Genomic DNA, 144,179 nt, shown 5'->3' with positions numbered 1-144,179 from the left:
GGAGAAGTCCGTCTCGCCAGCAGCGGGGACTCCTGGCCAGCGTGGGCTGCACCCTTGCCTGTCCCCTCTCCACGCTGCTCTTCTCTGAGGGGCCGTGTGTCCTCCCTCTACACCAGGCACACCTGTGAAACCTCCTCAACAGGGAATGTGGTAGAACTGATGGTGCACGGTGTCTGAGGCAAGGTCATACCAGGTGACACGATTCCATCTGGATCTTCTTCTTGGGACCTGCACCAGGGGAGCCCTGAGCCCCCGTGTAAGAAGCCTGCCTGCCTTAAGGCTGCTGCGCTGGAGGAGCCCCGGGGGCTGGGCATGCGCAGGCGCCTCCGCTGTCGTCCCAGCTCCCCATGTGAGTGAGGCCCCTTCCACCTTCCGTCTACAGCCCCAATAGCACAGAGCAGGTGCGCCGTGTCCATGGTGCCCTGTCCGAATCTCTGACCCACAGGCTCCGGGAGCTTAATCTATTTCACTTTTTAAGCCACTAACTTACACAACTTAGTGGAATGGCTAAGCGGAATGGCTTGTTACACAGCCACAGTAACTGGAACAGGCAACGGCCTGAGATATTTTCTAAGGAAAGCTTTTTTTTTTTTCTTTTTGGCTGCACCACGCGGCATGCAGGATCTTAGTTCCCTGAACAGGGATGGAACCCAGGCCCTTGACAGTGAGAGCACGGTGTCCTAGCCACTGGACCATCATGGAATTTCCTCTAAGGAAAGCATGTCAACCTGGGCATGCTTGCCCATCAGATACTCTTTTTTTTTTTTTTAATAAAAAATCTTAACACCAACTTTTTTTTTTTAATTATTTTTGGCTGCATTAGGTCTTCGTTGCTGCGCGCAGGCTTTCTCTAGTTGCAGTGAGCGGGGACTGCTCTTCATTGTGGTGCATGGGCTTCTCATTGCGGTGGCTTCTCTTTGTTGCAGAGCATGGGCTATAGGTGCGTGGGCTTCAGTAGTTGTGGCGCACAAGCTTCAGTAGTTGTGGCTCACGGGCTCTAGAGTGCAGACTCAGTAGTTGTGGCTCACGGGCTTAGTTGCTCCGCGGCATGTGGGATCTTCCCGGACCAGGGCTCGAACCCGTGTGCCCTGCATTGGCAGGCAGATTCTTAACCACTGCGCCACCAGGGAAGCCCAGATATTCTTTAATAAAAGTACATCTGTGGACCCCCCATTTCCTGGTTATGCTACAGATCTGGAGAGACAAAAAAGGGTGGAAAATGATAAACTAAAACTAAAAATTCCCAAGAGTATTCTACAAACTATTGGTTCACTATGATGTTAGTAGCTGTTATGAAAAGAGGAAAGAAAGATGCCCAAGGGAGAGAGAGGGAAAGACACTGTATGGTGAAATTGGAGAAATCCTGAGTGTCAGGGAGAAGGGGGTGCCCCCCGACCCTGCAACCACACAGCACCTATTTGTCTAGTGCACGTCACGGCCTCCTCTGCAGGACACGGAGCTCAGTGCCTGGGGTGTTCCCTCGGCTTATGCAGCCCAGGTCAGAAAAGCTAGGGAGTGACAGCACAGGAGCATCATGGGCAGTGATGGACTGGACGGGAGGCTAAGCTGCATGCCTTCTTCCCCCGCTGAGGTCACCTGCACCTTCCCTGAAGGTCTCCAGCCAGCCTGGTCCCCTCTGCAGGAACCTGTCAATCACAAGGCTCTGTGGCTCCTCCCTTTCTTGTCTTCCTCCCAGCTCCCAAACAGCTTTCTGGCATTGCTCCCAAACCACCACTTGCAAGTGAAGTGTTATTTCTTGGTCTGTTTCTCAAGGAACTCAGACCCAGACACTATTTTCCTCGTTTTTCTGCACAGTTCTTCAGAAAGAGATATACTAAAGCTCACTGAGAATCTCAAGGTGAACCCTGAGAACTCAATGCTGCAGAAACTTTTCTGAGCGGGAAAATCTTTTTTTACTGAACATCTCACACTACTCCTGTTCTTTGACACCAGGTTGGAGAAATGTTGCCTTAAAGGTATTTGTTAAATAAGGTTTCACTGGCTAGATATTCTATGTAAAATGAATTATTTACTCAGTAACAACCTCCCAACTATTTTACAATCTTGGAAACAGGTGAAATTTTAAAATCAGACTTGAAAGTATGCCTGCTCTCCTGGACACCAGGAGATCAGATTGCTATGTATAAATATGGGAGCTTCTGGCCCTGTACCAACTTCAAGTTCCTTGCTTGTACCAACATTAAGCCTTATTTAAAAGAATGACTGCATTGTCTCTGAAAAAGGGGAGATTGTGTCTCTGAAACACCCAAATAGTTTGAATTAAAACTGAGGGATTTTGACCCAATAGAAACATCCAGGTTTTTGCTTCTCAGACTTGAGTACACATTGGCCCTCCAGGGCCACATAGTCAGAAAGTAGCAGAACAACCCAGAAAAAATGATGCTAGTGTCCATACTCTTAACCACCTCACTAGTGAAACTGCAGAAACTTCACAGAAAACCTCTGAAGAGCTACTTCAGATTTCCATCTCTTCCACAAGCTCTCTTATGAAGGGTTTGGGAAACACTGATCTAAATCTCTAGCATCAAAAGAAAGGCCCAGAGAACCAGTACAAGTTTCATAATTTAACCAGGCACGTGGTTAAATGAATCATGTCTTCCTGACATGTCTCATACATCTGAGACGCCCTTGCTCTCTGCTGCCTCTACTCCAGGGAAACAGGAGGATGGAGGGAGATTTACCCGAGTTGTGACTTTTGTTCTTGGTCCTTCTCTTAAAACGTGTTTCCAATGCTTGTTCAACATAGTCTAGCAAAGACACACAGATCAGATGACTGTGTTGGAAGAGACACTGAAGAGTTGAGGATTCTTAAGTTGTTTAAGGAAATTATAGTAAATTCCACACAATAAAATTTTATTGGAAAGAATGAAGTCTGTCACAAAATATCAACATGAAAACATGTTCAATATTCAATTAAAAAACAAGATTCAATTTGTTTACATAAGATGATCTCATTTTTAATCTGGAAAGATTGCCAATAAACAGTTATTTTTAGAGGATAGTGTTATAGGATTTTTTAATTTTATTTTATACATTTCTGCACCTTTGTTTTGTTTTTACATCTAGAATACAATCTCTATAATAAGGAGAAATATTAATAAAAAGATACAGAGACACCACAATTCCTCCATATTCTGGGCATAGATGTCAACATTCATAATCACTTGCAGCTAATCAAACTTACAAGCTTTTGCACAGCAAAGGAAGCCATAAACAATACGAAAAGACAGCCTACAGAATGGGAGAAAATACTTGCAAATGATGTGACTGACAAGGGCTTAATTTCCAAAATATACAAACAGCTCATACAACTCAATAACAAGAAAACAAAAAACCCAATTAAAAAATGGGCAGAAGACCTAAATAGACATTTCTCCAAAGAAGACACATAGATAGCCAATAGGCACATGAAAAGATGCTCATCATCACTAATTATTACAGAATTGCAAATAAAAACTACACCTCACACCAGTCAGAATGGACATCATTAAAAAGTCTACAAATAACAAATACTGGAGGGAGTGTGGAGAAAAGGGAACCCTCCTACACTGTTGGTGGGAATGTAGATTGGTGCAGACACTGCGGAGAACAGTATGAAGGCTCCTCAAAAAACTAAAAATAGAGCTACCATGTGATCCAGCAATCCCACTCCTGGGCTTATATCCAGACAAAACTCTAATTCAAAAAGATACATGCACCTCTGTGTTCATAGCAGCACTATTTACTATAGCTAAGACATGGAAGCAACCTAAGTGTCCATTCACAGATGAATGGATAAAGAAGATGTGGCATATATATACATACACACAATGGAATATTACTCAGACATAAAAGAGAGTGAAACAACGCCATTTGCAACAACATGGACGGACCTAGAGATTATTATACTAAGTGAAGTAAGTCAGAAAGAGAAAGACAAATACCATACGATATCACTTATATGTGGAATCTAAAATATGACACAAATGAACATATCTTCGAAACAGAAACAGACTCACAGACATAGAGAACAGACTTGTGATTGCAAAGGAGGGTGGGGAGGGAAGGATTGGAAGTTTGAGATTAGCAAATGCAAAGTATTATATATAGTATGGATAAACAACTAGGTCCTATTGTATAGCACAGGGAAATATATTCAATATCTTATAATAAACCATAATGGAGAAGAATGTGAAAAAGAATATATATATATATATATATGTATAACTGAATCACTTTGCTGTACAGCAGAAATTAACACAACATTGTAAATCAGCTATACTTCAATACAATTTTTAAAAAGTCACTTGCAGGAAGCAAAGTGTTTTGTGACACTGGTGTATAACCAGGAATCATTTCTGAAGGTCTGTGTTCATTCAATGATTCAATAAGTAGTTATTGAGCTAATGCAAATGGCCAGGCACTGAAACAGTGTCTCTGATCTCATAGAGCTTGCATTCCACTCTGTGAAAACAGATGATAAACATGTAAACCAATAAGTAAATGAAATAACTACAAATTGTGTTTTAGAGGTGTGCGCTAGGAGCAAAACACACATGATAAGATAGTGAGGAAGTAGGGGGAAGGTTAGATGGGACAGTTGGAAAGGCTTCTGCAAGACTAACGTATAAGCTGGGATGTGGAGGGTGGGTGGGAACCAGCCAGCAAAGAAGCAAGTGCAGATGGAGTCCAGCTGGGGACATCGAGGTCAACGTCTTAAGGGGGGAGGGGCACGTATTTAAGTGACAACAAGAAGGCAGACTTACAAGATAAATGTATAATTTGTGATTGGTAGGACATATCAATGTGTCAAACCCGTGTTTCTGGGAATGACAAGAGAGGTGTCAAAGTCCAGGGAGCAGGGGTCCTGATGTTTGGGCTCAGACCCACAGGCAGCACCAGGAATGCTCAGTTGGTTTTGTTTTCTATTCTAGCAGCAGTTCACAATTTATCCTCATCACACATGCTGTTTTCAATAGATCTAAATATTATCTAGCTAATACTAACCTTTCTATAGTAATTTATAGTTAAAAAGTCTTATCATAGTTCAACCTCCAGAGTGTAGTGTGAAAATTTAAGAAACCATTATTCATTCATCACCTGTTTATTGTATACCTACTATGTACCAGGCACTCTTCTAGCCAGTGAAGATGAATCTTGTTGGACAAATCATCAGTAAGAAGGTAAACTACCTAATTATCAGATGGCAATAAATGTTTGGAGAAAAATAGATTACAGAAAGGAGATAGGGAAATTGGAAGTCAGGGGAGAATTGCTACTTCAATACTTCATTTTCAATAATAGATATAATAATTAGACATATCAATAGGGAAATAGAAGCCTTGAACAACACTATAAAACAACTGGACCTAATAGACATCTGTAGAACACTCAATCCAGCAACAATAGAATACACATTCTTTTTAAGTGCACATGGAACATTCTCCAAGACTAATCACATATTGGATCATACAATAAGCTTTTAAAATAATTTTAAAAGACTGAAGTCACAAAAAGTGTGTTCTCTGATGGCAAGAGAATAAAATTAGAAATTAATAATAGAAGAAAATTTGGAAAATTCACCAATATGTGGATTTTTTATTTAGACACTTCTAAATAAAAAATGGATTAAATATGAAATAATCACAAGGGAAACTAGAAAATTCTTTGAGATGAAAGAAATAAAACACAACATAATGAAACTTACAGGGCAATGCTAAGGAAGTTCTTAAATGAAAATTTATAGCTGTAAACACCTACATTAAAAAGGAAGAAAAATCTCAAGCCAATAACCTTCCCCCTAAAAAATACAAAAAAAAAAAAAAAAAAAAAAAAAAAAAAAGTAGAGCAAATTAAACCCCAAACAAGAAGAAGGAAAGAAATACTAAAGCAGGAATAAATAAAATACAGAATAGAAAGTAAGTAGGGAAAAAGTCAATTAAACCAAAAATTGGTTCTTTAAGAAGATCAACAAAAAATGAACTAACTTTTAGCTAAACTGGTCAATAAGAAAAAAAAACAGCTAAAATTACTAAAATCAGAAATTAAACAGGGGCCACTACTACCAGCCTCACTGACATTAAAAAGAAGTATAAGGAAATACTATGAATAATTGCACATCAATAAATTAGATAACCTCAGTAAAATTCCCAGAAAGATACAAACTATTAAAAATGTCCAAATGAGAAGTGAAAATCTGAATAGACTTATAAAAAAATAAAGAGATTGAAATAGTAATAATAATAATAAACTACCCATGAGGAAAAGTCCAGGATGAGATTTCTTCACTGATGGATCCTACAAAATGAATAAAGAAGAGTTAACATCAATTCTTCAAAAACTCTTCCAAAAAAAATAATAATAATAAGAGGAGGGCATACTGACCACCTTATCCTATGAGGTCACTGTTACCCTGATTCCAAAGCCTTACAAAAATATCCCAAGAAAATAAAACTACAGGTCAATTTGCCTTATGGGTATGAATGAAAAAAACCTTCGACAAAATAGGAGTAAACAAAATTCAGCAAAATATAAAAAGAATTATACATTATGACTAATTGAGGTTTATCCCAGAAATGGAAGATGGTTCAACAGAAGAAATCCAATCAATGTAATACACCTTAGTAATTGAATAAAGGACAGAAGAAATTGAATCAATGTAATACACCTTAGTAACTGAATAAAGGACAAAAACTACATGACCGGGCTTCCCTGGTGGCGCAGTGGTTGAGAGTCCGCCTGCCGATGCAGGGGACACGGGTTCATGCCCCGGTCCGGGAAGATCCCACATGCCGCGGAGCAGCTGGGCCCGTGAGCCATGGCCGCTGAGCCTGCGCGTCCGGAGCCTGTGCTCCGCAGAGGGAGAGGCCACAACAACAACAAAAATGAAATCAGAGGGTGAGGTATTCACGTTAGAAATGATGCCATCTTTGGCTTTCGATGCCAGTTGTCCGCTTCCGGAGATGGCTTCGGGCCCCTGTGCATCGTGTTTACCTAACTAAATGTGCAAGGCTGCGGTACCCACGCCAAGGAGATCACCTGAGCTACAGAAAACAGTCAACAGATGCATGCAATTTATTTTGTTTTTCGGTCTTTTCATAATTTTTCATAAACCCCACAGTCATTTTGCTGATAGTTTGTTCCAAATTCATCTTCCCTGAAGCATGTTTCCTATGTCAGTGCAAGGCGAGGTGCACTCATCATAGGCAAGTGTCTTCACTATGTCATAGCCTCCGACAGTAACACACACTGATGTTTACTAGGTCCTGCATCCTATGCTGCACTGCATCCTCACACTGCTTTCTCTGGTCCTCGCTGCAACCCCAAAACATGGTATTACAAACTTCTTCTGAAATCTCTTTGGAGAGGTGGCTGTTATTTTTAAAAGTCACACGCAGTTATATTTTTAAGAGCTTCTAATTTGTTTCCCTCTCTGTTCAAAGCCTAAGGATAGCATCTGCTAAATAATACAGTATATACAAAAACTTGGAGACAAGTGATTTAATGAAAACTTCCAAAGGAAAGTTTCTTTAGTGAAAGAGCTGATTTTCAACTAAGTTGGGAGTTTCTCCACATTCAGAATCCCAGATCCACGCATGGATCCTCCGTCTGAGGGTCCCGACCTGCAGCCCTAGTGATCACGAGCACAGACGTCTGACTGACCCCGCTACAGCCTACCAATATTTCTGGGTAAATTTAGTTTTGAATGTGAGGACGGCCATGAAAGAGTAAAAATGTGAAAATAAGAGTAAAACAGAACTTACGTCCTGGGAGATGAGATTGCACTAGGGTTTGATGATATGTACACATTCATTTTTCCCAAAGCGTGTTCTCTGAAGTGGTGGTATGCGTGTGTTGGGGGCAGTCAAATTATCTGGCTATGTGTGTGGAGGATACTGCAGCGTCTTCTGGGTGGTCACAGGCACATTTACACATCCTGATACCGAACAATTTCAGGGCAGCAAGGAAGCCCTTTCATCTTGGTTGACACTCTACCATAGAACCGTTTTTTAAGTAACAGGTACTTAACATCTCAGATGAGTGTTGTAAAAATCACCCTTTGGGATCCACGTTGTAGAGAGAGCCTCAGGATTGGTCCTTAATACATTTACACAGAAATTAAACGTGCTGGAAGCAGCTAGGTACCGATAGCTGTTGCATCCGTTTTCAAAACAGGACACCTTTCCCCTTCTGTCTCCTTCCGGGGATAAATGATCATATTAAATAAAAACAGAGAATGTTAAAAAAATTTCAGTTGATACTCTGTACCTTCAAGCAAAGCTGGAATTATTTCACACACTTGCAGTGCAGATGATTCAAGTTCATTATTTGGCCTCTCTCACCTTAAATAAAACTCCTGGAAAAAGAGGGGAAAAGCGTTTTGTTTAAGAATTTCTCACTGACTCAAGAGAAAGAACAATGGGAAATACACCTAGGTTTCATATTTTAACCTTTAAGTGCCAAGAATGTTGGTGATGTTTTTCCCTGGTTAATATTTTCCTCAACTTAAGTTGAGAGATCATATTACTGTGTTGATTAAATACACTTTATATATAAAAAAAGAAAGGATTGTGTAGGTGGCATCTGGCGTCTAGTCCTCAAGAAGAATACAAAAGGTAGTGACGGTCTGTGGAGTCATAAGCCTCCCAGCATTTCTCGTATTTGAGTTCCTTTTGGTTTTCCTGTATTTGAGTTACCAAGTCGGCTGTGAACACGAATCATGTCAGGTAAGCCTTAAACTTCCACGGCTCCAGCGCTGAAGCCTCATTTCCTGCCTCCTAGTTTTAATCCTCTCTTCAGGATTCTCTTCTTTAATCTTCCGGACAATCTGAAGAAAATGAAGAGGTCCAGAGCGTGCGTTTCACTATGACTAAAAATCAAGCAAGCTTTATTGAAAGAGGGCAACATTTCAGAAATCCCACACTCAGAACTTCGTCTTTCCAGTTATTGAAGTGATGGTTCCTTTTCACCATTGAGCAAAACCTACTCCCAGCCTTTGGTTGAATGCTCTACCCTAAGATTAATAATGTACATAAAATCACAGTGTTTATGGAGAGTTGAAAACAAATGTTTGAGAAGGGGAAAATATTCAAGTGTAAAAGGTCATGAAAGAAACGGAATAACCAGGTGAATTGCCAAACCCTTCACGATGTCAAAGCATTTTGCCAAGGCTTCATTTTGCTCTCCAAGCAGCATCTAGTCACCCCCAACGTTGGGGGTGATCCAAGCAAACAGCCCCATCAGGAGTGACAGGTGGCAGGGCCCAGCTGGACTTTCTGCAGCATGTGTATTCACATCCCAGCCCCTGCCAAACACGCCCGCGCTTTGTTTGATCGTCCCATGCCAGCCCTGATTCCAGCATGCAGAGCTATAGGACAACAAATAATTATGACGGGGATTTGTGGGGAGAAGAGACGGGCACACGTCGGCCGGCCTTCCCGAGGATGCTTCCTTAAAGAGGACCAGAACTAACACAGGAAACCCACCTCCAAACGTTAATTTCATTTTATTTTTCTGCTACATCTTCATACATTTATATATAGATGCATAGGAGGAAAGAACATCTCCTAGGTGAGTAAGTGAGAAAATCCCAGAGCAGTCTCCCGCCACCGCCAGGTTACCGCTGTGTCCTAGTCAGTTAGCATCTCTCCAGATCATCAAATCATGCTGTTTCCTTATTTTCTTTCACCTGATAATAAGATTGGAATGAATGGTCAACTTATCATTTTAATCATCCAGACAACAAATTTAATTCAACAAGTGTCATTCATTAAATTATACAACAGAGGATGAAAGAAATAATTCCTCATGCCCACGAAAAAAAACCTAAATTAACCATATTTAGCCCAACTGACTCTTAAATTACAGCCTACTAACTATAAGCTCATCAATCCTAGAAATCCTAGAAATCAAAAGATAGATATAAAAGATATATACATATATACACACATGTTACATAAAATAAACATATATATATAGGGGTGTGTGTGTATCTCATTGGTAGCTTTTTTTTAAACATCTTTATTAGAGTATAATTGCTTTACAATGATGTGTTAGTTTCTGCTGTATAACAAAGTGAATCAGCTATACGTATACATATATCCCCATATCCCCTCCCTCTTGCGTCTCCCTCTCACCCTCCCTATCCCACCCCTCTAGGTGGACACAAAGCACCGAGCTGATCTCCCTGTGCTATGTGGCTGCTTCGCACTAGCTATCTATTTTGCATTTGGTAGTGTATATATGTCACTGGTAGCTTTTTATCTTGGAGGGAGCTCAAAATAGTCCGTGAAGGAGAAGAAAATATTTCCTGTCTAGCACCATTAACAACTGCATTAGCATAAAAATGCCTGGAGTGACACATTTTATAGATGCATAAGAAGTGGGAAACGATGGTGTTTAGAAGGTCAGAGACAGAGAAATGTTATGGGTTCTGAAAATGAAATAACTAGGGAGCGCGTGCATCCCCGCAGGGCACTCTTAGATGCCTCATGAAATGAAACAGTCTGGGGAGACCAGGAGAGACAAGCTCGTGTGGCCACGCCACCATGTACAGGACAACCACACGAGCATCACTCCTTCCTGCCACCCTCTGGACAGAGGGACAGACAGCCCTGTCCCTCTCTGTGACTAATAATTGCAAATTTGTTGCATACACATTCCAATGTTCCATTCTCTGACAAAAGGAAGGTTTTATCCCCATCAAAGGCTCTTTTGCTCTAATTAAATCCCACTTCTCTGGGCTCATTTTCCTTTGGAAACACCCTCGAAGTCTGTCTCCTCCTCAGAGCATCCCAGTGCTGTCAAATGCAGCACAGCCCCAAAGGACCAGTTCCTCCTTGGCTCTCCTTGTCCAGCCCCTGGAGAGACAATGACACACAGGACACAGTTGCTGACCACAGGGACATCACCACCCACAAGGAGGTGGCAAATTTCTCCCTTGTCCAGAATTCCCTGCTTTCTTGAACAACTAGAGGATGGCTTCTAAACGTTTAAGGGAAAACCTGCCTCAATAAAATAAAAAGAGAATTTATAAGAATTCATGTCTTCTCTATTCCTTCCCCTCCCTTTGTTTTTCTCCAGCAAACCCAATTAAGGGAGAATTATTTGGACTGGTATAACTCTATTAAACTATAAAATAGCTGAGAGAGTTTATTTTTTTCCAGATTATTTTTTTCAAGTGGAGTCCCTATCCCTTGATAGGATAGAAATACAGAAGTTGAGGGCACGGTTCTGATTTTGGCAGGCCAAATGGGTTTGGGATGACACAAATGTCCCAGGCCCATCTCCCTCAATTTTTGAGGGGCCATTTAAATGTGTGAACCACACACTGCACTTATGCTTTATCCAGATCATTAAATCCTCTGAAAATATTTTTCATGAATTAAGAATCTAATTAGCAAAGCTTCAGCTATAGAGTTCTTCAAATAGCTGAGTAAATATTACCTAGTGTCACTGTGATAATTCCCTATTATGCCTTCTCATACATGGTTAGCGCTATGGAGTTACTTCACAGACCAGAGCACATTCTGTTCAAAACAAAGAGCATCTTTTCTTTAAATACTGTTTCTGGATGCTAGGCTGTTGGGAGGTGTGTCCGTCTCTTCCTACATAAATCTCCACTTGAACTGTTCCTATTATTACATACACTTGTTGAAAATCTAAGATTCTAAGTCACTATGCATCTTTTTGAAGGTTTATGTCCTTCCAAAAAGGATTGGTGGTCAAATGTCCATTGCTTTCCTATATCCCAGTAAATCCACTCTTAGTTAAATGCCTTGGAGAAATTCATGTAAGATTGTTTGCCGTGGCATTAATAATAATAGTGAAAAAATATGGAAACCCAAATTCCACGGAACAGAGAATGGGTAATGAATTGAGGTAAATTCATACAATGTAATAGTATACAGCAGTGAAACTAAACCACAGAGAGATGCATCAGCGTGGGTGAATTTGAGAAACACCACTTTGTGTTCAAGAATCACTTATATAAGAATATATATGCATGAGTCCATTTAGATAAAGTTAAAAATAGCACAGAAGTAAGCAATAGAGGAGCTGCATTTCCTGCACGCTCCGCATGGGGGGTGGGGACGGTGGCAGAGCAGGGTCTCTAAAGCATGGCTGATATTCTGTTTCCTTTCCTGTGTGCTAGGTGCATAGGACTGTTTTATTATTACACTTTCAATTATACATGTCCATCACATTCATTCTTTTATATATATGGCATCTTTGTCAACAAACCAAAAAGGATAAAAGGAAGCCCTTCTATTTTCCTGCTGGATTAGATCCAAAGAAGAGCCTAGCTGATAACATCTTACTATCTTAGCCAGGCTGGAAGGGGACAGTCATGGAGGAGAGACAGCTTAAAAGGGAAAGAGGGATTGGGGACATGGGGGAGGAGGGCCCCCAGTGTTCTGGTGACTTTATTTCTGTTTCTAAATCAAGTCCTTCCCAGAGCCAGATCCACCTTCATGGCCATTTCACCTGAGCTATTAACCAAAATTTGAGGAGAAAGTTGCTTACACACACACACACACGCGCGCGCGCGTGCCTAATTGATCCAGAGCATCATTTTTCCTGCTAAGCTAGCTGCTATTAACCTTGGTGGTACAAAAATTATTTGGGAAACTTTAAAAATCCCAGTGTTCAGGCCAGGAGCCAGACCAATAAAATCAGAAGCTCAGCGTGGGGCTAAGCAAGAGCAAGTTCAAAGGTGAGCAGTTGGTACCAGGATGCAGCCGAGGTGAACAAGCAGGGTCCAGGCACTGCTGTATCACAGTGACCTGCGGGAAGCACACAGTCTGTGAGACGGAAATCCCCGAGGAATCTGTTCGCAACGCCCGTACAGGCTGCCATGACTCACTGCACCAAGCCCGCTACTGTCCACAGTGCCGTTTGCCCTTCTTCCACAGTGGTGGAACTGTGACAGTTTTTTTTTTTTTTTTTTTTTTTAATGCCAGCTACTTTACTCTTTGTTTTTGTTTTAAGATTTTTTTTTTAATGTGGACAATTTTTAAATTCTTTATTGAATTTGTTACAATATTGCTTCTGTTTTCTGTTTTGGTTTTTTGGCCACGAGGCATGTGGGATCTTAGCTCCCCAACCAGGGATTGAACCCACACCCCCTGCATTGGAAGGCAAAGTCTTAACCACTGGACCGCCTGGGAAGTCCTTTTTTTTTTTTCCTAGCGAAGCAAACTTTATTGTGGGTCTGAGGTCGGGACTCTTCCCTCCAGGTCCTGCTACAACCAAGAGCTGGGGTGAGGGGCTCTTGTGTTACCCCCAACACGTCCATCACATTCAGACTCAGCACGGTGGTCTCACGGGCACTCCCTCGGTCACTGCAGCCAGGCCACTCCTGGCTCCGCATTTCCTGAATCACAGCAGCTACACGTGGCCACGTGACTCAGTGCCCTGAGCGAGGGGGATGGGGGAGTGATGAGCGTGGTGCCAGGTCTGAGCCTCAGGCTGCACCCTCTGCACTCCCCTTCCCCACCGTTGAAACCTGACCAGAGCAGTTGTGGAGCTTTGACCGTGCAGCTGTCAGCAATGACCTTGGGATGACACAGGAACAAGACAGAGAGAACCCGGGCCCTACCACATAGGCTACTCCCATAAGGACAGTTATATGAGAGAGAAATGCACTTCTGGTCACCTCTTACGGTTCACTAAGCTACCCTAACAAATACACCAAAGGGATCCCGCAGGGGGCTGCCCTGTCCAAGGGCATTCCCAGGGAGACCCAGTGACTGACGGTCATACGGGTACAAGGGCGCAGCTCTCTTGATCCTGACCAACCTGAAGGGCCGCTCTGGCCCCTCGGCCTTCCTGGTGTTGGCCGAGCCTGCATCGACCTCAGCGCCTCCCTCTGCCTGCCCCGTCGTCCTCCTTCCACAGGTGGTCCATTCTGAGGCTTCTCCTTCATAAGCATCATATATGATAAACTCTGTCTCAGATCTGTTTCCTGAGAAAACCAATCTACGACCCATAGCAGGTTCTCAAAAAATACCCATCCAGTGAAAAAACATATAAATAAGTAAATGAGGCCGGCCTGGGATTTACACTGTGCCAAAGAGAAAGCTGAATATACGGGAGTGAAAATACTGATCACTTACTTCTAACAACAGGAACTGTCCTAAGGAAATTTTAGGGCTTTAGATCTCTTTACAGTTTGGTGTATGACAAATAAAATTCCAACGTATTCACTCTCCAAATTAAGTATTGAGTATCCCACACTGGGAAAGCTAAATTAATGCTAAAAAACATCAAAGACTATTTGTATGTTCCTTTTATTTTGGCAAAACGATTTCCAAGAACTTTTTTTTCTTGCCATTCTGAGGGGACAAAGAGAAAGGGGAGCTCATCACTGCCCAAGTTCTCATGCACCCGACTTGGCCCTCACGTCCCCAGCCTAGAGCTCCTGGCACCCTCTCCACTCCCCGGGGGGCCTCTCACACCGTGAGTATTAAAATACTGAGACATGTAGCTGGAGCACCCACACCCCTGACTGTTCTGTTAGTGGAGGATAGAAAAATAAATGCAGACTGATTAGAATGAAGTCTTGGAATTTTCTAACAATTTCAATCAATAATGATTTTCAAATCTGATTTTCTGGAGGGGACCAGATTGTCCTCCCTCCTTCTCCCGCATTCCTGCTGCCTAGAATTGCAAAGGGGTGTCATCCTGGGTCCTGCAGACAGAGAAACTTGGGTCCTGGAAGACTTGACAAAGTTTCCACTCCAGCCCTGAACTGTCTGGATCCAGGTGGTGTTTTAGATGAGAAACTCACAACATTGACATCTAGGCCACTCTTTTAGGAGTCTTGGCTACTCACAGTTCATGGCAATTACTAACCTCAGAACACCAGGAAAACGATATTCTTTATGTGAAAACGAATGACAACTTACTGTTTTTTTCTGTGTCACTTAGAAAAGTAACACAAAAAGAAACAAAAGTAATGCATGCATCTCATGAAATGAAATCAACTTCTATTTTGAAATTTCATAATTTGTCATAAAACTGAATTCTTTTTCAACATAGCACTTGAATACTGTTCCGTTAATGCCAGGGTTCCTTGGAGCACAGCATCAGAAATGTGGTGCGTATTCTATCCACATTATACGTGGGTAAACACAGAAGTTCAAAGGGCTGTCAGAAATTTGACCATTCGCTTCATGTTACAACATGTACATAAAATAGTTTTATTTTGAATAATACAGTTTTAGTTACACCAAGAAACACACACAGAGAAAGAATGAGTGTAGTGGAAATTCATCAAAATGAAAATGGATGTCATCCTTGGGCTACGTGATCATTGGAGACACAATTTTTTTTCTTTTTGCCTGGTTCAATTGTCTAATTTTTGGGTAATCGTATTTCCTGTATCATTTGAAAAGTGTCCCAACATATATTCCTTCCCCCAGCGCCCAGCCCTTTCCTGTTATTCCGTGAAAGATGCAGGGCTTTGAGGATTTGGGCCAAAGTCCATCGTCCACTCATGGGGCGGGTGGACAGGCCCTCAGAAAGCCGCCTCCTCCTTTTCTTGGGTTAAAACGTCGTTAACTGACTTGTCAGTTTGCTCTTTTTCATTTCTGTGCTTCCTGCTTTTAACTACGGGGGCGGCTTAGGCAGCTGGAACCCCAGAGAGGATATTTGTGACTTGTCAGACACAGACAGAATGTGCAGGGGAGAAATCTCCAAGTGTGTATGGAGACAGGTCTGCTACAACCCTAAGTAAACACGAGCCAATAAAAGCCGATGAATGAGAACGAGGCGGGGGGGTGCAGCCCGGGGAGGGGGGCAGAGGGAGCAGGCGGCTGTGTGTGCTCTGGGCCCGCAACCGCAGAGGTGATTCTGGTGTGTGGTGAGGATGGGGCTGGCGGGGGCTTGACAGTGATTTAATACACAGCTCTACACACGAAGAGACTTCAATAAATGTTGTTGGCTGACTTCCGAACTGGCTTTGACCTCCCCTGAAAGGGTGCAGGGTGCTAAATAAACTCAAGGTATTATCATAATAATACCTGCTGACCAAGAATGCTGTCAAGATGACTGAACACCTTTGGAAGGGCAGGATGCGCTTCTCTGAAGAGTGACACTGGGCAGATGCTAAACCCAACCTCCTTCAAGAGGACTTTCTGTTGCTTCAGCTCTGCCCCGATTACAACACCAGCTAGACGCCTCCTGGAAATGCAAACACTGTCTTGTTGAGATGACCCACCAAAATGTCACTTATCTGGGCACCAGAAGTTTGCTCTGTCTTTGTGAGGTTGTAACCCTAGGATGGAGTGGATCTTGGAAGATGGAATGCTTTGTCATCCACTCAAGGCCAAGACTGCACCAAAATAATCATCTAGAGGCAAGTCCTCCTCTCTCTACCCCCTCCCCTGCCCCCAAGCTTGGCCCCAGGAAAAGAAATTCCCCAACTCTCCTGGGTAACCGTCCCTAGTGTTTGCACCATATCCACCGTCAGGATGACCCTTTGCCATGAACCCTAATCCTTTGAGAAATGATTTGTCAATTCCTTACTGTTTTGTCTTTAGTGGAAAAAAAGAAAACCTGATATCCCGCTTCTGCTGAGATCCAGGCAGACTTACACACACACACACACACACACACACACACACACACACACTCCTTAATTCAGCAATTAGAGGCTTTAAAAGCTTGATTTTATCATTAATTCAGGATCAACTCCAGCTCCTCCGTGTGCCTTTGTCTTTTTCCTCATCTCCCTTGTGCCCCGGCTACCTACTTACACATTTCCAACCCAAGCCAGAACTTGGCATTTATTGCAAAAATCTAACACATAAAGAGTTACACATACCCAAGAACTAATGTCTTTGATGCAGCACTTGGGTCTCCTTCCGTTTATGTTTGGGAGGCAAGGCAGCCCCGGGGGTGGCGAACGCGAGGGTCACTCTCCTGCCCTGTGATAGGGTTATTTGCCCAGTGAGTAATGGCTCCATGTGTCACCTTTGGTGCAAAGCCCATGACTTTGTGGCTCATCTCCAGGAAAACAGCTGAAAAGTGAAATTTATGTTTGTCCATTACTTGATATAACTGGGGAGCCTAATATTGGTCACTGAATAAAAATTCGTTTTGTTTCAAAATCATTCAGCCTGAATGGACGTTGGTCACCCACCCAAACACCAGTGATTTTCTGTTGGTTTATTGAGGCTATACCTACCCGATCTGTCCTGTGCGTCACTGGTATGTTATATATGTGACAGAATCGACCAGCTGACACTATCTCTTGTAAGACCTTAAAATCTAAGCTGGGAAGAATGATCGAACATCTGGTCAACAGACAAAGACTGTAATGATTTAAAGAGATTTAGACAAAACAGGGTGTGCCCCTCTATTTTGGGGGAGAGGGGACTGGCTTCCTGGAAAAAGCTTGCTTTGAGGAATGTAAGCAAGATTATGCTACATTACAGGAAGCTGATTCCATCTGTATGATGGATACATTTGGAATTATGTCAAGGAAAGAGACATTTTTTGAACATCCTGATTTATAGCTGCCAAACATTGACGTGTGTGGGTGACAGACAAGAGGACCTTTTCTTCTCTTAGCTTGTGTGCCACTGAGCAGAGATTCCCTGGGAAATTTTAATGACTAGGTTACAGGAGTAAAAACAAAAACATATGGGGCTTCCACGGTGGCGCAGTGGTTGAGAGCCCACCTGCCGATGCAGGGGACGTGGGTTCATGCCCCGGTCCGGGAAGATCCCACATGCTGCGGAGCGGCTGGGCCCGTGAGCCATGGCCGCTGAGCCTGCGCGTCCGGAGCCTGTGCTCCGCAGCGGGAGAGGCCACAGCAGTGAGAGGCCCGGGTACCGCAAAAACAAAAACAAAAACAAAAACATATGAACAACTCAATGGCTTCCCTTACTTGCAAGGGACTCCATGGAGAGTCAAAAGTAGTCATTTATGTGCTATTTTCTATGTTGTGCTCTTAAGCCTTTCTGGAACTTTTCTATTAGTGTCCCCTGTTTTCTGTGCTTTTAATAGTCTTTACAGAGGAAGCAGTTGACATGTGTCTTTTACAGTCTGGCTGGTACATTCAGGTTCTTCATTGAAATGCATCTTCTCAAATGGGGATTGAGACACGGCTGCCAATCTCAGCTCCTAGAGCATCTCTCTGGAAACCAGGAATTCAGATCATTTGTGCTCCCCCAAATGCATTCTAAACTAAAAAAGAAAAACAAGGATAAAATATGTCAGTAACTTTACTACATTCTCTGAAAATAATAAGCATTATTTTTTATCTTATATTATATAAACTATCTCTAGCAAACTATAACAGTAAAGACAGGGTAGATTATAATAGTTACTTAAAACAGCCTCAGGTATTTTTTCACTTGGGGAAAGTATAACAATGTTAAATAATTTAGACTTAATTTGAAAAAATACTGAAAAAGTTACATCTTGGAAGAAAGGTGGAGATGAAAATTGAGATATTATATTATTTTATTTAATCTATAGATACACACTAAGATGATCGGGATAGTGAGCACATGTTTTCATTTAATTGATGTCTGTACTTTTTCTGTAAACTTGATAAACTGCAGTTATGAAACTTTTAAAAATAAAGAAGATAAAGTAACAAAACCAGTAAATTTTTTTAAAAATTTAAATAATAAAAAAAGTTAAAAAGGGGAGGACGAAGAAAAGACCTACATGAACAATGAAAAGGTGAGTTATTGCCACATAACCCTAATGTGTGTTTTTTGGAGACAGTGCAGCCACCCTGGTCATGAGCGAAGTCTCACGGAAGAGACTGCCTGGGGTCAAATCCCAGCCAACCAGCCGCTAACTGTGTGGCCTTGGGTAAGTGAGCCACCCTCTCTGAGTCTCATCTGTCAAATGAGGGTAATAATAGCAGTGAAGAGAATGAGATGAGTTACTGAATGCAGCGCCCCAAGAACAATGCCTGGACCAGGAAATGAGCCATCAGGGGTTCATGGTCTGTAGAGAATTTAAAAGCAACAATACCTAAAATTATTGTATGCATTGGTAATTCTAAACATTGTTTGGGATAAAATATTCCTCTCTGAAAAAAAAAAAAAGGCTGGTCTAAAAAAGTTTTTAACAACTGTTGTGGGGCTTCCCTGGTGGTGCAGTGGTTAAGAATCCACCTGCCAATGCAGGGAACATGGGTTCAATCCCTGGTCCGGGAAGATGCCACATGCCGTGGAGCAACTAATCCCTTGCGCCACAACTACTGAGGCTGTGCTCTAGATCCTGCGAGCCACAACTACTGAAGCCAGCGCAAGCCTAGAGCCCATGGTCTACAACAAGAGAAGCCACCACAATGAGAAGCCTGCGCACTGAAACAAAGAGTAGCCCCCGCTTACTGCAACTAGAGAAAGCTCACACGCAGCAACGAAGGCCCAATGCAGCCAAAAATAGATAAATAAAAAAATTTATTTTTAAAAATTGCTGTGGTTATTGTTGAGTTTTAACAGTATCATATGTATGTATTTTTTAATTTTGTTATTATTTTTTAATTAATTTATTTTTGGCTGTGTTGGGTCTTTGTTTCTGCGTGAGTGGTTTCTCTAGTTGCGGCAAGCGAGGGCCACTCTTCATTGCGGTGTGCGGGCGTCTCACTGTCATGGTCTCTCCCGTTGCGGAGCACAGGCTCCAGACGCGCAGGCTCAGTAGTTGTTGCTCACAGGCCTAATTGCTCCGCGGCATGTGGGATCTTCTCAGACCAGGGCTCGAACCCGTGTCCCCTGAATTGGCAGGCAGATTCTTAACCACTGCGCCACCAGGGAAGCCCGCATCCTATGTATATAAGCTTCAATTTAGAACATTTTAATCTTCCATTCTTTAGTAAACGTTTGATTTTACATGGCAGTTATATAGTCAGCCAGTTGTACAGTTGACCCTGTACATACATGGACTCAACTACACACACAGGTTTCTGGAGTAGGATTGTTTGTGTTCAGAACTGTTTGAGGTCCCTTCGAGCAGAACTGGAATCTCCGCCCCTTGCATTTAACAGTGGATTGAGGGGTACGAGACTGATAGGAAAGAGATTCTAAAGCTGAAAAAACAGAACTAGACTTACTTCAATTTATGCACAAATCATTCTGTGAAGTTTGCAAAATTTATTTTTTTTTCTTTTTCCCCACAATACATTCATGTAACTAAAAGTATTAATCCATTCCTTATTTCCTTTTTTGTATTGTATTGTTGTTACTTTGGCTGGCATGATTATATATATGAAGTTCAATCAAAAGTTTTCAATGAGGGACTTCCCTGGTGGTGCGATGGTTAAAAATCTGCCTGCCAATGCAGGGGTCATGGGTTCAAGCCCTGGTCCAGGAAGATCCCACATACGGCAGAGCAACTAAGCCCGTGAGCCACATATGGCTCTACTGAGCCCATATGCCACAACTACTGAAGTCTGCATGCCTAGAGCCGAGCTCCAAAACAAGAGAAGCCACCACAATGAGAAGCCTGCGCACCGAAACAAAGAGTAGCCCCCGCTCGCCGCAACTAGAGAAAGCCCGCACACAGCAACGAAGACCCAGCAAAGAAGACCCAATGCAGCCAAAAAAATACATAAATGAATTTATAAAAAAAAATTAAAAAATTTTTTCAATGAAATAATCTGAAAAAGAAAAAAATATATGTATATATAGTTGAATCACTTTGCTGTATACCTGAAACTAACACAATATTGTAAATCAACTTTACTTCAATAAAAGAAAAGTTTCCAAGTTTCATGTTTATTTTATGACCACTAATATTCCTTGTTTTATTTCAAGATTATACTGAAAATAATTGCATCAGAAGGTGGGTTGTTAAAAAATGACCTGCCTGTGGTGTCAAATCCAACAGGCATCCCACTATCTGGAACAGAATAAGCTCTCAATAAATGCTGGTTATTACTGTAATTAATCTTGCTGGTGCTTGGCACTGCACGATATCCAGGAAAGACTGTGTTCGTAAGAGTCCAGGTTGGGTATCAGAAACGTGTTGCCATCCTCCTCCTTATCAATGCCTCACCTCTGGCTCAAACAAGATACCATTCAGCAGGCCATGTTTGTCAAGTACTTTATCATCAGCTATGAGCTCCACCAAGAAGCAGCCCTGGGAAGGAAGGCCAACTCCTTGGTGCTTGTTGTAGAGATCAGGAAGCAGGACTCTGTGGGGAACAGGGGCAGCCACCCAAGCAGGCATCAGCCCAGCAGCCCAGGAGCTGACTTCAGCTTCCTGGTACAAATTGTTTGTGTGCACTTAGCACCTGATACCTACACGAGAGGTCATTCCCAAGTTCACCCCTAGGGAAACAGAGACACCACAGGATTCATGAATTTAATCTAAAGCCAAAGGAACAGTGCAACAACGAAGAACCAGTCAACGATAGTAATTATTGGGCTGAAATTTTCCTTAACCAGCTGTTACTTAGTACAGACTTGGAGTAATGGCCTTTCAGCTATTATCTCATTTTTGTCCTCACAACAAGCCTACAAGGTGAATCCTAGCAGGGCTGGCCCCATGGGACACGGGGAGGATAACCTGCTGGGAAGTGAGGGAACTGGGGTTTACCCTGGTGTGTCCAGCTGCAGCCTGCTCCTTCAGTACCATTTGCTAATACCAGAGAGCCTTTGGTGTGTGAAGACTGCCTTGTTGAACATGGATTCCCATGTTGTTGATGGACCAGCACACTGTGCCTCTAAGCAAGGCTTTTCTACAAGACTTGGAGGAAATAAGCCAATTTTGATGTCCTCCCGCTGTTCCAGGGACTGTGTGCACCCCCTTCAGTTCTGGGTGTGTGCTGTGGACTTCTTTTGTCTAATCCATCCTCCAGGTGAATGCATGTGAGGAACCTCTGTCACCAGTATTCCATAAACTCCAAATGTTTATACTTACCGGTGTTTCAGTTCAAACTCGTTCTGCATCTTCTTTTCTCCTTGGTGACATTCCCCTGCCTTCAGATCACCTGTTCAAATCCAGGACGATCAATTACGGAGCTTATAATATGCACAAAGCATCGTGATGGGCATGGGAATTACAAAAGATGAGCATGGCCCCTGCCCTAATAGTTCGCAAATGGGAAGATGGGTCATCAACAGAGGTTCTACTCCAACCACATAACATAGTTAATAACATGAAATGTCACAGAAATTGAGAGAGAGACAGAAAGAGAGAGACAGAGAGAGATCCTTGTTTGAACTGGGTCTAAAAAGAAGGGAAGCTAAACAGAGAAAAGAATGAAGCAGGACATTAAGAAAGGCAATAAGGAGGCATTCTAGGTGGCAGACAGTGGGAACAATCACAGTTTCAAATCCCAGTGTTTTATTCCTGTTGGAACATGCAACACGTAACAATGTTACTTATCACATCTCGAACTATGTAACTTGTTTTGTTTTTTAAAATCATCTACTCTTTTAAGTTTTTTAGGAACAAAATGCATGATCACTTTAAAAATTCTGAATTTTTAAAATTCAGAGCAGCACAAAGGAGGTAAGAGAAATCCACCAAACTCAAACAAGCAGGGCTATAGATTGGTAAACACTACCCAAAACATCCATCTCTGCATATAGACAGACAGACAGAAAGATTGACAGCAAGATCGATAGATAGACAAATAGGCAGATAGACAAATAGATAGGTAGACAGAAAAAAAGATAGATAGCCAGACAAAGAGAAACAGATGACTTTAGAAACACGGCCTCATAGTATTTATGACATTTTAATTGGATTAAAGTATTTTCACTTGAACCAAAGAAAAAGAGGATGAAGTAAAATTTGAGGAATTGCTAAAATTCACATAGTATTTTCCCACTGAAAGAACTGATCATGTCTATACAATTCTTCTAAAGTGAAAATAAAATGAATCCAAAAATCTTTATGAGTTATGGTTATTATTTTTATAATCATATTTCAACTTTGTACAATATCTGACTCCTGCTTTAAGAGATGAGGAAATTAGCAAAGTCTTTATATGTAAATTTTTGTCCTCTATATCGAAACTATTTCCACTAATTTTTAATTAGAGTTTATTGTGATTAGAGCCAACTTTTTTCTATTACCACTTAGATAGTTTATAGTCCTGTCAGTCCCATTCTTTGTCATTCCTATTTTGTTTATAAGTTACAAATAAGAGTATTTTATCAATTTATGTTCTTAGCTAAAACCAGCAAACACTCCTCCATCTCATACTGTTCTTTTCATTTTCTTGGTTTTGAAAATTTTTATTTTTCAATTTTCATTTTGAAATAATTTTAGACTTACTGAAAAGTGACAAAAATAGTACAAAGAATTTCTGTAGACCTCACACCCTGCTTCCCCAAATGTTAATGTCTTACGTGATCACAGTACAATGATCAAAATCAGGAAATTAATATTAACACAATATTATTACCATTTTTTCTAACTAATACCCTTTATCTAGCTTAGGAGCCAACCTAGGACTTAACACTGCATTTGGTTGTTGCATGTTTCTTTCTCTTTGTTGTAATTCATGTTCTGAATAAGTCCTTCTATAACATGAATCATTCCCTTGTGGGGAATTTTCTTCTTTTAGAATTATGCCTTCTTCCAAACTGGATTCTTCATCTCCCTTTTTGGCATGTTATGCAGACATGGTGGCTGCCCACCCGTTTGGGCAGTACCCTCTTTTTTCTTGGATTTCTTACAAAACCTCAACCTTATTCATTTCCTGAGCAGAGATTCTTAATCTTGGACATGATGTGACAAACCAGTGGGTTGGAGTGGTTTTATGATACAGTCCCAACCAAAGAGGCTTAGGGGAAAGTCCAGACTGTGTTGGGGAAATTCTAGGAAGGAATGATTCTCCGTAACAAAAGGATGGTCATTGAGGAGAAGAGTCTGTCCTGCATTGCCCTGTGTCCCCTGACTGTACTGGGAGGTCAAGAAGCTTGAGGTCCTGTTGTTGTTTTGCTGTCACGAGGGAAAGGCTGATAGAATCATGGAGCCCTGAAGTCAATGGGCCCAAAACCAAGCCAAGCAACCACCCACCTCCTGACTTGTGACTTGAGGGAGGAATTCCCTATTCATCTAAGGCATCACTAGCCAAACGTCCTGAGAGTTGCAGCTAGATATACTCTAATAGACAGAACATGCTGTATCTCTTTATATTTTCTTTGTTCAAGTTCATTGCATAGTTGCTTTGCCACTGTTCATCTTGTTCGTTCAAGTGAGCTGTTCTGTCCAGAATTTCTACTTCCTCTGATGGCATGTGACTATATTGTACTTGATGTCTTCCCCACTTTTATTTAAATCCTGACTGTCCTTCCCTTTGAGATATAATTTAGGGGCTGAGGACTGCAGTCCATCTCCATTTCTTCAGAGATTTTATTCTAAAGTCAATGAAGAGTTACTGGAGGGCTTCAAGGAGGGAAGACAGAGGATCAGATTTACACATTTAAAGAACTGCCCTGTTTGCTGCAGGTTGGGGGCAAGCACAGAAGGAGAAAGCCCACCTAGCAGGTCCTGAAGTGGTTCAGGAAAATCGTGGTGGTTTGGGTGATGAAGGCAACAGTGGAGATGATGAGAAGTGCTCGGAGGTTAGGCCAACAGGTCTTGCTTGTAGATTGGACACGGAGTGTGTGGGAAAGTGAAAGAGAGGTTGAGAGTCTGAGCATCTGCATGAATGGAGGTGACATTTAGTAAAAAAGAAACTTGAGGAAGAAGGGAGATTGTATATATAAAACAGATAACTAATAAGGACCTACTGTACAGCGCAGGGAACTCTACTCAATACTCTGTAATGACCTAAATGGGAAAAGAATCTAAAACAGAGTGGACATATGTATATGTATAACTGAGTCACTTTGTTGTACTGCAGAAACTAACACAACATTGTAAAGCAAATATACTCCGATAAAATTTTCTAAAAATAGGAAGATTGGACATGGGATGGACAGAATAAGAAAGCAAGAGTCCTCTTAAGCCCAAATGAGAAGGAAGCATGACCTCAAGGATTCACTTTGGGGAATTCTCTTCTCTTCCTTGGATGAGGCTTTCTCCCAAGATGATCATCATCTTCCTTTTGTTCACATGTTGAGGAGGTGCTGGGGTTGCCTACACAATGGGCAACAGCCCCAGCCCCTTCCCTCACCACCAGAACCCCACCTTTACTCGAGTCATAGGAAGGTGCACTGGTCTATGCTAGAAATCCATGGTAGGACAGGAAAGACTACAACTCCACTGCTTACTTTGTGCCAAGGAATGGTATTACGTACGAATTTTTTCTTCAAACACTAAGCCTCCTAAAACCTCGAGAAGATGCCATCTCACTTTACTTTTAATTCGTAGACAATGACACTGGCATTCAAAGCAGCTAAGAAAGCAGCCCTTCGTTACATGGCCCTGAAGGACAAGACCATCTCATCTCACTCCAGCGTCCTGGCACATCACTCACTGCCTCTAAGACCCCACCAAGCACTTGGGAACGCTTCAGTTAAGTCACCTGAGACAGAGCTTAATTACCACTCTACAGAATCATGGAGGATGTCCCTGTCCAGTGGCAAAAATTTCCTAGCTGTGTACTCTCTGTGCCTGTCCCCTGGCGCTTTGGGTCAAGTCTCTTTGGGAATGGCATTGGGCAGGGACATTCTCCCCTTCATTAGGAGGACTTCTAAGCCTGCCCCCGCCCCTGCACTTTCTCTGCTTTCACCTCCCTGCCTACAGTCCAGAGCAGGGACACACATACTGAAAGATAGCATTGGTTTTCAGAGATAGACCCTGAATAGGAGGCCAAGGAAAAGATATAATAGAAAAACAGGCCTTAAAAGTGGACGTAGGGGGCTTCCCTGGTGGCGCAGTGGTTGAGAGTCCGCCTGCTGATGCAGGGGACACAGGTTCGTGCCCCGGTCCGGGAAGATCCCACATGCTGCCGAGTGGCTGGGCCCGTGAGCCATAGCCGCTGAGCCTGCGCGTCCGGAGCCTGTGCTCTGCAACGGGAGAGGCCACAACAGTGAGAGGCCTGCGTACCGCAAAAAAAAAAAAAAAAAAAAAAGTGGACGTAGGACTTCCCTGGTGGTGCAGTGGTTAAGAATCTGCCTGCCAATGCAGGGGACATGGGTTCGAGCCCTGGTCCAGGAAGATCCCACGTGCCGCAGAGCAACTAACTACTGTGCCGCGTGCCACAAATACTGAGCCCACGTGCCACAACTACTGAAGCCCATGTGCCTAGAGCCTGTGCTCTGCAACAAGAGAAGCCACCACAATGAGAAGCCCGTGCACTGCAACGAAGAGTAGCCCCCGCTCGCTGCAACTAGAGAAAGCCCACGCACAGCAACGAAGACCCAATGCAGCCAAATAAATAAATAAAACCTTACGTTCCAAAAAAGAAAGTGAATGTAAAATGTCCTTTCCTACCAATGGGAAAGAGGCTGCCCCTGGCCAACAGTAGAAAGCACTTCCCAACTCAAAGAGAGCCTGTAGGTGTGGACCTTTAGTCAGTCCGAGCACTCTGAGTTGCCTTTGTTTGAACGTGTCTTCCTGTTACAGTAATGAGAAAAGTGTAGCCTTAATGACTCATATAATACAAATTTTAATGGTAAAATTACATTTTGAATAAACTCTATGAAAAGTCAAATATTAGAAATCCATTTCTTAAAAGCTTATAGTAGTGACTTGTCAATGTACTAGCCGAGCTTAAGTAAGATCAGTTCAGATTATGTATACAGTGCTGAACTATTTCAGTCTAATTATGGCAAAAGTGTGTTTCCATTAAGGCTCCTTCCTAATGCAAGAACGCCACTAAAATTATTCTCATTGACATTTTCCTAATAAGCTGGCTCAGAAACTGTACTTACATTGGATCAGGTAGTTGTCTTTGGAAGTGGGGATGGCTCAGAGGGAAGGAATCTCATTTCCCTTTCTTGATGGGGATGCTGTGAGGGTTGAAGGAGACACTACTACTGATAAAGCCCACGGCTGAGAGCCTGACACAGCAAGCACTTTAAAGACAATGATAAACTCTTTTTTCCCCATCTTTAAAAAATGTTATTGAAGTATAGTTGATTTACAATGTTGTGTTAATTTCTTCTGTATAGCAAGGTGACTTAGTTATACGTATACATACCTTTTTTTCTTTTTTCTTTACTTATTTTTAACATCTTTATTGGAGTATAATTGCTTTACAGTGTTGTGTTAGTTTCTGCTGTATAACAAAGTGAATCAGCTATACGCATACGTATATCCCCATATCCCCTCCCTCTTGCGTCTCCCTCTCACCTTCCTTATTCCACCCTTCTAGATGGTCGCAAAGCATGGAGCTGACCTCCCTGTGCTTTGCAGCTGCTTCCCACTAGCTATCTATTTTACATTTGGTAGTGTATATATGTCCATGCCACTCTCTCACTTCGTCCCAGCTTACCCTTCCCCCTCCCCGTGTCCTCAAGTCCATTCTCTACGTCTGCATCTTTATTCCTGTCCTGCCCCTAGGTTCTTCATAACCATTTTTTTTCTTTTAGATTCCATGTATATGTGTTAGCATATGGTATTTGTTTTCCTCTTTCTGACTTACTTCACTCTGTATGACAGTCTCTAGGTCCATCCACCTCACTACAAATAACTCAATTTCGTTTCTCTTTATGGCTGAGTAATATTCCATTGTATATATGTGTCACATCTTCTTTATCCATTCATCTGTTGACGGACACTTAGGTTGCTTCCGTGTCCTGGCTATTGTAAATAGTGCTGCGATGAGCATTGTGGTACATGACTCTTTTTGAATTATGGTTTTCTCATGGTGTATGCCCAGTGGTAGGATTGTTTTCATATTCTTTTCCATTATGGTTTGTCACAGGATATTGAATATAGTTCCCTGTGCTATACAGTAGGACCTTATTCTTTATCCATTCTATATATAATGGTTTGCCTCTGCTAATCCCAAACTCCCGTTCTTTCCCTGCCCTACCCCCAAACCCCTTGGCAACCACAAGTCTGTTCTCTATATCTGTGAATCTGTTTTTGCTTTGTAGATATGTTGATTCGTATCATATTTTAGATTGCACCTATAAGTGATATCATATGGTATTTGTCTTTCTCTTTCTGACTTACTTTGCTTAGTATAATCATTCTAGGCCCATCCATATTGCTGAAAATGGCATTATTTCATTCTTTTTGATGGTTGAATAAAATTCCATTGTAATAACTCATTATTATTGCCACTACCTTCTATAATTAGGTCATCTATGCCAACAAATATTCAGGTAAAGGGGGGCGGTTGTCAGGCTCCAAATGTTGCAGCTACTTCATAGCTATAGACTGTTTGGGGGCAGCCAATGACCAACACAGAGACTGGAAGCAACTTCTAGATGCCATGGGCTGAGTCACTGGAGCATGTTGTAATATGGGGAGACAGTGAAGGGTGGGGAATGCTTAGACGTCACCAAGGCCAAAGTCAGTAACACTAGGATGGGGAGGTTTAGGTTCACAGACATCAGACACCTAGGAAATCACTGTGAGAAATGACCATCAGAGCCAAGGCAGCAATGGTGCTTCCTCCACATAAAGGATTCACAGGGCACATTGATTATGCACTGATGAATCCAATTATTATTTCCACACATACTTGTTAAATGTTTAGCACATGTCAGGTCCTGGAGATACCACAGTGAACAAAACAAAACAAGACCCCTGCCCCCCTGCTGCTTACCCTCTAGGAGGGAAGCAGATACTAGGCAAGGAAACAGACAATCAACCAGAGAGCTTCAGGCGGTGATCTCTCTTATGAAGAGAACCAAGGAGAAACATGACATGGAGGAGCAGTACAGCAGGGGTGCAGCAGGCTCACCATGACTGGGTGGCCGGAACCAGAGCCCAGAGGAGCCAGGATCACTCACTAGTTGCTACATATCCTGGTCCCCATTGATCCCAAGTCACTTTCCTCCAACCGTCGGGACTAGAGATGGGGACACAAATGAGGAAAGAGGGGAATTAATCTTTCAATACAGTCTGACATCATTGGATAAAGCCAGACAAAAAGGAAATATGGGGATGAGCACGAGCACAGGAGGGGTGGAAAGTGGTGTAGAAAGACCCTGGGAAGTTGTAAGTAACTGGAAAGGTTAGGAGACTGTAAGGAAAAATCATCTGTGGTTATAAGACATTTCTGATGGAGTGCCTTCTGGCTACCTGAACGTCACTCATACAAGTTCACAACGGGAGGGGACTTTACGGTGTTCCCCAATGGCCCCACCTCCTGGTATTCGTGCCCTTGCCTAATTCCTCTCCCCCTGAGTGTGGGCAGGACCTGTGACTTGCTTCTGACCAACAGATGAGCAGTGAGTCATCACGGCCATGACTTCTTAACGAGAGTGGCGTGGGAAACCTTATCCCCTCACTGGCTTTGGTGAAGCAAGGGACCCAAGACAGCCTCCAGCCAACCACCAGCCAGAAACCGAGGCCCCCAGCCCAATAGATGGCAAAGAACCAAATCCTGTCAACAACCTCATGAGCTTAGAAGGGGAGTCTTCCCAGGTTGAGCCTTGAGATAAGATCACAGCCTCGGTCAATGCCTTGAACTCAGCTTTGTGGGAACTCAGCCAAAGTACGGGGTCAGCTGAGCTGTGCTGGAGTCCTGACCACAGAAACAGTGAGTTAATAAGTGGGCATCATGTTGGGCTACTATGTTGGTGGTCATTTATTATGAAAATGAATACCATGGCATTCATGGAGGTTGTCAGGACCTGGGTTGAGAGAACCCAGGGGAACATCACCTGGGAATAAAGAAGTCAGGGGCTCAACCAGCCCCTAGGCATTTCCCGGAGCATTTAATGCACTCCTATATTCGGACAGGGAAGAGCTGAGCACAGACGTGGCCACAAAGAGGCTGGCGGAGAAACTGGGATGAGGGTGGGAGCATCAGTGGTGGTAAACAGAAAATGGTCTGGACTGATGCAGGACATGTAGGCTCATGGCCACAGCTGGATTCGTGTGCTTATTTAAAAAGCTAAACAAGTTTAATTAAAACAATGCAGACATCATGATTTTTTTAAGTAATACAAAAGGATATAAAACAAAAGGTAAATTCTCCCTCTTCTCCTCTCAGGGCCCCAGTTCCATACCTAAGAGAGTATCAGTCATTACAATTCTTTTCTGTCCCTTCAGAAATTTTCTGCACATGTACACTTTTCTTATACAAAAGGGATTAAAGTATACATACTGTTCTGCCCCTTGCTTTTATTCAAGCACTATGTCTTGGAGAGCTCTCAATGACTCCATGATCCAATTAACTTATCCTTTTACACAGCTGCATAATATTCCTTGGTGTGAATACACCTTAGTTTATGTGATGGGTCCCCTGTCGATTAGCACAGAAGTTGTTGCTAGCAAAACAAATGCAGTCTGTAAACCTCTGCTCATTTCTATTGCTGGAGGATAAAGAACTGGAAGACAAATTGTGGGATAGAAAGTGATGCCAATACAAAGGCTGCACCCATTTTACTCTCACACCCAATCTAAAAATACCCACCTTTAGCTACGCCTTGGCCAGCACTACACGTTAACAAATTAAAAACCTTTGCCAACTTAATAGTAAAAATGTTATCTAGGTTTTTTGTCTTTTGGGTTTTTTTTGGTTTTTTTTTTTTTTTGCATTGCATAGATCTGAACATTTACAAGCTCCTCACAGGTTGAATCTACTTAAATGATCCAGGATCCTGGATCCAGAATAGAGGTTAGACATCAGGAATGAAACCCTTAGGGAGGGAGGGAAAGAAGAGAGAAGTGTGGCCATTTAAGAAGTTTTACTGAAGAGCAGCATACCGGACACCCACAAGGGGTCATGATCTTGGCATCCGCCCCATCAAAGTTTAGAAATGGTTTTTTTTTTTCCCTCTAAATTGCCACATACTTTGTTTAGCGTAAGACTGGGCTGTGATCAGAGAAGCACTGTGCATCAGGTACAATGAAAACGCATTTGGAGCCCTCGGTGAGTGTCAGACGACATCCTTCTTCAGAAGTCTCAGCAAGGAGACTGACGTTTGTTGGGTAATCGCTGTCCTCAGTGTGGTCATGTTTGAAGTTTAAAAGAGCCCAAACGGGGCTTCCCTGGTGGCGCAGCGGTTGAGAACCCACCTGCCGATGCAGGGGACGTGGGTTCGTGCCCCGGGCCGGGAAGATCCCACATGCCGCGGAGCGGCTGGGCCCCTGAGCCATGGCTGCTGAGCCTGCGCGTCTGGAGCCTGTGCTCCGCAACGGGAGGGGCCACAACAGTGAGAGGCCCGCGTACCGGGGGGAAAAAAAAAAGAGCCCAAACACTTTCTCTCTACTCCCTAGTTCTTTAAATCTAAAGAAAATCATTTATACAGGACCCTCCCTGTAAACCAAGAGACGTTATTAAGAGAGTCAACCTCACAGGCTCAGTTAACATGTATTAATATTCGCTTTCAACTGTGTTCAATAGCTCATGAGCTCACAAAGCTGCAGGCTCAGGGCCACAGCAACAGCCAACACACAGGGGCTGTCAGGTCTCCCCGTCTTGGAAGAGACCTGACCAAAGACTGGATTATTTTTTAAATCTATTTTTGCAGCGAAAGGAAGCCACAAACATCTGAATACTGGCTCCCCTGCCTGACACCTAGTTTCTGCCAGGGCGTGAAGAAGACCTTCTGGAAAGGCACCTTGGGAATCTGAGTGGGTTCAAGACAAGATTGGAGTGTGTGAGCGGCTTTTGTGTTTGTTTCCTACCCAGCTCTCCTTCATCCTGGGATTTCTATCCTCCAAAGGACACTATGTATTCACCACACTTACTCCCTGATCATCCACAAACACAGATCCAGATGCATTTTTTAAAGACTAATGACTGAGGACTTGTCCTGTATTTTTGTTTTCCCCCCAGCTATAGTCTACCTGTGCCAACAAAAATGAGTGTATTCATTTATTTTTAAAAAAAACCTCCTACACATTTTCAGTGACTCTTTGAGTATAAAATATTCATACCTTGACTCCAAATTACAGTTGGGAGAATAACCACTCAACAAGTACTTTTAGTTCAGATTCATTTTAGATTCATACAAGCAGAGGAAGCAGACATGGAAAACACAAGCATCCTTTGAAGGAAAGAAATCCTGAATGAAGAAACGGGTGGGAAAGCACTGCCATTTCAAACCAGCCCAGATCCAATGCCACAGGTTCGGAGTTATTTAGGGTTGAGGAGCCAACTTTGCCAGCTACAGAAGGTGGCCGCAGGACAGGACAACTGAATTAAGGAGCTTCTGGGGCAAAAACAAAAACAAAAACAAAAACAAAAAAACTGATTGATTTAGAGAATTCAGTTAATGCAGTAGGACTGCATCCCAGCTGCATATACTTTTATCACAATTACTCACTTGCATCTGCTGTGAATCACAATTACTTAGCACTTGAAGGAGAGCTAACCTGCTAATTGAGTCCCATTGAGTCTAGACAGCTAGAAAGTTGATTTTACTTTGGATTCGGATGCTGGGAATAAAATGACCTAGATATTCAAAACCTAACTTCTTGATTTTCATGAAGTGCTACTACCTGGCTGGTATGGCTGCAAATCATTTTGCAAATGCAAAACCCAATCCCCAGAGTTCCGGGACTTTTTCTTTTTAGTAATCCTTATAATTGTTGTAATCCTGGTGTAGATAGTTATAGGAGCAAAAAATGCTTCTTTGCCGTAAGCCTTGCAGACTGGTAGAATAGAGACATTTTGCAAATTGGAAACAAACGTTTTTATTTGACAATAGTTTGAGGGAAATTTACCAGCATTGGTGAGGTCTGCTAGGCTATGAGGTCTTTAAATGGTGCAAACAGGGCAAAAAGCCATTCATTCTACCAGTAAGGTTCTACTTTGCTAGCAGTTGAGCAAACCTAACTAAGCCCTTACTGGGAAAGACCACCCCTAAGCAGAACCCCTCTGGCTCACCCCGGAATGGGCTGCAGCGATCACATCCCTCGAGGTCCAGAGGGAGAAAAGCTTCCAGTTTGTGTGATTCAGGGGTACAGTAAGAACGAAAAGACCATGGGTTCATTCTGCTTTCCTTGTCTTACACTGAGTGGGCAGTTTCATGCAGGGCTGCCAACAGCCCCCAGAAATTTTCACCATGACAATTCTTCCCTTGAATCCACGAGAGAGGGCGGGGATCGCTTCTCAGAAGAGCAAAGCATCACTTTTTCCAGATGCTCTCAGCACGTGTCTCCTGAGGTTCACATGGGGTGCAGAGCCTACCCCTGGACTGGTACTTGTGTCTGGGGGGTAAAGTGGAGCTGATTAGCTCGGGCCTGAGCCCAGAGATGCTCCCCAGAGCCTAAGGCGGGCATTAGCAGCCCCAAATGTAAGGACCACATGGAAAAGGTGTGGACATCCAACTACAGAGTTACCAAGAATTGACAAGGAAGTGGATGCTGTGGGCCCTGCTTCTCTAGAAAGAACAGGCCTGAAGAGTCCCCGGTGGGTCTGGACTTCTAATACCCCACAGACCTCCCAAAACCGGGCAGGTCCCGGCCTCACCAGCTGACCTCTGGGGCTGCTGCAAAGGTTCAGAAGGAGGCCTCCCCAAAGTCTCCCACTCACCCCGTCCACCCTGGACCAACTCTAGAACTGTCCCAGCCACCCCACCTCCAGCTTAGACCACAGCTGCCCCCAGGAACCGCAGGCCCTTGGCACGTGGCCCTCTCCATAGGCAGGCTCAGAAATGGCAACTTACTTCCCCAAACTAGCAAGGGAGAGCCTCTGCCGCCAGGATGAAGTGCTCCCCCAGGGACTTCCCTGGTGGCGCAGTGGTTAAGAATCCGCCTGCCAATGCAGGGGACATGGGTTCGAGCCCTGGTCCGGGAAGATCCCACATGCTGCGGAGCAACTAAGCCCGTGCACCACAACTACTGAAGGCCGCGTGCCACAGCTACTGAAGCCCTCACGCCTAGAGCCCGTGCTCCGCGACAAGAGAAGCCACCACAATGAGAAGCCCCGCGCACCGCAACGAAGAGTAGGCCACCTCGCCGCAACTAGAGAAAGCCCACGTGCAGCAACGAAGACCTAACACAGCCAAAAATAAACAAACAAATAAACAAACAAATAAATAAAAAGAGCGAGCTCCCCTCTCGGTCTGACTGATCCCAGGTGAAAGATACTCTGCTTCTTTGGTGCCATTGCCCAGCGCTGGCCTTGCCTGGTTCTTGGGGGAACTGTGCTGGGGGGCCTGCACAGCATGCACCTGGTCCACACACAGCGGACTCTCACCTTTGGGGGGGGGCTGCAGAGCCTCTGAGTCCCGGCCACGCTCACCTTCAGCGTCAGCTTGACCTTCCCCACCAAACACTTTGCGGTCACCTGGCAGCCCGGCAGGCACGATGGATCCGTCCCTGGGTGACTCTGGGTCCCGCACCTCCACAGCCTGCAGGAGGGCCTGGCCCCCCTCCCCTGACAGACGGAGGGGAGGAGAACTCAAAACACCGAGTCAGGCTTCTCCACCCCTAACCCGCTTCCTTCTTTCCGGCTCTACTGCTGCCCTCCCAGGCTGGAAAAGGGCACGCGATCCCAGATGCCTTCAGAGTCTCAGAGAAACCCCTTCCAGCTGTTTCCATACCCCTCCCTCATCCAGGGACCCTGCCTCAGGAGGAACAGCTGGGCCCTGCCCAGCACTCCTCTCTCTCTGAGCCTCGTGGGGATGGGGCGGGCGGGCGAGGGGCTCACTCTTTGCTGGGCAGAGGTTCTACACTGTATCCTGCAACCTCCCTTGGCCACGGCTCATGATAGAGCTTTAGGGTCTGAATCTGTCCATCCTCACTCCTGACAAGTGAAGGAAGATTCTAGGGTTTCAAATAGCCTTTTGTCTTTCCCCCAGACTTGGTTTTCAAAATTATTTCCTTGCTATGGACTCGAGAAAGAGAACGTTGAGCCTTAGAGCAGGTCAATGACCATTTTATTCTCAAAAACCGGTTCTGGGATGGTGGACTGGCTTTGCCTGGGAGCTTGTCAGAAGCACAGAACTTCAGGCCCCCGGGGACCTTCTGAAGCAGAATCTGCCTCTCTCCCACCCATCCCCCACGCCCACCCCATGACTCGTGTGCACCGTAAAGTTTAAGCAGCAGGGGTCTAGAAAGGACTCCTAACCCTTCTCTCATGGGTTCAGTTTCATAGGGGTTGGAACAAAAGGAGCATGATTGTAAGGGGCCAAAGAAGGCATCGTTTCCGTATTTTCAACAAGGAGGGTTTGTCCTAGACGTCATGAGTAGATGTGAACACTTGTAAAGAAGAAACAAGCCCTTAGGAGGAGCCAAACCCACCCCATGTCCCCCAAAACCAGTAACTGGCTTATGAGAGGAGTCCTCTGACCCTTTCAGCTCGCACCTCCCTGTATCCCTGGGCACCAGGGCACGGGACAGAGCCTACACCCCTCCCCGCCCCCCACGATCTCGGGTCACCTTCATAGTCTCTGATCACATGCATGTCCTTACCCCGTTTTAAAGGTTAAGCTCCTGGGGCTTAACCAGCTCACTCAGGGTCACCCAGCTTCCAAGAGACAGAGCTGTGGGCAAAGCTAGGTCATCTGAGTCTATGCCCACTGTCTTCCCCAAGCTGTTGGGAAGGACAGTGCTGGTAAACGCTTATTTCCCTGGTTTTAGAAATAACCAGGAAAAACAGTAGAAATTCTTGCCTTGGGTTGGACCAGTTCCGTCTTCTATGTCCCCTTCTGTGGGAGAATAGGATGCCCTCCAAGATATCAACCTCAAACATGAGGGCTTCCCTGGTGGCGCAGTGGTTGAGAGTCCGCCTGCCGATGCAGGGGACACAGGTTTGTGCCCCGGTCTGGGAAGATCCCACATGCCGCGGAGCAGCTGGGCCCATGAGCCATGGCCGCTGAGCCTGCGCGTCCGGAGCCTGTGCTCCGCGGCGGGATAGGCCACAACAGTGAGAGGCCTGCGTACCGCAAAACAAAAAAAAAAAAAGAGAATTTCCTCCCATAATGATGAAAAGGAGGAGGAAGATGAAGAGGATCAGGGCATCATAACAACCGGCTGGGAGTTCAGTTTTCCTGCAGGAAGCATTAACCTTGTCTCTCTGCTCCACCAGGAACAGACACCTGGCTGAACAGGTGGGCAGTGTGGGAGATGCAAGGCAGGGCTGCAGCTGCCCCGGGTAACATCACCTCCCAGAGCTCCCCAAAGGGAGGTCCTCAGGCACCATGCAGTGCTGGAAGTCAGACTTCCAAATTCAGTGAAAATCCATTTAGCTGTTCCCACAGCAAGCAGTAGCCACCACCATGGAGAGAAATCATACTGTATTTTCCTAGGTCATGAATAACACCTCCCTGTGAGTCACCACTGGGTGACAGGCACGGTCCCCACCACGCTGAGAGGAAGAAGCACCCGTTACCTTCTTTCAGAGGTGAGGAAACAGACTTACAGAGGCTCAGTATCCTCACCAAGGTTACCCAGCTCCGAGGGGGCTGAATCAGAGACTCGAGTCTAAAGGGCTTGATTCTAAAGGTCATGCTCTTATCAAATACTCTCCTCCATTTCTGTCTCATCCCATGAAAACCTTTGGTCTAGACCACCCGTTAGACTGGATGATAAGTCCCAGGGAAGGAGCAGCCCCTGGCAGAGCCCGGGGTGGGGGTGTGATGAAGACAGAGAGGAGGGATCTCCAGACTTCAAAGGTGGTAACTGACAGAAGGTCCTGCCCCCATGTTAACACAGTTGCAGAGAAAAGGTGACGAGTAAGATTGAGCTAAAGCAAAACTGAGGTTTTTCCCGGCCACCATTCCGGCTCCTTCTCACACAACCCTTTCAGAAACAGTGGTTTCAGTGTGCCCTGGCGGTGTGCCTTCGTCTTTTCTTGTAAAATTTTAAATAACCTCAACCATAGCTATTCCAGGTACTGAGGATCCACTGCAGTTTTAGCACAGACCGTGGAACGTTTTAATGTCGAAGTTCCTAACAATCTGACAGCCAAAGGTACCTTCTCAGCCCATTTTCCAGCACATTCTCCCACCAGAAAAAGAGATGAACCGTGCAATTGCCTACATTAACTCAAGAAAAGATGCCTCTAGGTTTTCAAACCCTAGCAAAGAGGGGGCTTCCTGATCAAGAGATTGTTTAGGAGAAGGAACCAACCCCGCACACATGCCTCGACTCCTACGCACGAAAACCCTGCCCACGGTCGTGGACCCTCTGGCCATTCAACTCATCCCTCCCGGCCCTCCCAAGTCCAAGTCCTGCCGAGATGTAGGCCTCCCTCCGACGCCTTATGATTGGCTGCTGCTGGGCACTGGTGCCCAATCAGTGCTCGCAGAGAACACAGACCCCGCGGCAGACAAGGCAGACACTGAGGCGATGGGGCTGAATACCAATTCCTCCACCAAGACCCGCGGAGAATTCATTATGTGGGTTGTTCTTCTGCACACTGCTTTAAACATGCAAATCCCTCCAGCAGTGGTGTACCCGTGGTTGAACAGAATATGAATCAAAGGCTCAGCCCTTTCTTTTTATGCTCAGATCATAAAGTCTGAAACATCTCAAGTTTGTGTGTGTGTGTCGATTTTTTTTTTTTTTTTTTTTAATCAGAGGCAGTGAAGGCTCTATTCGGTACTGCCTAAAACAAGATTAGGAAATGGGAAGTTGTCCCATTGCTATCTAGATTTAAAAATTAAAATGATTAATGTCTAGAACATAAAACTCAATTATAGGAAGGACCATTGGGACAGTGATTAAAAAAAAAAGAGAGGTGGAATTTCCAGATAAATTTGGAAGGGTCTTGTCACTGATTTAAGGTCCCATTAACTTCATGGGGATCTAATCAAAGGCTTTCTGTTAAAAGTAAATCCGAGGCTCAGGGAATGAGAGTTCTTACAAGGATGGGAGAAATTCCATCAGTACTCTGTAGAATTAACCCCGAAAATGGGATGTCCCTTCTCACACATGGTGGGAATCATCACCATCCTGGGTTTTTTTGCACAAAAGTGCTTAGGGTCGAATTATAAGGGCTTTCCTTTGTGACCTCTGCTCTGTTTGAGCCCAGTGGATTGTACTTTCTGGTCTCTGGGGCTTAAGGAGCAGCTAGAGATCCAGCCTTTGCGGTGAGGATTTTCCATGATGATATAATGTTATCATGAGTCCCCATTCACTGCAAGTGAATCATCTCACCAGGAAACTAGGAGCAAGGCAACAGTTTACCTTCTACTTAATAGGGAACAAAGTTCACCTTTACTCAATACTTCAGCTGACTCTTTCACCACTGAGCATTGGAAATGCACAGTTTTAGAAGGTTTCTGCTCAAACTGGGCGTTTCTATCCGCCTTCCTTGTGGTGCAGCAAGCACTGCCGTGGACGCAGGAGGACCCTCAACCCCCTTCACCCCTGTCCTCAGATGTTGGCCCTAAAAAGTGTGGAAATAGCATGCCTGGATTCTGAAACACTTTTCTGAGGGACCCCTTCGATAGTTCTAGAGGGAGTTGGCAGAGCACAACTTTCGGTGGGTGAATGTTGGGGGCTAACTACACGAGACTCTGAAAATTCACATTTGGAAGGTGGATTCCACCTTGAAGACCTTGGAGAGGACTTGTGGCCTCCCCACACTTGGGAAGGCAGTGCTGGGCCCAGGGCACGTGATGACAATTATTCATATCATTACGTGGCCATCTCCCCACCGTGTAATGTCACTCATTCTTAACGATATCATTTGAGAACTAAAGCCAAGTCACACTTAAAGTTCACAGGATTGTGAAGCCTTTATCATCATTATGCTAGTTTGATGACTGAGAGGCTGAGGATCAGAGGGACTGAGCCATTAGGAAATGGAGACGCTGGAACTTACAGGGATGATGTCAGGACACTGAATAGTCCCCCTAAACCCTCCTTGCATTTGCCACGATCTGCAGGCAGCTTTCTGGCAGCAGGATTCCACCTTTCCCGTGCAGGACAGGAAGTACCAGGAGGGTCAAGACCCCAGCAGCTGCAGGAATTAGGGCACAGACCTCTCTGCTCCCTCCCACTCCCAGGGAGGTGTCTGAGGTACAGGTTCTCCTCTGGCTTTGGAGGCCACTGCAGGTGAAGCCCCAGTTGCCCACAGTAGGAACTGGCTTCACCACAGGCCCCTTCTCGGCTGCCTTCCCTTCCTGGTCTCATGACCCCAATCCTTTTCCAGTATTTCCTGAGCCAAGGGCCGGCTTGCACTTGAATCACTGGTTCTACTTCTGGGGGGAAGGGAGACTAAGACGGAGATATTTTGACCCCCAGTTCTGTAGTTTCATGTCACCTGACACTTTCCTGTCTGTGTCAGTTAGGACTTTTCTAGAGACACCATCAGAGGCCAGAGGTAGCACTAGGCCATCTCCATCGCCGGGCAGTCTCCCCACCTGGATGGGTGCTGCCAGCTCCTAAGTGGTTGTTCATCCGGGCTCCCTGAGGCAGCCTCTAGGTCGAGTTTACCCTGTGCCACGTTCATGGGGAATTGGTGGGCTCAGTGCCTGGCAGAGCCAGCAAGGTGGGAGGAGGTGGGTATGGGCTGGGCGGCAAGTTAAGCTGCCACGTGGCCCCAGAGCAGACTTGCTGGACCCCATGGGGAGCCCAGGAGCTAGTGCGGCCCTCAGAACTGTCTGGAGTGGGGCTGAGATCTCATCCATCAGGATGGAATGTTGGCCAACCCAGCGAGTGTCGTGAGCTCTGAAGCCCAGGAAACCCGAGGGGCTGAAGTGGCCTGTGGTTGTCACTCCCCGCAGTCAACCAGCCCTCCCTGGACCAGGGCCAGCTGAGTGGTGGTCCTGGGCCCAGCCTCACTTCCCTCCACACTGTCAGGAGAACTGCCACTCCAAGCCCTTGGTGATAGCCATCCTCTGTCCCCCTGCAGCTCACGGCCTCCCCCAGGCTGTGGCTTCCCCAGCCTGGCGGCTGTATCAGGTCCACGCCATTGCACTGGCATTTCCCTCCACTAGGGGAGCCCTGGGTCCCTTTCAGCCTGGAGAGTTTGCCGTCTTCTTTCGGGTAGGACCTAATATCGCCCTCTGGGCAGGAGGCAGGGACCTTCCCATTCCAGGAAAAGCGGATTGCTGCTCTCTGGGGTGCACTAACACACTGCATTGTGTTGATTTCTGGTCCACTCCCGACCCTGGGAACTCCTTGAAGATATCCGTGATGCCCTGGGAGCCCTGAACCCATGGGGCAGGTGGGGGATTCATAAATGTTTATCGGATGCATATTGGCTGAGCTGCTCCAGGAACAGGGACAAATGTGCCTTTAAATGAGAGCTAAGACCAAGTTTGATTTGCACATCCTGTCACAAGTGTGGCAGGAATTGAGAAGAAGGAAGGTCACCTTGGGAGCTTCGGGAACACAGAATTCCTAATCCCTGAGGCCACTTGCAGGCAGGATCAGTCCCATCACTGTGACCATTGGCTGCACCCCAGCGGGAAGAGGCTCAGAGCAAGGAGGTGCTTGACTAACCTCTTGATGACAACTGCTAGTGCTGGAATTTGTTGGTGCTCTTGGAAATATTTTAGCGTAACTTAAATATAAAAATAACACGTGGATGCATTCTCTTTGCAAAAAAAATTGAAACATGACAGATAATGACAAAGTCCCCTTTAACATGCCATCACCCCAGCACACCCCCTTTCCTCCCCAGAGATGACCTCTGTAGGGTATGGTGTGGATCTCTCCAGAACACCCCCCCCCCAGGCACTAAAGAAACATGTGCGCGCTCACACGCAGACATGAACAACAAGATGCCCTGCAGTACTCATTATAATAGCAAAGTTTGCAAACTCACCATGTCCCACAGAAAAGGGGGGAATTTCCCATCACTAAGAGCAAGGTTTCCATTTTCTTATGGAACAGGTGGCTACAATGGTCCACTTAAGAGAATTAAACTTTCCAAGTTACCTGAAATAAGTCCAAGTGGAGGGAGGGGTTTGTTTTCTTTTTTAATCTAATGGGTGAAACTTAGCAACCATTCCACCCCAGAGCAGGTACCCCAAGTTGGTCTGAAGCACCCAGCGGGAGAAGGATGTCAGGGAGGTTCTGGCAGCTGAGGGACCTTCTGGAAAGATGAAGGAGGCTTCTGCCAGCTTTGGGTCACCAGGAGAACACCACTGGGTGTAAAACGACTTTGTGGGTGGGAAAGAAGGGGAGTAAGGAGAATGTTAAGGGAAAAGAAAGGGAATCAGAAAGAGGAGTGGTGAGCCGGGAAGGGTGAAGAGGGGAGTTGCAAAAACATTTGGATGCTGGGGTTTTCTTGACCAAATCACTTCAGGAAGAGGACGGGGTGGGGAAGGGGAAGAGGGATGTTTTTAGCATGTGGTAGAAGGTTTAGAAAGAATTGGAAATAGGGAGGGGTTGGGAGTTACTGTCAGCACAAAAATAAAATGCTGAGTTTAACCTTCAAAGGGAGGGAAAGCCATGGAATTGAAGCTAAGGTCCAGCTCTTTCCTAAGAAGGGTAGCAAGTGGGTAGAACAGTTTTGCTAATTCTGGAGTGGTCCTTGACCCAGAGCTCAGCACAGCTCTGACCTCATGAAGAAAGATGAGAATGATCTTTTCAAATATGTGATGTCATTTTGAGCAGGTTTAGCTGTCTTTTAAGAGGGTTGATTTGGTTAGAGTTGAGAGGACAAACCGTAAAACGTAGCATCACGCAGTTCTCTAGGCAGTGTTGGGATTTCCTCCGGTGTGATGCTGAGGGTGCAGGGAGGGAAAGTAACGCTGACCAGACATTCTCAATACACCAGGTGCCCAGCTAAGCCACCTTCAAGTGCCTCAACACATTTCATCCTCACCCAGTCCATGGCGTTTGCTGTTGTCTCCATTTCAGATGGGAAATCTGAAGCTTTTTTGCTAAGGAGTCCTCAGTCCCAGTGTACCCAGTCTTTCAGGCTTTTTGGAGAGAACCCACAGTAGGGAATACGTTTTCCATCCTGCTGCAGATACACACACGTTTATAACAAAAACAGAGGTTTTTCAGAACCACACGTGACTTTTTTATGTGAGGTGCACAGAGGGATTCTGTTCTATTCCTTTCCTTTATTTAATGATAATTTCAATGAAATAGATTGCTGTCACAACACACTGAAGAGCCATCAATTGGAGTTTGAAAAGCACTCACCCAGCATTTGTCATAACCTGATTTTATGCCTCCAAAACCAGTCTTCAAGGGTAAACTATGGGTTTTTCAATCAGAGTTGCATAGCATCTGTCTTTTGTTCTTCCTTCCATCCAAGTGTCCATCCATCCATCCAGTAAACATTTGCCAGTACGTAGAAGTTGAACCAACTTTCGGATTCCCCATTAGGGGAAACTGTGCTACCCCATCAACTCTCAGCTCCCAAAATAGAAAAACTCAAATCATCAAACCACGGAAAGAATCAATAAGTGGCAGATACACACCCCAGAAATGCCCAGAGGGGCCACTGTAGATGGTTCCAGAGCTAACATCCTTGGATATAATCCCCACCCCTCCACGAAAGAAAATATTCCTTCAGATATTCCGTCACAACGACAAAACATGCAAAAAAGATAAGTGAACCAGGTAGTAGCATTCCAAGATGTCAGTACTGGAGGTCTCTGCAGCATAAAAAATTGGGTCAGGTTGCAGGGGGACCTGGAGCAGAAGAAAACCGAAATCACGCCCCATTCCTACAGCACTCTCTCTTCCTGCATCTGAATCTGTTGAGTCCTGCTAACCGTGACCACAGGCTGTTTAAAATGACACTGTTTGCCTTATATAATTTTCTTCTGCAGTCATAAATATTAATTAAGCTAAACCACAGAGAGCTCCATTTCAATTCTTTCCCTTCCTGCGGACCATAAGCAATTAAGATGCATAGCTTTAAGTACTAACCGGTTCTTTAAGTCTGCCCTGGGACATCCACTTTTTTATTTTTTAAATTAGGACAGATTTATTAAATCTTAGTGGTTTATTTTTCCTGCCTAACTCTCCCGAGCTGTGGGTGTTCTCAGTTTGATTCTCTTCTTGCAAATACAATCTTTGCTTCTCCAGCGGACTGGCTCATCTTCTCCAAACCAAGATGCAGAAAAGTGCATGTTCAATTCATGAGGAGCAGAAATATTTGTGTGCAGCCTGTCAGCTACCCAGTGGCAAAGACCACACTTTTCAATGTTTGGTAATTTAATATTATTTAATGACAAAAACAGAAGAAATAACTGTAAAAAATGAGGAAAATATAACGTGGAAAGTGCAAGTCTTCTCCCAAGCCTTCCAAGTCCCTATTTCTGGAGGTGTAATTGTTAATAGCCTTGTGTGCAACCTGCAAAACTTTTCTGCACATGGAGTCAGGATTACCTTTACAAAAATTAGATCAAATTACCCATATCCAGCGACTGTTTAGCCCTTCCTCATAAAGTAGATATACTTTCTATATGATTTCGGAAAGATTTATATCAGCTTTATAACAGCTCCATAATATTCCACAATTAAGTTGGGTTATTGTTTACTTAACCTTATTCTTTAAGAGTTACGATCTTGGGCATATCATAGATAAACCACACACATACACTTGGTACCAGTAACTGAAAACTCTGCCTGTGAGCATTTTCCTTTTTCCCATGCTTCTCATGACTTCTCCATCAGAGAACATTATAATGTGGAAACAGGTCAAGGTTTGGGTCAGAGGGCCTGGATTGAGATGGAAGGGCTGGGTGGTCTGAGGCGAGCCCTCAACATCTCACTCCCATTCCCCAGGGACAAAGGGAACTCCCACCTGAGAGAGGTTTTGGAGAACCATGAAGTCTGATGCAAATATTACCCCTCCCACCACGAAGGTCCTGGTCACTTGGGGGGCAGTAAACCCAAGGAATTAACATAAAAAAAATTATGTACCTGTATTTCTAAATTCAACATAAAAAGGAGAAAAGAATAAAAGAAACAGGGAAGGAGAAAAAAGCCTTCTTTCAATTTCTACGTAACTACAAAGACTGGGGAGCAGGGCTCAGGTCTGAGACATAGAACTCCCACTAGGACCAGGTGGTCCTCATCGTTAGCATCTACTTAGCACTTTATTCTGAAGATTTACAGGAATGAATTTACCAGGTTTCCTCTTAAAGGGAAAAACTAAACTCTCAGGATTTTGCAAGGTATAGATCTATTTATGTAGACTCCTCTGGAGAATATTAAACAGTACTGATCATTTGTTATATGACGTAAAACAATACATCCAAAATCAGCATCGCGTATTTCCATGCCTTAGTCCGACAGAGGCAAACTATGGGGTGATGTAGCCGCTGGGCATGGAAGAAACTACAAAATAAGTTTGTATTTTATATCCAGTTCCGTCCAGGGATCTCAAAGCAGCTGAATACAATGTCCTCCCCAGCTTTTTCACCCCCCCCAGTCCTCATTGCTTTAAAATCAAACATAGATTAAGGACTTGGTCTAAAATTCTTACTGTGTTTACATTGCTTTTTCTCCATGTGCTTTTATAAATATGGTAGAAATAAGAAGAATTTGCCCTGTTTAGCAGTTCTTACCTGGAAAGAAGGAGCCCTTTTCAGAACGAATGACATTTAAATTCCCACAAGGGAAAGATGATCTGAGCGCTAATTATGGGTGCATATTGCAAATAGAATAAGCATTAAGGAAACATCTTGAGTTTTTAAATTCTTCTCATCTTTGAGACTCAAATTTAAGTTTCCAAACGTTTCCTATTATACATGTTGGAAAATATTTGGGTGGCAAAGCAAGAGAAACAGTGTGTTTCCTAGCGTGGGAGTGGGGGTAATTTTGGCGTGTCTGCGGGTTCAGCTTGCATTTCTCCTGGTCTTGTTCTTTTTCTTGGGCATCAGCAGGCAGTGCCAGTTCAGCATCGGGTCAGCGTCTTGGGGAAGAAAATTCCAAGTCCCAGTCACCTTCCCAGGAGGCCCAGGTCTTTTCCAGGAGGAGGACATGTGCAAACCCCATTTGAAACTCAATAAACAGGAATCTCCTTGTCACTTTCTCTTCTTTTGGATCTATTTTGTTTCTTAAAAATGCACATTGGGATCAGTGAAGAGGTAGGGGATGTTTAGGAAAGGTCAGCAGGTCCAGCGAACCAGATTCATCGGGAGGCAGGATCAGCCCGGGTCCTCCGGGCTCTCTCTCCCTTAAGGAGGAGAGTTAAGGGGCTTTGGAGGGCGTTTGTGATGCAGTGTGATTGCAGCTGAAACTTTCCTTAGGCCGTTTTTTCCTTGCTTGGAAAATGACAGCTTCCAAGTCACCAACTGATCATTGCTGTAGGTTCCCTGTCCTGCCGGGTCAACCAGGGAGGTCCCAGGAGAGGCGCTGTGGGAGGTGCGGGAAGCTGACAATGCCAGGTGGGGCCTGGGATGGGGGCGCTGCTGAGAGCACGTTCTCCACGCCCCAAGCTGCGGACACGTTCTGAACCCTGGGAAGATGCATTCTGGCTGTGGGGAGGGTCGGGGTGGCCGGGAGCAAGTGGGAGGGGAGAACCCACAGGAGGTGAAGGTGGACTTGCTTTACATTTCATCGAGGCCTGTCTCACCACTGAGCTCAGGACAGACTGCAAGATGAGTTAGGGAAGCGGGGCTATTTCACCTGTGTTCAGCGGACCAGCAGCCTCACCATCACCTGGAAGCCTGTTAGAATGCCAACTCTCAATCCCCTCCCCCACCCAGAATCTGCATTTTAACAAGATCCCCAGGGGCGGGTTTTATGCACATAAAAATTTGCTGGGCGGATCCCGGGCCCCCGTTAATTACCCCAGGCCCCTGTCAAACGAAGCTCCCACTTTTCAGGAAGCTCCACAATCCTTCCTCTGGAAAGACTTTTGGAAGCAAAGCAGGCAAGGAGTGAATACAGACACGTGTCTTACACACACTTGCCACGGTTCTCACACACACGGGGCACACTCTCAAGCCAGCAGGAGCACCTCGCTGCCGACTTCTGTCTCCTTCCCAGAGCCGGAAGCCCCCCTAGTACCTGTAGGATGGAAAACTGATACGCTAGAGAGTTTACAAATGGTAGCGGGACTACAGTCGCCTGCCATTCTGCTGGCATCCTGCCCACTGCTTCAGAGAACCCAACCCTTGGCTCTCCCATCAATTCTGGGTCAACACAGGCAGCGCACTTCGCCTTGGGTTTGCGTCCATCCCTGCCAGCAGCTTGGTTAATTCCGAATGGTGAGATGTAGACTGCCCTTTGGAATGGGGTTTTTGGCCCTTGGAAATTCCTAGGTCATCGTTGAAAGGAGACTTGAAGACATAGGCAAAATAAGTTCTGCTGGAACACGTAGCAGAAGAAGGCAGGAAGCAGAGCAAGTAGAAGGAAACACTGCAAAGAAACCTCTGCAAGCACATGGCTTTGCCTACCATGGTCAGGGCGGTATCTCTGCCATCTGGAATATAGTAAGTGCTCATTAAAACAGTTGCTAAATGGACCAAAAATCTATAAACTACTCTTCACTGTCACTGCTCAATATGAGAGCAAGTTATGTCTAATTCTTTTCTGCTTACGCAGAGCCCCTGTATCACTTTGAGATGGAAGCAAGAAGAAAACATCTGCTTCACAAGCCTAAGACTCAGACTCCAGGCCTTGCTAACCTCCTCTGATCTCCACATCTGTCTATGCTTCATCCTTTCATACTTATTCAAAGTATATTTGTTCATCCAAGTAACTGATCAGTAACTTGTAGATCTAATGGGGCCGCTTCTTAATTATCTCCCTGGGTTCCTAAGAATGAATGTCCAGGTCCGATTTTTTAGGTCTGTGACAGACTGTCCATGACTCCTGTCCTCAGTGAGGTTTACCACTGGCCCTTTGGGCACGAATAACAGCTCCTCTCCAAGAATAACGTCCACATGTATGAAATAGCTCGCAGAGCCACCAGTGCAGATACATCCAATTTAGGCATCCCTCAAAGAGGAGTTTATTCTCACTCACGTTGACATGTTATTATTCCCGCTCAAAGTCGTCCTTTCTTTATTTTTCTCTCTCCCACTTAATTTAATTACCTGCTCTAAGAGTCCCACTTACCAGAAGCGTGCTAAAAACTCAAGAATGGTGGACAGGATGCCAAGTATATGCCAGAAATATTTGTCAGACCCTGGACCCGAATGGGCAGATCATCGACCTTCTCCACAGACCCACACAGATGGGAGTGGAGTCGACAACTGCTCAGCCTGACCACCGAGGAAGCCCACAGAAATGCACAATCCATTACCACAACCAACCTTCCAAACAGCTATCAAATTCTATGTGCACAGAAAAAGACGGCTGAGTGCCAAGTTCTTCCAACAGGACCTGAGGACAGAGCCTCACCTGCTCCCGACACAGGGCTATCCTAGCCACCACCTGGGGTTGACGTGCATATCACTTCTCTTCCTCCCTTAACTCAAGGGAGGGCAAGTCGTCTTTCTTACGCGGGTCAGAGAACATAGTACTGGTTTGTTTTCAGAACTCAAACCCTTGCTCCCTGAAGTGATGGCTTCCCTGATCGCCTTGCATGTGTGAGAACTGAATGAACATGGTATGAGTTATTTTGCTAAAGTTTCCGTGACATCAGATCTAATATTCTTATTCTACATTTCACCCTAAAATAATGTAATCATAAAATAATAATCATATAAAATGACACAAATATACTGCAGGAAAAAAATGTAGACTGAAGAGATCATTCTACCACCAAACACAACCAGGGTTACTAACATCGTATTCATCTCATTTTGTATTTATTAGGACTTATTTCCCATCTTTTCCTGTGAATCTTGCCCAGGAGCGGTAGGTTGTATGCATGTGTATAAACTTACTGTGTATAACCCTACAATGCCATATCTTGCTTTCCTCTCAATTTTAACGTCACATTCAACATCACTTTCTTGTGGGTTTTAAAATTTTTTTTCACATAAATCTCCTTTGAAAGATATTCTTCACTAATTATCTTTTCAATTGCCCTCCCCATAAACAACTAGGATTTTGGCCATCAAAGAACCACGGAAGCCAGTAAAACAAGTATCTGATTGCGCAGTGCCAAGTAGCTTGATTTTTTTTAAAACATAATTTCAGAAATAACAACCCATGGAAAGTGAAATGTTGATCGCAACCTTGGATACAACTGTATGCCTCTTCTTTAGTAAGACTTGGGATACACCCTGAAAATTCCACCTTGTGAATAATGGAGGTGTGGGTGTCTGATTTCTGCCAACCCAAAGGTTATCTGAAGGTAAAATGTGTATTTTCAGAAGACTTTGCTAAATCCCCTTTCTCTGTCTCCTCTGTTTTAACCTCACCTGCAGACCTGCCTAGTAATGCCCTAAAGCAAGGCTTGTCCTGGGTATTTATTCTCGAAAGGGCTTCGGGAACTGGAGGGAACTGGAGTATTGATCAGCCCAAAGCGCACCCGCCCTTTGGTATTTTGTGGGTCATCGGTTAGGGAAGTTGAGTACTGTTTATTGATGCCCCCTTCCTCACAGGCTAGTTTCACATGACGGAGAGCCCCCCGGGGTAGGAGTTTTGCTGGAGATCGCAGGGAGACGGAAGGAGGCCCAGATTTGAGCCCAGTCAGTCCGCTGGGCCAGCGACCGGAATAAAACCAACGCGCTAAATACAGGCACAGTCATCGGTCATAAGGCGGCTTTAAACGCAAACCCGGCAGCACCGAACGACAAGGCCGGGAAAGAGAGGGGGCACGGGCAAAGGAAATCTCTGTAGGTCTCAGCCCTAGGTGGGGCTTCAAATAAGGGGAGATCAGGGGAAACATCTGTTTTCAGCCCGAGCTACCCGCGAACTTTTTCCTGGAGAGAAGCTCGCGGAGCAATTTACAGCATTCCAGCCTGAGGCTCTCGTGCCAGACGCTCTGAATCAACCTTTAGAAACCAGAGCTGCCGGGAAGGGAAGGAGCGCCGTGTGCAGGGGCGGGAGCGCCTCGGCGGGCCTCCGCACAGGGAAGGGCGGCGGGCCGGGGGCGTGGGCTCGCGCTCCCCGCAGCATCCGCCGGCCGCGCTCCCCGAAGGAGGCCAACCTGGGTTTGCGCCGAACGTCGGGGACCCCGAAGAAGCGCCAGCCCCCGGGAGGCGTTTTCGGAGAGACTCGGAGAGGCCGGCGGACGGCGCGGGAGTCCAGATAGCGGGGTTAGGGGCTCGGGGGTCCGTGAGGGCTCGGTCTGTCCCGGGGCCGCGGCCGACAGGGGGCACCCTGTCACTGCGGAAGCCGGTGACCAGGGGCCGGGCCACCGAGGGGCACGCCCTCCTACCCCGGGCCGCTCTTTCTCCTGCTCGTGGCGAGATTTCTAGAACCACATTTTCCACCAGGAGCAAAAAGAGGGGAGTGGACACTCACGTAGACGCACAGACTAGGTTAACCCGGACACTCGAGATTTAAATCCCACGCACACCAGAAAGCTGTCTGTCGTTGTTTCTCGGGTTTGTCTGTCTGACCTACTGAATGTGAGAAGCGCCCCGCGGGGGCAAGGAAGGGTGTGTCTGTGTGTATGTCTGTGCGTGCGCGCGCGCGTGCGTGAGCGTGTGTGTGTTTCTGCCCTCGGTCTACGCAGAAAGCTTTGGAAAATAGGCCAGGGCGGACCCTCTCTCCCCAGCCCTCGGGAGAGCGATCAAGTAGTTTCCACCCACGCTCGGGGACCCGGCGAGAGATGCCCGGGCATCTGGTCCCTCGGCTCCCCTGTGCACACCGACACTACGTGTGCATACGCCCAGCGCACTTCCCGGCGGCACCGCGCCGGCCTGCCCCTCCTGGGAGCACTCTGCGCTGCGCACGGCTTTCAGGGAGAAGCAGACCTTGGCTGTGGGGGACCCTGCCCCGGCCCTCGCTCAGCGGGTTCATTAACGCTCTCACTAAGAATTGGTCAAACCAGCCGCGCCTGCATCTTTAGTTCAAAGCGTTGCAGGCCCGAGAGCCCTGGAGTAGAGGGAAGGAGTGGGAGTACCCCTGCACCTACTGCTCCGCCCCCTGCCCTCTGGCCTGACCCTCACCCAGCCTTCCGTTTCCCTTGCTCTGCTCCGTGCCTGCCACCTCGCTTCTGTCTTCTGCCACCATTACCCATAACTCTGGACAGGTGGGCCAGATACCCACTATTTTCTATTTTTCTCTTTTTGGGGTTGAGGGCGCAGGGCCGCATCCTCACGGCCCAGCCGGGGTTTAGAACCAAGAAAGGGCGGCCACCTCCAAACACCTGTAGTATTCTGCCTCCCCGCCCCCTCCCCAATCTGGCGCACTGAGGTCTTGGTACCTGGCCTAGGACAGGTGATCATTTGAACTCAGAAGCTGGATCGAAAATAAAAAGGACGAATATGGTTGCTAGGGTTTCTAATTCTTATAAAACAGGAAAGCAGAGAGGACAGAGACACCCCCGCCCACAGCCAGGCGGACTCCATATGCCCCATTATTGATTCCCCTCTCTCCTCCTGCCTCGTCCCCCACCTCCTGTCCTGTTTGTTTTAGTTACGAAATGTTGTGGGCACCTCAGTTATGACTGAAAAGTAACCTTGAAACACGCCGTCCTGACTGTCAGAGACAAATAGTCTCCCAACCGTCGCAGCAGCTGGCGGGGCCGCGCGCGCCCTGCGCCCGGCACCCGGACCGTGGGATGGGGCTCCTCCCCTCCAGCCGCCCCGTCCGGCGCTGGAGGCCTGGCTCCCGCCGGGGAGGCGGGACCCAGCGCCCCGCACGCCTCCCAAAGCCGCTCCGGGTCTTAACTGTAACGGGAGGGGCCTCCCAGCAGCCGCAACAGGCGAGTTAAAGGTGTGTACACAGTTTTTCTAAATACGACAGCGCTTTGCAGATTGGCTCTGTCACCGGTTGGTTGTTTTGACAGGGAATGAGCCCTGAGAACTAAGAAATCCGGGATAAATAAATGCGGCTTTGATAAGGCTCTGCAGGGGCGAGAGCGGGCGCGGAAGCCGGACGCGCCCTCGGACAGGCGCGCCAGGGGCCCGGCTCTGTGGGACGGGGACGGGGCCAGAGCCCTGGGCCGCCCCACTGGGTGGCCTCCTCCCGGGTCCCTCCTCCCGTGGGGACTCCCCGCAGACGAAAGGGGGCTGGACCCGGGGGCCCACGCGCCCACCCGCCCCGCTCGCCAGTCCGGGTTCCGCGTGCCCGGCGCAGGGCAGCTGCGCGGGCGCCGAGGGCAGGTGCTGGGCGCCGGCCGGGGCTCCCTCTCACCCAGGTGTGAGCTGATTATTCAAATGGGCTGCCCCGGGTCTGGGGATTGGAGGCCCGCGGCCGCGCGCCGCGCTATATCACCAGCAGCCCACGTCACTGCGGCACTTGTCCGCTGCGCGGTCCACACCTCCTCCTCCTCCTCCTCCCTTCCCCCCCTCCTCCACCACCTCCACCTCCTCCTCCTCCTCCTCTTCTCCACCCCCCACCCCACCCGCCCCCGCGCCGCGCGCTTCCCGCCGCCTCCCGGCAGCTCGGCACTGCCAGCCTCGGCCTCCACCCGGCAGCCCGCGAGCGCGGCGGCGGCGGCGGCGGCGGCGGGCGGCGGGCGCTCCGGCAGCGGCGATCGGCTCCGGGCCTCCTCCCACCCTCGGCCCCCTCCTCCCGCGACTCACCCCTCCCGCCCACTTCCAGCCACTGCCTCTGGCCGGCCGAGGGAGAGAGGGAGTGGAGCCGAGAGAGAGGGAGCGCGAGAGGGAGGGAGGGGACGGTGCCTTGGCTGACTTTTTTTAGAAAGGAGGGTGGGGGTGGGGGGGTGATTGCCGGTCGTTTGCTGGGGCTGTTAAATTTTAAACTGCCATGCACTCGGCTTCCAGTATGCTGGGAGCGGTGAAGATGGAAGGGCACGAGCCGTCCGACTGGAGCAGCTACTATGCCGAGCCCGAGGTAGGCACTCGCCTTTGCCGGGGGAAGCGGGGTGGCGGCGTCCGCTCTCGGCCCCAACCTCTGGACCGCTTCCCCGGCCGGCCCCCGGCCCCCACCCCAGCCGCTCCGGGCAGCCGCCTTTTCCACCCTCCTTCGACTCAGATGGGTCTCTTTTTTATACGACACACTGTTAGCCTTGAGATAATATTAACTTTGTGATCAAATATTGACTTGCGGCGCCTCCAAATCCTCTTCGTGGCCGAGCCACGCACTATCCTAACAGAGTTGTGTTTGGCAGCGCGCGGCTGGGGAGGGGTGGGAGGTCGGCCGGCGAGGGGGTGGGGAGCTGGAGTGGAGAAGGTGGGTAGGAGTTGGGGGCTGAGGTAGAGAAAAACGGTCCAGGACTAGGCGACAAAGAGAAAGAAAGTTTGTGGCTGCAGAGCCCAGCCGCGTGTAGTTCTGTCCGCGGTCCCCTCCCTGTCCCTCCACTCAATGCCTCCGGCTGGCCCCAGACTGCGCGCAGGTACCGCGTTTCGGTTCCCCTGGGGCCCAGAATGGGGTCCCGGGAGGAAGGCTGAATGGCGAGGACCCTGGGATCGTCTCCGCGGGAGGCCGCCGGGCGCCCTGCGCCTTGTCCCACAGGTCGCTGGCCAGGGTCGGAGGTGGCGTCCGGGGCCGCGGCGCCTGCTCGGTATGCTGTCGTGAGAGTCGGGGAGACTCTGCGGGGGGGAGATGCATTTGGGATGCCTGGCTTGGGGCGCTCCCGGGGACCTCTGTTTTAGAGTCTGAGCGAGGCGCAGGAGGGCGAGGAGGCGGCCACGGGCGCAGAGCGGCGGCCCCCGCGCCACCTCCCCGAGGGCGATCGCGGCGCGCTCCGGGTGAAACGGACGCGGGGCCGGGGCCGGGCGAGGGCAGGACTCCCCGGAGGCCTCCCTGGAGGCGGGGGCCTGGGCTGGCCCGGTGGGCGGGGGGTCAGGCCGGGCGCGCTTCAGCCGCGGTGCTAACGCTGTGCGCCTCCCTCCGGGCTCTGTCCTCAGGGCTACTCCTCGGTGAGCAACATGAACGCCGGCCTGGGGATGAACGGCATGAACACGTACATGAGCATGTCGGCGGCCGCCATGGGCAGCGGCTCGGGCAACATGAGCGCCGGCTCCATGAACATGTCGTCGTACGTGGGCGCGGGCATGAGCCCGTCCCTGGCCGGCATGTCCCCCGGGGCGGGCGCCATGGCCGGCATGGGCGGCTCGGCCGGGTCGGCCGGCGTGGCTGGCATGGGGCCGCACCTGAGCCCGAGCCTGAGCCCGCTCGGGGGTCAGGCGGCCGGGGCCATGGGAGGCCTGGCACCCTACGCGAACATGAACTCCATGAGCCCCATGTACGGGCAGGCGGGTCTGAGCCGCGCGCGCGACCCCAAGACGTACCGGCGCAGCTACACGCACGCCAAGCCGCCCTACTCGTACATTTCGCTCATCACCATGGCCATTCAGCAGAGCCCCAACAAGATGCTGACGCTGAGCGAGATCTACCAGTGGATCATGGACCTCTTCCCCTTCTACCGGCAGAACCAGCAGCGCTGGCAGAACTCCATCCGCCACTCGCTGTCCTTCAACGACTGCTTCCTCAAGGTGCCCCGCTCGCCCGACAAGCCCGGCAAGGGCTCCTTCTGGACTCTGCACCCTGACTCGGGCAACATGTTCGAGAATGGCTGCTACCTGCGCCGCCAGAAGCGCTTCAAGTGCGAGAAGCAGCTGGCCCTGAAGGAGGCCGCGGGCGCCGCGGGCGGCGGTAAGAAGGCGGCCGCCGGGGCCCAGGCCTCGCAGGGTCAGCTCGGGGAGGCCGCCGGGCCGGTCTCCGAGACTCCGGCGGGCACCGAATCGCCCCACTCGAGCGCCTCCCCGTGCCAGGAGCACAAGCGAGGGGGCCTCGGGGAGCTGAAGGGGACGCCGGCCGCGGCGTTGAGCCCCGCGGAGCCGGCGCCCTCGCCAGGGCAGCAGCAGGCCGCGGCCCACCTGCTGGGCCCGCCGCATCACCCGGGCCTGCCGCCAGAGACCCACCTGAAGCCGGAGCACCACTACGCCTTCAACCACCCCTTCTCCATCAACAACCTCATGTCCTCGGAGCAGCAGCACCACCACAGCCATCACCACCACCAGCCCCACAAAATGGACCTCAAGGCCTACGAACAGGTGATGCACTACCCCGGCTACGGGTCCCCCATGCCGGGAAGCCTGGCCATGGGCCCGGTCACGAACAAAGCGGGCCTGGACGCCTCGACCCTGGCCCCAGACACCTCCTACTACCAGGGAGTGTACTCCAGGCCCATTATGAACTCCTCTTAAGAAGACGGCGTGACCTGGCTAGCCTGGACCCAGACGGGAGAGACAGGAAATGGGGTAGAGACCCTGAGAAAGGGGTGCTGGAAAGTTGCGAGGGAGAAGGACCCATCACACCCCTGCCCCCCCGGAACAGAGGTCTCCCCCACCCTCTGCAGCCCTTCCCTCCCTCACATGGGCCACACTGATGTCTATCATGATATATAAGGAGGGAAAGGGAAAAAAAGATAGTCAAAAAAAGAGAAAAAGGAAAGCCTCAGTTTCCACTACTGTGTAGACGCCTGCTTCTTTAAGCACCTGCGAATCCTGACTTTTTGTTGTTGTGGTTTATCTCCGTTGCTGTCATTGCAGGGAAGTCTTACTTTATTTAAAAAAACAAAAAAACAACAAAAAACAAAAACAAAACAAAAAAGAAAAAACACAAACTTTTGTGAGTGACTCAGTGTAAAACTGTAGTTTTAACAGAAAACAGAGTTGTACTATTGTTTAAAGAAGAGAAAAAATGATGTACGGGTCTGTTGTAAATGATCAAGAAAAAGAAAAAAAAAAGCATTCCCATTCTTGATACGGTGAAATTCAGGTCTCGAGTCTGATTAATTTATGGTTTCCGTGTGCTTTATTTATGGCTTATAAATGTGTGTTCTGACTACAAGGACCAGAGTTCCACAAATCTATATTAAAGTGTTATTGCCAGTTTTTTGCTCTGAATCTTCAAGATTTTTTTTTTTCTTTGCCTGATTTAAAAAACAAACAGACGTGGGAATTAGTTTAAAATTGAGGGAGGGAGATCCTGGCTGGTTGCAGGTTTTATTTTATTCTGGGGGAGGTAGTTGCTGTTTTATCGACCGTTTATTATTAGCATTTTCAGACAAAGTAAAGTTGAATGAATTTTACAGTAAACAGACACATACCCATTGCCCAGATCCTACAGTTCCCATTTCACTATACTTGTTATACAGCATATCTGTCCATCTATCCACACCTCCATTTGTCCACTTATCTTATTTTCCTAGATGCATTTCCAAGTAAATTTCAGACTTCAGTACACGAAACACTTCAGCAAGGACATGTTAATGGAACTCAACATTGTTCAAGGTTACTTCTTTGAATTTTGGGTTTAACTTTACACACAGTGAAACTCACAGATCCCAGGTGAACCATTCTGGGGATTGTGGGGATGATGCAGGTTTATCTCCGAAGCCTGGAGAAAACCACACATCCTATCTGTATTTTCCAGCTGGGCCATGTGAAGGTGCAATGTTGTTGACATCTCTGGGACCCTGGGGCTGGCTTCTCTGGAAAGAAGCCTGGATTTTCCATGTTTTTTCCTGTATGTCCAATCCTAGGCCTCCCTTCAAGGCAGGGAGCCCCGATTGGACTTGCAAATTTCTGGTGCAGCTCTTTTCCTTTTCATCACTGCCTCTCTGCACCCATTCACCCTTCCATGGAATTGGAACTCCGCCTGGATTGACAGCCTCGGGCCTCTGTCCATACTCCACCCTCCATCCCACCCTTCACCTTCACTTAGGTGTTCTGCACAACCTTGGTAGAACTTGCTGCAGCCCAGGAGTAGTGAGGCTTCTGGAACCATGCTTTTGAGCATCTGGTCTGGAGAAACAAAAGACTTTCTCCTGGAAGTGATTTTAAAGGGAACTCAGGGTCCTGATGAAAATCTTTTAAAATATGTATAATTGGGGGATAAGGCAGAGGTAAGGGGGTATCCTGCACGGCTGGCCAGGTGCCCCTTGTCAGGGGTGGGATCCCAGGGTCTGCAGGTTTTCTCCCTCCCCACTCCACCCAAACTCGGAGCGAGGCCTTGGCCAAGCGGCCTCTTAGCCCGGGTTGGCAATCTAGGATTACAGCACCAAGGAGGTGAGTGGCTATGTTGTGATTCTTCAAGGAAAACCGGAAAGTATGAAGAAAGACCCAGAATAAATTCTTACAAATCGCACTGCCTCTCTCCACAGACAGCCTAGTGGCCCTAAATCCTTGGCCAACCGAAGTGGAAACCTTGGAGGCCAAGCGGGGCCCGGCTTCGCAAAGTGGGCTCCGCTTTGGCTTTGCCCTGGGCATCTGCTGGCTGGCAAGCTGGCCGAGCGAGGGCAGGAGCCATCCAGGGAGCAGCTAGCTTGCGGTGGGTGAGAATCTCCGCAGAGTCAGAGGCCAAAACTTTCGGACTCAGCTTTCTAAGCTCAGGCTCCCACGTCCCGGACTAGATCTTTGAGCTTCTCGACCATCTAAACTTGGAGTGTCCCAGCTTCGCCCCAAGCCTGGATACCACCTCTGCGAGAGCCCTCCTCACCTTGCGGGGTCTCTCTGCCCCTCAAACCCTGGCCTTCCCACGCGCCTGAGGGGGGTTGGTCCTCGCCTCCGCCTCCCGCCTCCAAATCCCTTTTTAACGTGCCACATTGTCCCGAAGAAAACAAGGGAGAGAAATTGGGGAGGGGGGTGGTGGGAGGGATCCGGAGGTCGCAGCCAGCAATCAGGGCCGTCTCTCCCCCTGGCAAGGACACACACGTCGTGAGCCCAGCCTGAAATGTGTTTCATTATCACATAAAAGGCTCCCGTGGCGAAGGAGCGGAGAGGCAGGGCCGGGGGCCGAGTGCGGGACAATGAAGGCTGAAAGCTCTGCCCTAACCTGCTATGTTTCCTATCGCACGTCCATTGTGCGAGGGTCGTTTTAAACTACTTAGCGTGCCCCCCTCCACTGATCCCGGCCAGATAAGATATAGTTCTGTCCGAATACATAAAAAGGATGTCGGGGAGCCGGCCGCTCCGGAGGCTTTTCTGCGCGTCCTGCGTCTTTCACACCCCCCATCCTCCCGCCCCAGCCCCTCCCCCCGCAGGGCCCCCAGCTTACTGGCGCTCAGACCGCCCTCCGCCCGCGTTCCCCAACTCTGCGTGGTAGGGTGCAGCGTTTGTTTTTCCCTCTCTCTCCCTCTTTTTCTTCCTTTTCCCCGCGCCATCCGCGCGCGGGTTTAAGCATCCGTGATCTGTGAATAAACAGTCAGTAAACAACCGAAAAAAACATTCTAGATCCGAATTCCAGGAGGGTAAACTTTCCATGCCACGTCACACTTCAGCAAATTTGCACAGATATTATATTGCCTCTCCCTCCTTTATTATTTTTTTTCTTTTTTGCCAGGATCCCATTGTACTTAACTGAATTTTATAACGCTGATCGATATCTTGGTAAAATATTCATTTTTAAACTAGCGGGCAGTGAAATCTTTGCTTTGTGTGCTAAAGTCAACAGTCGCTAGGTTTGAGCTCAAATAAATGCGGGGATGCCTCGGCTCGGAGCAGTCGGCCGCCTCCCTCCGCGCTCTGGACGCTCCGCTGCCGCCGCCGCCCGCCTGCCCGCCGCACCGCAGGTAGGGAGCGCGCCCACTCAGGGGCCGCGCCCGGGTCCCCGCCGAGCGTGCGCCCCCCACTCCCGTCCGCGCGCCTCCCCTCCCCCAGCCAGCCCCTGGCCCTTCCCGAGGCTTCGACGCCCGGGAGACAGGGAGTGAGAAGCTAAGTCGCGGAGACCCCGGGGCTGGGGAGGTGGCCTTTTTGCGGGGGATTCTGAGGATGCTCGGCGTGGGAGGATGAGGGGTCGAGGAGCTACACACTCAGACTGAATCTGGGCCCTGAGCACAACTGAAAGTTTGGTGGGACCCCGAAGAGACGGGAAGCCACCACAGGCCCCTGCAGCCGCTCCGGGCTGCTGATTCGATACGAGGGCCGCCTGTCGCCCTAGGACGGTGGGAAGATGGAGGTGGGGGCCGGCCTTGGCCTCAGAGCCTGGGATGGGGACGCTGGAAGACGGCGCACTGGTACTGGGAGGCTGCACACCGAGGCCCGAGCGTGGACGCGCATGGGTTCCAGTTCCGTCTCTGGGGTTCCAGGAAGCCCCGAGGCCCAGGCGGCGGTGGGGTTCCCGCCGTCCGGGAGCCGAGGAAGGGCAGCGCCTTTCCGAGCGGCCGGGGAATCCTGCGTTCTCGCTGCGAGCGTGCACGGCCGCAGGCAGGTCAGGGAGACTCCGGGCCACTAGCCCGGTCCAGGAGGGAAAGGCCGAACCCGGCCGCGGGGCCGTTCTTCACCCACTTCCCCCGCGCTGTCCCGGGGCACCGGGTTTGGAGGATCGGACAGACCGATCGCATCTGTCTGCAGTCTGCGGGAAGGCGACAGCTCGGAAAACTAGTGATTCCGATGCTGCCAGTTGACACCGCAGGACCCTCGGTTGTCGAGGGCAGGGTAGGAAAAGGTGTCTTTCCTCTGGGGTCTACCAGGTGGCCCCCATCAATCTGCATTACCCCTGACGGTTTGCTTTCTACGGCGGGGTGTCTGGCTCGTGATAGGCCCACGCCGGCTCGGTCAGTTTGGTATTTCGCCAGGACGTACGTAGGTCGCGCTAGGTCCCGGGTCACCGCAATTGCCCGCCACCCCAACTGGAAAGTTCTTCCAGTCCGTGCCGCAGTCACCCAGATCTCGGACCCAAAAGGGCAGAAATCGGTCCCGGTGATTGGCAGGGTCAGTTTTGTGGACACCTCTATGCGTGGGGACCCTGGGCGCCCGGTCCCCTCCTTCCCCGGCGCCCGGGGCTGCGCGCGCCTTTGTCCACCGCGCCCGAGGCCGACAAGGGAGCGCACCCGCCTCCCTCCAAGTCCGGCTCCGGCTCTTCCCTGAACGAGATGGCCCGCCTGCGGGACACACGCGAGGCTAATCGTTTTTTAATAATTAATGCCTCCCCGTTCCGCTGGTAATGCGCGGCCTCGAATCCGTCAATTACTTGTCATTAGACGGTGTCGCCCCACGGCCTTTCCTCGGGCCTTTGACGGCGCCGGGTCACCGCGCCCGGCCCACTCCACGGCCGAATGAAAAGGTGCCCGGCCTTTGAGAGCCGGTGCGGAGTAGCCGCGGCCCTTAATTCAGTGCGAGTTTTGAAAGAAAGACCCTCGCTGAAGAGATGTAATCTTCCAAATGGCCAATTTAAACCCCTGATGTTTATCGTCCGCCTCTCCCGGCTTTATACAGAGAAGCAGGTCTTCAGGGCTTTGGGGGAATTTTAATGTGCGGGTGACGCAGGGAGAAGCGAGAGATACTGCTTAATAGGGTGCGGGGAAGGGGGGTGTTTGCTCAAGAAGGCACCTGGAGGTACCTCGGGGTAACTGGTTTTCTCTGGGGCAGTGCACTCTTCTGAGTATCGGGGGTCTGGAGGTCCTCCCGGCTTGGGGCTGGAGTCGCGGAAACAGAATCTTCTGAATTGCATAGACCAGAACTGTCCAGAGAAAGCAGCAGGGCCACTGGGGCCGGGAATCTTCACCCTGCGCCAGGGGGTAGGAAGGAAACGTTCTCTGAGTCCCCCATCCGCACCGTGGACCTAACCTCGCGGGCTAGCATCCACAGGCTTACGGGCACCCCGTCCAGCCACAGAGGAGACCCCCCCCCTCACACACACCCCTTCGCACCACCATCTCCAATGTGCTGTCACCGCTGCAGCAGAAGAGCAAGATTTCAGACCCTAAATGTCTCTGCTGGGTCAGGGACACAGTGGACACCAGCCCGGCCACAGCACCATGGCAACCCAGGCCGCCCAACAGTTGGTGGCATGAAATTATAAAAACAAAAACAAAAATGCAAGAAAAAACTCTCCAAGAGTTTGCCGCTCGAGTTAATTATCTGCTGCTCTCTTCTCCCATCAAATGTTCTTTATACCATACACAGATATCTGAGGGTCTCAGAGCCTTATATGCCCTTTTGGAGTGAAAACAATACACTGCATCTACAGCCCCCCTTGACGGCAGAGCCAGCTCCTGCTAAACTTTACAGACGTCCGACTACACGTTTCTTATAGTTTCTAACCCCAGGACTGGTTTTCCTCTGAGAAGAGGAAAAAAGAGAATGTAGGGTGGAGGAAAAGATCATGAGGAATGTGGGAGAAACTATTTTAAAATGGATGGGGAAAGGCCAGCTGGCACAGGCCCGTGTGCCCGGCCACCCATCCCGCCCCCCGCCCGGGGTGGGGGGAATCCTGGGCTGCTCCTGAGGTTACGTCCTTTCTCAGGCAGCCACAATAATTGAGATTTTTTGAGAAATTCCTTTTTGATGAGATGCACCGGATATGGGCAGGATGTTACAGGCACCTCCAGAGACAAGCAAACAAAAATTGCATGGTATAGACGGTGTCCCCAGTGGCACTCAGCGGGGTCCCCATCTCCTGGCAGGCTTTTCCTCTGAGGACTAACAGCTCTCCACCTCTCCCTTAGACAAAACTCCCAGGGAGCGCACTACCCCCAGCCCTCCAGGGGTTGCCTCAGAAGCCTAAATCCTGGGGCATCTTCCCCATTCTGTTCACAGCCTTCCTGCCCACTCTCTCATCCTTTCTCTCCTTTCTTCTTTAAAACAATCGTGTGTGTCCCCCCCTCACCCCCTCCTGCCATTGTATTTGTTGATGACCTAACACGCTCACACCAAAAGCCACACACAGAAAACCAACAACGTGGGTTGGGAGGGGAGACCAATTATGAGTGAGGCTAACAAGCGGGGAACACCCAAGTTGAGGCCGGCTGTCTCCTGGGAGACTGATGGAGGCTTATTTTACAAGCTGTCATTCCGCCCTGGTCCCTATTGCCAGACTGGAGGTGATTCCTACTCTCCCCTCCCCCAAGCCCTGCACCCTTGGGGCTTGTTCCAGATTCTTTGTATATCCTCTGCATAAGGTACAGAGGACAGGGTGGTTGCACAAGCACATCTTCACAACAGTGTCCTTAGTTTTTACATTAGTGGCTGTTCCTCAGAGCTCCAACCTCACTACCAACAAAACATGGACTGGTCAGCTGTCCCTGTCATACATGTCCCCCCTCTCCACCAGGTTCCCATGAGAAGGCATTGACTTATCCTTCACACACACCTCTCTCTCTCTTTCTGAAAAGAAGGTGGGGAATTTTACTGACAGATAATACAACCGGTAGCCGAGACGCTGAAAAGAGCCACACAAATGAAGTTGCATTCATTCGTGCAAAACTAGAGGTTCTCGGGTCTCCTTAGGGCAAGTGCCTGGGGTTAAACTCTCTCTTCAAGCTCGTCGGAGGCACTGATATTCCTGCAATGCCAGGATACCGTGCCAGCAAGGCCACACTGATTTAACTTAAACACATCAAATGAACAGAGAGGGAAATTTTCCACATCACAAACGTAGATGAGTGAGGGAAAAATACCGGGGTGTGATGCAGATGAAAACTTTGGAATCAGAATAGTTTGCTAGTTTTCAGTTCTACTTGCTTAAGTGGCTTCACTTCTGCTCACTTAAATGGTTGAGGACTAGACTTTCTTCCTAGGTAAAGCAGCTTTCCCATGGTTTCACTTTTTTTGAAAAAAACATAAAACACAGGTTTCAAGAATAAGCAGGAACGTTTTTGGACCAAGGTTGGTCACGACCCCAGCAAATCAAAATAAGGTTGCATGCGTGTGAATTTTGACTTATTTCATTAGAAACAGGACCTCAATTCATTATTTTTTTCTCTCTTCACAAAGTAGATGTAGTTATATAATGGATTTTTTGAACTTTTTGCTCATATAAAGAAAAGCATACGGTTCTTAATTTGAAGACTTGGGTGTTCAAAGTGCATTACTTAAAAATAGAAAACAATCTTAGGAAGTGTTTGGCGAGAGCGCTTGGGAGGAGCTAAGGTGTGAAGTGGGAGCTGGGGGACTGGGGAGGGCAGATGATGATGAAATGACATTTTCTGTGAAGACCAGGGTGGAATGTCAGCCAGGACAGGACCTGGGTCACAGGGAGCTCTGTATGGGGGCCAGAGGCATCTTTAGCAGAGAAAGCAGGAAGCCAACATGTGTACCCTCTGCTCTAAAAGATACAACCCTCTGCTCGAGCTTCCTGCTTGCCTTACCTTCTAAAACCCAATCTAAGAAATTTAAAATAAACGAGACCAATTCAACTATATACCTTCTAGTCAGTCTGCAATTCTGAGCTACATTAAGCTGAGCTGTTTACACACAGAAAGAAGTTGCAACTTCAACAACTCTCTGGCGGAGAAAATTTACCCTCTACCCAGAAAAATGAGTCCATTTTGGGGCAAAACTTTTGCCCTACTTTCTACCATCTTACTGTATCTCCCACCCCTGCCCCAGCCCCTCCACGTCTTTTATTGATCACAACTGTATTCCATCCACCACCAGTCAGTGGGGTCCCCTCTGTGCCAGACACTATGCCAGGTGTCTTCATGAACATGACCTCAGTTAAGACCACCCCCCTCCCCAGTAGCTGTCAGAATTTATGGGTGATGGGCCCGGGCAGAGGAAGTTAGAGAAAAAGCTTCCATTTCAGAGCTCAGCGTTGAATTCAAATCTTCCACCTCTGTGTTCTTTCAACTCTTCCTGGTTTCGTATGGCCTGGGCACAGACCTTTCTGATTCCAATGCAGTAGGGGGCCTGCCTTCGCCAGGACCCCCAAGTTTGCAAAGTGAGCTGCTGATGGTAAGCGGAGGTGACGGGGCGGAGGGGACCGCAGTGTTAGAAGAAGGCTAGAAAGAAACAAGAAGGTCTCAAGAAGAACAGGCTTGAGCACTTCTTGGAAGGATGGCAGAGACCCTGCCCACTGTCCTAGAAGGGGTCAGGGTGGGTTATGTCTGGGGTCAGGCTGGCTTCTCTTTTGCCCTCTTGGAGTTAGAATTCCCATGCGACCATGGCCCCAAAGCCAGCCAGAGGATCAGTCAGGCCTGGACCACGACTCCTCCCCGTTCAAGCTTCTGGGACCAGCTGGCTAAGGCTGGAAGGGAGGAGAGGGCAGAGAATCGGCAGCTAGATGGCTCTTGCATTGTGATTAGAAAGAGAAAATGCCAGAGAAGAGGAAAATGTCAGGGGCAGAAACAATAGCCTGACATATGGGCTTAAAATAACCCACGTCCGAGGTGCCGCCTGTCAGCTTTACTCCTTACGGGGGATTTTGGATCAGGGGCCAGGAATTCCTGAGAGCCTCTCGCCTCTGACCTCCCCCTGACCCACACCTGGTGGCCCGACAGCCCAGGTGACAGCACAGCTGGAGCGCACCCACCGATCACAGCTGGGCCCCTGCACGCCCCCACTTCAACACATCTGCAAGAGACCCCGTCCCCACAGCCGCCTCCCCCACGCACATACAGATGCAGATCGGGATAAACACCTGCCTCCAGGTTGGGCCCTGAAAGGGATGCCGGCCCAGGTGGACGGGCCTGCTTCCACCACAGAGGGTGGCTGGGACCCGGCACTCAGTAGGCCTGCAATCTGGGGGAAGGGCACCAGCCCGGCCGAACTGCACACGGGCACAGGGGTGCCAGCCAAGGATGGTTCACGCCTGCTTATGCCACATGGAGGTCTCCTTTTCTTTTTGACTTACTGCAAGTTAAGTCCCCTGGACTGTCTGTTTTTAGTGGGGTGGGGATTTCCTGCAGACTGAGCCCCTCCCCTTTTGGGATTTCAGGGGAGACTCTGGACAACTGGGTCCTAAGGCCAGCTCTGCACACAATGATGTCTCAGGCATGGGGGACCAACTCTTGGAAGTGAACGGAGTTCTGGATTAAACCAGACTCCCCACTCCAAACTGGTAATGGAGATGTTAGATTGAGGTGGGGAGAAAGACAGTTACCCCAGTCAGACTAGGTGCGGACCCTTCTAGTGACCCCAAGAGGCGGGGAGAATGCGATCTTGGGACCTGTCTGGGGGCGAGCTGGGGACAGGAATCCGATCTGCATTTTAGCCTCTCTCCACTTTAATTGCCACTCCCCTCCAACCAGCAGATTTGCCAATTAAAGGCCAATCTCTCTTGATTTCTTTGCTTTCGAAGGACATTTCGATTCACCCAGGCAGACAATTAAATCTCCTTGTCGCCTCTCCCTTCCCAGAGCCCAGAACAAGGTGCCTCTGTATCTCTTGCCAGCATTCAGCAGCGGGAAGGAGTTGATCTCAGGTGCTAACCTGCAGTTAGCAGGATGCCAGACTCATTTAGGGGGCTCAGCTCTGGAACCCGAGGCCATCCCTTCATTGATCCTGGAAAGCGCTGTTTAGATTGTGCCCCTGCTCAGTAAATAACTAAAAGTAACTGTGGGATTTCTCCCTTGTATTCAGCAGAATCCCTCTCTCTCTCTCTCTCTCTCTCTCTCTCTGTCTCTCTGTCTCTCTGTCTCTCTGTCTCTCTGTCTCTCTCTCTCTCTCTCTCTCTCTCACACACACACACACACACACACACACACACACACACACACACTCCTCCCCTCCCTCAGGCTCCTATCAGTCATGAAAGGACAGTCAGACCGCAGTCGTTTCATAGCACCCTCAGCTAACCTCCGCCCCCAGCAGCTGTGTCTTCTGGGGGTGCTACTCTTTCCTCTGAGGACTAACAGCTCTCCCAAAGGACATGGCCTCCCAAGTTCCTAAGTCTGTAGGGAAAGTTTCCTGCTGGGACTTGAGCCCCCTGTTCTGCTAGCCCCCACCTGCTGAGACACACTCCAGGGACCTCCCTGGTCCATTCCTCCCTCCATCCCCTCCCCCACCCCAGGCCTGCCAAGCCCTCTCTATCTTTGGTCAGCCAGTGGCCTCTTGGACCCAGCTGAACACAGTTGGGGGTTGGGAGAGCAATCGCTGTCTGCATCGCCTGAGCATTGCTTCTGGGTCGGCTGCCACAGTCTTGGACACAGACTTCTTTGGGATAAAAGCGAAAGAAACTGGCAAACTTACTCTGATGATCAGTGCTCTTAGGTTCTTAACAAGAGCCCCATTTACTCCTCCATTAGAATAGAGAAAGAGAAAGAGGTTCCTATTGCCCAAGTTTGCCATCCTCTGAGTAGACCTGTGTTTTTAGTCGAGTCCCTGGCATGAGCTCTTCTCCAGGAGGAGGTTTGCTCTGCTGTCATCTGTGGACATCACATTCTGCCATCTATTTGTGTAAGATAAACAGAAAGACATAATTGCCAGTCATCCACAATAAGAAAGATTAGGGCAAATCCTAAACAATGATCCCTTTAAATTCAATAATTGTAAAAAAAAAATTAAAAGTCAAATGGTAAAGGTCAGTTTTCCTGAAGGTGTTCGATGCAGTCAGCCTGCTACGACGGTGTTTTCAAAAAATTAAGGAACTTTCTTTCTCAAAGTTGGTACTGCTTCAAAAGAAATTCCTTTCTTGTTTGCTTAAACCCCTTTCGTATGATAAAAAAATATTTTGCCAATGAGATCGGCTCAATACCGTTTTCCCAAATCAGCCAGCCTCAAGCAAAAAGGTTTTTGAAAGGCTCACCAATGTAATTTCTGGATCTATTCTTTCCAAAACGCCAAAACTCTAATATCTTTTAATTTCTAAAAGTCACTAACATTGTCCGTGAGCTCTCCAATTAAAAAAAAATCCTACGAAATGAGACAAACATTCAAATCTGTAAACTTTTAGGATTTAAAATAGAAATAGCTTTCACGGTATTGAGTGTTTCACAGTAATGGGCATTAAGCAGATATATATGTATATATCTATATTTTCTTTAAATGACGTATCGTTCCTGAGAAAGCTATTTTATTATATGAGTACCTCTGGACAGGCCAATTAAGTATGTCATTTCTTTGCTCCTTACCTCTTGTAGCACAATTTTGTGAAGGAATGTAAAATGCATTTGGGGTTTTGATAGATTTATTATGTGCCAATCTATCTGTATATTTGATGAGGTTCAGCTATCTCCTTGTGAGATGTATGGTGTATGGTGCGTTCAAGGATTACCGTCTACCCGTGTTAGTCTTTGGCGTAGCTGCTCCCATGCAGCTTCCAGCATCCTGGCTCCAGGGTTAGGGACAGTGGCATTTTGTTAAATATCAGCTTTGATAGGACTAAAGCTAATTACCCAATTTCACTTCGTATTTTTCTCTAATTTTTTTTTATACAATAGCTCAAGGGTGCTAATTAAATTTCTCCCTACAAAGCCTATCGCTTTTCTCAATGTTTGTCTGTCTAGCGATGAAATTTACACTGAAAGCATTTCTGGGAGAAGTGAGTATATTGATCATTTTTGGATTGCTTAAAACTACTAATAAAATATTTTTAAATGTTTCTGGGTACAACTAGAAGAGATTCTATGTAGAATAGGAATTTGTCTGCTTTGCCTCCTTCCTTTGGGTCATGTCTGTGGGGGTCCCCCCCCCACCTGTGCGGAGCAGTTCACCTATTTTTAATAGGCCAGCTTTCTGGCGCCCAGGCGAACCCGCGCTACGTTTAGGAAAATAATTCAGGAGAAACCCGCAGACATTATTGGGAAGGGGTGTAACCTCCCCTGGCGCTCTAAGGCAAGCGACATTCTGTTTGGTGCAGGGGGCGAAAAACACGACCTAACAGTGTTTACCTGTGTATTCACCCATGAAATTGAATATTATAGAAGTTGAAAAAATGCAAATCAAATTAAAACCACGGAAAATTGTCTTTGGAATTACAGCGGCCCGGAGCCCCCAAGTGTTTGCTTAAAATTGAAGCGTTTAGAAAATGAAAAACCTCTAAATTGCCCCTCTCTGCTCCCCCGCTCCCCCCAGGAAGGAAACGTACTCCTTAATTCTACTTTTAATTCTACTACAAAAATACTGAGGCGGCTCAGACACCCATCATCCGCCCGAGGCAGCAATCACGCTGTAATACGACTTTTTCTTAAAAATGAAGTATCTCCCTGTACCTAAGCTTTACTAACGTCAGACCCGCTTCAGAAACCGAGCGGCCCCAAGGTCTTCATTCTGAAAGGAGCCCCCAGCTGCTGGACCGGCTTCTCCTCCCCGCGAGGGCCTGGGACCCTCTGCCAAGGCCCCGCCGCCGGCCCCGCCCCGGGTCCGCGCCTCCTGGGGTGTGTGTCTGGCCGCGATGTCACCAGATCCGGAGCCTGGCCTCCCCGCGCTGCCGAGCGCCGGCGGCAGAGATGAGCGCAGAGCCGAGAAGATGCGCGCACCCCGCCCTGAACTCACTTGGCCAACACAGGACTTCGCAGGGTCTTGGTGGAGGAGCCCGAAAAAGGGAAGCTCCAGACAGATATTATTTCTGAATAATAATAATAATAAGCAACAGGCAGACGGGCGGTCACTCTTGCCTTTTCCATGTCCTACAGCGCAGGGGACCGACCCCAGAAGCCCACCCAACGGACGGGCCAACCCCACCCGTAGGCGCCCGGCGCCGCAGGCTTTACTCCTTCCCGCCCAACCAGCTCCCTCCAGCCTCGGGGAGACGCAGGAAGTAGAGCCGGGGCCCCGCAGGTGCCGAGGGCGCCGCGGTGGGCGGGAGACCGCCGGGAGCGCGGCGGCGGCGGCGGGAAGCGCTGGTGGAGCGGCCCAGCGCTCGGCGCGACACGCGGGCGGTCAAGGGTGGGAGCGGGTCCCGGGCAGCCACGCCCACTGGCCTGAGCTGGGACTTTGGGGGTCGTAAGGGACGTGTGTGGCGAGGATGTGCTGGCGCGGCCCGGGAACAGTTTTCCTCTCCGTCGGTGACCTCTGAGGAAGCACTGCCTCTCTTTCTACCCTATCCACCCGACCCCAGCCCGGGAGCCTGGTGCCAAGCCCCGTCGAGGGCCGTGTGGCTTTCTCTCCCCTGGGGAGGGAGGACAGTTGGTGGACCCCGCGACGCTCGGTCCTCCCTCCTGGCCTCCTTCTCACACCTCACAGATTGAGGGGCAGCTCCTGTTCCAGAAACGCAGTAACTCCCGTGCAGACCACCCCCCAGCCGGGGCGGGGTGGGGAGACGCCGACGCCGATTCTCACGTGAAACCTTCCCCTATATTTCCTTTCCAGGGAACCCCTGGATCAAGACCCGCTCAACGACGGCTGCGAAAACAGACCCGTGTCCCCCCGGAACTCTTAACCCGTCCTTAAGCTGTGGTCGTCTCTTGGAGACTCGGGACCCTATTTCCAAGGACAGTTGTGGGGGACAAGCTTATGTTTGTTATTTTCAAAACCAAGCGGAGGAAACAGCAGCCAATTAAAATGACATATTTTTATTTGCCTCGCACGTTGTCAGTGATTTGCCCCCGGGGATCCACAATTTTCCCAAGCCTGTTAACGGGTGACGATGAATGAGTGTCTCGTGTAATTTAATTTTCCTGTCACACTAAATAGAGCTACATTGTAAACCTTAGATCTACTCTTACTGATAGGATCGCCTTGTTTTGCCATTTGCACCATAAAGACCCCCAAAAGGGACACTGTATTGTGACCTCTACTCTTGAATTATTCAAGAACTTAATGACATTTTCCATTTTAAAAAGGAAACTAATTGCCCTTGATGTAAAGCATGTGACCTTCTCTGGGTGCCCAGTATGAGAATGTAACCATCTGTATGCGGACCCCGGAGCCGTGGAACTGCAGGACGCCGGCAAAAATAGGAGAGAGACGTGAACACAAATGAACTCCAAATGGACACTGGAATCAAGCATATTGTTTAATTTCACCCCAAGCCATGACATATAGTTCCACAAAATCCTTTAACCTGACCTAAAATCTGTATAAAAAATCCTATCAACTCAGGCCTGTTTTTTGGGGGTGTGACCTGACTTTTTAGCTAGGACAGGAACATTGAAAGTTGTGAAATCCAGTATCCCTTCATTAATGTGAAATTACTTTGTGTGATATCAAGCAAAATGCGTAATAATCTACACCCGTCCCTTTTTAATTACTATTATTATTATTGCTTTTCCTCATGTATTACTACTTTCTTACTCAGAAGAAAAAAGAAACTCACAACTGTAAAGAAATTGCACCATGGTATTTGCTCTTTGAATCAGTCTCGAGTTTCCAGGAAAGCCGCATTGAAATTCTTCAGTATCAGAATTCTCACTCTTCAAATTACTTGAAAATGGAGGCTTATCTTTCTTCAAAAAGAGTTCTGGTGTATTCCCTACTGGTCTTTCACTCTTTCCCCGGCCCCTAGAGGAAAGCAAAATGAGAAAAAATGCACTTCTACCAATGTTCTTTGACTTCATAAATTCACAGATCAGTGTACGAAGATGATCTGGTGCTTTTCCTGATTTATCAGAGTAAGTCCACTGCCAGCATTAACCATTTTGAAAGTCTGAGTGAACTGGGAAGTAAAACACTTTCCCATGCTGGGCTTCAGCTATTTCTTTTGAACTTTTAAGTGATGCTTGAGACAAGGAACTGTCATTTCTGCATCGAGTGGGCAGTTCCTTTAAAAATGACACTGAATAAACACACCCAGGCTTCACTGAGACTAAACATCCTCTGTGTTAGGCTGCAAATCCACATCTTTCTCTTTTAGAATCTCTGGAAAAGAATATAAAGTGCATTTGAATATCCAACTTGGTTCTAATGGAGCCCACGTTATGTCAACAAACTGGACAGAATCACTGCTGGGGCAGCCGGGAGAGTCAGAACAGAATACCCGGCCCTCCATCTGTGCAGGGGGAGTAAGTGCTGCTTCGAAGGCGTTTGTCATAAAGCTGCTGTGGCCCAAATCATATAATGGAGTTACTGTTTTCCTATTTCTTTAAAAGAAACCTGTTTTCCTCAGTGGTGTCATGCCCTCTTTGTGTACAACATGGCAGAAAAAATTGAATAAGGATACACATCTCTTATTGTCAGATAATAAGGACATACTTAAGAAATACATTTGAAAACATTTTCAAGTCAAGAAAAGTTGGAACACGTATGGCATGAGTGGCGATCCATCTTCTTGCATGGTTTCTGTGATAAAGACAACACTTTCCGGGTCAAATGTTAATTTAATCATAGATATTTTTCATTTGGTTCTCCACATTGAGAAACGTTTTGAACAACTTGATGTAGACTGTGAGACACAGAAGAAATGATATGTGTCTCTCTAGCATTGTGTAGTATTAGAATCCAGTAATTTTTCCATGGGGACACATTGGCACTCGAAATGAAAATTTCACCTTTCAAACTGTCACCATGGATAAGTTACAGTTATTTTTCTTTTCATTTTAAAAAGCAACTCTCTTACTCTAGGACCACTTGAAGTACATTTTAAGTGCTGTGGAAAGTTTGTGGCATCTTTAGGGCTGGCAGAGCCCTCTCCTGGCCTCATTCCTGGGTCTCACCATCTTCTGAATGGATTTCTATGTTGATAATTCAGAGAGGCAGGAGAAGGGGTTTTATCTTTACTGCGGTAGAGTGGAAGGTGTTAGAGTGGTGTGCAAGAGATTTGATTTAGGGCCATGTTTCATCCAGTTCCATTGCCAGCTCCTGCCGTCCTCCAGAAAAAAAAAAAAAAGGAAGGAAGGAAAGGATGGAAGGAGGGAAGGAAGGAAGGGGGAGAAAAGAGAAAAGAAAAACAAAAAACAACGTTGAAAAATTCTCATTTGGCCTTTCTGAAAGGGTAAGTACCTCACCCACAGGGCAGGATGACACTGTAATTCTTCATCTGGAAAATGGGTTCCTTATTCCTCTATCAAGCCTGGTATGAAGGGAAGCACTGGGGCTTTGCAGTTGTGTCTCTTGGTTTTGGTGGCGATCAAGAGAGCTTTGCACTTTGGTTATTTGTAAAGATGCTGTACACTCACTGGAAGGGAAAAATGAGGCAATTACAGAGAGGGAAAGTGAGTTAGCTTAGGATATCTAGGCACATAAATATGGTCAGGCCAGCTTGTGCTTATTCCTATATAATATAATGTCTTCAGTTTCCCAGTTTCTAGAAGGGGTTGAGCAGCACCTGGGGCGTGGGGGCTTGTCCTCATCTGTTAATTGACTCCCAGCCGGAAAGACCAAGAGGGACATGTGTTCACCCTCAGCCTGAATTTGGTTACAACCTTCATCTCCTTTACATATTTTAACTGCTGATATATGTTTTTTTTTTTAATGTCAGTGCTAGCAACAGTTGACACTAACTTTCCACCTGGTTCTGTTTATCTGAATGTGTACACCTTCGTACATTTATTGGACTTCTGACTCTCCGTTTTTCTTCCCTGGGAAATGACATCAAGACAGGACATCTCTGACATGATTACTAAAAATACCTTTGGAAAAACTCAGTTTCTTCTGTTTAGCAAATTCTTATTTTATAAACAGAGACTACAGCCTGACTCTGGGTCAGGACCTTGCCTATGGATGGAGACGGTTATGCAGGATCAGTAAATGTGTCTGTGGATGTAGAAACACCCTGTTCTGGCATGTTCTCTTTCTTCAGGGAGCTCGGGGGTACAAAATTCCTACAGGATTTTCCACCTGGTGGGTGAAGCTCATGTGCTACCTACCATACTGGGTTCTCCAGGACGCAGGTTAGGTGTTTGGATCACCGAGTAATTAAACCTTGGACAAAATATGCCTTGAGTTCATGGAGGTTGAATGCTCGAGGCATAAAACACATCAATTTTGTAATGAAAATATAGGGACTTTTCAAAGTGTGCCGTCAGGACGTAGTTCAATTTTCAGACGAAATTCTAACGACTGCCTAACTCTCTTTGACTGCATTCTTACTTTTTCTCTAGCTTTGCTTATTCACAGATACTGGAACAAAAAGATGGGATGAAGGGAGGAGGCTTGTTTTCCTAAGAGGTGCACGTGACTGAAAGCATACAAGCTTCTCCCCATACTGAACTTTGACCATCACAGGAGTGTCCCTAAAAGTCTATAACTCTGCTGTCAGACTGCTCCTGGGGGCTTTCCCCATAGTTTTCCATGAGTGTCTGAGGAATGAGGTGGGTGCTAGGCATGAATATGAGCTCTCAGCATAAGGGAAGAGGGTGCATGAAAATCGTGATTTGCAGACTTGGACCAAACCATCCAACCAACAACCACCAAAACTAGTCAACACAAAGATATTAAACCATAAAAGAGTTGATTTGTCCTGCTGTACAAATTAAAGTTGCCCAAGTAGATATTTAACCTCCCTTGAAGTTACTAAAGCTTCTAGTGCATGAATAATGACGAGCAGGCACGTTTTCTGTCCTTGGCCTAAGACGTCATTACTTTTCAATGACCGGAAAAAGTCCATAAACTCAGAGTGATTGTTTGGGGCAAAAGGTGGTCCAGGACCCATCCCTCGTGGGGCTTTTTGCTGGCCAATAAGGCATGGGCAATTAGTCCCTGCCTCACCGAAGGGACAAGAGTGGCCAGCCTGGAAACAGGCCCAATAAGCCCCCCGGGCAGGTGCACATTCCCCAAGGGGTTCAGAACCCGATGGGCACACCCATGGATGCCTCTGCCATCTGCCCAGCATGGCACACACACGCAGTGCTGACGGGGACGCATCCCCAAAGGAAGGGAGTGGCCAGGACCTGGGCGTGGCCCGTGTGGACAGAGCTGTACTGTCCTTAGTATCATTTCTAGGTGTTGGGGTGAAGAAGGGCACCAAAAACAGGGATGGAACTCAACTTGTTTAAAGGAAAAAAGTCACCTCCGAGGGGCGCAGGACACCTCTCCTTTTTTGAAGACTGAGGGTCCCTCACAGCTGGCCCTTTGCTGCAGGGGGGGTTTCTAACATAATGTGATTTCTCAGTGTGCTTTGTCTCCGTGGAGAGGCTTCAGAAGGCCCTTGAAGTCCTCAGCCTTAAATCCATGTTAATAGGGCAAGTGTCTTTTTTTTTTTTTTTTTTTTTTTTTGGCGGTGGGGAGGTTTGGCTGGGAGAAGCGTTGACCCAGACTGCGCTCTGGGTAGACCCGATATCGTCGGCAGGGCACTTATTAACCAGTGTTCATTTGCAGGATCAATATTTCCAGCAAAGGAGTCCACACTCCAGTTACACAACTATGTCTCGTTTTTTTCCCTTGACACACCATTTATTTTATAAATACATCTGCCGGAGAAGAAAAGGCTGTCCGAAGGACTGTGTCTTTTATCTCCGGGATATGCAAAGCACATTTATTTTCAGCTTTTATCTCCGGAATTGTATGTTGATCCCATACATATAGATTGATTTTGTTCAGGTAGATAATGAAAAGTCAAGTGGAAAATTACACAATGGCACTCACGATCCTGGTCTTATATCGGTATATAAATTGGTTTATTATTTCATTCTATTAAAGAGGCTTTTTTTTGGTACCAGGAAAACTTCAAAATACATCAGGTTGTCAGCCTCACTGAATTTTCTTTTGGGGGAGGAAGTGGGGAGGGAGAGCAAGAGAAGGGAATTTCTCCGGCTGCCTCTGCTAATTGCACGGGCTAAATGAGCTTGCACAGGGCAGGGTCTGCAGCTACCTCCCCGGCCCACGTCGAGGTTACTCACGCAGTTTCTGTGACTTTGGGACCGTTCTGGGGACAGGATAAAGGCGCCTATCACACATGTCCTGATACACAGGTGGGTATTTTTTCACTCCAGGCAATTCGAAATTTTGTCACGATGACTGGATAGGCAAGCCCTCCCACTCCCAGCAGCAAGAGGCCAGGGGTGAGAATGTGGCAGCCAGATAAAAGCCACCACCAAGGGACAGCTTGGAGCCAGAATCCTGGAGGAATCGTTATTAATAAACATCTTCTGGACATTTGGTAGCCCGTGGAGCCTGCTTCAGCTTAAAGCAATTAATTCAGGACACTGACATAAACTCTCCAGGTCTTTGACAGCTTGGAGCTGAAATAAAAATGCTAGTTCTCCGGGGAAGAGAAGAGGATGGTTAGCTCTTTTCTGGACTGTTTGCTTATAGGCCCAGAGAGCAACCTTCCTTGCAGAATGAAATGCAAGGGCACAAACAATGTACCAGGGAGAGAATAGGAGATGGGAATGAGCAGTTTGAACTATTTGCTCAGCAGAAGGGCACCACAATGCTGGGCTGCTGGCTTTCCCATGCAGCCGTCGTCCCTTCTTTGGGCTCTTTTGTTGTCCCCTGGTTCCTTTGGCCAGATAAGAGCACAGCTGCAGCGTTGCTGCTAAGTAAGGCCACACTTATACCCCTAAATCTCGGGGTGTCTTTACTGTAAGGGTGAGGCTTGGCTCTCTGTTTTTTCCTAGGGGACAGTGAGGGAGAGAAAGGCAGAATGGGGGGTGAGGGACTGTGACAACTCCTGGGTCCAAATTCCTGATTTTTCTTTCTTTCTTTCTTTCTGAAATCCAAGCTGTGATCAAACAGGATCTTTGTGGGGCGTTTAAATGGAAGGGTTCAGAGATTTGTACTGGTTGCCAAGCCAAAATATTGCCTTTGGGGGAAAGGAAGGGAAGGAGGCGCGTGGGTAATGCAGGAAAGGGGAGGGTGAAGCAGAATTGTTGGTTTAAACACTCAGATTTTATGGCTGTTAAAAAGAAGTTTCGAATTGGCCATTTTGAAACTGTTCAGTGATGATTTTGTCACTTCTGAAAATCATCGTGGACTCCTCCTTTCCACACTGATGTTGTTGAGTCCAAACGAATAGAGGTTGCCGGAATCAGAGTAAAAACAGGATGAGCTGGCGACGGGACGTAAAAGGTACTTTTGTAATTGCTGTAAATTACACCTTTCATCATAGTAAATGTCACCGAAAATATAATCAAAATGTTCTTTCACATTTGCTCTTTTAAAGTCAAAGCCTATTTTAAATGCCATAAGAGAAAGTAGACGTGATAATAATATAAAAACAAGCACAAAGTATGGTTTACATTAGGTCAATTTTAAAGTCAAAATCTTACACAGATTTGTACCGTCTGTGTGTTCGGACTCAGTGGGTTTTACCATGGATGTTGGACTGAGAGCCCAGGCCACAAGGCTGCATTCTATTCGAAAAAGATTGATTTAGCCTGAATGGTTTTATAAGGTGAAAAGGCAAAAAGTTTACCAGCAAAGAAAATTAATGGTTTACTAAGATTGCACGAAACGTTCGCAGGCCAGAAGCCCACCTGCAGGAAATTTGACGTTTCAATGCTGTTTGAGTGTTTTTTTTCTCACAAAACTCACAGAAAAAAACCCTTCCATAGATTTTGCCTGCTGGGTGGTCAGAAGGGAAGGCAGTGAAGCCAAAGGCCTCCCATTGAAATGCGGCTCCTGAAGAGCTGACCTCACGGGGCGGCACCGCGGGAGATAGAGCACCTGTGTCTGCTCTGGGTGGCCTCGTGCCTGCCCACGGCCACGGCCATGCGGGACAGGGCAGCCCTGCCTGCCCACATGCCTACTGACTGCCCACCCCACTCAGGACGTCCTGTGGGATGCCCCTGTCCAGGAGAGCTGCTAAGTAGTTTTAACGTCAGGGAGATCAAATTTGGTTAAAAGGGTTTGTGTGTGTGTGAGTGTGTGTGTTCTAGCCTGTGTGCGATGCAGGGAAAGGGGATGGAACATAGGGAGGGTTTCTTTTAGACATCTGCACATGTTTGATGGCCCCATAAAAGGTTGTAACATTTTCGTTGTGTCATTTTTGTTACGATTTGTATAAACGCGTATGTGAGAATGATAACTTTTCTTTTTTTTCTGTAGGGACTATAATAAAAATATCAAGTTTGGGTTGTTCTGCATTTCCTTTGGAAGTACAAATTTTAAAATTTTGTATTTAGGACAGAAATCATATCCCATAATAAAGGAACGAACATATTGTCCTCTCCTGGTTAAGCGCTCAGGCTAAATGTATACATCCTTCTGAAAATTGAGGCCAGGGTGGAAACTGCAGTCTCCATGGGAGAATGTGTTTCTTTTCTCTAACTCTTGCCATAAAGAAAAACTAGTCCAGGGAAAATTTTCCAGTGTGGCATTTTAAGAGTGATCTGAAAATCATGTTGAATGTCGGTAGATAACTCAGGGAAACGACTTTTCTCCTTTTGAGATCATGGGTTTCCACGAGAGGGAAAATGTTTGTTTTTTTTTTTTTTTTTGCGGTACGCGGTCCTCTCACTGCTGTGGCCTCTCCCGTTGCGGAGCACAGGCTCCAGACACGCAGGCTCAGCGGCCATGGCTCACGGGCCCAGCCACTCCGCGGCATGTGGGATCATCCCAGACCGGGGCACGAACCCGTGTCCCCTGCATCGGCAGGCGGACTCTCAACCACTGCGCCACCAGGGAAGCCCGGAAATGGTTTTTTGACTTTTTTTTTTTTAGATTTTATTTATTTATTTATTTGTTTGTTTTATTGGCTGCATTGGGTCTTCCGTTGCTGTGCGCTGGATTTCTCTAATTGCAGCGAGCGGGGGCTACTCTTCTTTGTGGTACGAGGGCTTTTCATTGCAATAGCTTCTCTTGTTGTGGAGCACAGGCTCTAGGCACGCAGGCTTCAGTAGTTGTGGCACACGGGCTTCAGTAGTTGTGGCACACGGGCTCAAGAGCGCAGGCTCAGTAGTTGTGGCACACGGGCTTAGTTACTCCGCGTCATGTGGGATCTTCCCGCACCAGGGCTCGAACCCGTGTTCCCTGCATTGGCAGGCGGATTCTTAACCACTGCGCCACCAGGGAAGTCCCCGAAAATGGTTTTTTAATTGCCGATTTTTGCAAAGAATGCTCGGAAACTGGTCTATGGTGCAAAGCTACACGTGTTGGGAGGCCTCTGGGGGCAGAAGATAACACAGGGAGGGTGGATGCACAAATCATTAGAATCAGGTTTAAAAGACTGTGGTCATAAGCAAGGAGCAAGTGATACCAATCTTGTATGAGATGGGCTTGGACATCACACCAACTGCCACGGGGTTTGATTAATGAGGCATTAAGGAGATCGAGTGACACTTACAGCCAGTTACTTACGGTGCTAATTTCAAAACACTTTGCAATAGACAAAGAGAGTCTGCTCATAACGCAGAGTAATTTGTGGTGTGTTCCTGGTGAATGCATTTTGTGAAGCAAATATAGTTATGCAGAATTTAAATTAAGGTTGACACTAAGGTAAACAAAGCCCAAGAACCACTGTCCAATAATTTGATGAGGACACAGGTTTTAATCAAGCATCTTCCACTAAAATAGCAATTTAAATCCCCATCGTTTAAACTGGATAAATGCTTAAGCCGTGAATGTTGGGGGGGGCAAAATAAAAATTGACTAGAAAAGAAACAAGACATACAGTATCTCTAGGGAAACTGTGATTATACTTTGACACAAAAAAGGGATAGCCATGCCGATTTAAATATTAGGTTGATTTCAAGAGCAGATTGTGGGAATTTGTAGGCATTTGCCTTGTATCTTTTGTGTTGGGAAGTGATGGTTTACGGGTGGTACCGATCTCAGAATAAAGGTGATCCTGGTATGAGAAAATGGAGACTCTAAGCTGATTCAGAGGAAGTATTTATTTTATTTATTAAAAGGAGAAATATTGCCCCCCCCCAACTGATTTCTATTTGAAGTGAAAACTTCCAAATTGACTGGGGGTGCTGGGAAGGGGGCAGGCCGGTTAGGGAGCTGGGAGCACCATCCTGCGGGTTGGCGTTTCCCTTTCCAAGAGGCAACACACTGACCATAGCCTTGCCGGGGTTTGCTGGTTTATTTCCCTTCCTGAAAATCACTGGAGAAGGGGTGGGGGTCAGCCACGCGTTCACGTTAGTTAAAATGCCGGCAGCCCAAGTTCCAAGGCTTGGATAGCCTGTATATGGGAAAGAAAACAAAACAAAATAAAACAGCAACTTATTCTGTTACTGCTCTTGGAAGGAAAAATGGAGGAAGGTCTGTCCACATCTCCTAGGGCCTCCTGACATGACTCTTAGTAAAGGAGTCAGAAGGTGAGGGAGCCCTAAGTCCTCTGAATTGTGATCTGACTGCTCCAAGTCACGTTAATGACGCATCTTCTGGGGAAAGAACTTTGTACAACGAGGTGTGTTTTAATACCTATCCTGAAGAAAGGGCCAAAAACTATTTGAAAAAGAAATTCTTTAAACGTAAAGGGCTGTGGAGATGCTCCCGGAGATGACATTCACGCTCAGCCCCCCTGAGGAGGGAAAGCTGGAGACCGTCACCTTTGGGAGACGGACGACCGAGAGTTTACCTCGATCCCGGGCCCACCTTCACAGTCACAGGCTCATAAACGAAGAAACTGAACCCACCCGGCTCCATCACGTTCCCAAGGCCTCGTGGGCAGCAAGAGCAGGACCCGCATCCTCCCCTCTCTGCCCAGAGGAAAGCCCTGCTCCTCTCTTCACACCCTTCCTGTGTGGTGCTCAGGGGCTCTCGGCGCTGATCTGGGGAGACTTCCCTTTGGGGGGTATTTCCCGAGGGAAACCGACAGCTCAAACTCCCTTCCAAGGAACCTGCCTGAGAGGGGAGGGGCGAGGTGATGATGCCCACCCCCCCACCCCCCGGAGTCAGAGAAAATGACCTGAAAATGCGTCTGTGTGAATCAACTCTGAAAACACTGAGTCTGCACTGCTCTCTGTGTCCAAGAAGGACAGACTCTCGGCGTCCTCACGTCAGGGTCCTCACGTCGGGGCCCGTCATGTCGGGGCCCCTCACATCGGGCCTGGCGGCTGGGGAGGTGCCACAGGCCCCTCGGGCAGAGGCTCCCACCCTGGACACCGGCTCCCAGGCTCTCCTTCCTGCTGGGTGAGGTGCAGCACAGGGCACAGTGGCCGGCAGCACACAGAGGACTGGGGTAGGAGACAGGGCACGGGCCACTGTGGACCATTAGTGGCTTCCAGAATCAGGTCAGAAAGAAGAGCATTTTGTCAGGCTTGGGAGGCATGGGGATTCCCTGGGGCTAGCCTCTTCACCTTCCCTCTGACCCCTGCTGTGGCCGTGGAGGGCGGTCCCCAAGGGCCGCGCTGCACCTGCCGTTGACACAGGATTTCTGCCCTTAGGAGGGCCGCCCACCCAACCCGGCCAGCGTGCACAGGTTGGAGGGTGACCACGTCTCTGCTCATGGCTGTTCCCCAGTCCCAGGGGTCGGGTGATCATGGTACTGCTCCAGCACAGTCCCCCAGGCCCCCACTCAGCTCTGTGCGACGTCCTGGTGGGCCAGAGCCCCTGCTGCCCATGGCCATGACCAGCCCAGGGCCATTCCTCCTCCTGCCTCATTTTCCCTGCCCTCACTCTGCCCCCTTCCCGGGATCTACACACACACACGCTTCCCACTTCCAGTGGAGACAGTGGTGTCCTCACGCCCCTCCCTGGACTCATCTGCACCCTCCAGTCGGTCCAGCTTCAAGGGATTACACACACCATTCACCACTGCCTCCATTTCACCCTTTAATCATAATCCCAGAGTCCTCATCCCTCGGAGGTGGCCTGTCACGAGCTCTCTAAACAGCAGGACTGACCCCAGCAGCTCCCATTGCCACCCTTGCTGCCCCACCGTCAGCCTGGAAATGCCAACTCCTGTCTTTTGGCATCAGGCGCTCTCTCTCTGTCAGAGGATAAAACAAAAATGATTTTACAGACAATTGTTTAAAAGACAAGTTTCCTGGAAATGAGTGATGCCAGTGATGTGTTTTGGATCCGTTTCTGGTTCTAGAAACAGGGGCAGAATAGTGTGGGCGCAGTTAGCTCTCGAGATCCACTGGACAGCCCTCACGTCCTTTCGCCTGCTCTGCAAAAGAGATCGGAAGCTGTTTCTCTGCCCCACCTCTCGGTTTGGGACCTCAGCGCAAATCCCAACATCAACAAGGTTGCTATGGTTTTTACGATTATCTTAAGAATTTGTCTCGAATGAGGCTCAAGGACCAGCAGGGCCAGGTGCTGGGATCCCCGTTGGCCAGCCGGTCACCCGGCATCGCCGGCACCGTAGTCCGCCCTGCACAGCTGCTTTCCCACAAGGACCTTCTGCCACCCACTCTGGGCCCAGAGGCCTCCAGCGCTTCCTCCAAAACAGAGAAGAATGTCTGTGTTTTTCTCATCACCTTTGCAGCATCCTCTGGACCGAGCCTGGGCTCTCAACAGCAGGCTGGCCACTGAGAGAGCCAGGTCGTCTGGGGCAGGCTCTTCCCAGGGGTCAGCTCTCCCTCACAGCTGTCCCAGTGGACACCTGCTTCTGTCTGCCCGCGAGGACTGTCCTTTGTCAGTGCCGGTGTCTGTGGTTGGGTCTTATCTTAGGGAGGTGTCTGGGAGTGGTGAGACCCTTGACCTGCATCAAGGGCAATTTTGCACCTTGATGGGTAGAAATAGTTGGCCAATAGGTTTTTTTTTTGGTGGTCTTGGAATGTCCTCTGATAAATAGTTGTAGTGACGGGCTGGGGGGATTCTTCTTTGAAATCCTAAATGAATCTGCTGACATCTGCATGCTTTATTCTGATGTGCTGCTTCTAATAAGCATTTTGGGGGCCAGTTCCAGGACTGAGTGGTTTCTCTCGGACCTTCATTTTCTACGTTTCACCATCTCCTCTCCCTCCCTTCTTCCTCACCTCCAGGGCACAAGTGTGGACTCCTGGGTGTACCCCCCCAAACTTTTGTCAGTCCTCATGCCTCAGCCCTGCAGGCTCTGCCATTGCTAAATCATTAATAGCATTGATTACATAGAAGAGCCCACAATTTTTACTTATTCTACAGAACTCTTTATATGTGCAGGCATGTCAGCAGCTCCTCCACCCCCCGTATATTTCCTTAACCACTCATTACTCAGCATCTGAAGCATTTGGGTATTTTTCAGATTAAATGATTAATACTTTATTCCCTTAAAATGCTGTCTGGCACATGGCTCAGCATTTTAGAATATCCCCTAGCTGATGGATATCCTTGTTATGTATGATCAGTTTTCTAAGAAGTATCTGGAGATGAAAGGGTGGATTCTGATGGCCTGGGGACATTTCTGGGGTTATCTGAGCACCTGTTATCTGCAAAGTCAGAGCCATACCAGCTGAGACATCCATTGGCTTAAACCAGAGGACAGTTTTCCTGTTCTTGTGAAATTTCCAATTCACATTCTTTTGTTACTTAAGATTCCATTGGGCAAGGTATTTGCAATACCTCAACTCTCTCTTTCTTCAATTATTTGCCAAATCCTGTTAGTTCTTCTTTCTTAAGGTCGCATTTATCACAACTTTTCCATTCTCTCTGCCAGCACCCTAGTCTAGGTCCTGTATGATGAAGAAAATCTTTTTTTTTTTTTAATTGGGGTAGAGTTGTTTTATGATGTTGTGTTAGTTTCTACTGTACAGAGAAATGAAGTAGAGCTCCCTGAGCTATACAGCAGGTTCTTATTAGTTACCTATTTTATACATATTAGCGTATATATGTCAATCCCAATCTCCCAGTTCATCCCACCCACCCCCCACTCCCCGCTTTCCCCCCTTTGTGTCCATACGTTTGTTCTCTATATCTGTGTCTCTATTTCTGCCTTGCAAACTGGTTCATCTGCCCCAGATGAGGAAAATCTTGATGAAGAGGAAAACCAGCTTCCATTACCACCTGGTTGGTTTCTAGAATTTGTGTCATTGTCCACGGGATGAGGAGGGGGATTTGCGCAAGATTCCTCCCCCCCCGGTTATCACTGTATTTTTTTTTGGCCATGTCGTGCGGCATGTGGGATCCCAGTTCCCCAACCAGGGATCAAACCCGTGCCCCCTGCAGTGGAAGCACAGAGTCTTAACCACTGGCCCACAAGGAAGTCCCATCATTGTACTTTTTATGAGGCATTTCATACTTATTATTTCAATGTCAGTGACAGACCACATTCCGAACATTGCTTTCATTTTAGAAAAATCTGTAATTTGTCATGGACATTAACACAATTTTTATATTTAAGAGATATTGATGTTTTATATGTATCGATCTGCTGTATCTAGTCTTTAATTTTTCTGCTGATCAAAATGGATTAGATTTTCTCTAGGAAAGTAAGAACTTGTATTTTCCTGCTAACGTGGTGAAAAGTACCAAGAATTTATAATGGATGGATGAGGTGGACTGCCTCTGAGCCCACACAGCAATCAGAGCATCACAGAGAGAGAGGCCACAAGACATTGGACACTGATGTCATGCAAGAGGAAACAAATCTAACGTGAGCCACATCGAGCCTCTGGGTCTAACTTCTAGCTGACAGGAAACACAGGGGCCAGAGGAACTTCTTACATGGTACCAAGTGGGTGCTGTCAGTGAAATCCAGATGGTGGAAAACAGGACACATTACCTCATTTCTTCAAAAAGTAATCATCAAGAAGAAAAAAAGAGGGAGAACTTACCATTTAAAAGAGACTGAAAACACAGGTTAGTGAAATGCCAATGTAGATCTTGTTTAGATCTTGATTTCAATAAAGCAACTCCTCCCCCACCAAATCCTATGAGATAACTGGGGAAATTTAAACACTTCTGGGCTCTTCAGGAAATATTGTTAACTGTTTAGATGTGGCAACGGTCCATGGCTATACTTTTTAAAGTCTTTATCTTTTAGAGCGGCATTCAAGGAATGAGTGAAGGTAAGAGTGATTTAACATCCAGACTTAACTTCCGGATGAACCAGCTGGTCAAGAAAGTGGGTGGAGTAAGGATGGATCAGGATTGGTTATGGGTCAGTGATCGGAGGAACAGAGTGATGAGATATACTATTCTTTCTAACGTGTTTGAAAATTTCCAAAATAAAAAGTGAAAAAATTGGGGCTCACATTCATTAAGCTATTCACCCCAAATCTCTCAGCAGTTTAATGTCAGAGGTGGACTGGGTCTGGGGCGCTATATTCCCATCCACTGTGGCCCCATGCTTTCCTGGATTTTCATCCACCTCCCTCCTGGTGGTGACTGCTGACCTAGCTGACGTCCTTGGTAGGCGATGTAGCGACCGCCGTGCTTCTCATGCTTCTCCCAACTCCCCGCTCTTCTGTTTGCTAACAGAGCACCCTCAAGGGATGAACCCTGAACACAAGCCCAATGACCACCCCCTGTGACTGTGACGGAGGCGGACACCATTCACCAGCTCTCCCTTCCTAAGACTGTCTTTCCCCAACTTCCATGATGATGCAAATACTGAATTTCTTCTGGTTTTGTAACCACGTCATTAACTAATGGCTCATCCTTCTCCTCTTTATCCGAGCCATCACCTCCCGTTCAAGGACCCTCCTCTCAGCATCCAGCTGGCCTCCCTCCTGAGCTCTGTAGTCTCAGCTCTTCAGCTGCCGCCGGACACCCCTAAGCAGAGGTTCCGTCATCACCTCACACCCACTGTTCCCATATTTCCTGAGGCACCGTATTTCCTGCCTGCTCTCCTTTCATGAAACCTCATCTTTCATTGATACGCTTTTCCATCCTCACCAACACGTAAACCCAGGGCCTCCTGTCTCACCTTCGGGCTGGCATTCCCAGCATCTTCTGACTTGTGCAAAGTACCACCGAGCCTCCCCACTGCGGTGCTCGGCCCTCCTGCTTCTTACAAGATGAAATTCTACACTACTTCTCCACCAGCTCCATCTGACCTCACATGACTATTTCAGCCTCATTTCCCCCCATGCAAACTCCACGCTAACCTGCTTACTGACAGCATCCTCCCGCTGAGTTCTGAATCTTCCCGGTCCTTCCTCCAGGGGGTAAGGCGGGTCCTTCCTGATGGAAGCCAGGATCCAGCTGCTGGAAGCCACAGATGGGGACTGCGTTGTCTGGCATTGTCACTGTGTCCCAGAGAAGGGCACGTGGTGGGAACCTGCCTCTGGGCTGGCCATTCCTCGAGGTGTGAGGGTTCACCTCTCCTGCCCATTTTTAAATTATTTATTTATTTATTGAAGTATAGTTGATCTACAATATTGTGTTAATTTCTGCTATACAGCAAAGTGATTCAGTTATACATACATATACACATTCTTTTTAAACTATTCTTTCCCGGGCTTCCCTGGCGGCGCAGTGGTTGAGAGTCCGCCTGCCGATGCAGGGGACACGGGTTCGTGCCCCGGTCCGGGAGGATCCCACATGCCACGGAGCAGCTGGTCCCATGAGCCATGGCCGCTGAGCCTGCGTGCCCGGAGCCTGTGCTCCGCAACGGGAGAAGCCACAGCAGTGAGAGGCCCGCGTACTGCAAAAAAACAAAAAACGATTCTTTTCTATTATGGTTTATCACAGGATACTGTGTATAGTCCTCTGTGCTATACAGCAGGACCTTGTTGTTTATCCTGCCCATTGTAAAATGGAGATAAACCCAACTCAGATGTCCACCCTGGCTGGGTAAACCTGGGGGCACTGTGCTGGGCAGTTGGAGCTCATAACAACTACTGTGTTAACTGCATGTATAGGTTTTTTCTCTCTTGCATGAGAATAGGAGAATTTTAAGGTTGAGGCTGTCTTCCTTCCTCACGCCTCGCAGTCCTCAGCATATAGTTGTGAACAGAAAGTGTCCACTAAGGATTGTTGAGTAAAGTAATCGCCTGTGACCTTCCCCCCCACCACCAGCCTTAAGCCCAGCCCGGTCCTGTCAGTCATGGGCTGTGTGCCCATCGGCAGATTTCTGAGAATTGCCCACTTTCATATGTTCTCCCATTTTTCCCAGTAAGTGTACTTGTATTTCTTGGTTTTAAAAATACTGCCGACTGCGGCATACCTTTGGTTTACATAGGCTGGAACTTTCTAGATGGTGTCCCTCGCTGGCCTAAGTAACTTGGGGTGGGTATGGAGGGGTCACAGGGAGGGCGGGTTGGGTGGTGCAGGAAGATGTGTAGGTCATCACACACAATCACCCCCATTTCCCCAACACAGCTGACTTAAGCTGCCTTTTCCCTTTGCAAATATGCTCTGAAAGGTAATTGCTAAACTTGCTTGGTATGTGTTTTACACATTAAAATTCAAAGCAAAATTTCACTACTCAAAAGATTTTTTTCACTTACAAAACATATTTGTACACTTGCCTTGTATCACCCACTGTTCTATAAGCAGGGAGCACAAGGGTAAACGTGATATATACATTTTTAAAAAATCTTATTAAAGTATAGTTGATTTACAATGTTATGTTAGTTTCAGGTGTACAGCAAAGTGATTCAGTTAGTTATATACATGTGTGTATATACGCTTTTTCAGATTCTTTTCCCATATAGGTTATTACAAGATATTGCATATAGTTCCCTGTGCTGTACAGTAGGTCCTTGTTGGTTATCTAAGTTATATTTAGTAGTGTGTTTCTGTTAATCCCAAACTCCTAATGTATCCCTCCTCCTGGTAAATGTGATGTTATTCCCTGGGAATAACTCGGTCAAGAGACAGACACACCCATGGGATGTGAATTCAGCCCCACGTGTCACCACATTTTCTTGGGCCAGGTGTAATAGATGGGTAAGAACAACATCTTTGGAAGCAGAGTGGACTAATTTCCTAGGGCTGCTGAGACAATGTTCTATGTACCAGATGGCTTAAAGGAGCATCTATGTATCATGTCACAGTCTGGAGGCTGGAAGTGTGAGATCAAGGCTCCTTCCGAGGCTGTGGGTGAGAATCTGCTCCGTGCCTCCCTCCTGGCTTCCCATGGTTTGCCCGCAGTCTCTGGCTTGTAGACCCATCACTCCAGTCTTCGTGGGGTTCTCTCCTTGTGTCTCCATCCCTTTCCACTGTGCCCCCTCTGTGCATGTCTGTCTCTGTGTCCTAATTCCCCGTTTCTAGAAGGACACCAATCTTATGGATCAGGGCTCACCCTAATGACCTCATTTTAACTTATCTTTGTAAAGTCCCAATTCCAAGCAAAGTCCCAATTTCCAAGCAAAGTCACATTCTGCGGTTCTGGTGCTTAGGATTTCAGCATATCTTCTTCCGGGGAACACAGTTCAACCCATAACATGGAGGAAAGAAAAAAAAAAACCCAACTAATTTCAAGTTCTGTACCATGCTGTGTGACCTTGAGCATTTCCTTAACATCTCTGAATCTATTTCATATAGTATACAATCAGGATATCAACATCTCCCTTGTAAGGGTGCTGGGATGACTCACTTAGTCTCACTTAGCTAAAAAGATGGTGCCCTTAGAATCTTGTCTGGCACAGAGTTGAGGTTCAGTAAAAATTAATACTCTTGCTATAAAAGCTACATAATATATATACATATTCACATACTACGTCAGTTCAATTATCTGTCTTAATTTATCTTTATTCAAATTCATAGCTAAGGTGGCAGTATGATTTATTTGAAACAAATTAAATGTGTACGTTTTATTTATCTGTATATCTGTGTATCTATATATCTATGTATCTATATATTGCGGTTTAAGTGGAAAAGCCTCAATTCCAGATTGAGTCAGCTTGACTTCAAAGGCCAGGCCCTGGACCCACCTGGACCCATCTGCTGCCTTAGGAGGACTGGAGGCCGAGCCTGGCCCTGACAGCCCAGGGACTGCATGCGGGTCATTTAGCAGCGTCACACCCCCCCTGGATGCATGGGGTGGGGTGGGGTAAGGATGCAGGGGGTGGGCAGGGCACGTGTGCAGAGTCTTCTTTGTTTCCAAACTGTCAGGACCAATAATAACTTGCTGTTATTTTACTGATTTTGACTTACCGATGCGGCATTGCTAATGGTTTGACCAAATAGTTTTAACACAACTTCCAAGAGACTTTTCACAATCTGTTGTAATTATAAATGCTTTTCTTAAACCCTTGAAATCCTAGTTGTCTGCGAAGGGAGATTTCAAAGGACCGAGAAAAGTACAGTGAAAGAATCAGAGACAGGTGTTTAAATTGTTGGGGAGTTCGAGGTGGTTTTGAAGGATGTATAGGAGTTTTCTAGGCAAAGGAGAGGAGAGGAAGGCTACTCTAGGCAGAGGAGAATCCGTACACCATCTCTTAGTCCTTAGTTTCCTGCTTGTGCCGATGGCACTACCTTCTCTTACTGAATCCTGGTGAGAAGTGAGATGCCTTATCCATCTGGCTTCCTACTGTGTCTACAGTCAGGAACAGCGCCTAGACAGAGCAGTCACTCAATAAAAACATGTGCTGTTGAACCAGTGGCGTTCCCCATGCCAGCAGTGGAAGAACCACTGCTCACCCGCTCAGTTCTCACCCTGTCAGTGTGCGGCCACACCCTTTTCTTCCATTTCTGCTCCCATTCCCACAGCAAGAGTCTCATTTCTGAAACAAGGGCAGCCCTGCAGGTAATCTCGCCACCTCGTGTTAAGTGTTCACTCCATATATCCCTCCACTGCTGTAAACCAGGTTCTCCGGAAGGGCAGTTAGAATGTTTCTTCCTCTGTTCAAAAACCATCGCTGACTCCCCAGTACCTGATGTGCTCAGTACAAGTGCTTCTTGGCTTTTAAGACTTATGCCAATATGACCACTTCACTTTTTCAATTTTGTAGCTTACATCTTATCTCTGTAAGTTCCGTGCTCCAGCAAAACGGAAGTATTTCCTGCTCCCAGAACACGCTGTCTATTTCCTCACCTTTACATCTTTCCTTCATGTGGTTCCCAGGACATGGAAGCACTCTCCATTCCAAGTACACCTGATGAAATCTACCCCCTACTGAGGCCCAGTCTTGGGCACCACCACCCTCATGAGTCTTCTCTGATCAATCCTTCCTAACACTTTGTGTCTCTCTCGTGATACTTAACATATTCATCTTGGAACATTACTTTCTGTACCTGTGATTCTAGCTGAGATCCTTCAGTAGAGTGGACATGCTAGGTATCTGTGGGATTGAACTAAGCACCAGTTATGTACAATGCCCTCTGCTAGGTGCAGGGGATACTGCCAGGGTGACCTTCTGAGGATGATACAAGAGAAAGTATTGGGACTTATTTTGTAAATCCAGAAGTAGTATGCACATTTGAGGTACTATAAAGATGATGATGAAGATGAAGATGGTGGTGATGTTAATGTTGGTGGTGGTGATGATGATGATGGTGGTGGTGAGGATGGTGGTGATGGGGGTGCTGATGGGGGTGCTGATGGTGGTGATGATGAAGATGAAGATGGTGGTGATGGTGGTGCTGATGGGGGTGATGACGGTGGTGGTGAAGATTGTGATAATGGTGGTGATAAAGGGGGTGATGATGGTGTATGCACAGGACATTTGCATTTCCCCCTCCAGATCTACTCTCTAACTTTATCATCCTGTTCTGTCCCATGGGAGGCCGACCTTATAGACTGTTCAGCCAGCCTCCTTGTCCTTTGGCTTTCTGTTGGTTTCACCCAGTAGAAATATCAATGAAAAATCAAAGTGAGAGGAGAGAGAGCTTGGGTGTTTTTTCCCCCAGCTCTCTCTCTTTGCTGGGCCTCCATTGACAGTAGCTGCATTCTGAAAGTCTCAATCCCTCCCAGCTGATCTGTCCTCTATAGTTAGATGTCCTACCAGCTTCCAGTAACTGGTCCCCATGTTGTCCCTTCAGGACTAGGATGGTAATACTACACCCACCACGTGGTTGTCAGTCCTAGGGTGTCACTAATAAGTCCTAGGGTCACTAATAAGTTCCCTCATCCTTGCCGTAACCGCCTTTTCAAAACTCTCCACAATTTCCTTTTTTCAGTGTGACATCTGCATTTCTTACCAAGACCCTGATGGACACAATAGTGATGGTGGTTGTGGTGACAGTGCTTGTGGTGATTTTTCTCTCAGCTGGTAGTCAGGGGATCCATATGTGTAACCATGCAGAGAAGCCAGAGAATCATGGTAGAGGCTAGCAAGATGCTCACCGTGTTAGCTACCTACAGCTGTGTGACAAGTCACCCCCAAACTTAGTAGCTTTAAACAGTAACGAAAAGGTACTATTTCTCATTGTTTTTGCAGGTCAGTAATTCAGCAAGGGAGAGTGGATGGCTCGTTCACTGACTGGTCTAGCAGTTGATTCCAGCTGGTGACTCGGGAACTGTTCAGCTGGAACGTACACATGGGGCCTCTCCATGTGACCTGGGCTTCCTCCCAACATGGCGACTAGAGTCCAAGGTGAGCCCCAGAGACACAGAGAGTGAATCAAGCCAAAGCTGTGTTGCCTTTATCACCTGGTCTTGGAAATCACTCATGGTCACTTGTCACTAGCATGTCCACCATGTTAGTTATAAAGGTCCACCCAGGTTCTAGGGGAGGGAAAGAGGCTTCACCTCTCAGTGGAGGAGTGTGGACATCTACGATTGATTGTTGATTGTGTGAAGCGGACTAAAGTGATGTAAGTTACTGGATTCACTCATATATCTCCCCGCACCCCTCCCTCCCTCCTCCTTCCCCAGCAGGGCACCTGTGTGTGATACATGGTGGAGATGACGATGACACCAACCTCAGGGAGCCTGGATCCCTGAGTCACCACCTGGAGGAGAACCATCTAGTCCATAATGACTTTGTAAGCATGAGAATTACACTTTCAGTGTGTTAATCCTCTCAGAGTTGGCAGTTGCTGTAAGGGTTTTATTCATATCCCCAAACTTGGAGCCAATGTCCCCCTCTTCTCCTATTAACAGTACATGTATCAGGACCACAAACGCATGATGAAAGCAAAGGGCTGGGGTTCATTTCTTTTTCCTCCTTATAACCTATGTGCCTCCCCGCCCCAAGGAGCAGCAATACAATGACTGAGAGAAGTAGAAGGAGGACCTCGTGGGACTGCCTGGGTCACTGACCAGCAGGACCACTGATGCAGCCAAAAATGTCTCGGCCAAGCCAAACAGTGGAAAAGGGAAAATGTTAATATGAAAGCTGTAAATATTCAGTCCTTTTTTGAAGGATTTAGGGGAAAATGGAGACTGTTGTGTTGGAAATGATTGACAGGAGTGTATCTGCAGAGGCCTCCCTACACCACCCAAGACATTGTCTGAAGGAGACAGCATGCCTGATGTCTGTCCCAATAAAAAGCCTGAGAAAAGCATCTGTCAAGTGATATTTAGAACTGACATTTTCATAAGGATTCAGTCTATGGAGGGTTTTGGCAGGGCTCGGAAAATCACATTTCTCATCCTTCCTCCCCCCACCTTCTGCAATTAACCAAGCTCACAGTGTTAAACGTACATTCAAAATGACTTGCGTTAGGGACTACATTTTTATTTATTTATAAATTAATTAATTAATTTTATTTTAGCTGCATTGGGTCCTTGTTGCTGTGTGTGGGCTTTCTCTAGTTGCGGTGAGCGGGGGCTACTCTTCGTTGTGGTGCACGGGCTTCTCACTGCAGTGGCTTCTCTTGTTACGGAGCACGGGCTCTAGGCACGCGGGCTTCAGTAGTTGTGGCACATGGGCTCAGTAGTTGTGGCTTGTGGGCTCTAGAGCGCAGGCTCAGTAGTTGTGGCGCACGGGCTTAATGGCTCCACGGCATGTGGGATCTTCTCGGACCAGGGCTCAAACCCACGTCCGCTGCATTGGCAAGTGGATTCTTAACCACTGCACCACGAGGGAAGTCCCGGGACTACATTTTTAAAAGCTTTTTCTTTGGCCTGGCCTACCCTGCCGCTAAAAGCTTTTTATTAATAATTTTGACAGTAATAATCATTCCAATTGTAATAATAATAATAATGCAAATAATTTCAAGAATTGTTTCTTTCTTAAACCATTTAAGTTGCACACATCATGACTCTTCACTCCTAAATATTTCAGTGTGTATTTTCTATGAAATGGGATCTTTTTTGCATAACCATAGCACAGTTGTCGACCTCAGTAAATTTAACATTGACAATATTTTTCTCTAATCTACCAATAGTGTTCTGATTTTATCAATAATTTGACTCAAGATTGTAGGGTTTGGCTTTTTTTTCCCTTAGCACAAGATGTCATGTGTCTGTGCTCTCCTTTTTCTGAAATATTTCTTCAACTTTTTTTTATACTTTATGATATTGACAGCTTTGACAGTTCCTTATTTTCATTTTCCCTTGTTTCCTCATAATTAGATTCAGGCTGTGCTCAGCTGCCGGGTACCCACAGGTGATGCCATATTCTGCCCAGGGCATCCCTTCAGGCACACAGTGGTCCATCTCCCCTTGTTGGTATTGATTTTAATCACAAAGGGTAATGACTTCCATGAAACTCTTCAAAAGGAAGAGGCCTCTGAAGGTATAATTTCCTGGAATCTATTTTCTAAGTATAAGTCTGTGGACTTTCTAAGAATGAAACATGGGGTGTGAATGTTTTCTTGGTGGAAGGAAGCCAGGCAGATACATCCTAGCGCAGCAACTGTGCTTTCGTGCAGCTGGATTAGGGGGCGAGGCTGGGTCTCCATGCCCGCAGGGAGAGAAGACCGGGTCAGGACACGTGCACAGGCAATGTCCGCTGATGCTGGGGTCTCAGATGTCGAGGGAGGCCTTCCATCTGGCTCTAAGCTTTGGGAAATGGAAGCCCACATCCTGTGTTTATTCTCCATCAATTTGGAAATTCCTGAAGGAGGATGCTGGCCAGTAGCCATCCACATAGATGGACGTCCCTGCTCTCTCACCAGGCGCACTGTCCTGATATTTCCACGTTCTGCTCGGGAGAGAAATAGGAGGGATGCTCACCCCACTTCCAGGGCCACTGATTGGAGAGGGGTGACTAACATAGTCTCAAGTCAGAAAAGGTCTGGATAAACTGGCCTTCACGAGGTTAAATATAAAGTGTACATTATATAATCACAAAATGACCTACTGTGTTTCCTTGGTTCTAAGAGGCTGGCCTCTACCTTCTATTGTTTGTGAACTTTAAATGCCTCCTAAAATCTGTGACGAAGGCAACAAATTATTTAACAGGTAAAGTAGTTGCCGATATAAGATCTACCTGGGTGCAGATAAAGGTTCAACTCATTGTCACTGGCTTCTCCTCCACCACTGGTTACACTGAACAGGAATGCATTTTTTTAAATCGAGGTACCATTTACCTACACTAAAGTGCATCCTTCTTATTGTACAGTTCCCGGAGTTTTGACAAATGCATACCGTCACGTAACCAACACCAAAATCAAGATACAGGGCAGTTCCACAAAAAAAGTCCCCTTGTGCCTCCTTGTAGCCAAACCCTTCCCTCCTGGCCCCTGGCGTCACTGATCTGTTCTCTATCCTTAGAGTTTTGCCTTTACCAGAATATCATAGAGATGGAATTAGATCTGTGTAGCCTTTCTGTGTCTGGCTTCTTCTGCTCCTTGAGTGCCTTTGAAATGAATCCTCTTTGTCACAAGTGTTAGTCGTCAGTTCCTTTCTCCAGCTGAGTGGTACCCATGGCAGGGATGCCCCAGAGCATGTTTACCTAGTCATCATTTAAAGGATATTGGTGTTGTTTTCAGTTGGGGCTATTATGAATAAAGCCATTATAAACATTCATGTCCAGGTTTTTGTGTGGACATAAGTGTTCATTTCTCGTGGGTAAATAGTTAGGAGTAAGATTTCTGGGTCATATGGTAAGTGTATGTTTAACATTTTAGGAAGCTGCCTAACTGTTTCCCAAAGTTGTTTTATCAGTTCGCACAGCAATGCATGTGTGTCCCATATCCTGGTACTGTCAGCATTTTGTAGAAATTCTAATATAGGCATATTGGTATCTTATGGTGGTTTAAATGTGCATTTCCCTAATGACAAACGATGATGAATATCTTTCGATATGATGATTTGACCATATAACTTCCTTGGCAAAGTATTTGGTCAAATTTTTAAAATTGCACTATTTTCTTTTTCTTGAATTTTCTTTTCTACATATTCTGGGCAAGTCCTTTATCTGATATGTATTTTGCAAACATTGTCCCATAGTCTGGGACTTGTCTTTCTGTTTTCTTAACAGTGTCTTTTTAAGAATAGTTTTTTTTATTTTGGTGAAGTCCAATTTATCGTTTTTTCTCTCATGTGTTTTTGACGTTGTATTTAAGAAATATTTGTCTAACTCAAGATCCCAAAGATTTTCTGACTTGTTTTCTTCTGGAAGCATTATAATCTTACATTTAGGTCTATCATCCACTTTGAGTTTATTTTTCTATATGGCATGAAGTAGGGATTAACGCTGTGTACATTTACAATGTGAGTTTTTTATTTGTCTTCCTGCAAAGATGATACTAAGTCAAGGATATATTTCACAAATGATAAAGTCTTCAGCTGAGAGAAGTGGAAGAGATGCCAGACTTGTGCAACCTGGCTTAGTTTTTGTGAGAAAGATCTAGAAGCTAAGGTGGGCGACATGTTCACTGAATATGACAGTGTGCCTCAGCTGTTGAATAGGTTGAAATCGTGGCATCCATATCAAAGGAGGTACTAATCCTACTGTTTTCCATAATAGACAAGCAATGCTTGGATTGCTGTTAAATTTTTATGTGATTTTTTTAAAAGGGAGATACTGACAAAAGAAAGCAGTATGACAATGATCTTGGTGTATTTGGCCCGGGATGCGGGTAGGAAGGAGGGAGGTGGGGGACTGAACAGCATTTCTGAGGAGCAGAAAAGAGTCTTCATTCTCTGGAAATGCAGCCCAAGGTTAAGACCTCAAACTCTGACGTCAGCCAAACTAGTTTAAAATCTCAGTCCTGTATCACTGTAGCTGTGGGTCTTTAAGTGACTAGCTTAACCTCTCTGATTTTTTGTTTCCACATCAATAAACTGTAGATAAGAAAACTACCTATCTCATAGCTTCTATTGTGAGCAATTCAAATAAGATAATCCGTGCCAAATACCTAGCTCGATGGCCGGTGTTTTGTAGGTTCTCAAAAAAGGTTAGCTGTTTTTCTTGCTATTCATTATTTACCCCCTCAAGTTTCATTCAGGTATCAGGCATCGGGGGTATCCAAATGGGATAAAATTCCTGCAGAGGCTTGGCCTAGTAACATTGGGAATTGGACCAAGGCAGACAGGCTCCCAGAGATTGACTTAGTTGTTTGCATGGGCGTTTTTGGTGTGTGCGTGTATGTGTGTGTGTGTGTACAGTGTGAGATAGGCTTGAGGATGTGTACGTTTCCCATGGTGCGAGTTTTGTCTTCCTGAAGAGATAATATTAAGCCCAGGATGCATCATACAAATGCTGGGATATTCACTTCAAAGGAGTATGATAAATAAAAGTCTTCTGAGACACCCAAGCCAGCCTGGGGGCCAGAGTTCCACCTTGGCTTTCCAGAGGGCCGAGCCTTGCACTCAGACCGGAAGGAATCAGCCCGGGGAGGGCTGGGGGAGGACACAGAAGGTGGTCCACACCGGGCAGTTAGCCAGTGTCCTAGAGCCTGGTGGCAAAGAGCATGGGTCTTGGAGCTACCGACACCTGGTTTTGGACAAATCAGTTTCTGGAAAAGTGACTTACCCTCTTTAAACCCCGGTTGCCTCGCTTGGGAGGCATGAATAATTTCTCCATCTCAGGTGGATGTAAGGAGGAAGAGAGACACTTGTGCAGCCCCTGGTGAGCACCCAACGGTTTATGTTGTTTTTGTAATTTTCCTGATAACTCAAGCAAGCCAGTTAGTCTGGGGCAGAGGGTGAAGGAGGAGGCTTGAGGGGCAGGGGGACGGGTGAGAAAGGGGCTGGGATCGCGTGATGAGGAATGTGGATGTTATCTTGAAGGTAATGGTTAACCAGGGAAGGGGCTTAAGCAAAGAGTGCAGAATTTTAGAAAAAGCACCCGGACACATGGCAGGACGACAAATCGTAGGAAGTCCGACAGGGGCAAGAAGAGTAGTTAGGTGACGTGGAGAAGTCCAGGCAAGAAACAAAGGCTGCAGAGCCTAGGCGATGGCATAGGGGATGGAGAGGAGGGGCAGACACGGGGAACACTCAGGAGGCAGCACAGAGGCTGGGCTGGGGTGAGACGGGAGCGGCAGGTGGAGATGCGGGCGTTGGGGGCTGTCCCACTCGGGCGACGGGGCGGACGGGTTTGGAGGGAGAGAAAATGAGTTCACATTCATCCTGATGTGGCCGCGGATCATGGAGTGCAGATGTCCTGTGTGCAGTTCACATGTAGACCTAGAGCTGCAAGGAAGGGTCCTCCCTGGAGATGCCCATCAGGCAGATGTCAACAAATAGATCGATGGAACTCCAGTGGGGACAAAATTGCTCAGAGACAGACTGGTTAGGAGATGCCAGATAACCTGCGTGTCCAGGCCTATTCTGCTGGTTGACCTTGGGCACGTTACTCAACCACTCTGAGCACCACCCAGTTTCGTCATCCGTAGAGGGAGAGTCAGAGTCCTTGTGGCCTTATTCAGGGATGAAATGGGTACAGACATGCCGAGGGCTCAGAGCAGGTAGGGCAAGCGCTCCAGAACCTTCCTTGCTGCCAAGAAGGGCAGAGGGCTGAGGGGAGGGGCTGGGAGCAGCCCCAGGTGAGGAAAGAAGAGCTGAGGAAGGGTCTTCAGAAGGGAGGGAGTCTTCAGAACACAGGGTTGGAGGATCCAAGTGAGGGGCCTCTGAAGGAGGGTCCTGGACCATTTCACGAGATCCGGGGAGGAACCGAGGAGGGTCCCCCAGGTGAGACAACCAGGAGGTTGTCGGCATCGTTGGTGGGTGGGAGGCTGCCATGGGAAAGAAAGCAGAAGGAGCAGAGTGAGATGAACGCTTAGCTAGAAGAGAAACAGAAGCAGCTCTCTGTCCTGAGAACAGTTAAAGCAGTTGTACAGGGAGAAACCCTTCAGCTCACGTGATACAATACATCCCGGGGAGTCGTGTGCTCATTGTACAGCTGGGCAAAGCAAACTGAGTCTCAGAGAGGTTGGAAGACTTGCTCAAGGTCACACAGCTGGTGAGAATGGAGTCTGATTTCAGACGGACTTGGCCTTAAATTCTAAAGCCAAGAGGTGAAGGTAGACAGGAGGAGACATGGGCTCAAAATTAGAAAGAATGTTTTAGCAATCACGAACACCTGATGATGGACTAAACAAAAATAAGGAGGCCCCTGTCCTGGGAATGTGCCCTCGTAGCCCAGACAAGCAGCCTCCAGGAGGAACCATCATTTCACCTTGTGTACACAGGTTTACATAGTGGATAGCGAGTTTCTTGAAGTTTTATTTATTTTTGAATCTCCTGATTTACTACAGTGCCCGTGATATCGTGGGAATTTAAGAAGGTGTGCTGGCTGGCTGGCCTTCGAGGGGATCTTTGTACTAAGGAATTAGACACGTTATCTGTGCTCTAAGGCCCTTCCCTGGTCTGAGTCTGAAATCTCTGAGCCACAGCTCTGAAATCTCCAATGGGGGGAGTGAGCTCTGAGCATCAGGGGCTGAAAAGAAGCCGAGCAGATACCAGCATGCCAAGAAGGAGCAGGGTGGGGACCCAGGCCAGGAGTCAGTTCGTCAGGGACCAGAACCAGGCCTGGACCCAGGAAACAGAGATCCGGCGCACAAAGGGCTTCTAGAAACATTAACCTCTAACAGCAGGTGCCGAGAGAGAACTGAGGTCCAGGACACGGGGTGGTGGACACGAGCCAGTCAGGTCCTCAGGCCCTGCTTTGTGGGGCGAGCTGGCCAGGATCTTGCGCTCCAAGAGGCTGGGCCATGTGGGCAGTTACCCATGAATCCTGAGTGAGCCGGAAAGTTGGTCTCCTGGGGACGCTGGGAAGGAAGTGAAAAGGGCATCCTCGGTAGTCCTGAGCCTTCCTTCTCTGACTGGGCGACGTAAGACAGGAGTGACATTGAGAATCCTTGCAGAGATGCTTTGGAAATGAAGGGCCAACCACAGGGCACTTCATATACTTTACGGGACTCAGTGCTCAAAGCAAAGCAGCCGTGTTTGTGATACTGAAGCCCAGAGAGGGCGAGCACCTAGTCTAGGCCACACAGCTAGGAAACAGGGAACTTGGAGGGAAGCCCAGACTCCCAGGGTTAGGAAAAGAGGAGCGAGCTTCTCAGGTCAAAAAACTTCTCAGTCATTCTTTTCTTCTCGAAGATACCAAGACCAGAGAGAAGACATTGATGGAGAATCCAGGCAGGCTTTTTAGAGCCGGGGAACTCATTTGGGGGGAAGAAAGATTTTGTCTGTTGGATCGTGATCCTTGATTCCGGATGCAGGGCTCACCCCGCCGTGCCTCTGGGTGCATGGAGACCTTGAGGGGCACAGGCTTGAGCGCAGTGCGGTGTGAGGACAGAATGCACGCAGTGCACGCGGTCATGCCCTTGTCGTGTTCTTCGTAGAGAATGCTGTGGGGAACCCATCATGTGAGGGTACAGCAGGCGCTTGGGAGCTGGACCCCAGTCCTGCAGGCTGCACGCCCCTCTGGTTCGCTTTCCCAGCATCAGGCCTGGAGCGTGACCTCCAGTCCCTGGGAAGTGCTTTGTTCTTCACTCCCTGCCCCACCGTCTTTGTTCCTGGTGGAGCTAATTTGGCCCAGGGGTGGCTAATTAGCCCCAAAGGTGAGGAGAACAATGGCAGAAGTCCTGGACTTTTCCTCAGCTGGTGTCTCAGCTTTTTTACGAGGTGGGGAAGGGGGACAGGGGATCCTGACTTCTTAGACCCTCTTCCAAGCTCTGTCCTTGGTCACGTGAGATGCTGAGTTCTCTCTTTTTAAACTCACCCGCCAGCACTATGACAGCCTCACGATATCCACGGTTGGCCCTGTCGCCACCGGGACCCGATTGTGAGAAAGCTGGAGTTTTTTCCTTTCTCTTGGGAGGTAGACTACTGCTTCGCTCTGTAACGGAGGAAAAGGCAAGGGGGCCACTCAAGTATACCAGATGCCCCGAGGCAACATTCTCCCAGAACGGCCCCCAGAGCTGGCATGCTGCGGCCCTGGCTTGCCCAAGCTCAGAACATGCACTCGTGTTGTCACGTTTCCAAGCTTTGTGCTGCACTTACACAGACCATCCATCTGTGAAGAGGGCCATTGTGGTCTCTACAGACTGGGGCCCAAATCTACCTCTGAAGGTCATCCAGGCCCGTTTGATTGTGGGCTCTTGATCATAGGAAAGGCAATTTTTAGACTTCTCTATTTTTAGTGTTAAGTATCTTATTTTTACCTCAGGGTTCAGAAAGGGGAAGAAATTCATTGGACTTCCCAGGGGGTAACTAGGACCCTGATGCCTTACAGCTTTCAGCAGGAACCCAGATAGTCTTGGTCAATGGGCACCCACAGATATGCAGAATGGGGGGCAGAGACCTTGGCAAAACGACACGGGAGTAAATCTGTCTGGTGTCCTCCCCCCGCCCCTCCATCCTCCCTGCCTCAAATCTCTAGAGTCTTTCTGGAGCCTGGTTTCTGGTTTCTCCTTATTAACTGAGTGACCAGAGACCATACACCACTACTCTTAAAAGGTTACACACTGTAGTGGTTGAGATGGATGTAGTGTGCGGTCACACAGAGGGTCGGGATCCGCTTACCACTCACTAGTGACAAGATGCTCGGCCCCATCCTGTGATTTTTTTTTTTTTTTTGCGGTACGCGGGCCTCTCACTGTTGTGACCTCTCCTGTTGCGGAGCACAGGCTCCGGACGTGCAGGCTCAGCGGCCATGGCTCACGGGCCCAGCCGCTCCATGGCACGAACCCGCATCCCCCGCATCAGCAGGTGGACTCCCAACCACTGCGCCACCAGGGAAGCCCCTGTGATTTTTTTTTTTTTGTGCTTCATTTTTCTCATCTGTAAATGGGGACAATAGAACCTAATTCACAAGGTTGTTCTGAGGATTAAATGAGTTCCTGTGTGTAAAATCCTAAAAACAATGAATTATCATTATTTTTGCTTTCCAGAAATAGATGGCTAGTGGTGTCATTCCAAGACCGTTGGTCCCTGAGAGTGAAAAATATGGACAGTGGCTTTCTGGATCCTTCCTAGTCTAGGATCATTTCAAGGTGTTAAGCACGACAGTCAGCCACTGATAACTCTTCCGTTTTTGTGTTTCTCTTTTTTTTTTCCTTTTCCCACTGGCATGCTTTCTAGATATTTTGTTTCTCTCTAAGATGATAATCAGCTGATATTACTGACTAATCAATTTTAAAGGAATTTTTAAACAGAGTAAGTATAACCAATGCTTAACCAACAGGAACGATATAAATATAAACCAATAGGAACAATACAACAATGTATCTCTCTATGTGGCACGAAGTCTCTAAGACCCAGTGCCTCCACTTCCTGGATCCACGGCCTCGTGTCATCCCCTCGCCTTGAGTAACTTGCTTCTGACAAATAGAATATGAGCACAGTGAGGGGGCATCTCTTCCATGATTAAGTTACGATAGATTGTGACCCCATCTCGCTGGCAGTCTTGCCGCTTTAATGGAACCAGCTGCCATCTGTGTTGGGGAGGCCCCAGGGTGAAGAAACAAGGGTGACCCAGTCAACAGCCAGAGAGGAACTGAGCCCTCAGGAAACCCAGTCCTACAGACAACCAGTCTGAGTGTGGAAGACATCCTTTTCCAGTCGAGCTCCTGGATGAGACCCCATCCTGGCCACATCTCAACTGAAGCCCAGACTCCAGCTAAACCTTCCTGGTTTCCTACCAACAGAGACTGTGAGACAATAATGTGTTGATTAAGCCACTGAGTTTGGGGTAAACTGAACAGCAGGAGGAAACTTGTTGCACACACTGGGTTATCTGAATTCTTGCCTTGCCTCGTTTCTGAGTGGTTACGTAACTCCTGCCAGCTCACACAGCCAGGAAGTTGTAAACCTGGCCCTTGAACCCACATCCTAGCTGTTTCTCAGTAGAGCCTGCAGGATGTAGTGGCCTGGACTATCTCCTGAGATTTCCTTTATGCATTTTAGCTTCAGTTTTTACAATGATTCTCTTGCTTTCATCATCTGAGGTAGGGAAAGAATCAATGCTCACTGGCCCCCAGCCCTGCCAGGGACTCTGAACACATTGTCACACCTGGTCCCCCTAGCTTGGTTATGTGGGCACCGTCGTACTCAATGTACTGGCTTCCCCAAAGTGGGTTTTGAAGACATTGACCCCTCAAAGTGCTCTGTGGAAAGTGTCCCATGGCCACAATGTTTGGGCAACACCAAGTCCCTCTCTTGGTGACTCACTATGCATGTGAGTCCAGTAAAGTCCGGAAGAGTCACAGCGAGGACCGCTGCCTAATGTTCTGTACCGTGTATCCTAACCCTAAAGACTCTCACCCGGCTCACCTCCCAAGGAACATTCCACAAGGCACGCTTTTGGGGATGCTGGCTTACAGGCAATTTTCACACTTGTATTTTTTTTTTTGGCTATGTCTAACAAAAAACTTTGTAATGACAGCATAACATTTTCCATTTTACATATGAGAAAACCGAGATTCAGGGAGTAGTCAAATCATCACAGATCATGTCTGTCATCAGGCTGGTGGCCACTCTGCAATATTTGCTGTGGTTACCCTACCCTCCGTCCCTCCGTCCCTCCCTCACTCCTTCCTTTCTTTGCTAAATTTCTCCTACGGCTCCACCATGTCACGTTCTCTTCCCATTTTCACACTGTTCCTCATCCTATCCCCCCATTTCCAAATCCTCAGCGCCTATCTTGTCCCCGAACGTCGGGATTTGGCAAACTTCCAGAACATCTAGAAAGGTGCCCTTGCCTCCCTGCCCACCCCCAACAAGCTGAGGCCTCCTGACAATTGTCACTGCATGGGGTGGGAGGGCGTGGGAGAGGTCAGGACCCCAGGCTCTGGAGCCAGAGTGCCTTTGCTTGCTTCTCTGTGCCTCAGTTTCCTTCTCTATAAAATGCATATAAAAATAGTATCCATGTCATAGAGCTGTGGTGGGCTTAAAGGAGCTTCTCCAGGGAAAGCCCATAGCATAGAGCTTGGCAAGTAGTGAGGCCCGGCAGGTATCAGTTATTATTACTGCAAGGCCTATGCCTCTGTGAACTCCGTGGGGGTCAGAGCATATGCATGTTTATCACCTTAGTTCCTTTTTTTTTTTTTTTTATTCAACGAGTATTTATAAAGTACCTAATATGTGCCAGACATAGGTTCTGGGCATACAACAGGGAACAGTCACTATCTCTTCTGAAAGAAGAATGAAATAAACAAGTAAAAATAAATAAATGAGCAGGACAATTAAGGACTGATAAATAAAACCAGTTATTACAGACAGAAAGTGGGCTGGGTGGTGGTGGCTACTTTAGATTGGGTGATCAAAGATGCTATTGATTTTTCACAGTTAAGCAAAATGTTTGTTATGGTTTATGGCAAACAACCACTCTTAAAATATGAAATTTCCAATTACTAACTTATTAAAAAAGAAGAGCATTAAAATTTTATTAAATGCTTTTTAGGCATCTATTTAAATGTTTGTGTTTTATTTTGAGTTATTTTTGTTACGTTAATTCATAATGAATTACATTAATAGTATTCTAATTTTGAAACATTATAAAAACTCCATTATAAAAATTCTAATAATTGAATTATGTATCTATTTAATCCATAGATGAATTAATTGTCTAATATTTGGCTGAATCTGTTCCACCACTTGTTTTTGTACAGTCAGCAAGCTAAGAATGATTTTAACATTTTTAAATGAAAAAATCAAAAGAATAATAATGATGATGACAGGTGAAACTTATCTGAAATTGAACTTTTGGTGTCCACAAATAACGTTCTGTATTACTTTCTTATTGCTGCTGTGACAAAGTAGCACAAATTTAGTGGTTTAAAACAACACAAAGTTATTCTCTTACAGTTCTGGATTTTAGAGTCTGAAATCAGTGTTTCTGGGACAATGTCAAGGTGCTCATGGGGCTGGGTCTCTCCTGAGGCTGAGGGCAGAACGCCTTTTCTAAATTTTCGGGGTGCAATTCTTTCTTTTTTTTTTAATTTAATTAAATTAATTAATTTTTTTATCCAGCAAGTTCTTATTAGTTATCTATTATATACATATTACTGTATACATGTCAATCCCAATCTCCCAATTCATCCCACCACCACCAACAGCTCCCTACCCCGCTTTCCCCCCTTGGTGTCCATACATTTGTTCTCTACATCTGTGTCTCTATTTCTGCCTTGCAAACGGGTTCATATGTACCATTTTCTAGATTCCACATCTAGATGTGTTAATATACGATATTTGTTTTTCTCTTTATGACTTACGTCACTCTGTATGGCAGTCTCTAGGTCCATCCACGTCTCTACAAATGACCCAATTTCATTCCTTTTTATGGCTGAATAATATTCCATTGTATATATGTACCACATCTTCTTTATCCATTTGTCTGCTGATGGACGCTTAGGTTGCTTCCATGACCTGGCTATTATAAACAGTGCTGCAATGAACATTGGGGTGCGTGTGTCTTTTTGAATTATGGTTTTCTCTGGGTCTATGCCTGGTAGTGGAATTGCTGGCTCATATGGTAATTCTATTTTTAATTTTTTAAGGAACCTCCATACTGTTCTTCATAGTGGCTGTATCAATTTACATTCCCACCAATGGTACAAGAGGGTTCCCTTTTCTCCACACCCTCTCTAGCATTTGTTGTTTTTAGATTTTCTGATGATGCCCATTCTAACTGGTGTGAGCTGATACCTCATTGTAGTTTTGATTTGCATTTCTCTAATAATTAGTGATGTTGAGTAGCTTTTCATGAGCTTCTTGGCCATCTGTATGTCTTCTTGGAGAAATGTCTATTTAGGTCTTCTGCCCATTTTTGGATTGGGTTGTTTGTTTTTTTAATATGGAGCTGCATGAGCTGTTTATATATTTTGGAGATTAATCCTTTGTCCATCGATTCATTTGCAAATATTTTCTCCCATTCTGAGGGTTGTCTTTTCATCTTGTTTATAGTTTCCTTTGCTGTGCAAAAGCTTTTAAGCTTCATTAGGTCCCATTTGTTTATTTTTGTTTTTATTTCCTTTACTCTAGGAGATGGGTCAAAAAAGATTTTGCTGTGATTTATGTCAAAGAGTGTTCTTCCTGTGTTATCCTCTAAGAGTTTTATAGTGTCTGATCTTACATTTAGGTCTTTAATACGTTTTGAGTTTCTTTTTGTGTATGGTGTAAGGAGTGTTCTAATTTCATTCTTTTACATGTAGCTGTCCAGTTTTCCCAACACCACTTATTGAATAGGCTGTCTTTTCTCCATTGTATATCTTTGCTTCCTTTGTCATAGATTAGTTGACCATAGCTGTGTGGGTTTATCTCTGAGTTTTATATCCTGTTCTGTTGATCTATATTTCTGTCTTTGTGCCAGTAGCATATTGTCTTGATTTTTGTAGCTTTGTAATGTAGTCTGAAGTCAGGGAGTCTGATTCTTCCAGCTCTGTTTTTTTCCCTCAAGATTGCTTTGGCTATTTGGGGTCTTTTGTGTCTCCATACGTATTTTAAGATTTTTTTTTTCTAGTTCTGTAAAAAAATGCCATTGGTAATTTGATAGCGATTGTGTTGAGTCTGTAGATTGCTTTGGGTAGAATAGTCATTTTCATAATATTGATTCTTGCAATCCAAGAACATGGTATCCATCTGTTTGTGTCATCTTTGATTTCTTTCATGAAGGTCTTATAGTTTTCTGAGTAAGGTCTTTTACCTCCTTAGGTAGGTTTATTCCTAGGTATTTTATTCTTTTTGTTGCAGTGATGAATGGGATTGTTTCCTTAACTTCCCTTTCTGATCTTTCATTGTTAGTGTATAGGAATGCAAGAGATTTCTGTGCATTAATTTTGTATCCTGCAACTTTATCAAATTCATTGATTAGCTCTAGTAGTTTTCTGGTGGCATCTTTAGGATTGTCTATGTATAGTATCATGCCATCTGCAAACAGTGACAGTTTTACTTCTTTTCCAATTTGGATTCCTTTTATTTCTTTTTCTTCTCTGATTGCCATGGCTAGGACTTCCAAAACTATGTTGAATAATAATGGCGAGAGTGGGCATCCTTGTCTTGTTCCTGATTTTATAGGAAATGCTTTCCGTTTTTCACCATTGAGAATGATTTTTGCAGGTTTGTCATTTATGGCCTTTATTATGTTGAGGTAGGTTCCCTCTATGCCCACTTTCTGGAGAGTTTTTATCATAAATGGGTGTTGAATTTTGTCAAAAGCTTTCTCTGCATCTATTGAGATGATCATATGGTTTTTGTTCTTCAATTTGTTAATATGGTGTATCACATTGGTTGATTTGCATATATTGAAGAATCTTTGCATCCCTGGGGTAAATCACATTTGATCATGATGTATGATCATTTTAATGTGTTGTTGGATTCTGTTTGCTAGTGTTATTTTGTTGAGGATTTTTGCATCTATATTCATCAGTGATATTGGTCTGTAATTTTCTTTTTTTTTGTAGTATCTTTGCCCTGTTTTGGTATCTGGGTGATGGTGGTCTCGTAGAATGAGTTTGGGTATGTTCCTTCCTCTGCAATTTTTTGAAAGAGTTTGAGAAGGATGGGTGTTAACTCTTCTCTAAGTGTTTGATAGAATTCACCTATGAAGCCATCTGGTCCTGGAATTTTATTTGTTGGAAGATTTTTAATCACAGTTTCAATTTCAGTGCTTGTGATTGGTCTGTTCATATTTTCTATTTCTTCCTGGTTCAGTCTCGGAAGGTTGTGCTTTTCTAAGAATTTGTCCATTTCTTCCAGGTTGTCCATTTTATTGGCATAGAGTTGCTTGTAGTAGTCTCTTATGATGCTTTGTATTTCTGTGGTGTCTGTTGTAACTTTTCCTTTTTCATGTCTAATTTTATTGATTTGAGTCCTCTCCCTCTTTTTCTTGATGAGTGTGACTAAAGGTTTTTCGATTTTGTTTATCTTCTCAAAGAACGAGCCTTTAGTTTTATTGATCTTTGCTATTGTTTTCTTTGTTTCTATAACATTTATTTCTCCTCTGATCTTTATGATTTCTTTCCTTCTGCTAACTTTGGGCTGTGTTTGTTCTTCTTTCTCTAGTTCCTTTAGGTGTAAGGTTAGATTCTTTATTTGAGATTTTTCTTGGTTCTTGAGGTAAGATTGTGTTGCTATAAACTTCCCTCTTAGAACTGCATTTACTGCATCCTATAGGTTTTGGAACATCGTGTTTTCATTGTCATTTGTCTCTAGGGTACATTTTTTAAATTTCCTCTTTGATTTCTTCAGTGATCTCTTGGTTATTTAATAATGTATTGTCTAGCCTCCATGTGTTTGTCACATTTTTTTTCTCTGTAATTGATTTCTAGTCTCATAGAATTGTGGTCAGAAAAGATGCTTGATATAATTTCAATTTTCCTAAATTTACTGAGGCTTGACCTGTGACCCAAGATGTGATCTATCCTGGAGAATGTTCCGTGTACACTTGAGAAGAAAGTGTAATCTGCTGCTTTTGGATGGAATGTCCTATAAATATCAATTAAATCTATCTGGTCTATTGTGTCATTTAAGTCTTTTGTTCTCTTATTAATTTTCTGTCTGGATGATCTGTCCATTGGTGTAAGTGAGGTGTTATAAAGTCCCCCACTATTATTGTGTTACTGTTGATTTACTCTTTTATAGCTGTTAGCAGTTGCCTTATGTATTGAAATGTTCTTATGTTGGGTGCATATATATTTATAATTGTTATATCTTCTTCTTGGATTGATCCCTTGATCATTATGTAGTATCCTTCTTTGTCTCTTTTAACATTATTTTAAAGTCTATTTTATCTGATATGAGTATTGCTACCCCAGCTTTCTTTTGATTTCCATTTGCATGGAATATCTTTTTCCATCCCCACACTTTCAGTCTGTATGTGTCCCTAGGTCTGAATTGGGTCTCTTGTAGACAGCAAATATATGGGTCTTGCTTTTGTATCCATTCAGTGAGCCTGTGTCTTTTGATTGGAGCATTTAATCCATTCACGTTTAAGGTAATTATCAATATGTATGTTCCTATTGCCATTTTCTTAATTGTTTTGGGTTTGTTTTTGTAGGTCCTTTTCTTCTCTTGTGTTTCCCACTTAGAATAGTTCCTTTAGCATTTGTTGTAAAGCTGGTTTGGTGGTGCTGAATTCTCTTAGTTTTTGCTGGTCTGTAAAGCTTTTGATTCCTCCATCGAATCTGAATGAGATCCTTGCCGGGTAGAGTAATCTTGGTTGTAGTTTCTTCCTTTTCATCACTTTAAATATATCATGCTACTCTGTTCTGGCTCGTAGAGTTTCTGCTGAGAAACCGGCTGTTAACCTTATGTGAGTTCCTTTGTATGTATTTGTCTTTTTTCCCTTGTTGCTTTCAATAATTTTTCTTTTCTTTAATTTTTGTTATTCGATTACTATGTGTCTCAGTGTGTTTCTCCTTGGGTTTATCCTGCCTTGGACTCTCTGCACTTCCTGAACTTGGGTGGCATTTCCTTTCCCATGTCAGGGAATTTTTTGACAATAATCTCTTCAAATATTTTCTCGGTTCCTTTCTATCTCTCTTCTCCTTCTGGGACCCCTATAATGTGAATGTTGGTGTGTTTAATGTTGTCCCAGAGGTCTCTTAGGCTGTCTTCATTTCTTTTCATTCTTTTTTCTTGATTCTGTTCCATGGCAGTGAATTCCACCATTCTGTCTTCCAGGTCACTTATCCTTTCTTCTGCCTCAGTTATTCTCCTATTAATTCCTTCTAGTGTAATTTTCATTTCAGTTATTGTATTGTTAATCCCTGTTTGTTTGTTCTTTAATCCTTCTAGGTGTTTGTTCTTTAATTCTTCTAGGTCTTTGTTAAACATTTCTTGCATCTTCTTGGTCTTTGGCTCCATTTTTTTTCTGAGGTCCTGGATCATCTTCACTATCATAATTTTGAATTCTTTTTCTGGAAGGTTGCCTAGCTCCACTTCATTTAGTTTTTTTTTTCTGGGGTTTTATCTTGTTCCTTCATCTGGTACATAGTCCTCTGCCTTTTCATTTTGTCTATCTTTCTGTGAATGTGGTTTTCTTTCCACAGGCTGCAGAATGGGAGTTATTCTTGCTTCTGCTGTCTGCCCTCTGGTGCATGAGGCTATATAAGAGGCTTGTGTAAGCTTCCTGATGGGAGGGACTGGTGGTGGGTAGAGCTGGATGTTGCTCTGGTGGGCAGAACTCAGTCAAACTTTAATATGCTTGTCTGCTGATTGGTGGGGCTGAGTTCCCTCCCTGTTTGTTGTTTGGCCTGAGGTGACCCAGCACTGGAGGCTACAAGTTCTTTGGTGGTTCTAATGGCAGACTCTGGGAGGGCTCACACCAAGGACTACTTCCCAGAACTTCTGCTGCAAGTCTCCCTATCCCTGTGGTGAGCCACAGCCACCCCCCGCCTCCACAGGAGACCCTCCAACACTAGCTGGTAGGTCTGGTTCAGTCTCCTATGGGGTCACTGCTCCTTTCCCCTGGGTCCTGATGTGCACACTACTTTGTGGGTGCCCTCCAAGAGTGGAGCCTCTGTTTCCTCCAGTCCTGTCAAAGTTCTGCAATGAAATCCCACTGGTCTTCAAAATCTGATTCTCTGTGAATTCCTCCTTCTATTGCCAGATCCCCAGGTTGGGAAGCCTGATGTGGGGTTCAGAACCTTCATTCCAGTGGGTGGACTTCTGTTGTATAATTGTTCTCCAATTTGTGAGTCACCCACCCAGCAATTATGGGGTTTGATTTTACTGTGAATGCACCCCGGCTGCCATCTCACTGTGGCTTCTCCTTTGTCTTTGGATGTGGGGTATCTTTTTTGTTGAGTTTCAATGTCTTCCTGTCGATAATTGTTCAGCAATTAGCTGTGATTCTGGTGCTCTCTCAAGAGGGAGTGACCACATGCCCTTCTACTCCACCATCTTGAACCAATCTTAACCTTAGCTCTTTACACATAGAAGACCTTCAAAAAATACTGCTGCTGACTCACTGAACTTACTGTCCTGGAAAGAATCTCAGGTTCTCCAAAGCAAAAGGGGCAATGAGGACCTCTCCCCAGGGTGGCAGGGACTGGAGCGGAGACTCTGGGAACTGAGGTCACTGACAACCCAGGAGGAGGGCAGAGGCAGGAGCCCAAGCCTGCAGCCTTGACTCAGTGCCCAGCATCCTGCTGCCCTTGAATTAGAGCCTCTCAGCCTTGCCCAGCTCTGGTTGGAAAACCAAGAGCTTTAGATGTGATCTTCTGAGGTGTGACCCTGATTCTTGCTGCCTGAGAACAAAGGCCGATTAGGGCTCTTTTGTGAGAGGTAGCTGAGTGGAAGCTGAGGGCTGCTTCCCCAAAGGGTGGCCTGATCACTGGCTGGATTTCTAAAATAAATGCCCCACCTGTGCCCACTTTTCTAATCGGTAACATCCCAGCCTTTAGCAGGGGTTCTTCAGCTCTCCCTGACCCATGTGGGGACTGTCTTGATCTTTGGGATCCTTTTGGAACATCTCCCCCCACGACACCTCCAGGTGCTCTCCGACATAAACTTCACCCTCTGAGGAAACAGGCTCTGGGAACCCGACTTCAAAGCTTGGCGATGTGGGCTCCTCGCAGAAGTACTTGAAGCAACAATGAGCTTGAACCAGGTCTGGGTCGGGCTCCGAGTGGGCACGCCTGGACCTGGCAACTATTGTGTCCAAAGTCACGGGGCAGCCACAGACGAACAATGCACCTGGCAGCCCACAAGGGTCTCTTTCAAAGCTAAGTTGCTCCTGCCAGCTGTGCCAAGCAGAGGACCTGCATACACAAACTGTCATTTATTTTTTTCAATATCAAAGAATTACACTAAATGAAAATCATAATATTTTTTTTCTTTTTTTATAATAAATGGAGTATAACCACATCAAAGGAAAAATTTACACAAAAGAAAGAACAAGTCCTCCTGTGATCCTAGGCCTCTCAACCACCATGATCTTTCAGATGCCTCTATCTCTAGTGTTTCTGTTTTCTTTTTTATTTAAAACCATTGTCATAAGTATATAAAAATTTGCCTCTCTGTTGCTTGTTTAACTGAGAATCACTACAGGCACAGAGGTGCTGTATCATCTTTTTATGTATTGTTTTCATGGGTATAGAGCTTTCCTTCAAAGTGATTTGCTGTGACAAACTCAAACATTTTTCGTTTTCGGAGAATGATGTGCTATTATAAATAAGACTGGTGAATATCCCTGGACTATAACATGCCAGAATTTAGGACTTGTTTTGTTTTGCATTTTGATAATTCTGCCATTTTTCTTTTTCTCTTTGTCCAAAATGGAGACTCCAAATTCATTGCCTCTAGACATGTGTGAGAGTGCAGTGTTCAGGTAAGGTGATGGTTTTTTTTTCATATCCCAACATTTTATTAGGAAAATTTTCAAACATACTGAAAAGTTGGAAGAATTTTGTAATAGACACCCATAGACTGATTCAGGGTGACCTTTGAGCACAAACATAATCTTTGAAGATGCTGAGCAGCAATTAACCGGTAGATACAGAAATGTCTGTTGTTTTCCACCTGGTGCTCCTTGAATGTAATAACCATAGCAATTTATTGTTATAAGATTTTATAGCCTTTACGGTTTTTCAAAATGCCTTCAGGCCTATTTTCTTACTGTATCCTCAACATCCTCAAGGTTTAGCCAAGGCAGGAGTTACCAGGTGTTCTCTGTACGTTTACAGATGAGGAAATGCATGATCCGAGAGGTTAAGGGGACTGCCTAGGGCCACACAGTAAGACAAGTGCCATTGCAATACCAGGGCTGAGCTCTCAACTGAGCCACGCTCCTACAGAAATGTCTCCCCTTCATTTATTAACTTATTAATTAATGACAGGTTTTCTACAGCCCTTTCAGCTCCCTGATTCTGCTTGTCTGTGACTTTGGATCTTTTCAGGATACGAAGGCAGGGACATGTGAACCTGTAGTCCTGACACCATAAATACCAACGTGAGGATTAAAGACCGACCAGCTGCAAGAGGATTTCAAAAGCCCCATCGAATCCCAACACTTTTCTCAAGACACAATTTATCTTTGTGAAAGTAGGGCTAGTTTAGACAATGATTAGACTCCAAAAGTCATTGTGCATATGAGCTGGGTTGTCTCCCTTGGAGAAGAATCCGGGAAGATTCTGGATGGTTCTGGAGGCAGGGGATTCACTCTGGAATAGTAACCACCAACATCACCCTCTCCACATCTCCTGCCTGAAACTAGTAAAAAGAGTCCCTGCCCACGCCTCGAATGTGGATTGTCACCAGGAACGGTGGCTTTTCCAGAATGGCCCATGCTCCAGCGTCCATGTCCCACCTGGGGAAGCAGCCTTCGATGCTCAAGAAGGCACCATTGTGGGACCTGGGGCCACATCCACCATGCAAAGTGCCCCTGGGATCTGGGGCACGAGGAATCCTCACTGGATCTCACAGGCTGTCCTTCCCCAACTTCCTTATTTTTATTCCTCCATCAGAGCAAGTCAACTGTCTCCACACTTGCTCTGAAAACATGTTTAACATGCACTGACAGCCCACTCTGACACAGGCATCGTTACTCCATTTTACAGACGAAGAAACTGAGCCTGGGAAGTTATCGAGAGCCACGACCATCTCGGAAGAGACCAGCTCATCTCAGAAGTGATCTCGCTGGGAAAGGCCGTAATTTTCCACCAGGCCACGGGGCCCACTTTGCATCCACAAGGAGAAGCTTGCGCAGTTGGGCTCCTCTCCTGCCTTGTGTTGTCTGGACCCTGGAGCCAGTCTTATTTTGCATGAACAGAGTTGTCCTGATCCCAGCGATTCTTTGCTGGTGTGGAGACTGGAAGTAGGAGCCCAAGGTCCACCAGGCACGGGGGCTCGTGGAGATGGTTATGCTCAGGGCAGGGGTCTGGGGATGACGCAGCTTTTCTACAGAAAAATGTCCTCTGTCCTCTGCATAGTCCATGGTAGCCAACCTTAGTTTTGTCTTGCTTTGTGTTTTTCTCTTCAGCCTCCAGAAGAGTGTCTGTTCAACATAAAGAATAAAGCATGAGTGAGTTCTGAAAGCCACTGGGGAGACCTCCTTTTACTGGGGACATCTGCTTGTCCTTGCCCTTTGGAGAAATCAATGAATTTGATTTTTGGACAGGTGAAAATATTCATTGGAACACCATGGGTGAACAAAGTCCACCCTCCCAGCCCTCATTGATTTCTCTGAAGTTGGCCAGATGTTGTCACAATTTCCCTGTAACAGGTCCTAGGGAAATTCTGTGCTGAAAATAGCACCCGGGAGCTGGTGGCTGCAAATGGGACAGTTATTCCAGGACTCTTCTCAGAAACAAATACAAACCTTATAACAAAACCCATTGCACCAGTAGAAATCCCATGGAGATGCCTTCATAATTTGGAACTTCATGATTCGCAACTTCATACCTTCAGCTACATGATGGAAAAATTCCCACACGGGATCAGTTATGAAATCCACAACTAAGTCAGCCTCCTCCTGGGGCTGGTGGGCTGGGAACTGCAGTCACTTTTGATGGAATAGAGGACCCCCAGGAAATGAACCTGGAATGCTGGAGACTGGGGAGAGTTTTGTCCAAAGCACGTCTCTCTCTCTCTCTCTCTCTCTCTCTCTCTGCCTCTCTCTCTCTGCACACTGTGACTTGCTAACCTCTTTCCTTTAGCCAGTAGCCTCAACTTTATTTTCACCACATCATTATTTCTGTGGCCCGGACATGCCAATGGGATGACAACATTATTCTGATGAGAATTTTATTTTATCATGAGGATTACAGGCGAATGACATAACAGCTTTCTGTTCACCAAGGAATCTCTGGCAAAGGGGAAAAAAGCAGATAATCCAGGGGAGGGGAAGGGCACTCACTTTTATTGCACGCCTCCTAAATCCAGGTGCTTTACGTAGATTATCTCAGATCAGTTCATCCTAGGCAACAGCCTTGTGAGGATCGTCATTCGACAGGCAAAGAAAGGGAGACTTAGGGGGGTTGAACAAGTTACCCAAGACCTCAAGACCTGAGCTTAAAAGCAGGCAGACGCAGGGGCCAAAGTCTAGAATCTTTCCACTGACAAAGCACCATCTCTACATGCAGAATACCTTGAACTCTTAGACTAACTCCCGAGGCTGCAGACCAGCAGGAGAGAAGTGAGGGCAGCTACCTGGTGTCTCGGGGCTGAGAAGAGGTCCACTGCGGAGCCTTGGACAAACCAGAAGCACAGCAGCTCGGGGCCCGTCTTCCTTCTCCAGACGCAGCTCTCCCCTTGCTCGGTGAGAAAGGACAGATGGACAGCCTGAGCCTTGCCTTTGTTAGGCCGCAGCCTTCCCACTTTGAATGATTCAGGCCCTCCCCTAGCTATCAAGGTATGTAGGGCTGCCCTGTCACCTTCAGCCCGCACCAGGGTACAGCAGATGGCATTCAGGCTGATTCTGCTCCTCTGGTTGACTAATCTCCTGGGCACAAGAGTAAACAGAGAGCTCGGGACACCATATGTCCCTGACTCACCGTGCTGGCCGGAATCACCGCTGTTCTCCGTGGCATATGACTTCCTGGGCCCAGGTGGAAGGTGGGTCAGAGGATACCTGCCTGAAAGTTACAGGCGGAAAGATTATAGACGTAAAGACACACATAGGGAGTGGACATCGGTTAGTCGTATCCTAAATGACGTTTATTTTTAAAACCTGCTTTGTTTTCCTAGACAGCGTTCGACTTCGGCCATTCCTTCCAGGGGCCAGCACAGCACTGGCCACCGCAGACCCTCAGGGGATGTGGCTGGAATCAAAGGATTGCCTGCTTAATCCATTTCCTTTGCTTACCACTCTGGAATTTCACCCACAAGTTGAAAATGAAGCTGACTGTGGTTCAGTTGAAAGATGTCCTCTTGAGATGGGGAAGTGGCATCCTGGTAGGATATCAGTTTCTTCTGACCTCTTCAGAGCCCCCCTAAGCAGGAGAACCAAAAGGGCAAGGTTGGAGCGAGGGTCTTAGGGTGGGCTGCTCAGGGCCTGAGATAACTGGAGGTCTTCTGGGGACGCGCACTCATTAGGAAGATAATGGCTCATGAAACTTCTATCACTCTTTTCTTGGTCAACCGGAATACTGGGAGTATAGGTCAGTCAAGGCCAGAATTCTCAGGTGTAGGATCTCAGGAGTATTGCGCTGGAGCGGTTGGACCTGTCTAGTCATTCCTTTCCTGCATACAGAGGGTGGGGTGCAGTAACCCACCTAGGTTCATACGGTTGGGAGAGGTCAACACGGATCTAGAGGTCTCTCAACGGTCCAGTGCTTTTGTCGAAAGAAAGAATCCAGTGGGACCTCCAGCATTTGAGTCATTCTGAGCTCCTGCCCTGGGACCCCAGGGATGGACGTCTGCCTTTCACACTGCAGGCTTTCGGGCCATAGCCTATACTTGGTAACTGGAGTCACAGGAAGGTTAAGAATGATCCAGAGCAGCAGTAACAGTCAAAGCCACTCTAGACCAAATCGTTAATACTATCAAGAGCTGTTCACGGCAGTTTCTCAGTCCCTATCCCTTCCAACCCTGAGAAATTTGCAAGGTGGTTCTTCATTTTTTTTTTTTTTTTTTTTTTTTTTTTTGCTGTACGCGGGCCTCTCACTGCTGTAGCCTCTCCCGTTACAGAGCACAGGCTCCGGACGCGCAGGCTCAGTGGCCATGGCTCACGGGCCCAGCCGCTCTGCGGCGTGTGGGATCTTCCCGGACCAGGGCACGAACCCATGTTCCCTGCATCATCAGGCAGACTCCCAACCACTGCACCACCAGGGAAGCCCTGCGAGGTGGTTCTTATCGCCACTACACAGATGAGGAAGTTGAGACTTTGAAAGACCAAATGAGCCTCCAAAGGTCCACTATCAACTGGACAAGGATGGAACTTGAACTTAGCCCAGAGTCTAAGATAGTTCCGAGGCTCTATTTATAATCTTTAGAAGATAGTTCTCAGACAAAAGGGATCTTACGGATACAGAAGACAGACTGGGGATTTAATGTGGTTGCTTAAGACACTTTGAAAGGTCCCTCTTCCAGGGCAGCAGCTGACAGGTGGGTCCAGATAGAGACGCCCACAGGAGAGCTCACCTGCACTCAATACTCTTCCCAATCTCCTGTCCTGCTGGTCCCTGCCAGGAAGGACATGGGAGTTTCCCAACTTTCTTTATTCTCTGTTTTCTTTCTGTACCTTTTCTTCTAAAGCTATAATTCTAACTCAAATTCAGGAACGCTGGTAACACGGGTCCACGATGGAATTTTTTGTTTACTCTTTAGGAAGCTGGACTCCATCACTGAGGAACCCACTTGTCCAAGAGAGTGAATTTGCCTTTAAGAAACAAAATCCTAGAAAAATATCCCTCTCAGAGGATGTAGGAATAAAACCCCATGGCTTCTGGTCCAACAGAGTAGACGTTTATTGAGGAAGGAGAGCTGGTGCCAGGTTCAATCGAGCCTCACCCAGGTCACTGCTGCTGGGGACAGGCAGACAGGACACAAGCCAGTAACGCTCACATGCAGAAGTGTCTTCAGCTCATGGGGTTATCTGGAAAAGAAACCACTTTGAAAAGCCTTATGCTAATATTAGCCAAGTATGTTGGAGTCCCCAAATCACTGTCTTCTGCTGGACTTCTCATTGGAACTTTGCATTCTCCAAGGCCTATGTTGCATCTCCACAGGGAGAGCCCTCTCAGCTGGCACCTCTTAAGGGATGCTACCAGCGCCCCATGTCCCACATGTAGCCCCTTGGCACTTGCCTCTCCACTCCCAGCCACAAGGTATCCAGAACTTCGTCCTGGGAGCACCTTCCTTTCTGCCTGAGGGCTTTCTCAGGCCTCCCAACTCAGAGGAAATCAGGAATCAAAGCATCCCACAGAGTAAATACCCTGGTCCCCACTCCCTGAAGTGGAGCGATTCTGATGCACACTCTTTGCTTCTCCCAGAGGCCCCCACAGGGCTGAGCCCCACGGACACAGCGATTGTGCAATTGTGCAATAACTGTGCAATTGTGCTTTAGTGCTTTCTCTTTTCTGTCTTACTCCCCACCTTCCCTACCATTGCTCACAAGGTCACCTTCCAAGGACACTGCTTACAACTGAATCCTGCTTCTGGGGGAGCCCAAACTAATATGTGCCTCAAACTCAGCATGTTTGGGACATGTTTCTCTCCCTCTGCTTTTCCCAGTTAATAACAACACCCAAAAGCTCCCAAACAAGAGAGTTGGGGGATCTTTTTTTTTTTGCGGTATGCAGGGGGCCTCTCACTGTTGTGGCCTCTCCTGTTGCGGAGCACAGGCTCCGGACGCGCAGGCTCAGCGGCCACGGCTCACGGGCCTAGCCGCTCCGCGACATGTGGGATCTTCCCGGACCGCGGCACGAACCCATGTCCCCTGCATCGGCAGGCAGACTCTCAACCACTGCGCCACCAGGGATCATTTTTTATTCTTTTTCTTTCATGTTAGAAAACCCATCTTTCAACTGGTCACTGATTCCTAAGAATAAACCTCTAAAAAATCTCTCCAATCAGTCCCTCCTTTACTTCCAGTCCTCTCTAGATACAACCTTCCACAAAACTTTGGGCAATTTTAATAGCTTTCTAAGTCCTCTGTGTATCTTTAAGTTATTCTCTCTTCAATCTTTTCTTCATAGAGTCACATGACTTATCTTACGAAAACACAACTTTGACCACATACTGTCCTGCCCGGAAGCTTCTGATCACTGCCTGTGGGACGTCCAAGCCCCTAGCCCTGCACACACCGTCGTGAAAAGGCCCGGATGCAGCCCTCTCTTCTCAAGCTGAGCTTCCTCCCACAGGCAGCCCACCAGGCACCCTCGACTTGCAGGTCTCCAAGTCATCCACCTTCTTTGTCAACACTGGGCTCTGCACATGTTATTTCTTGACCTTGGAATGTCTTTTCACGTCTTTTTTTGGTCTGATGAATTTTTATACATCCCCAAATAGCCTAACTGAAACCTGGCTTCCTGCCCCTAGCAGCGAGGCCGAGCTCATCTCCCTTCCCTTTCCGCTTGTACATCACGTTGGTTGCTGTACAGTCTCACATGCTCGTGTCTTTCTCGCCTCTTTGCTGTGGGCTCCTCAGGGCAGGGAGCTTTGGGGTTTAAGCCCCTCCCCACCTCACACCCACCAATGTCATCCCCGCATTCCTGCACGCTCCGCCCCACCCCTGACATCATCGCTTCCTCTCCTCCGCTCATCTGCTCCAGTCCCTCTGGCCTCTGGCCTCCAGCCCACCTGGAGAGTCTCCTCCTCTGTGGCTATCACTTCCAATATCACTCTCTTTAGGTAAACACCAAATTTTTGGAATTCGGTGGGAATCTATGCGCCCACACCTCCCTCATACTCTCTCCTTCTCTTTATTTTTTCCATAGCACACACTGGCTTAGAGCATGCACTAAAATTCAGTTATTTCCTATTTTTATTGCTTACTGGCTGCCTCTCCTTCTGAGATGATAACCTCACAGTGGCAGGGAACCAGTGAGTGCCAGTCCCAGTGACCAGGTGCAGAATTCCCAAGTGAATAAATCAATGAAAAGACACATGCACCCCAATGGTTATAGGGCACTCTTCACAATAGCCAAGACATGGAAGCAACCTAAGTGTCCATCAACAGATGAATTGATAAAGAAGATGTGGTACAGGTATATGATGGAATATTACTCAGCCATTAAAAAGAATGAAATCATGCCATCTGCAGTGACATGGATGGATCTGGAGATTATCATGCTAAGTGAAGTAAGTCAGAGAAAGACAAATATCATATGATATCACTTATACGTGGAATCTAAAAATGTGACACAAATGAACTTATTTACAAAACAGAAATAGACTCACAGACATAGAAAACAAACTTATGGTTACCAAAGGGGAAAGGTGTGTGGGGGGGGATAAATTAGGAGTTTAGAATGAAGAGATACACAAGACTTTATATAAAATAGATAACCAACAAGGACCTACTGTATAGTACAGGGAACTATATTCAATGTCTTGTAATAACCTATAAGGGAAAAGACTCTTAAAAAGAATATATATGTATATATCTGAATCACTTTGCTGTACACCTGAAACTAACACAGCATTGTAAATCAACTATATTTCAATAAAAACTGAAGTAAATAAATAAATGGGTACAATTTCTTAATTGTATAACTTGTGTATCACCTTAGGTGTCTAAGAACGTTTTGCAAATTACTTGCCTCAAATACACAGTCCCTTGTTAAAATCCTGGTTAAAATGGCCTTTTAGTTGAATAAATAATATCTATCACTAATATTATTAACAAGTAATATTTGATAAGTATAGAATGAATTACTCAATTCTAGAAATATAATTAACCCTAAAAAAGAAAAAGAAACAGGAAAAAATTAATGTGAATATTTTGCTTAATCTAATATATCCAAACATTATGTCAGCATATAATCAATATAAAAATATTAATGAGATTTTAAAACTTTTTCTTGCATATTAAGTCATCAAAATCTAACGTGTATTTTACACTCATAGCACATTTCAATCTGGACCAGCCACCTTTCCAGAGCTTAGTGGCCCCATGTGGCTCACAGCTACCATACTGGACATGGCACGTCTAAACAGTTCCCAATTTAGGAAATGGACTCTTCTGAAAGATTGGTTTTGTTTGCTTGTCTTTGTAATAAATGCATGACTGGAAATGTACCCTAAATTCTAGTACTGCAAACAAGTTACTTTTTAGGACAGCCCACCTAAATCCTATCAATGACTCACAAATCTGACTTACTTTTCAATCACACCTAAGCCCTGATGTAAACTTGACTCCTATGGGATCTCTCACTAGGGTCTGGGCCTGCAGCAGGCCCGTGGCAGCAAGTTGAGGCTCCTTCTCTATTTTTGCATAAGACCTCGTGTGTTGAGGTCAGACACCCCGCTCCCTGGGCCCCATGATTTTATGAAGGGATGTGTGAGGAGAAGGGTTTCCCCCCAGCTCCCCTCCCACCGACTGGTAGGTGTGCATAGCTCATCCATTAAGGACGGCTGGTGTGAACATGGAGAAAATTGCTTGAAGGCCTTGGGCCAAACAATTACATCGCTTTGCCCTGTTTGCTCCTTGTTGCCAAACTGTGACCAACAGAGCGTGACTGTGAGAGGTCATGTGTTAGTCTGGCTTTAAGAACTTGATACATTGATTACCTGGGATTTTTTTCTGGGACCGTTTGATCTGGACCTGATGCTGGACATCTAATCCTCTCAAGTGTGGCCCCAGGAGGCTGAGGCCCAGAGAGCTGGGGGTGGACCCATTTTCCCTATGTAATGAGAACTTGCTGTGTGCTGGGCTTGATAGCTTGTTATTCTATTGACTGTCCCCAAACCCAAAGAGCGAGATTCCATTATTTTCCCTATTTCTCTGATGAGTCTTGGGAAGGTTAAAAAAGTTAGTAAGATCTCTGATTCTGACTTAAGTTTCCAGAATTTGTTGAAATTCATGGTGAAAGAAAATACAGTGAAATGATACAGTAATACGAAGCTGGGCGCTCTGGCCAACTCTTTCATGTATATTTTTAAAAGTCACTTTCTGAGATTCGCTTCTTCTGGTCAGATGGAGAACTAATGAGGTAGAGATGGATCATTTTATTCAACCCAAACATGGTGACCCACGGGAGGTAGATGGTTGCTGGTTCTCTCGAGTCAGGGAAATGCAACCCAGGGGTCAGAGGGTCAGGTACCAGAGAAAAGTTGGCTGGGGGTTCCCCTTACGTGCTTTTCTATCCCCACATTTCCCCAGAGAGATCACCGCTTGCCCCATCACTGTGGCAGGGAACAATCCCACCAGCCTGATGATAGCACAGGACGAGCTGGGGTGCAGAGGTGCTGAGCACACCCTGCCCTGCTGCATCACCTGCGTCAGGTGGGTGATGATGTCAAAGGAGGTGGCTCTCCAAAGTGGCTCAGTCACCTGGCCTGGGGGCAGGTCACTGCAGGATTTGTCCAGCCCACTGAAAGCATGGAAATCCTCCACCCTGACACTCGACCCCCTCCATTCATGTCCTCACCAAGGGGCATGGAAGTCCCGCGCCTGGGCCTTTGCTTCTCCTTCCAGGGACACCTGTCCTGCCAGAGCAGCTGATGTTCCCAAGTGCATGTGAGCTCACGAGAAAAAGAACAAGATTTCTCAGGAGCAAGTTTGATGATGGAACCATCTACGCTGGCTGCCACAGCAGTGAGATGTTGAGACAGCACTGGTAGGTCAGGCGGGGCAGGAATTAAAGGAAGCCGAATAACTATCCTCAAGGAGACAGGAAACACAAAACAGGAACACACAGCTGCAGACAGACTCCAGTGGTCGAAATGAAGCACTCAGTAGCGGGACAAGATAGCGGGTAGGATACAGTGTGAGGGCAAATGAGGAGACAAGGTCAGGTTAAGAACCTCTGAGGACCTCAGGAAGATAAAAATGGAAAATGCAAAAGAAAAGTAAGACGATGGAGGGTAGAAGTGTCATTATCCATACAACAGGAGCCCCAGAAAGAGAAAAATTCGATAAGGGTGAAAACACACACAACTTCGGAAAGCAGGGTCTCGTAGATGAGACAACCGAAGCAGGAGATATCAATGAATCTTTAAAATAAAAGTTGTCTGATCAAGGACACTAAAGTGAGCAAGGATTTGGAATATTTGAAAAACAATCACAAGCATGATGGGATGCTGTGCTGTTGGTGGCCTGAGCCGTCACATGGTCTTCACCACTTGGAATGTGTCCAAGGCAAGCGAGGAACTGAATTTTTTTTTTTTTTTTTTTTTTGCTGTACGCAGGCCTCTCACTGTTGTGGCCTCTCCCATTGTGGAGCACAGGCTCCGGACGCGCAGGCTCAGCGGCCATGGCTCACGGGCCCAGCCGCTCCGCAGCATGTGGGATCTTCCCAGACCGGGGCACGAACCCGCATCCCCTGCATCGGCAGGCGGACTCTCAACCACTGCGCCACCAGGGAAGCCCCGAGGAACTGATTTTTAATTTTCTTTAATTGTAAGAAATTTGAGTTTAAAAAACTAATGCTTGATTCAGGTACTGGAAAACTTTTAAATATGCTTGGACTAGCTTGGGTTGTGAATCCCCTCTTGCAGCTGTAAATTGAAACCTAAACACAGATCAACTATATCTGATGTAAATTTAGTAATTATACTGAGATGCACTCAAAGTGTAAAATTTCTAACGTTAAATACAGAAAAGAGAGAGTAAAATGTCTCATTAATACTTTTATATTGATTATATGCTGAAATGATCCTATTTTGGATATATTGGGTTAAATTATGTAATTAAAATTAATTTCACCTGTGTGTTTTTACCTTGTTACTATGGCTGCTAGAAAATATATAAAACTATATATGTGGCTTGCATTATATTTCTATTAGATAGTGCTGATCTAATAGATGTACATAAACATACCAATAGAGAATATTCATTTCAAGTTCTCACAGAACAAAAGAAGCTTTAACGAATACCAAACCATCAATATATACAGATGGTGCTCTCTGATCATAATGAAATAAAATAAAAAGTCAGTAACAACAAGAAAGCTTCAAACATCTCTTGAGCCCATAAAAACTATAATAAATACTACCTAGTCACTGGGATTCAGAGAAATTTTTTTTAAGATATTAACAAAATACCTATAAATGAACAAGAATGAAAGTGTCATATATCAGACTCTGTGGCTGGTACCTAAGTTGCACTTAAATTTTGCATCATTTGAGTATATTATAGTAAACAAGACACATTGAAAACCAGAGACTAAGGGCATGATGAGACACGCTAGGAAAAAAAAAAAGAGAGAGAAGAATAGAATAAAACTAAAGCAACAAGAAAGAAGAACGTAAAAAAGGTAAGAAGAAAAATCAAAAGAAATAGCTCCAAATTCCCACTACAATCTGATTCTTCGCAAAGTGAGTGAACAAAGGTGGATATGAAAGTCTGTGTATAGAAATATTTTTAAACCAGGTTAAATGGACAATGTCACAAGGGAAACTAGTGATTCTGACTAGAGGAATCAAGAGAGTTGACCTAGAATCAAAGAAGACACCCCTTCCCAAAAGGATGCCGGCAACCCAGGAGGCCCCTCCGGCCTGGAGGATGTGCCCACGCCCCACAGTGCAGGGGGTACACGAGTGTGTGGTTTGGGAGCCAGAACACAGAGAGGAGATGGAGGGGAAGTAATAAAACAGAATAAATCTATTCTATTTATTAAGAGAGGATCCCTGGGCAGATGCGACATTCTATGGCCGAGGCATTATTATTATTTCAATTCTTTGCACCTGAGGAGATGTATTGATAGAAAGCTCTTTTAAATGTTATAAAGAATTTGGAGTTGACCTTCCCAGTCCATGCTTTTCTCCTTTCTTGAATTCCAAACATACAGTAACACAGAATTTAACACTTCCCTTCCCACTGGTTTCTCCTGTTCTGCAGTTTCTAAATGGAAAATTCTTTAGAAGTGAGATGGCTTTCGTTTCCTCAGGTACATCCTGAGCGCTTAGCTGTTCACCAGGGGCTATTGATTAACTCTACCTGACAACACCTCAGAGAGACACTGAGACCTAAGGGTGTGTGTGTGTGTGTGTGTGTGTGTGTGTGTGTCTGAGAGAGAGAGAGAGAGAGAGAGAGAGAGAGAGGGAGAGAAAGAGAATGAGACGGAACAAGGAGGAAATCAACTTTTTTGGTTCCTTCTTTGCTTCTGTAGATGTAGTCCAAAAGACTAATTTTAAAGCTTATCTGTTGGGCACAATTTCTTAACTTTATAGCTGGAAATGATCAATTTAGACAGAGGAGGCTGCCTAAAGTAAGTACTGCTCTTACTCAGTGAGGTGGGGTAGTCACGCACCACCTATAGAAGATGACATCTGAGCTGCCAAAAATACCTAATCGATCAAGGCATCACTTTTCCTAACATACCCAGAAGATGCCCATAACTGGCTCTGCTCTGGGCCTGTGGGCACAGCCCCCTCTGCATCAGCCCCATACCCTCTGCCTTTGTCTGCAAACTGGGGAGAGAAGCCGCAGGTTGGGGGCCCCGCACCAGCTGAGTGGGCCAGGTGTGCTTCCATTGGCTGCAGGGCCAGGCTGAGCCCGATTTTATTCTGTACATAAAGATAAGAAGCCAAGGGACCCCTTCCGAAAGCAAACACGTTTAATTTGAACCACCGCCTCCCTGCGATTCACTGGATGGAATTTACGATGGTGTTTACCCTTTTACACAAAAGTAGCAAATGAATCAGTCCTAATAGGAAATATAAATCCACAACAGATGCATTTTGGAACCCACAGGGGAGATTTCCCTGCAAAGACCACAGTGACTCCAGACCATTTAGCCCAGAAGTCAGAAGAAAGAGTGGCCCAGATCTTCTAGGGAGAAGCAACTCCAAGGACGAGTTAAACAAGTCTTTGCATGTGCCAAGTTCTGCGGGGGGCCCCTCTTAGCAGCGGGAATTCAGATGAAACTTCAGGAATGCTTTGCCGGGCAGCTGTGGTGCATTCAAAGTAGAGAAAGGGCCTTAATCTTTGCAAAACCAACAAAGATAAGCAAGAGCTTTAGCAGGGTTGAAATTAGCCAACTCGCTGCTACACAATGTCCTTGCGACCATTATCCAGGCTCTGACCGCGGAATGGCACTGCTCAAGTGTGCTGGCAATGTTTAACCAGCCATCTGTCTTGTACCTGTTCCACTGAACAGCAGCCTTTGTTGGAACCCTGGCTCCATCCAGCACGTCTGCTACCTGCTCACCGACCAGGGACCCGTGGCTCTTCCCTGCCTTGTATGAATTTCACACCTCTCTCAATGATGCGTTGTAGCTGCTGCCTGAGAACTTTGGAAAGGCGCATATGGCTTTTGTATCTGGACGTCTATCATTTTGCATATCTCCATGTGTGTAAGAGCCTTGCTCGCTTATTTGATTTTTTCCAATTTTTCTTCCTTTCAGGGGAATTTCAATATTCACTCAAATATTACTAATTGCTGATTTTCTTTTCTTTCTTGGTGAATCAGCCTTGAAATTAGAACCTCCTCCCCTCAGAGATCTATTTTGATACCCCAGGAAAATAGTTTCTGCTTAAATATCACGTTTTCAGAAGCTTACAGGTTATGTTACAGAAGAGTTGGGTTGAACCATGTGAACATAACATTTTCCTAGGTCTACAACGGTCAGATCTCAGCATCTTCATATGCCCACGTTAAGAGTAGAGATGTGAGACAATAATGAAATCAATTCACGGATTTCATTTTGTAAAAAAAAAATTTGCTTTGTCATGCAAACTTCTGTTTTCAAATTTATTTCTCCTGCTCTGCCTGGCCCTGCTCAGAAGTAAGATGTCCCCATCTTTGTTTTCCAGACATCACGATGTCACTAGAATGATGATTATCTCAGGCATGTCTTCACATCAACAGCCTCAGGAATCAGCTCCCTCGAAGCCACCATTGAAGCTTGCCCTTCCAGCCCAGAGACCCAAGGCCGGGACGCCTGTCACTGACCAGCTGTATTATCTTTGGGTCTCACTTGGACTCTTATCTAGCCAAGGGACTGGATTTGATTAGAGGCAAAGAGCAGGTTAGATGCCTGTTGCAGGTGGGGGGTCCCAAGAGCATCGAGCATAAAGTGGAAACAACTCTGTGCTTGGAGACCCTCAAATATATGTGCCCACGCTGGTGTCCTGACACCAGAGCCTCTGGGTGATGGTATAGCCTTGTGGCATCATCCTCACAGGCTTGTCCCAAACACACTTCTCTCTTCAGGGCAGACAGACCCACTGGAATGAATTCACATACATACCCACGCTGTCTTTCCAGAGGAAATTTGGAAAACAAAGCAGACTCTTTAAAAACAGCAACACAATGACCTTTACCCTTAAATCTAAATTTTTGTGGAAGCCAGGAAGGAGAGCAGAGTTGGAGGTGGGGGAACCATTTCAGATTTGAACTCTTGGTATATCAAAGCGAAGGGAAACAATTTTGGGTGCTTTCCAGCAATGGGTGGTCACCGCTGGGAGCTCGAGGAAAGAGGAATTCCTTCATAGTTTTAATCTTACCCTTCAGTTTCAATTTTGATTACATGACATGTTTTGTAACATCAGCTACCATTAAACGCCTGTTGTATTAATACACTTTGTTATGTGTATTGTTCATTGAATGATATGTATTTATACAATACATAATTATTTGTACAATCATACTCATACGTTTGTATGTGTGTGTGTGTGTATAATTTATTCATGAAGGTATCCATTTATCTGACGTCTGGGCTGTTCCCACCTTTAGGTTGTGGTGAATAGCGTTGCTATGGACACATGCGTACGTGTATCTGAACCCCTGCTTTCAGTTCCTTGGGTATGTGCCTTGCAGTGAAATTGCTGAGTTATGGGACAATTCTATGGAAGTTTTTTGAGGAACTGGTCTCCAAAGTGGCTATATACCGTTTTACTTTCCCACCAGCTGCATACAAGAGTTCCCATTTCTCCACATCCTTGACAATACTTACGTTCCTTTTTCTAAATGAAGCTCGCCCTCCCGAGTGGGTGGGAAGTAGGACCTCCTCGTTGTTTTGATTTGCATATTCCTGGAGTCTTCTTTGTCTGCATGACCTTGGGAATGAACTTCAAGGACATGGGTGTGGGCGTGCATCTCTGCTGTTTGTCAGGAAGGCGCTGGGACCCCTTCACAGGCCCTCCTGGCATCTCCTGAAGCCCCCGTATGGCCGTGAGTGCTGATACCTCCACAGGGTCCCCCTTCCTGAAGGACATGTTGCCACCAGGAAGGGGAGTGACGTGTACCCGACAGTGAGGGGAGTAGTAAAGGGGGGGGGGTGAGGTCCTGGAGTCCAGAGGGTGGAAGCCAGAAGAAAGAGAAAGATGCGCCATGCTGGGCCAGAGTCCTGAACCTTACCTGGCCTGGAGGTGACAGCGGCGTATTCTGAGTCCTGCGCAGAGGAGGCATCCTGACACAAGAGTGGGTGGAAAGGCACAGTGATCTTGGGTTCAGGGAGCTGGTGGGAAGCATGGGCTCAGGACAGAGAGAGTCAGGATTTGGGGGCCCCCATACACGGGCAGGTGCACAGAGAAATCCGAGATCAGACCCCGCTCACGAGCCTGAGGCTTTCGTCCCTCTGTCCTGTCTTTGAATGGTGCTTCTCAACTTGGCCACGCGTTCAAATCATCTGGGGGCTCTGAAGACTCCCAGTGCCCCGGCCAATGAGGTCACACTCACTGTGTGTGGGACCCCGCATCCGTATTTGTGCATCCCCAAGGTGATTCAAGTGGCCAGCTACGGATTAGGAAAGTAGAAAGGTAGGTTTAAAATTGTGGGTTTAAAAACTCAACTTCATTAGATTGTTGTTTTCATTATGAAAGAAAGATGGGCCCGTTGTAGAAGTTCAGATGGAGTGCAGATGTGGATAGAAGAAGAGGTACCCGTTGCCTCATTGCCTCACGGCTGCTGTAGACAGCAGAGCCTGCGCCCTGTTTGGTGCTCCTTTCCTGGAAGGGTGGACGGGAGGAGGGCTGGCAGCCAGGGCAGGGTTGTGCCGCTGAGGACACCCAGGATGCAATGTATTCTGTGTCCCCAGGACTGTGGCAGGCTCAGTGAGGGCTGCACTCAATAAACGTTTGTAGGATCAGTGAATGGGAGCAGGAAGGCATGAATTCATGAAAGCAGCTCAAGACACGGTCCCTGCCCTCTAGGAACTTACAAAGGGGCCGCTGAATAGGCATTACAATGACAATAATCGCACGGTGATAATAGCTCCTGCATCAGTGGCTCTGTATGTCTGCGCACGCAGCCCGGCAGCCAGGGAAACCAGGGAGGGTTTTTGCAAACTCTGTTTGGTAGCTACGGCCTCTCTTATCTTTATTAATGTCCAGCAAGGCACAGACATGCTGCCCCCTTCTTGATGAAACAGGTAAACAGGAGCAGAGCAAAAACCAAGGAGGCAGGTTGCCAGAGGCACCCGGAGCCACCTGGGTGGCCACAGAAAGTCCAGCGAGAGTGGAGAAAACCCTGCCTCTCAGAGGTGGAGTTATTCTGCTGATTGTTTGCCTCTTTGCTTGTTTGGTGTAAGTTTCCCAAGCTCTCTAGCCTACATGATAAATTAACTTGATCAGCCGCGAGCTCCTTGTCAGTTAGAGCGTCCTCCTCTGGTAGTTGTGATGGAAAGAGCAGGATGGGGGAGAGCTGGGGGCTTGTCTTGTTTTATTGTCAACTACCCGTCCAACCTTAGGAAAGGTCCATAACTTTGACCTGCAAAGCAGGTAGCAGTTTCTGTCCTGTTTCCCTTGTCTTGTGGTTGTACAAATTCAGGAACACAGAATTACTGATCTAAAGGCACCTTTTAATCCTTAGGTGTTTTCAGCCTCTGCCACTTATAGGGCTGGGGGGTCACAGGACCCTCAGTCACAGAGCAGCCCATAGGCCAGGTGTACTGACCTCGGCTGGGCTGTGGTCACAGCCCCCCTGCTGCCTCTCCCAAGCTGTAGAGACAGGCAGCCGCCAGTAGACAGTAGGTATTAGAGGCGTACAAGGATCTCAAACAGCCTTTTATACCTGCAGCTTCATCATTGTGCCATTTTAACTCTTCCTCTTATTTCCCTCTGTCACTCCCAGGCACCCTCCTTGCCTGTTCAGAGAGAAAATGGCCTTTTCCCTCGTGTGGCCATTTCTCCCTTCCTTCCTTCCTTCCTTCCTTCCTTTCTCTTTCTTTCTTTCTTTTTTCCTTTCTTTCTTTTTTCTTTCTTTTCCTTCCTTCCTTCCTTCCTTTCTCTTTCTTTCTTTCTTTCTTTCTTTCTTCCTTTCTTTCTTTTTTCTTTCTTTTCCTTCCTTCCTTCCTTCCTTCCTTCCTTTCTCTTTCTTTCTTTCTTTCTTCCTTCCTTCCTTCCTTCCTTCCTCCCTTCCTTCCTTCCTCCCCTTTCTTTTGTTTTTTTATCCAGATCAGACGTGTTTCGGTGGCCTTAGGTGGTTAACGAGTAGGTGATGAAGCTGGGGTGAAGACACTGAGGCCCTGCCTGCTGGCCTAGATTCCTGCCGTCAAGAACACAGCTGAACTGTGTGCTCTGAGCCTGCAGGGCGTCTGTTCCCGTGGTGGCTCGTGTTTGCTGTAGAGGCCTGGGTCTGGCTGCTTGTCTACATGCTATGTGAAGAATTTTATGTCAATTAGCCCTTACAACTTTTAAAAATTATTTTATTTTATGTTAAGATTTTGTTTATTTGTGGTTAGGCATACCACAGAGCTTCTCTGTGTACTTTTATTTCAGAAGTGAATTGGAAATCTCAGCTCATTTCTGAGCTTCTAGGGGAGAGAAGCAGTTGGTTAAAATGGAAGAAGTCTTATCGGACTCAGAGAGAGAAGATACCACACTTGTCTTAACTCTGATGATAAGTTGGTCTATGACCCACTAATTCTTCTCTTTCGTCCTCATTTTTCTCATCTGTAAAATGGGGAGACTGGACTATTCCTTTGGTTCTCAAGTTTTCTTTTTGTTTTAAGTCACTGGTGCTATTTTCAAATAAATTCTTATACAGAGACCTCAATCTATAAAACTGAAAAAGGAGATATTTTATGACTTTAATAACTAGCTGGTATACTAGTTTAAATTGACAACACTTACTTATCCTAAAGTCAATATGATGATTTTATGATTAACATATAAACATATTGCTTTTATTATATAAAAAGTTATATCATGTTACATTCAGCATACTATTTTTAAAAAGTTTTATTGGTTGCACAGTCTGTATAAAATTTTGATTTGCAGCCCTGAGCAGTTTCAAGGGATACTTTTTAACGAACAATCCATCTGAAATCTCCAAGTCTTCCTCGGTGACAAGTGAAGGCAGGTATGGCTGTATTCTGAGGCTGATGCCAGCACACCTTCACGTGGTGGGGTTGACAGTGTGCTCCAGCTCAGTGGGGTGTGCGTGCTACTTGCAAACCCAATCTCAAAATCATTTCTAGACTATAAATATAAGAACATAAAAAAATACTCCAAGCACATGTTTTCTGGACTCCAAAACATGTACTACGAAAGCAAGGCAAACAGAAATATATTAAGCCCCTAGCTGTCCTGAATCACTGATTGGGACAGAAAACATCTGGATGGAAATATAGAAGTGTTTTCCTATTGGCACTTAATCTTCATATGAAGTTTGAAGCGTTAAGGCAGTGAACATTGTTTTTTTTTAATCCTACAGTGATTAGGATCATGTAATGTGGCTCCGTGGATCCCCTTCTGATGAGAGACCCCCAGTGTCTGCCACACATCGGTGCAGAAACAATCCCATTCTCCATCACCTTCCTGTGGACACTCACTCTCCTCCCTCATGCTACGGGAACAAAACAAAACAAAATACAACTTTGAGTCACATAGCCTGGCGGGGCATTCTCACCCAGAGCCCTGGGCCTGGCCCCTGAACACCCGGCTTGGTGCCCTTGCCCTTTAACTCACTCCCCGCAACGTCGACTTGGTACCACTTCTAGTTTCAGGTACTTGGAAAAAAGGACTCATCTCCTCTTAAGACTGAGAGTGGCGTCGCCTGCTTTGTCACAGGGAGACACTCCCTCCACCTGGTGAGGGGCGGGGCCGGCACAGGAAGGACATGGGGGCAGGCTCTACCTCTGTGGTGCCGACGTTGTCCACGTGGATGCCCGGCAACCAGGACTCTGGAGACCCAGCCCAGCGGCCTGGCAGGAGTTTGGCTCTGGGAGGCAGGGGGGTGTGATGTGAGGGTGACTGTGCTTCTGTGTGGGCGGTTGGCACAGCAGCAGCACAGGGGTGGCACGTCATGTGTGCCCTTGGCGTCTCTGCGTCCTGCGCCCTAGGCTGAGGTCCCTGTCTTGCCTTGACTGCTGTCCTGCTGGGTGAGCGGGTCCTCCTTCAGCCTTGCTGCTTCCTTGGTTGGGGTCCCCACCTGTTTCTCCAGGAAGGAGCTGCTTCACCAACTATTAGGATTCTTGTGTTTCGGACAAATGGATCCTGGACCTCCAGCCCATCTTTCCCCAGCTGCTGGGTGAAGAGGTGACCATTTTCTAGCGCTGGAGGAGGAACAAGTGGAGGTGTACGTAGCGAGGCTCAATGTAGCATCACCTTCCAGGGGCATTTCAGAGATTTTCCAAGGGTTACCTTGAGCCATACTTGTGCCCTGCACCCCTGCTTTAGAATCCCCAAGCTGCAACTCTACTGTGTTCAGAACAGAAATGAGACGAGGTCCGGAGAGGCCCTAGGAGGATGGCCAGCATATTCAACACTGCGCACTGCATGGGCAGTGAGCTGGTTCAGCCTCCTCGCTGGAAACTATGAGAAATTTTTCAGCTTGTTTAAAGGAAATGGTTTAGTTTGGCCTCGGGTGAAGCATGAAAGAGAACCCTGCTTTATTGTGTGAGTACACACACATGTAGATACACACACACATGCAAGACATGTATGGAACATGAACACACCTATATGAACAAGGTAAGAGAAGGAGACTGGGCTCCTGGACATCAAACAGGCCAATTAAAAGAGGGTCCCCGGATACCAGAATTTTTCCAGAATTCCCTGTTTGTTGAAAAACAACAGGCGACGTGGGGTGTGGGGAGATGATTTCAAACATGTGTGTGTTTTGTATCGCTTGTGGTAGGAAAGGTCAGTGTCCAGCGTGGCTCCGTCCTGTAGGACTTCCTGTGATCGCAGAGATGATCTGCACCTGCCCTGTGCAGATGAAGGGCCTTGGCTCCAGGAGACCCTGCAAGTGGGCTTTTATGTCTTCGATTACTGAGATTTCCTCCCTCTTCACCCAAGCCGAGTTCTGGACAAGCTCTGGCTCCTCTGGGGCTCTGACTCAGGGCAGCGGTTCTGTGTTGCTTCACCTTTGGAACCTCCCTCTATAGCTTGGGTCGGGGAGCCCAGCCCCTCTGCTCTGCCAGACCTCTCAGGGAGAGATGTTCCATAAATCTGGACTGGACCAGAGGACTGGACCTCTGCTAACAAGCTAATCCCAAAGAAGAATGACACTTGGAGCCTCAAGATTTTGGGGTACAATTTAAAAACTCAGGGATGAAATAGTAGTGGTATTATTTCTGAGCAAATCTGGCCTCCAAAAACAGGCCTGATCACATAAAGGATGCCAATGGTCGGTGGATGAAGCCCAGAGCCCTCAGGACCAAGGCTGCCCTCCTTACAGGACCTGTGAGTCCCTCACCATGTGACCCCTCCTAAATCCGTCTCATCTCCCTCCACTCTCCTGGATGCGCTGGGCAGCCCAAACTCCTGTCGCCTCAGAATGTCCCTCTTTACATACTTGCCTCTGCCGGTGTCATGCCCGGGGCCGGGGCTCCCCACCTGGCATCTGCTCTCGGCATCCCTCATCTGCGCCATGTGGGGTGGCTTGTGGCTCCGTCCCATCAGCCATTTGGGGGTTTCTGGGTGTCCCGGCGTCACCGAGCAGATACAAATGTTGGTGGTTAAATTCCAAATGGGAATTTCAAAGGCTGCCTTAGTTTCCTGAAAGCTCTGAGTAGAAGTTTCCTCCCTCTGCCTCCACCGCCACCCCACCATGTAATAGAGGAATAGAATGACTTCTTTGTTCTTCTGGGACAAACTCTGAAAAAAAATTCTTGCTCAGCCTGCCCCTATAAAAGGTTTATCTCCAGGGCTGGTAGGAGACATTTTAATTCCTTCCTGTTTCCTGATCCTTCTCCTCAAGGCCCCTCCCCATGCACCAGGTAAGGGCACCCAGGAGTGTGGGAGCCCACCTGTCACCTGACACACTCTCTTTACAGCCACTGCAGGTTGGGTGCTGGCCACCTAGACCCTGGGCGTTACTTCTGGAACACTTCAAAAGGGTCCACCGTCTCCTCTCATAACCCGCCTCCTTGCCTCTCGGGGGAGGTGTCTTCTGGCTCAGTTGATTTTGTAACTTCTCTTTCTTCATTTCCCATCGGCCCTTTCTTTTGCCAGCCCTCGATGTTGAGAGTGAATTTAGGTAATTATCATTTTAGAATTTTGCGACATCGTTTGACATTTATGGAGAGCCGCACGTGTCAGGAATCATTCATCTCTGCGGGGAAAGTTCCTGATTTAGGCTTTAGCCCTCAGGTCTATTTTGTCTTGATGGATCACCCGGAAGGTTTCAGAAAGTAAGGCACTGAGAAATGTTTCTGCTGGTCTCATGAAGGGATTTCTGCATTTTGAAGAATATGCAGTGGCAAGAATAACCCAAGATGGAGTTTTCTGTTATAAAAACAGTTCAATAAAATAAATTCTCTTTTGTACCCAGGGTATCTCGTGATGTTCTTTACTCTTCCTGTTTGGTGGTCCTGGGAAGCCTTGGGGGTGTTGCATGGGCAGGAAGCAGGGCTATAGTGGATGTTAAGGGGAGAGGATTGGACTTACCATGCCTCTGGGAGCAGCTGGGGGAGTGAAGATTTGGAAGGGGGATGGGAAGATCAGAGAAGCATCCCCAACCAGTCCATTGGAAAAGACAAGCATGACCGGCCACAGGAGAGGGGTTGTGGTGGAGGAGTTTGGGGAAAGATCTAGGGGAAGCTGTTTCTCTGTATAGCTACCACTCTAGGCACCCAAGCTGGTTCTTGGTCAGCAGAGTTGAGAGTCTGGAAGCTGAGCTGGACACAGAGTAGAATCAGGACAAGCCGAGCCCCACCAGGCAGTTCTGTCCATCGTCGTGTCTGTTTTATCCAATCCCTTGGTAACGATCAGTGCTTTGCTTCTGCAGCTCAGACCTTGTGCAAATTTCTCGTTGGGCCAATGCTACCCCAGGGCAATACGGGGGGGGGGGGATTCTGTAAATAATTCCCAGGTAAATTGAACTGACACAGCACAAACCACCACAGATGTGTGGAACCAGGAGAAGCACTTACTTGAAATAGCAGAGCCTGGGTGGAGAACAGGGCCTTTGTTGAGAGGAGTCTTCAGAAAAGACAAGAATGTGGAGCAGAGCACCAGCTGGATGTGCAGCAAAGCAGGATGGAGATGGCGGGGGGAGGCTGGGTCTGAGGCAGCAGCGCAAATCCAGAGACATGGGTGTGTGTCTCCCCCTCTGCTGAGTGGAGCACCTTGAGGGCTGCTGTCAAGGCTGACAGCTGGAAGGCAAGTGCCTCTTGTTGATCGCTGGTGGTTTCTATTGTGAGACTGATCAGTGCCTTCCTGGGGTGTGGTTACAGAAGGACCCCTGGGAATGGCAGATCCCTAAGTATCCTGTCCCCTACTGCCCCACTGTGTGCCCTTAGTTTTTCACACCTGAACCCTAGACACCTACCTCCCAACGTGTGAAGATTAACTGAGATGCACAGGTGACGTTAGTGGTGGCTATTATGATTACGTCTATTATTTTTGAGGTACTTAAAGAGAAAGGTCGGTGACTTTCCCCAAACACTGGCCACTGGAAAGCTGGAACTCAAGCCCACGTGTCCTTATTCAAAGCCCAGTGCTTTGTCCGTTTCACCAGGTCCAAGAGCGACAGATATTGTCATGTTCTGTCTGCTGTATCCCAAAGCAAAAATAGAGTCACTCCATTTATAGAACAGCGTTTAAAGCTGGTTTTCCAATGTTGAGAATGGATGACTCTGATCTTATCCATATTTTTCTTTTTATGCCCTTTGCAAATAGGCCAATTACAGCATACATGAGAGAAAAAGAACGCTTCCTTGGACTGAATAAGATGTCAAGCCCAAGCCTATAGCTCAGCCTCCAGGGCCAATTGACCCTAAGAGGGGAGGGTCAAAGCCCAGGTTCAGAGTGTGATGAATGGTGATGGAGAGAAGGAATGAGAGCTCCAAAGCAGGAGTGGATGGGAAGGCTTGTCCACGGCACAGGGGAAGATGGCGGCCATTTCAAGGTTGACGTAAGAATTATGGCTTTGGGCCTCTCAACATCATCTCCACACACCTTCCTGGCCTCTTTACAGTCCTCCTTCTCTGAAATATTCCCTGTCTGGGCATCCTGGGCTTTACTGACATCCCTGATCACAGAGGAAACACTTTCACACCCAGGTCTTAGAGTCAGGAAGAAAAAACAACTATAGGTATAGGACAGAGAGGTTACACTCAGGTGATTCAAGTTTCCTAGAATTTCTCTTGGGTTTTTTCAATGGCAAGAATTACCCTTTTAGGCACCAGGGCCACCACATGGTGGGGAAATCAGAGGCCCCCCATGTTGGGTGAGCCGGAGCTTCACAAAGGTCTCTGTTGGGTTTCAAGAGGCTGCAGAACTTGGTAAAAAAATGCATCTGCAGCTTCAGTTTCTCTGGCAACCTCCTGAGGACATTTTCGGCAAGAGGCCGGGGGTGGGGCACCGAGGAGGGGATCAGGTCTGAGGACAGCTGCAGATGAAACTGTTGTTTGCAGAGGGAATGTGTTCTTAGCAGCATGCAGCCGATTGGACAGCTGTTTGGGGGTTCTTGGTATCAAAAAAGGGAAAGAAAAAAGCTTTAACTGTGAACCTGTGAAGACAGCATGGGCAAAACATCTGCTGAGCACGCAGAAGGCTCCTGGTGCCCAGCACGGCAGGGGGTTGGGGGAGGTGCGGGGACGAGGAGATCTGTAAACAAGGATGGAGCAGGTGGCCCCAAGCAGCCTGGGGGTCTCTTGTCTCTCCTCACCACCCATGTTCTAAGTGAGGACGTTGGAAAGGCAGCTGCCACGGTCAAGAGGGCGAGGCGTCCACCGAAGAGGCAGCGCAGCACCGCGCCCTCGCACTGAAGATGGATGAGGTTGTCAAGCCTCATCTGGGCGCTTCCGGCCGCTGAGGGGGCAACTGTGGAAGATGAGCGGCTGGGGCCTCCCTGGGAGGCAGGTGTTCTTGTAGATCCTCTCAGCATTTCACTGCCAGTGTCACCTGCCTGCAAAACCGTGCCTCACGCCAGTGAGCATCTGAGGTTTCAACTCCACTTGTGTGACCAGCGGCCACTAGTCCCCTTTGGTTTAGAGAAGCTTCCACGGTGCCATGCCTGGGATGCTCTACCAGCTGATCAAAGAGTAACCTCTCTTCCATAGAAGAGATGAGAACAACTATCACAGCTTCCGATGTTTGGAGAGATCTTCATTTTCCAAAACACCTTCATGCTCTTCACCCCAACCCGGTGAATCCCCCAGGCCCCTCTTGGGCAGCCATCATGAGCCCCACTGACCACAGGGGAAGCCGAGGGTCAGGGCTGTATGGTGGGCTCACATGGGGGGCTGGGAGGTCCAGCCCCAGTCAGGGTCCCCTCCACCCACGTGGCAGCTGCGTGACACTGAGCCCTGCTCATCTCTGTGAGTCTCTGTTTCCTGGTCTGTTAGATGGAGGTGATAATCACGCATTTCATAGAATTTTTTGTGAGCTCTAAGAATTAAGTGTGAAGTTTGTAGAGTCATTCTGGGCACCAATAAAAGCTCAGTAAATATTAGCAGTTTTTACTCTCAGTATCCCCTTCACCCTTCCCTGTCGAACTTTCCAAGGGCACAGGTTCTCCACCGTGTGCCCTCCTCCCCTTCTGACCTCTGTAAACCTGTGTCTAAGGCAGTAGCAGCTCTGGCTTCCTCCCCACTCACATGCTGCATCCTTTGGAAGTTCCTTCAACCAATCAGCATCCCCTCCAGGACATTAGACCTGGGTCCTCTTGCCCATCCCACCCCTTTTCTCCTAGACACTCCCCTGTCCGTGGTGGATGTGCCTTGGGACACGTGTCCTCACCACTACCTTGTAGAACCAGGAATGAAGATGTCGTGTAACATACCAATGGGTAAAACAATGAAACATCTTAAGGCCATTTAGTGAAGCCTGGTCTTTAGAATGAGCCTGAATCTAGAAGTTGGTTCAGAACAATGATGTCTTAGTCTGCTTGGGCTGCTATAACAAAATGCCATAGACTCGGTTGTTTAAACAATAGACATATATTTCTCACAGTTCCAGAGGCTTGAAAGTCCAAGACCAAGGTGTTGCCAGACTCTGTGCCTGTGAAAGCTCTCTTCCTGGCTTTCAGTATCATCACATGGGAGGGACACAGAGAGAGGACAGAGAGAGAGAAAGTAAGGTCTCTGATCTCTTCCTACAGGGACACTAATCCAGTCATGGGGACCCCACCCTCATGACCTCATCTAAACCTAATTATCCCCCCAAACCCTCCCTCTAAATATCATCACCTTGGGGGTTAGGGATCCAACAGGTGAATTTTAGGGGAACATGAATATTCAGTCCATAACAGGTGAGAATTATTTTACTTCAAGACACGGAACATAGCCCATGAGTTTGCTCCACTAGGCTTTCTCATCACTGGATGCAGAGATGCACACTCTGTACATGTCTGGAGATGATGGAAGAACCTCCCTGTTTGTGCTGGTCTCAAGATGATCCAGCTGTTGGGCGTGACCCAACATCTTCTAAACAGATGCACAGCTTGGTTCCAGTCCACACCAAGCAGTGCCTTTAATGGCGTACTTCCAAAGAGTTCATGAAATTCTCCCACCACCAGTGTAAAAGCCTCCCAAGAGTCTTGTGCAGAAGAAAAGGGTTTTGCCATCATGGCTCAGGGATTGCGATGACCAGTAGGATGGGTAAGTTCAGGAATGGGAGAGAGGTAAACTTATTTTTAATGATTTTCCCCCCAGGATTATATAATGAACATTTTCAAATGCAAGGAAGAGTGGGATGAGCTTTTCCTTGAACACCCATGTTCCCACCACCCAGATCCCGCAACTACTGGCATTCCCCTTTACTTTCTCACACACCGTCTCCCTATCCACCGTCGTTCCTGATGAATTTTGAAACAAGTTTTACATACGCATGCATTTCACCCCTGAACATGTTAGCATGCATTTTATTATGACTAGAGTTCAATATTTGTGTGCAATTTTTTAAGGTAAAGATTTACCTGTGGTGGGAGGCACTAACCTTGCATTTACCATTCACTGAATTTGTATAAATGTAGGCATCTGTGTAAGCCAAGTCCCTGTCAAGGTGGAACATTTCTAGCAACCCAGAGAGTTCTTTCCTGCCCCTTTCCACTCTATCTTGTTGTGAGTCATTTCCCAAGGCTACTACTATTTTTACCAGAGGTAAGTCTTTTCTGCTTTAGAACTTCATATAATTGGAATCACACTGTATGTAGTCTTTTGAGCCAGATTTCTTTCATTCTGTGTAATGTTTGTGAGTTGCTACGTGTATCAAGAGTCCCTTCTTTCTCTTGCTGTGTAGCATTCCAAGGCTTGGATGTACCATGTTTATCCCTTCACCACTGATGGGCACTTGAGCTATCCAAGTCTTCTGTTATGAATGGGTTAATGGTTTTAGGTTTATCTTAAGGATCTTAAATTGTTGACAAACAACCCTTAAACCCATCGCAGGTAAACTTTCAAATCTGGATGTGGCACGAAAATATCCAGAATGTATGTTTATGTTTGAAATGTTTCTCTGGGGACTAATAGAGACAGAGAATAAGAAATTATCCTCCACTTGACTATTATTTTTTTGGCCATGCCACGTGGTTTGTAGGATCCTAGTTCCCTGACCAGGGATTGAACCCGGGTCCCCTGCAGAGGAAGCACAGAGTCCTAACCACTGGACCACCAGGGAATTCCCTCCACTTGACTATTGAGGGAGAAAATTAAGAAATAAGTCCTAAGAAATAAGAATAAGGACTTATTTCCTAAGAAATAAATCCTTCTGTGGGGAAGGTAATTGCTGCAACAAAAGGCACAAGAGTATACTTTCTTTGTGCTTTTTTTAAAACTAGGGAAAATGAAGTCTTACTTTTTAGCTGATTTGTTTTTTTTTTTTTTTTTTTTGCAATAAGAATAAAACATTAGATGATTTTCCAAAAGCTTGTCCAAAATCGTGAGTGGAGATCAGAATGATGCAGGTTCCTCTGCTGTGAGGGTCCGTCCTTAAGTCAACAGACAAGGCAGACTCCACCATGCTGCTGGACCTGGGATGCATCCCAGAGGGTTCCTTCCAGGGCAGGCCTTATCTGCGGCCCCTGCCCCTTCCCAAGGGCATCTCCCACCCAGAGTCTAATCAACACTGAGGTGCAGGCCAGCATCCTTGTCCCCGTGGGAACCACTTGGAAGGCCAACCCATGGGGACAGCTAAGGCTTTGGGGGGCTCCCTCTGCCCAGGTGTAGAGCTCACTCCCTAATAAACATCCTGCTAGTTTCCATCTCAGTGTCTGTTTCCCAGGGAACCCAACCTGCAATGTCTGTATAGTCAAACATATCGTTTTAAAATCCCATCAGAAGAGGCCCCCCCTTGAGACTGACATTGTTCCTTTCAGTGGCTGCAAAGGGCCAGTCTTCCTGCCATTGGGATAGATAATGGGTCTTCAGCTGACCTGGAGTACCGGGAGATGCATTGGTTTGCATTTCAGAGCCATTGTGTATTCAGGGCATCTTTCTAAAACCAAGGGTGAGACACGTACATCCTGAGAGGCACACAGACCTCAGGGGAGGGGGAATGAGAAAACGCAGGTTCCCCCCCCCCCACCATTCACAGAGCGTATGGTCCGGTTGGTAGAAGGGGGATCGGTGCTGCAGTTTTGACCTCGTCTCCCTCCTCACTGCCCTGAACACATCCCCGAATCTGCTTGAATTCCACTCTGCTCCATGTGGAGAAGGACTTTTTTGACCCTTCTTGTGCTCAAGATTGGTCCAGAGAGGACATGGGGAAGAAAATACTCTCCCAGGACAAACAGACTGCCTTCGGGCTGTTAGAGTCAGATGCGAGGGCAGAGGGGGCATCCCAAACGACTGTGTCTCCCAGGATTTCATGTTTCCAAGTGGTTTTTGGGTTTGGTTTGCTTAGTTTTTAATGGGGGATGTGTACAGTACCGTCAGGGTAATCTCTCCTTTTGGAAAGCTGTTAGTAATTTGATATTGTAACTTTGAACATACTTGAAGACTGAGGAATATGCAGGAAAAAATATATAAAACTGAGAATAGTGGGGGACGGGAGTGGGGGCAGAGGTCGTCAAAGCAGAGCCCCTGGAACACCACTGGTGGTGCTCTTGCCACCCGCCTTAGGGTCTCCTGGTAGGCTGGTTAAGACACAGATGCCTGGGCCCCCAGCAAGAGTTTCTGAATGAGTAGGTCTTGGGTGGAGTCTTGGAATTTGCATTTCTGAGAAGTTTCTAGGTGGTGCTCATGCTGCTGGTCCAGGGACCACACTCAGACTCACTGCCCTAAGGCTTGAGTTGCTGCAGGGGGCTTGGCTGCATTGAACAGAATGCAGGAAAGTGACCATGCAAAGAGAGGCATCAGGACTCTAGATACACTATGAACACAAATAAATAAATGCATTTACTCTACTTCTGGGCTCTTCATTCCAAAACAACCACGGCCAAGCCAAGTGAGCTCTCCAAGCTCTGGGCAAATGAGCTCCATTGGGAAGCATACGGCCCAAGTAGGCACAAGCAAACCCTTTGAAGGGGACCCTCCCAGAGCTGACCATGGCTTTCTTGCAGTTTTAAAGTAAACTACTTGGACATCCGGGTCTTTTGGAGCCTGACTCTCCATGTTCGAATGTGCCTGCATTGCAAACCGAAGGCACCAAAGAGAACTGCGTCTCCTCTGAGAAGTGGCATTTGATTATCCTGTGTTTAATGGTGTCCATGACTAGGGCTCTGCTGAGAAGCTGTGTTGACCTCAGTCGGACTCAAGTGCCAGCCTCCCTTCTCTCCCTCCACTTCTGCTTCAGTGAAGTCTGTCCTGGCTGCACACCCCTGCCCATCGCCCTTTGGCCCCACAGAGGTCACTTGCAGACAGCTCTCCTACACAGCGAATGCTTCCTCTGGGGGGCGGGGGTGTTCTCTGAACAGAGGGATGTGTACCCCTGTTCGTGGGGTGCTCAGACTGCCAGACAGTCTGTACCCCCATGGAGGGCAGGAGTTCGTGGGCAAATAATCCAGGTGCCCTCCCAGGTTAAGTGCCAGGCTTCACAGCAGTAACTTGATCAACACACCCTCCCTTCCCTTTTTCACTTCTCTTCCCCTCACCCTGCTTCCTGGAATCACATTCCAAATAAACCACCTGTACTCAAATGCTTTTTTTTTTAACTTATTTTTTTAATTAAAAAAATTTTCTTTTCTTTTCTTTATTTATTTTTGGTTGCATTGGGTCTTTGCTGCTGTGCACAGGCTTTCTCTAGTTGCATCGAATGGGGGCTACTCTTTGTTGCGGTGCGTGCCTTCTCATTGCAGTGGCTTCTCTTGTTGTGGGCACGGGCTCTAGGCGCGTGGGTTTCAGTAGTTGTGGCATGAGGGCTCAGTAGTTGTGGCACATGTGCTTAGTTGCTCAGCGGCATGTGGGATCTTCCCGGACCAGGGATCAAACCCGTGTCCCCTGCATCAGCAGGCGGATTCCTAACCACTGTGCCACCAGGGAAGTCCCTGTACTCAAGTTCTTGATTTAAGCGTTGCATTTGGGGTGAACTAAGACTTCTGTCTTCCCCCCAGGAGATGGGATGAAGCACACCACAGATGCATCCTTCTCTATGGATTGAATCCACTTCAACAATGACAGGAGAATGTCAACATCAGTTAATATCAATACATCATCATCAGTGCATCATTCGACCTCCATCATCTTCCTCAAATGACCATTTAATTTGTAGTTAAATCTTAAGTCAGATAATTCTGCCTCCAAAATAACAGAATATTTTTCTCTTATGCTCCCTGCATACGTTGAAGTATATTTGGTTGAATGCATGATTAGCCAACAGCTTTGCCCCTTGCAAAGACGAAGACCATGTTCTACACCAAATGCACATAGTACAGGAAGATGGATTTTTATAGTAGCGTCGACTCTAACTTTACCCACAAATCAGTGGTTGATGAGACTGTGATGAAATGGACAATGTAGGGTGTAAAATTTGGTCATGCTCCCTGGACAGAAAACATTTTAAAAAGCGAAGGCTGATTATACCGCAGCCCCTGCTGATTATGTTAAAACTGATAACACTATTTGAATTGGATGCTCTCCACATTCTAACGTCCAGGCGTTCTGAAATCACCCACTTTTCCTCTCTGTGGAGGGTTCTCAGAGCTGGGGCAAAGCTCTCCCAGGATGCCAGGACTTGGGCATTTCATCCTGTGTTAGTTAAGTGCTGCCCTCATTTTCCTCTGGTGCTGGATTTATCTGCACTGTGTGACTTTTCTCCTGAGCTGGTTCTTGGTGGCTGGAACCATATTGTCTCTACTTACATTCCCTCCAGAGCTAAATGCTCTGTGGTACATAGTAGGTGACCAAGAAACTTAAGAGGGATTTAAACAGTTTCCTTAAGAGTAAAGCCAGGCAGCAAGACGCAGGGTGCAACATGGAAAAGAAACAAAAAAACAAGCAGTGAGCCTGCGTAAGACATGGGTCGCACAGTCTAATCCTTCTGGGATTCTAATCATCTCAATCACCCATCTGTAGTTACAGTTCCAAGATGAGGAAGCAGAAGCCGGTCAACTTTCACTTCCTCATCTGTTTAAAAAAAAACGATGGCAATCAAATTTGTCATCCTCCAGTATGCCCTAGATGTTGTAAAGACCAATTGGATAAAATCTTCGAAGGTATTTTGACTCTGCCCAGGGAAGACATGGGCACACATGGCAGGACCATGTTTTGAGGCTAATATCTTTACTGACGATGTCTTCATATTCGATCAACCCCTAGACAAAAGCTCTGCTTTGTAATGAGCCCAAACTTAAAAATTTCTTTTCCTTTGTAAGCCAGGCTTCAAAGATGGACTTTTGATTTGCGTATTTTCAATTGTTCTTAAAGGACAATGGGACATTCATGGTTTATATCATGTTTTCAAGGGGGCTGGCAGTGATTTGACTGCACGAATCCAAAAGACATTTTCAGCAGGTTGGAGGCAAAAGCAGCGATTTGGGGGGCTTGATATCTTGTTCCGGGGAAGGAGCAGCTTCACAGAGTCAGAAGCCAGGGGGTCTTAACATGGTTTGCATTTACCCTAACTCCAGTCTTTCGACATCCGAGCTACTTATTTTAAGGCTGTTAAGATGGGATTTTCCATTAAAAAAAAAAAAAAAATCTGTCGGGGACACTTGTATTTTAGTTGCTGAGATGGAAATATCAGAATATACCCATGGGTGAATCTCTACGCTAAGTTTTGGGAATATCACGCTGCCTGCTGTTACACCAAAGTAGTCCATCCCTGGCCCACGTTAAAAGAAACCAAAAACATACTCAGGTTAGCTTTTTTGTTTTGTTTTGTTTTTCTGGTCGGGGGAAAGATAACACATGGGGCCGGGAGGGTGACACGCTTTCCTCACCACACCTCTCCCAGCCTGGCTAGGGGGGCTCCCACGGGCCTCACGGTGGGAGTCCAGGAACGAGCCCAAGGGGTGTGCTGGGAGCTTGAGGTGGAGGGCAGCGTGCAGGTCGGGCTCAGGCCCGTGGGCCCGCTGAGGGGAGCTGGGCTCTTTAGTACCTGGCTGCGCCCAGCACCCCCCATGGCAAACACGGCTATCAAAGCGCTGTCAGCACTCCCGGCCAGACAAAGAGAGGCGCATTAATGATTAACTCTGCTAAAAGCTCCGCTTTTGTATTCCCATGGTGCCGGGCCGATCTGGCTGCCATGTGACCGGCCGGGCCATTTTCTCGCAGATCGGGGAAAGCTGGTGTGCAAACACAGGTGGTGGCGTGTCGCCCGGCTGTCAGGGACAACGGCGGCCAGCAGCAGCTATGCTGCCCAACGAGCTGCTCTGTTTGCCTCCACGTTTGCTTCCTTGGTGCCCTTCCTCTCTAAGTCGAATGCCATTTTGCACATATTTTCAGCTCTTCACCAGAAGCGTGAAAAAGGGGGACAGGCCCCCACGCAAAAATGGGCAAGGCAGCCACACAGCAACATGGCTCTGGAACCCCCAAGAAGGTTTGGTGACCAGATGCACGGCCCGGGAAACTCATTAAAACCTCCCAGGTCTTTAATTCCCGGCAAGAACAAATCTATTCCGCACAGAGGGAATGACTTGAGTGATCCTGAGCGAACAGGTGCCACCACGATGGCGTCCCAGGGCTGCCAGCGTGGCCCCTGGCTGGCCACCCTGTGTCATCTCGCCTGGAGTGACCCGGCTCTTTGGAAGCGGCCGTGGCACTTGTACCCACCGGACAGATGGTACAAGGACAGGGTGACCTTGCTTGGTCCTGGTTTAGAGTCAAGGTCCCTCTAGCGGCACTCTTTGTCGAAATGCATTTCTTTCTTGGCCCACATCAGGCTTTCTTTTTCCTGTTCAAATATTTATGTGTGTATTTCTGCACGCAGCTTCAACTGCTCCCAATCACACCAGCAGCCATAAAGCACAGATTATCAGCGCGAGGTGATAAAGGCCCTTTGAGTCAACATCAGAAATGAACAGAAAATGAAATAAAGTTATAAAAAGAGGACAGCATAAATGTCTACAAAGAGGATATCAGTTTGCAGATATTCAAGCAATTAGCTACCATAGGAAAGACATTTTATCCAAACTAACAGGACCGCTAAAACGATTACCAATGTTTGATATTTCAATATAGCACTCTGCGGATTCCCAGTTAAAGGAAGAGAAAAAAAAAAAGCCCTGTGAGGTCTTTCTACTTGAATGCTGTTCCGAGGTGGTGAATGCCAGCTCAAACACAGCTGCCGCGCTGGGGTGTGAAGTGGCGTGTGTGGTGGGAGTGTGGTGCTACTTTCCACAGAATGAATGGGAGCAACCTCTGGCCCCAGACGGCTCCACCAGGCTACTGTAATCTGTTGGTGGTGTTTTGGGGCGAGGCCGGGGGCAGGGTGGTTTATTCCGCATACTCCCCCAATGCTCCTAAGCTTTGATTTGTTTTTCAGAACACGATATGGTTACAGGTCCCCACTCGGTACAAGCACCCAGTGTGGATTTCAGTGTCAGCAAACAATTTTAGGGAATGATTAATTTTTTTTCAGCTGATAAGTAATTGGTTTTCCCTTGCAAAGGCTTGCAGACGGCTGATATCACTGTTTCCTGAATTACTTAGGACACAGAAATCAGAGTCAAACAAAAACCCTCCAGTAGCCAAACAAGAAATAAATGATTATGAAGAGCACATTGTAAAAGTGGCATAGAGGAAGTTTCTCATGGGAGCCGAACGGAAAAATCAGCTATTGGTATATTCCCCAAAGCTTTTCCTCTCTTTATGTTATTTAACGATCTAAAAAATATCATGGCATTCTTAAATTCTTTATAAAGTTGAGGGTGCAGATAAAGTATCCTATAGCATGCACAGATCAAATGCAAATAATAATTTGATAGATTTTTGTCCAAAAACTACCCTGTCACATGTCTACAGAAGTTTTCGAGTTATGCATTTTTTGAAGATTATGTAAATGTGGCACAAATTTCCAAATGGCAAAAAGAAATGAAATGCATAGGAGCAATGATAATAATGATAACACCTTTAGAAGATGCTTACCCCGTCCCAAACACTGTTGTAAGCACTTGCCATGTGTTTGCTTCCATGACCCTCACAATAAACCCTAAGGTACGTGCCGTCATTATCTTATCCCCACTTTACAGAGATGTTAAGTAACTTGCTTAAGGTCACACAGCTAGCTGCAGAATTGAGCCTAAAATCCAGGTAATCGAGTTGCCAAAAAACGATAAAAGTTAGTCTCCCTACCACCTCTGTGCCCCAACCCCTGAGGGCTCACCAGTATATTCTTCTGGCTCATAATATAGGCATGTATAAGTATGTAAATATTTTAAAACACAAATGGTGAGCAACTGTGTTTTCAAATATTTACAAATTTAGGGTTCACACCAATTGGGGAGTTTCTGAATGACTGTGTAAATCATGCCTCAGAATCCTCCTTCCGAGGGTGAGAAGCTGGGTGTTAACCGACCACATCCCTGCTCTGTTTGACTAGTGGCAACTTCTGTGGTGTTGGTACCCCTGAACTTCCAGCCTGCCCCAAATGCTCCAGAGAATCCCTTCAGGTAGAGAGAGGGGGAAGCCTCCTGCATGTTTAGATCCTTTGGCATGTGACCCCTGGGATAGGGCCAAGGTACTGATGGGTGTGCTACAGATTCCTAAACAATTGTAAACATCGAGAGAGGAAGAGTTTAGCCTTTCCAGGTGACTGTTCTAAAGGATTCTACACTCACTTCAATAGATGTGTTCTGGTTAGTTTATTAAAAAATAAAAGACTCTCTTTTATTGTTATGCCCCGTATTCTAGCAACCTTATGCATACGGGGCCTGTGGCTGAGGAGTAAGTAACGTGTCAAGGGCAGGATGCCTGTGCTCCTGCGGCTGGTTCCTGACAAGTGGGACACTTGTGGACAATGCTTCTCAAGGTCAAGATTCAGGTTATTTCACATGTCCTCACACACCAAGACCTGATTGTAGAGCCACTTCGTAAGTTTGGTTCGGTGAATGAGTGAGTGAACTTATCAATGAATGAATGTGTGAACAAATAAGCAATGTATGACCAGTAGGTACTGGGAAGAAAAGGGCAAGAGAAACAAGCAAGATGTGGATGAGAAAGGAAACCCAAGACTGGGTAGAATGACATCTACATTCAGGAGACTTCACTATTCTTGAGGGAGGCCACATTTAGAAGACCAACCTCAGGAACATATAACAAATGGAACTTCCCTTCTTGCCACTCTAATTTTATTCAAATTTATAACTAATTTTAAAAAGCATGGACATGATTTATTTCTTGCTTCAGCAGTTAAAATGCATGCCTGACCTGCATATTTAGAGAAACCAGGCTGTAAGGGAGATATGAAATCTCAGGTCACAGGCTGAAACCTGTGTGTATATCGTCTTTTGTTCCCTTAAAATATTGGCAAATATTGAAAATTGTCAGTGTTTGTCTATATTAAAAAAGGAGAAAGACCTCAAATCAATAACCTA

The 144,179-nt window shown here is 46.8% G+C and overlaps 1 protein-coding gene across 6 annotated transcripts; it reads left to right on the top strand.

Annotated features, from left to right (window-relative positions):
• Positions 1–50,451: 50,451 nt before the first annotated feature.
• FOXA2 (forkhead box A2) lies at positions 50,452–112,897 on the top strand (the record flags this gene model as incomplete). 6 transcript variants are annotated; one of them, XR_014326829.1, is made up of 5 exons in its annotated part: positions 50,654–50,664; positions 51,678–51,747; positions 88,481–89,027; positions 108,612–108,658; positions 109,227–112,897. XR_014326829.1 is itself a non-coding variant. In XM_082857980.1 (3 exons), the coding sequence occupies 2 exons, from the start codon at positions 51,679–51,681 to the stop codon at positions 54,063–54,065; spliced, it is 1,371 nt and encodes a 456-aa protein (XP_082714106.1). In that variant the 3' UTR covers positions 54,066–54,889. The 6 variants fall into 6 exon arrangements, 2 of the variants coding, with proteins under 2 accessions (XP_082714106.1, XP_082714105.1); XR_014326830.1 differs by lacking the exons at positions 50,654–50,664; positions 51,678–51,747 and adding an exon at positions 57,329–57,433 and having other exon boundaries at positions 109,887–112,897; XR_014326831.1 differs by lacking the exons at positions 50,654–50,664; positions 51,678–51,747 and adding an exon at positions 57,329–57,433.
• Positions 112,898–144,179: the final 31,282 nt, after the last annotated feature.

Source organism: Leucopleurus acutus (genome assembly GCF_964270905.1).
Source record: "Leucopleurus acutus genome assembly, chromosome: 16".
Taxonomy (NCBI): domain Eukaryota; kingdom Metazoa; phylum Chordata; class Mammalia; order Artiodactyla; family Delphinidae; genus Leucopleurus; species Leucopleurus acutus.
This window is presented reverse-complemented; position numbering and strand designations above follow the sequence as displayed.